This window comes from Leptosomus discolor, chromosome 6 (assembly GCF_034619465.1).
Source record: "Leptosomus discolor isolate bLepDis1 chromosome 6, bLepDis1.hap2, whole genome shotgun sequence".
Classification (NCBI taxonomy): domain Eukaryota; kingdom Metazoa; phylum Chordata; class Aves; order Leptosomiformes; family Leptosomidae; genus Leptosomus; species Leptosomus discolor.
Window position 1 is genome coordinate 49945441 of NC_141396.1, and position 143228 is coordinate 50088668.

General features: G+C 42.5%; 3 protein-coding genes across 9 annotated transcripts; 2 read left to right on the forward strand and 1 right to left on the reverse strand.

The window, feature by feature from the left end:
- Window positions 1–11055: 11055 nt before the first annotated feature.
- On the reverse strand, window positions 11056–13322 carry LOC104343782 (microtubule nucleation factor SSNA1). 2 transcript variants are annotated; one of them, XM_086467494.1, is made up of 2 exons: window positions 13169–13322; window positions 11056–11898 (listed from the first exon to the last, which is right to left on the reverse strand). In XM_086467494.1, the coding sequence occupies exon 2, from the start codon at window positions 11827–11829 to the stop codon at window positions 11485–11487; it is 345 nt and encodes a 114-aa protein (XP_086323620.1). In that variant the 5' UTR covers window positions 11830–11898; window positions 13169–13322; the 3' UTR covers window positions 11056–11484. The 2 variants fall into 2 exon arrangements, with proteins under 2 accessions (XP_086323620.1, XP_086323619.1); XM_086467493.1 differs by lacking the exon at window positions 13169–13322 and adding an exon at window positions 12891–12934.
- A 477-nt stretch (window positions 13323–13799) lies between these two features.
- Window positions 13800–77371, forward strand: WAC (WW domain containing adaptor with coiled-coil). Of its 6 annotated transcripts, none has more exons than XM_086467487.1 (15): window positions 13800–13853; window positions 13991–14027; window positions 15445–15640; window positions 39562–39668; window positions 40439–40554; window positions 41048–41160; window positions 42007–42039; window positions 42622–42930; window positions 53258–53503; window positions 55569–55691; window positions 56694–56842; window positions 61838–61956; window positions 69022–69208; window positions 74707–74834; window positions 77259–77371. In XM_086467487.1, the coding sequence occupies exons 1-15, from the start codon at window positions 13813–13815 to the stop codon at window positions 77326–77328; spliced, it is 1974 nt and encodes a 657-aa protein (XP_086323613.1). In that variant the 5' UTR covers window positions 13800–13812; the 3' UTR covers window positions 77329–77371. The 6 variants fall into 6 exon arrangements, with proteins under 6 accessions (XP_086323613.1, XP_086323615.1, XP_086323614.1 ...); XM_086467489.1 differs by having other exon boundaries at window positions 69025–69208; XM_086467488.1 differs by having other exon boundaries at window positions 15445–15637.
- Window positions 77372–106764: 29393 nt separating this feature from the next.
- On the forward strand, window positions 106765–111197 carry BAMBI (BMP and activin membrane bound inhibitor). Its single transcript, XM_086466905.1, has 3 exons — window positions 106765–106840; window positions 109850–110140; window positions 110577–111197. Exons 1-3 carry the CDS (start codon window positions 106765–106767, stop codon window positions 110993–110995), a joined length of 786 nt encoding a protein of 261 aa, XP_086323031.1. The 3' UTR covers window positions 110996–111197.
- Window positions 111198–143228: the final 32031 nt, after the last annotated feature.

Genomic DNA, 143228 nt, shown 5'->3' on the forward strand with positions numbered 1-143228 from the left:
GAGAAACACACCAAGAATCCTGAATCTAAAAGTCCAGAGCATGGGCAAGCAAAGCACAAGACCCAGTGACTTTCAGTAAGCCTTGTGGTATAAAAACCTCTTGGTCACTTATTAAATTCTTAGTATTATCTCAAAACTCATTCCAGAATTTTAAAATCAGTTTTGCTACCTTCTTCGCTATCACGCAGGACACAGCACTAGAATCAGAAGTTACAGATGTGAAAATTCAACACTTTGAAATCCAGTAACACTGCACAACTGCTTTGGTTGGTTGGTTGGTTTTAGGGGCTTTGCTCATGCAAAAGATAATTTTAACTACAAATCAAGTAATTTAAATTTAACTACAAATGAAATTGTAACTTCCCAATGTAACAGAATCCCAGTGTAGCAGAGGTAGCATGAAGTAGCTTGAGCAGTGCACACACACACACTTACTTTTATTTACAGTTCACACAGAGTAGAAACAGAGAAGTCCTTTAGTCCTGACTGCCTCAGTGTGAGCCTGCCTGGGGTGGTTTTGCACAGCATGTGTTGCCTTCATTTATTTAACCACCTGCTCTCTCTCAGCACCCACAAGATGACCCCTCGTCCCACAGTCCTCACAAAACCGAATGGCTCGTTCATGTGCAGTGGGAATGACAAGCTTGGGAAATGGAAGCTGGCCTGTGCTCTGAGGGTCCAGGCTCTGAACAGGTACCACACTTAAAAGCTGAATGAGATTATCCAGGAGATGTATTGTTAGCCAAAACAAACTATTTTTGATACCTCTTTAAAACACTTGGCTGTGCCTTCTCACCAAACAACTACATGCAGAAGTTATTTAAAACAAGAATGTTCTTGCAAGGCAACGTGTGAAGTTTTAATTTAAGTCCACAGAAGTCAAGTTACACCTGGTTGTGTTTGGTCACTGCTGACTTCACCAACACCCGAAACTATAAAATATGTATCTGCACAATCTAAGTTAAAAGGGTCATCTCAACATCCAAGAATCAAGCTTCACTCCAGCTAAATCAGCATAATAATACATGGCATATTAAGCTAGTGATTAACAAACAGTTATAGACAAATTTCATACCTATATAAGCACTAATGTGCACTGCTTTATTAAGCTCATCTGAAATAAAAAAAAATGTATTTTATACTGAACAGGTCTGAGACCAAAAATCCACGTTTTGGACAGGCAGTACTTGCAACCAAGAAACTGCACACAGGAGTGCAGCTACTGGAAGAATAATTGGTCTGCAATGACAAGCAACCACAACATTTTGTTGTTTCTCCTTCCCCTTCAATGGCTGCTGGCTTTTAGAATTTGCATGATGAAAATTTTTTTCTGAAGGAAAGAAGTAGAGCTCCCATGTGGCAGCTTTAGCTGCCTCCCACGTGGAATTGCCTTTTCTTGGAGCAAATTATCCCATTTATTATTACTCATACCTTTAAAGAGAAAGAAAATTCTTTCCCTACTCAGCCCAGTAATGATGTAGGAGGGAGCGAATAAAAAAAAAAAACCCAAACCAAAAAAAAAAGAAGAAAGCCCTCACACTTGCTACTTCTGCAAAGCAGCCCCGCTCAATTCAGACCAAGGCCAGCAATTTTGTCCTTTTATGCTTTTCCTCTTCTTTGATGGAGGCCAGGACCAGACACTGCTCTGCCCCAGGTTCTTTCACTACATTATCAGAAGTCTGTCCTTTCTTTGTCAGAGACAAAATGATGTGTGCTAACAAAAGAAAATTTGTCTGATCTGGAGGAGCTAGTTTGTCACCAAGACTTTACTATCAGTAAATAAAAATAGAAACCTTTATGCAAACCAGCAGGATTTTAGCCAGTGTGGAAATAACTGAGCTACTGTCCTCTTTCAAAAACTATGTTTGCATTCAGTCACCCCAGACAGCAGGAAGACCAATTGTTCCTTAAAACGGTATAAAAGTCTGAGCAGGCACTGTTGGTACCCAGAGATTTCACAGCATGCAGACTTTTAATTGCCTCTCCTTCCTCTCTGAAGGCGAAGGCATCTGGAATGTTTATCTCTAACACACCTTACTGGGGAATACATTAGTTTGTAAAACAGAGCAGGCTTATGAAGAAAATTGCTGAATACATACGATGTCTTGACATAACTTTTTACAAGTAGCCTTACTGTGAGCATACTCCGCTCTAACTTAGCATGTATTTATTATTTTGCAATATAGGTCATCTTCAGAGCTTTGAAGAACTACATAGCTGACCTATAATGGCTTCCTCAGTGACATCACTGACCTACAAGCTCCCGTGTTATAGTCCTTTTTCCTCTTTTTAATTTTTTTATAGTATTTTCTCAAACACAGTGCAATCATTTCTGGAACAAACTTGAGTCATTCTGCACATAGTCTTAACAGTAATTAAATTACAGCATCCCATATAGACCTTCTTTATTTGCAGTAGACTATAAACAAACCATTTGCTGGGACAAGGATATTCTCATTGACAAACATTATAAACTTCTGTTCTTTAATCTCCATAGCGTATCAGGAATGTCACATTCCATCCATACATCACTTCAACCTAAAAGTCTTTTTAAGGTGGGTTTTTCATAGGATGCAACTCCTCTCAGAGCAGGTGTCTGTTGTTTCGCTACCATATAATATTCTTACACCATCCAACCATAACTATCAAACTGAATGAAACCTGTTCATCTTCATAAACAATTTTTCCAAGTGTGCCAGAAGACATCTGGACAATGTAAAGATACTGAGAGTATCTCCGACCCACAACACGGCAGAAGAGCAGTGTGTTTCTGGTCAGCAGCTTTGGATAACTAAAAACATGGTAAGCAAGGGGCTAGGAAATAGGAGCAATGAAAGCTAGAAGAGGACAGGGCTACAAATGAGGGTTTATATAGTGCAAGACTGTGGGAGCTACTGAAAGCAGAAGGTACACAACCTAATACAAATTGTTAATGACCAGACTATTTAAATTGTCCTTTCTAATGGCAGACAGTACTGAAATACTAGACAGGTTTCAACCAAGAACATTCTATACTTATTAAAATGCTTGGTATACTTTTTATGCATATAAATGTGTATATATATTTATTGTGATACGTGAAAGAAAAGAATACTGCTGTCAGGTGTCACCTGTCCTAGATTAAAGTAGGTTTTAATCTGAATTCATAAGAGCCAGCTTATTTTCCCTGTAGAACAGCCCTATCCATCCATATCTCTACAGTTCCTGACTTGCCATGCTACTTCATTTCCATTAACCCAAAACAAGCTGTGGTGGAATATGGTTGCCACACAGCCTGTTGTTGTCACGTGGTCAGAATGCTGTTATGTGGTCTATATGTCGTTATAAATGGACTAGAATTCAGCTCCTCCACTGTATTTAAACACCAAGGAGCCTTGATGCCTAGATAACCCTCAAAGGGTGTTGGTACAAATACCTGGTGGTCTTACATAGACTAGCATAAGGTAATAATAAGCCTGACGAAAAGGAGACAAACAGCAGGGTCTGTGAAGACAAGCAATCTGAACAAGGTTAGGCTTGTGAAAGGTAATTTATTAGCAACTATCATTAGAAGTTCTTTCTGTTTCTCTGACCCATCTCCTACAGTCAGCTCCCAAACACCTCTGAGTAGGGGCTTGGGGAGGGAGGACTGGGAAGTGAGAGTAGCTGCTCTGGAGCTGGGATACTATGTCATGAGGGGTGTATCCATGGAGAAAAGAATAATACTTTTAAAATCATCATGACACTGCATGTGATGTGAACTAACAGCAAAAAAGTATGCATCTAGTCAGTTCTAGCTACCCCCTCCCGCAACACACAGGTTGAGAATGCATAATCCAGTTGGTTTATGTCAAACGCCAAGCAGGACGTGAATCCCTGGGAAACAGTCCTAGTCAGAGCATGCAGCTGAGGCTGAAAAAGCAGAGCCTTCATTCCCAGATCTGTCCCTGATTTGGGGCAGATTACTACTGAGTGTCACTGTCTATCAAAGGGGATAAAGATATTAACATTCTCTGTAAGGCACTTTGTGATCTGTTGATTGGTCACACTTGTTTATCTACCCTATATAAACATATGTATGTGTATACTTAGCATTTTAAAACTTTTAAAAATAAAACCAGCATGGTGTAAAAACAAATCTTGTTTCAGTTAAACGGCTGCTATAAAGGTAGTTTCTTTCCGACATTCCCAAAGAAAACCCACACATTCACATGCACAACATGAACATGTATGGCAGAATGCCGCGGGAGGCCTCAATAGAATACTTCATTAAAAAACAAACAAACAAACGAACGAAAGTACATTCCAAATTGAACAAGCAACACTTGTTGCACATCATTTAAACTACTAAGGGGAGCCACAAAACTTGCAACTTGACTGAAGGATTAGACCTCATTTGACCAGGAACTTGGTGTACTACCCGGTGAATACAAACCACTTACAGGCTTGCGGGCTTCAGTGGAAGCTGGGCACCTTATTTTTCCTCTTGGACACAGGTTTTTGGACTTGAACAACTTCAATCTAAAGCAAGAACACTTCAGGCTTCAGAGAAAAGCCCCTAAAGGGAACAGGATTTTAAATTAATACTCTTCTCATGGAGTCAGATCTGATATTGCACATCATTAAAAGAGAATTCCCAGAGTTTGAAGAACAGAAACAAGTTACACTTTTCTAGCAAGCCCAGTGACTCCTGAGTGTAGATTTCCTAAGTGCATCCACATGGCTGATTGCTTTTTGGCAGGGCAAATTAACCCTTGCTGAGCTGTTCCGCAACAGCTATGCTGCTTCCAGCTGTAACTGAGCTCCTGCATTTAAAGATAACTTCATTGCAAGCAAGTACCACATTCCTTGTGACTGACAGCATAGACTGGGTTTTCTTTTTTTCAGCTTGCTTCAGTGGACCTCGCAACAGTAAACTATTACCATTACAATCATTCGGTTTGAATCGTCTCACAACCCTTTACCATGACCCGGGCTAACAAAGATGCTTCTCTCTGTCCACAGGTGGGTGGTCTCTACTAAAAAGGCAGCTCCTCCTCTGCCCCAGGCCCCTCTCAGGATGAAGTATCCATTCCCTTCATGTTAGCAATAATTCTTGAGGAAGGACCAGTATTTAACCAAAAGTACCTTGAGTTCATCAATTACAGCAAGAATCCCACTTATTGGACAGTAACCAGCACAAATCTCTAGTAGGATTTCTGTTATTGAACAACTGCATAAGCATATGAAGAACTACTGTTAGTTTTTTTGTTTTCAAACATCTGACAGAACATGATTCAGTCCTGAACACTAACTATATTAAAAAAAATGCATCATGGGACTGATTCTATTAAAAAGATGCATCAATCTACACCAAATTGCTAATTTTCAACTCAAAGTGTTCTTACTGTATACAGAGGCTTTAAAAAATTAAAGCTTGCAAAATACGAAAAGGATTTTGTCTCTAGAACTGAGATATGTCTGATCAGAATGGGTCTCTAAGTTGTATCAACTTGTTAATAGCCATATAAAAACAAAAAGAGAATACTACAAATAATAATTTGATCTAATACTGAATACAGATAGGGAGATTTGCAAGCATTTAGGAAAGAAATTTCCTGGGTTTTTCACTATGTTCAACTAAATTAACTATATGAAGTGGTTTAAAAAACATGTAAGTTACAGATTTGTCACGGACTATGATGGAAATAACTTTTTGAAAGTGGAAATATATCAGTGGAAAACCTAAAGCTCATTACAAGAGCTCTCACTGGAGCATGAGGACCTATATGCATACGAAGCTCAAAAAAATAACACCTAGGAAGATTTAACTTTGAAACGCTCCATGACCAGTCTATTTGGTATCATACTTTGAAAAATGTTTAAAATTAAGTGTTAAAAATTGTTCGGCCTCTTACTTTGTTTTATAGTCTCTACCTAACACTTTCATCTTCTTGATTTAGGTTGGCCACTGCAGGAAGCTGTGTGTCTGCCTCTAAAAAGAGAACACTCAACACTGTTATAAATCCTTCAGGGCCAAGTACATACATGCTATAAAACATGAGTGGTGGTAAGCAGAGAGGAGAAATCATCCCACATAATTTCGCATGTGTTGAAGTGAGGTGCGAGCGGAACTGAAGCTCCCATCACAGGCAGTGGAATCGCGGTCAGTCTCACCTCCAGAGGGAGACTGATAGGGCTTTTCACAAATGCCTTTTCCTGAACGTGATCTCTGTCTACAGGTGCCCGTTTTCCTCCAATACAGATGAATCCTATTCCAAGAGCAACATTTTCCCATTTGTGATGTTCAAATTCAGCATACTTAACAAATATTACCAGCTGTGAACGATGCAGCAAGCAACAGACTTGCTACAATCAAAATGCAAAGATTCGACACCATTATTTTAACTATTGCTTCTACATAAGATATCCAAGTTTGTACTAAATCTCACAAATTTACTGTAGCTGTTACTGCAGCCTATTGATAAGTCTAGTCTTGCACAGACAAAAAAAAGCAGATTGTTCCACCCCACAAAATCTTGTGAAATTACTCTTGAAACCCCTACAAAATGAAAGTGTGTTAGCCCCACTGCTTTTAGCATACTTTTGTAAAATCAAACAACCCTGAACTACTTTTCACACAAATCCCATAAGCTAAAGCTATGAATGAACAAATAACATACAGCTCCCTTTTCTGCAAGCCTGAACTTCTCCATCATGTTCTACTAGCAGCTAACATGCAAGTAAGCTGTGTCACCTGCACACATCTGGTTTTTACAGCAGATATTGAATGAAACTTCACTTGAAAACCAATTGAGCAAGACAACAATCAAGGACTACTCTGGGGCAACTGAAATTAAAGATGGTTTTATAAAGCAGTAAGGGGCAAAGAGCAAAAAACCCCACCCCATTCCCAGTTTAAAAAAGGTGTAGAACAGTCATCCAAGAAGCAGCCACAGTGCCTGACTCCCCCCAGCCCCAGTAACAGAACAAAGTAATCGGTACACAAACTAAACCAAAGGCTACTCTGTCCTCCCCCCCCCCCAAAAAAAGAATATATTTCTATATATATTTAAAAACACACACACACACTAAAAACAAAGCTAAATGAGCACTCTGATTTTAGGAAAACTTGTCTGTCCATCGGCTAAAAAAAAAAAAAACCCAAAACCAAACAAACCACACACAAACAAATCAGTATCAAAGCATCTACTGACACTTCCTCACTCACTACTGAAAATGAGGAAAAAAACCTCGTTAAAAAAAATCTGGTTTATCTGCTTCTTCCATAAAACCCCAAGAGCCCAGGATCCACTCAAATTTAAGGATAATTTCAGCAATTGCCACAACCTACTACTTAACAAGCAAAATTATCGAAAGAGTAATAGATACTGGTCTTCTGTGCAGGACTTGTCTGCACAATGAATCAACTGTAGACATTTGATCCTCTTGCTAGCAATCTTCCGAATGTTCTTGTTCCAGAATTACGAGTACCTTGTCCAATTTCGCTTAATCCACTGAATCCATTTGGAGTGAGACACACTTATACCACAAGAGCTAGATGGAATTCAGATACTTAATTCTGAAAGTGCAACCCAAGTCTCAGTCATCTGGGTTTAGAGTATAGCTTCCTTCCTCGTTTGAATGGACAATTCCTTGGGTGTTTGAAGACGCCTAGTCTTCCTAGTCTGAAGACTTCCTAGTCCAAGGAAACAAATCACTTGCATTCACCAAGAGCCAAAAAATTCCAATCCCTCTGCCTAAACTCTCAAAGGTCAATCTGACATACACACACAGAGTGCATTTAATACGCTGACAGACCTCAGGGTTCTTTATAAAACCCAAGGAGTTCATCAATCGCTGTTCATAGAGCTACCAGGGTAGGAAACAGCAACGCGTCTTGTGTGAGCCTGGCAGTACCAGGCAAACGGCAGGCTCAGATTCCACAGCCTCCTGCTGAACTGGACACTGTGCAGCTGAGCAGGCCGGTTCATGTAGCCAGAAAGAAGTAAAAGGTGGAAAGAGGAAGTAAAACGTAGGTTGCCTCTGTAGGTCACTTATCAGTGGACCTAAAAGGAGCGTGGGAAAGTCTGGACTTCAGGTGAACCCCCGATGATTTCTAAAATCTCATTTATTGGGTAGCAGGAACCATAGGCTGTAGCTCAGTACAAGCACATGTGAAGCAGACAGAAATCAAGAGGAAGTTCATCTCTCTTTATCCCACCCCCTCATGCTCTAGTCTTCCTGAACCTGGACTCCACATCCACACTTGCTCTTTATTCTCCACCCCAAAATTTAGGGTCCACCCTAGTCTACTCACCTCCATTCCTGAAGGTGATCAGCAAAAACTGCGTTGGGAGGTACCTGAACTGAAGGGTAAGCACATCCGCAGAGACAGTTACGGACTTTGAGTGACTGCTTGTATACGGGACTTCACCCAGTGGTTCGTATAATCACCTCCACACAGAACATTACTTCAACATAATACCCACAAGCCGTTTCTTTGGCACTGCCAAACTCTATCATATATAATAAACATAATTTACTTGGCAGGAGTCAACACTCAAATGTTTTGAAAGACCTGTTGATCACTAGAGTTCTATGTGCCAGGTACATATTTAAGAAGTATTGCTATAAAAGCTGGGAATCATCATCTCTCCTCCAGCTATGTAGTGTTATTTGGAAACCAGGTGGAGGTGCCACTACATAAATTCAGGAAGTTAGACCAGTGCTCTAGATGCCTTTTGCTGGAGCTTTGAATCAAGCATGGGTAGGAGTTCAAAAACTGTGTCTCCTCCTCACATACCAAAGAAGCTAGAAGACATCCCACACAGCACTTTAGATTAGGCACTACGACTTGGTAACCTGAACCTTTGTCATTAAGGATCCTAGATTGTAAGCGCTCAAGTAAATTACTGGATCTAATCCAGTCATATGAAATCAATATAAAAAAATGAGTCAGGAGTAAGTACGATGCTTTAAGTTTGTAACTTGTCTTATTTCAGGCAAAACTGCCATTGCAGGCTAGCCCTACAGAGCTGCTGTAATCTGCTAATTATCATTTCTGTTCTAGCAACACTGTGTATTAATTTAGTTTGCATGTCTTCTGTTCTAAACCAACTGAAGCTGTGCAAGAAAAGCTATTTATGTCAAGATTTATGCTACCTGAAAAAGCAGTGAGGAAGGTTTACTACTTCAATAAAAGCACACAGTAAGTTAATTTGGGTCAATACAGAATATAACGGTAAGAGCTATTTTTGAGTAACAACTCTGCAGGTGCACTTACTTCACAATGACTGCCACACTTGGGAGTTATTCTACAAATAGCAAGCCCTAGAGATACAGTATTCTTGCTTTCCATTTGTGAATCTGAATTTAAACAGAAATTTTACAGATTGGGATCAGTGAACAGAATTCTAACACATTTCAACTTTTTATTTAAAAGTTAGGAGGCCCCAGTGTGTGTAAATACTACCCAACAGTTACATTTTTCCCTTAGTTTTGTAACATAAAGTTCAAACATCTCCATTATTTTAGTTTTGACACTGTAGTAGCTACACTTAGATGTAATAAAGATAGTGAATAGACTTTTTAAAGACTTACAAGGCTCCTCTTAGAACTTCTTTGGTTTTAACAGCCTAAGTAGAGCGAGAAGAGGCATTACTTATAACGTGATTATTTTAAGGCAAACCAACCTGTAATTACTGTCTAAGACTGCTAGTACAAGAAATTAACTGTACTGTTCTCTATAAATAAGCTTTCTAGAATACAATTTTTTTTTCACATAGACAATTTCAAGTTCCCTTCCAGATAACAGAAGCAGCAGTTTACACATGCCACTGTAAAATAAAGTCCTTGCTCTTTAGTTAATACCTTTTCCTGAGTCTTCCTATTTTGATGTAAACTAGTTACTGCTACCAGACTAAGGGAAGAGAGAATGACAGGAAACATCCAGTCAAATAAATCGTTTTTTTGCTACTAAAAAATAGCAACGTTTTTGTGTTTCACTTCAATATAAACAAGGCGGTCCTGAATACTGCAGTAATACAACAATAGCATTACCCCTGAGATTATCTGATTTTATCACCTCAGCATTACTCGAGGGAGGCCAGTGGAAATGCTATACAAGTAAATTGTTGACTAGCCAAGTCACACTAATCCCTGCTGGAGCATGGCAACCAGAAGAACATAAAGTTTGCTTCACATTATTGGTGAAGAGCTATTACCGAAACTATTCGCATCTATATGTCCTTTATACTCGCACTCGAGAAATGCACAGTTACCAAGTAAGGAGGTTACAATTGCACTTCTTTCAATTTCGTCCACTGGTATAGAATGAAGATTTGACTGCAAGATACAGTTTGAAAATAAGTTACTGCTGTAACATATGAACAAGCAGGACAAAATGCATGCCTATGTACACACACACATAAACACAGATAGGTTTAGTAACCACCACAAATAGAAAACAGGATTAAATTGAGATTTCTGCCATGCTGTTACCTCCTCCCTGATCTCTAAGCTAGATTCTATTTTAACCTCATCTGTCAGAATGCTCGACTGCTGCAAACTACTTCTAATCTCATTTTCTACTTTCAGCTTTCATTTGTATTTATTTCTCACCATTCCAGGCTGTTCACTCCTCTTTACAATCTCATTACAATTATCTAACAGACCAATATAGAACTAAAGCGCACTAAAAATAAGGTTTCCAGAAGTTCTGTTACTGTTTTTTAGCTAAGATTATCTTCTTTGGCCTTGTATTTAACTCAGCATTTTTGACTGAAGCCCAGTAGTTTTTCAGGACTTCTAGACACCACTGAAATACAATCGTCTTTACACGCGGGAGGCATGCACTTGCACCAAAACCTGTCTTTCACTACAATGTGCCTCCTTCCTAAACAAGGCTTTTGCGTATAGCTTCAGAAGACGCATGAACCACATACAGTCTTACAGTTTAAGCCTCCATGCCATGCATTAGTCATGTTTTCTCACCTTATCCCTCCATTATTCCAGGTAAGTAAGAGAGGATTGTAAACAGCGGCTGTCCTTGTGCATGCATCAGACAGAAGTCCAATCCCTAGAGGAAGCGCAATAGTTGGTTTCTATTTGGTCCCTAACCGTAAAGCCTAAGCATTTGTAAAGCAAAAAGAAGTAGTATCTGATCTACTTGCACTCACTAGTTTTCAATCAAACAGGAATTCACCTGGTAGCCATCCGAAGCCGACCAATAAAACATGATTTTTTTCCTGTCTTCAGAAGAGCCTTGAAGCACCATGTCAAAGCTGACAGTCTCACATCTGCCCCAACTACCTATCTGCAAAATAGTTTTCTAGTGTTTAAGTAAAGAAGTTGTTTCTTTTAACAGAAAAAAAAGCAACTTTATTTCATCTATTTTCTAGTGCATTTAAAAATAATAATAAAACACACAGAGAAAGGTTGGAAGAAAATCCCTCTGTGCTTATACTGTTGTTGCAAGGTTCTGTGGCTAACCACTTTCTCACCTAGTGGCATTTTAGCACCGTTTCATGTTACGTTGCTTTTCAGTTCTGCTGTATGCTTTAAGCTTCCCACTTCCTTCTTCAGGACATTAAGTAAAGTTCTAGAACTATCCAAAATCTTCATGTAAGCAGCTTCTGTTTCAGCAAGAATTTTATCAAGCTCATTTCGTGAAGCTACCTTTAGGGCCAGGTTTTCACATACACACTCCAGTTGTTCACTCAGGACTTGGATTTCATGCTGGAGTTTATTTTTTTCCTCTTCTGCTTGCTGGATTTGTTTGTTCAGCTCTTCTTTTTGCAGACATAAGTCTTCAATGCATTTTACTAGTTCATTATTGTAACCCTGAAGAACAGCTCCCTGCTGAGTCATTCTCCACTCCCCTCCCTGAGCTCTGCCACTGTTCCCTGAGGTCCCCGCTCAGCAACAGCCTTCTGCACTCTAAAAAAAAAAAAAAAAAAAAACAGAAAGAAAAATTCTGTAAGTGAGGTACCACAAATAAAGCTATGACAGTCACTAGGAAAGATGCTCTGTTTAATGTTAACATGCTAGTTCCGAGTGGTGCCACATCTCTTCCCTTTTCAGGAAGGGGGCAGGACAAAATTCGGCACCTACACTATACCTTTGCTGAAAACCGGCCTCTCCTACGACACCTTCACGGCAATGCTCAACTCTGGTATCAAAATACTTCCATTTTATTTTATACTACCTTAATGCCATTCGGAAGAGATGATGCTTTGTACCTCAGGCTTCGAGGGTTTGGTCGGAAATTAACGACAGCGCCTTTCCCAGCAGGAAGGCTCAGCCGCCACCAACACCACCACAGCCTCCACTCGGCCCCTGAGGAGGGGGGGGGGTCTCCCTCGCAGGCCGAGCGCCAGGCACCCTCTTCGCTCAGAGAGCCCGGGGCCACCTGAAGCAAACCTATCGGGCGCCGCTGGCTACCCACGAGCGCCGGGACGACAGCTCCACGCGGTGCCGAGGCGCGGACACGCTGCTCGCTCGCCGGGGGCGGCCGTTGGCGCCCCTCACCCGCCGCCCCCCACTCGGCTCCCCCCGCCCGCGGCGGCGGTTTCACCGCGCCCGGGCCGTTCCGCCGCCAGCGCCTCGCTCCGTCCCCCCGCGGCCGGGCCCGCGGCAGCCTGGCGGCGCTTCTTCACGGGCTGGGAGAAACCGGCGCCGCCGCCGGGCCCGGGCGGCAAGGCCTGACCCGCGCGGCCGCCGCCGCCTCCCCAGGGACATTTTAACAACCTCCTCACCGCCGAGCGCTTCCTCGTAGAAGACAAGCCGCACACAAAATGGCTCCTGCCTATACATCAAGTCCCTGGGCGGAAGAGGAGGAGGGGGTAGGTAAGAGGAGACCTTCCCTTTCCTATCTCGCGGTCGGGTACCGCTCCCCCCGCTCCTCTCGCAATTCCCCCTATTGCCCCCACCTGCCTGGCGTTCCCGCCCTGTCGGCTCCCGCCGAGAAAACCGCTGCCCGGCCCGGCCGCCCGCGCGGGGAAGCGGAGCGGGGTGCGGCGCCGCCGGTAGCGCGGCCCCCCGGGCGGCGGGGGCTCCCCTCGGCCAATCAGCCGGGCGCGGCCGAGCAGCGGCTGCTCCGACCGGCAGCGCCTCGGAGCCGCCGGGTGAGGGGTCACGGAAATACCCGAGCGCTGCCGAACGCGGCGCCACCCCGACGGGAGCGTGAAAACATCGCTACGGAAATAACCGATGTTTTCCGAAGACAGGTAGCGTTCGAGAGAGGAGGACGAGGCGGGCCGGCCGGTAGGAGGAGGAGGGAGTGAGGGAGGGAGGAGAGTTACGGAACGAGCCGATGTTTGCCGAAGGGAGAGACTGAAGGGCGTTGGGCTCGGCGAAGGCAGCCGATGTTTCCCGAAGGCAGAGTCGCCCGAGAGCAAAGGGGACAGAGGGGACGGAGCGTGTCGGAAAGAGCCGAAAAGAGCCGACGTTAACCGAGCGCGGCGTCGCCCGAGTTTCCCGGATGTAGTTGGAGGAGCGGCGGCGGCGGTGGCGGCGGGCGCAGCGGGGGGAGGAGGCGGCCGCGGCGGCAGCAGCAGCAGCAGCGGCGGTGGCGGCGACGGCGGCGGAGTCCGTGCTCCCGGAGTGTCTCAGCGCGCGCGGGGCCGAGTTGCTGGCGTCTCCCCTCTCGCTGTGCGCGGCGGAGATGGGCCCGTGAGCGCTGCTCTCAGCCGAGCTGCCTGAGCCGCCCCCTCCCTCCCTTCCCCCCTCCCTGCCCCCGGTCGGCGGCGAGGCGGAGCGCTGCCTCCCCCTCCTCCCCCCTCGGCGCCTGTGGCCCGGCCGCGGCCGTCCCCTCCTGGTCCCCTCATACTCACACACACAGGCCGGGCATTGATGGTAATGTATGCGAGGAAACAGCAGAGACTCAGTGATGGGTAAATCCCTTCCTCCTCCTCTGGCCCCTGGCCCCGCGGGGTCTCCCCCTCCCCTCCGCCATGTTTGGGCCCCCTTCCCCGGCGGCCGGTACCGGTTGTTCGCTAACCTCTCTCTCTTTCTCTCGCTTTCTCTTTAGCTGTCACGACCGCAGGGGGGACTCGCAGCCCTACCAGGTACCTCAAGCGCCGGCCGCTAGGCCCGGGAGGAGGAGCAGGGGAGGAGGTGGGGGGGGGGAGCTACTCCAGCGGAGGCTTCGGCCGCCGCCGCAGGCCGCGGTGCAAGAGGCGCTTCGGTCCCGTCCCTCGGCGCCGTTTCGGGCCCGGGGGAGCGGAGAGGCGAGCGGTGGCGGCCGCGCGCGGAAGCAGCGGGGACTCCGGCGCTCTTCTGAGGCCTGCGGGGTCGGGGCGAGGAGGAGAGGCCTAGTGCGACCCGTGTAGGGCTCGGGCCTAGGAGTCGGGGAGGGTACGGTACGAGGGGCGGGAGAGCGAGCCAGGGTCACTCGCAGTGGAGTGGAGATCCAGGGGGAGGTGAGTGTTTTCCTTTTAAAAACAAAAGGCATCTTGTTCTTACCCCACCCCCTTCCCCAAGTCCTTTCTTCTCCCCAAAACTGCTGCTGTGGACTGTAACCTGAGCAGGGCATAGTTGTAGACCCTGAATAACTGGGGTTGCCAGTGAGGCTTAATTTCTGCAGTTGCCAGCTGCTAGGCATGTTCAGAAACCATCAAATCTTTAAGTTGCTGACAATAATCTTAATTTTGGTAAGGTAGATACTGTATTTCTCTGCTGTGTTTACTGAAAAAACCGACCTGGTTCTCAGTGTGTGAATCTGGGGAATGCCATATATTGTGATATTACTCTCCTTGGGGCACAGAATTTATTATGTTTCTGTGCATTTGTATCACTGTGAAGTGTAATCTGACAGTTCAAGGCAGCTGTCAGTGACAGTTCACATAGATGTAAACACTTGCCACTCAGAAGCTTGCACAACAAAATCAAGCAGGTCAAAGTGAGGCAGAACATGTAACTTTTGGTAAATACTTCAGAATGAATTGTCACATTACATCTTTTGGGCCCACGGAATGCTATTTTTTTTATTACATTTACTACAGGGCTGCTAGTGCTGAAAAAATGTTGTGGAAGTTCAGGGTAGTGGTGGAACTGAGTGGCCTTGGCTACAGTATGGAGGACATATTCAGAGCTTACTCTGCTGCAGTTTCTGTTTAGATTCTTAATACCAAGTGGAGGCTTGTGCTTCTCACAAAGGTGCAGAAGTAGTGGCCCATTTACTGCTGAAAGTGTGTAGTCCATCGGTGAAAAGATAGAGAAATCAGGTTTTTCTTAACAGAAGATGTTATGTTGGACGTAACAGTGGGAGAAAATGGTTTGAGTTCTAATTACAGAACTTGTTGCTTTAATGGAGGTAATTAAAATTAGAAAGACTAATGCAGATTTTTTAAGATAGGAAATAAAAATTAATTAACTTTAAAAAGTGTTTTGGAAAGAGATCTGAAATGTAGAAATAATATTTTAACATCAGGTCTGTAACTTCATATTTAATGTAAGTGCCTATTCTCTTGTGATCTGTTACAGGCTCTTAAGTACTCATCCAAGAGTCACCCCGGTGGTGGTGATCACCGTCATGACAAGATGCGAGACACCACAGATCCTTCACCACCAAATAAAATGTTGCGGCGCTCTGATAGCCCTGAAAACAAATATGGTGACAACACAGGGCACAGTAAAGCAAAAAGTGTGCATACTCACAGAGTTAGAGAGAGGGATGGTGGTGAGTTATCTTTCATTAACCTTTATTTAAGCAATTACTAATTCCTCATAAATATTAAAATTTAGCTATTATCACTCAGGTGATGAGAGTGTTACACTAAATGTGCCTTGTACAATGCTTGGAAGACTGCGGTAAAGCCAAAGTGCAAGTTTCATTGGAAGCAATCATTTAGGCATTTTAACACCTGTTAATTTTCTTATTTTTACAGGTATGGTAATTTTTTTTATAACCACAAAGATTAAATAAACTTTTCTTTTTTTTTTTTTTTTAAACTAGTATATCTCACTTACATTAGACATACTGCAACATTTGATAACATGAAATAGTATTCTGTATTTTTCACTAACAATAAATACTAGCTGTTTTGGAGACTATTTTTTCAATAACTTTGTGTATTGTGTTGCTATACTGTGTAGTTACATGCTTCATAGACTAAACCCCATAGGAAATGAAAAAAAAGCTTCTTCATATTTAGCTGCTGTGTAGAACTCTTAACAAGCAGAAAATGATAATCAAAGGTAGCACTTAACTAGAGCCTTTCTTGGCAGGAGCTTAGAGAAGAATCTTCACAGTCAAGTCAGGCTCCTGTGTTTTTACAGGATACCATAGACAGTAGTAATATCTCCAGTATTTTTTAACTGATGTTATATTCTATCCCTGTTTCTTAGAAAAAGGAAGGAGTAGGGTTTTCCATTTAATAAAAAATTATAACAGTTGCAGTTTAGAAAATCCCTGTTACTGACTGAATTTGGAAGTGGGTTTTCTGTTCTGTAAGTACTGTCTTTGTATTGAGTTACAAAGTGAAGTATTCAAGTAGAGAACTCAGAGCTTTAAATCAGTGCTTCTTTGTTCTATATAAAGTTAACAATTTGTGATGTACAGATACAGTTATTGCTCACTATTTTTACTTGTTAAAATAGTTAAAGTAAAATAAAGAGAACATCTGTAAGTATCTTTTAGGAAATACTAGTTCCACACTACAAATGTGTTTAGGGTGCCCGTCTGTTGCTACGCTTCCTGTTTGTTTTTACTTCTTTGGATTGATACATAGGCTCTGTAGATCACTGATAATGTGATATAATTGTGTAGATGGATTATAAAAACATGCATCTTTTCATTATATCTGATCATACGTGAAAGTATAGTAATCTCAGAATTAAATGCATGTGCAAGGCCAGCAGGCTGCTACTTGACAGGATGCAGAGGTGTCCTCTCTTATTTCCTGTTCACCTGTCCAAAGATACTCGTCCTACATACTCTTGCAGTTCTGCTTAGTTTTGCTACAATCAGTAATTCTTTCTGCTTCAGTGGAGCTACATTTAGTAGAGTTATGCATATATGAAAACATCTGGAGGATGAGGCTCTGTATGGGAGCGTATTTGCTTATTTGTGTGTTGAAATTGTTTTTAAGATAGGAAAGACATTCTGAAGTTCTCACTGAGTCCAGCTGGATTTAATAGTTGGGGAACCTGAAGCATGAATGTATATACAGTAACGATGAAGGGAAGTTACTTATTTGTAGTTTTGTAAATGGAAGGAACACTATCCCACTGTATGTGCTCCTTCCCCAGGCTGTTAATGCAGTGGAAAATTTCATTTATTCTGATCTGAAAGTGGTCCTTTGTGCACTGGGAGAAGGAAGGTAGTCTTAACAGTCTGAGGGAAACGACTAATTTTAAAAGGTGGATGTTTGTACTCTTTAATGAAGTAGTGAACTTTTTTTGTCTTGTTAGTAAGGTTAGTTTGGCTTCAGTTTCAGCTTTTAAAAATATATTCAAAACAACCAAAGTTGCATTAAATCCTGTATATTGTATGTAGTAAACCAGAGCTGGGCAGATATGAGCAGGAGGATATCAACTTTGTCTTTGGTTTACTGAATTGTTGTCAGTGTGAATTGAAGGTAGGTGTTGGAATATAGGTGAAATGGTGTGGCATTGTGGACATGTACATACATACAGTATTCTCTTAATTTTGCAATTACAGACATAGAGTGGAAAAAAGGAAAAAACCCCACATTTGAAAATTGCTAAAATTTTTCATTGAAGTCCTGATAGGACTGAAGAGTATTAATTTGCTTTGATGCTACTGTTGGTTTTTTTGCTTGTTTTCTTTTCTTATTACATTCTTTTGAGGCGGGGGAAAAAAAGTGTGGGTGGGTTTTTTTTTGGTAATTGCTGTGCATTTCATTATTTTTAAAATCAATAGTGCCTGATTTGAAACTACCATGAAGGTGTTACTGCATTCCTATGGTCTAGCTGAACTTAACAAAACAAACCTAACTGAAAAATCTCTAGTATTTATTTCCCCAAACTGCATTAAAGTCCCAAACAAATAATCTGTTTTTCTCTCATCCCGTAGAAGAGCAACCAGAACAAAAATCTGGAGTATTACTACTGAACATAAAGCTGAACTAAGCTAATTGCTCCCTTTCAAGTCAATGTTTAAAAAGTCCCTCCTGTATATCTCCTAGTGAATTTTGCTCTGAAGTGAAACAGGAAGATTCACTGATATAGCATGCTGATACTTGGGACTCGTTTAGTCATGACTGGTTCACTTTTTTGTGGTAAAGACAACTGGTTAAATGTCATTTAAAGATTTAAGTGTACACTTATAAAATGTAAGAGCTGTAATTAAATTGTTTGAAAATTATAACTCAAAAATGGTATCCCCCTGTGAATACCTTTGGTACCTGCATAAAGGTATTTGTGGTTACAGCTTGTTTTTGTGATACTTGTGGCAGAATCTTTTGTGTTTGTAGAACTGTAGTCCATAGTAAGAAATTCAGTTGCTTTCAATTAAGGTTTTAAAATTTGTGTTATGGGTAAGCCCTCCATACTGATACAGTGCAAACAAAGCATTTTTCAAAGTTGCTTACTGTGTGGTTTCTGTGGAAAGAGACTACACAGAGATGATCGTTTCTCTGGAGAGAGGCTTCCAAGTTTTCCTTGCTCTAAACACGGTAGAGTACTTGCAAGTTTTTGTCATATCCTTGGTTTCCGAAGAGTACTTGTACATCCAGGATATCAAAGAACTGCAGTAACTTTGTTCTTGCTTTCAGGTCCTTGTGCATGGAGACATTGTCTCTGTACGCAAGTGTTTAAAACATAATGAACCACCACCCCCCTCAGCGCATCTCTTATTTATAGGTCAGCTGCTACAGGCAAGTGTGGAGTTTGAAGAGATTAGGGTGTCTTGTGAGACCAACTGAAGTGTGAAGTTCCTTAACAGTAACAAATAGGGCCTTAAAGCTAGCATTGTTCACAGGGAATAGAACTACGAAGGGCCTTGCAGATGAGGAAAATGTTTCCGTTAAAGAAAAAAGGGAAGTATAAAGATTTGAGCGTTCTCGTGCTTGAGGATGGACAGACTGAGAGCATAGACGATCCTTGTAGGTCTTTATAAATGCATCAGTGAGGTGATACTGGTATACAGGAAAGAAAACAAAGAGGTTGGGCAAGTAGGGTAACTTTGGAAATGGTGGAAGGGAGCTATATAAATAGAAGTTGAGATGCAACCCTTGGTAAAAAAGGGAAAAGGATGTTTCTTTCTACTTAAATGTATGGAGCAGAATTGTGCAGAAAAAGTTCAGTTAAGCATAAGTGTACTCAGTTGTTAATTATTGTGAAGAAAATACTGAGTGTTTTGCTACATTTATGTTTAAGAGACTTGGAAAGTGTACGTATCCTTCATGCTATGATCTTACTGAATTGTTTAACAAATGGAAAGCATTAACGTACACAGCATGAAATCTTTTGCTGGGTTGTGTGCTATGCAGGCTGTTTTCATGACATTTGATTACAACTTGTGATATTTAAATTCCAAAATGTAACCAAACTTCTGTGAATGTTTCTTTTGCATGTTTTTTTTTTTTTTAATTGGTAGTTAAGAATACTGTCAAAGACCACTGTTATTTGCTGTAGTACAGTTCTATTCTAATTCAAAGTCCTACTGCTATTAGAGACTGAATGAGGCGTTTTAAATCATGAGTTTGTAGTTTTATCGAAGTATTGGTTGGAGCTTCTGTCATGGAGTGTTGGCTTGCTTTATTTCTAGTGGTTCCTGAAGGATTTCAGAGCCTTCATAGCAAAGGGCCAGTGATCAGCCAGAAATGAGAGACAGCTTTTCATTCCTGTCTTAGCAACCTTTGCAGTAGAGGAGGACAAGAGGTTAACTGCTGATTAAATTAGTGTGATCACTGACCAACGGTCAGAAATAAACAGGGCCTTAGGGCAGGTACAAGAGAGTGGAAGCTGCCTGGGCAACGAGTATTGGAAAGAGGAAATTACAGGGTAGGTGGAAAGAGGGAAGTCCGAGAGTAATGAAGCATAGCGAAGGGTCGAGGAGAAGCTGGAATAGAGTCTGTCTAGTTAGTTAGTAATAACTGCTGTTAAGTTAAAGTAATTACTCAAGACTATGAAAACCACTTCCTCACTGTAACTGTATGGTCAAAGCTGGGATGGGAGAAGTCTGTGACCATGAGTGAGAGTAGGCTCTCCGTGAAACATGCTTTGGACACCCCCCAACATCCAGTTGTAAAAGAGGTGATTCACTCCCCTGTTCCTTGAATGCTGGCTGTTTGGATGGCTCTAAAGGAGGTGGGGTTTGGTGGTTTGTTTGTTTTCTCAAGATAAATAGAATTGCTTCCAGGACCATTCACCTCTTAGAAGCTTTTCTCTGGATTAAAAAAAAAAAAAAAAAAAAAAAAGGAAAAGTAGATTTCTGTGGTTTCCTAATTTTGATAAAAGCTTGCTTTCAAGTCTCACTACTACTACTACAACTACCTTCAGTTTGGGGGCATAATTTTAAGTTTGGTGATGTTTCTGAAGTGGGTTTTTGCTGGATCAGTTCTATAGCCATTATTTTCCCTTTTTTTTGTTATTCTTCTGTGAGGATCTCTAGTAGTAAAGAAATTGGAAAGTGTGATCACAGAATCGTAGTAAAGGGTGTAACTTGTGTACGTACTTTTTAAGTTTTGAGGCTTAGAATGTTAATGTCCAAAATTGCTTTTGAAATAAGCTGCAAAGCTTGCTTTTTAAAAGCACAGGGTGGAAGATAAAAACACCTAATTTTATACTATTGATATTAGGAAAGAATTGTGATATTATTATGATGATATTAAATGCTAAGTCTTTATGCATTTATGTGGGTGGAGTCCTTTGTGTTTCTTTTCATGAAGTTCAAGTACCTGGTGTAGGTTGTGAGAATAAAGGTGTCTTAATGGGAGACTTTATCCAAAATGGAAGCTGCAGCAAACTGCAATAAGCAATGCTGTTCGATTGTAACCTATTGTTGCAGCCACTTCTCAAAATCCACTGCTATTAGGACTTTGACATTGGGAACTTCCAATTTTCACTTACTGTTCGTTCTTCTATTTGCTAGTATATAAAATAAGGCTCTGTAAATAAGTCCTCTGAAGGTTTCCCTTCATGGTTGATCTGCTTGAGGGAATATGTATCTTTAAGTGTTTCAAGAACTCAGAAACTTAGTTTTTGGATTGTAAGTGTAATATTTTCAAGTTAGTCTAATAGCTAGACCCAGTAAGCTTTTGTACGTAAGCTTATTTTATGTCTTGGAAAAGGGAAAATACTGACTATATACAAGATTTGTTAAATTTGCTTATCTTTGGTATATAAGCTAATCATAAGGGAATGATTTTTACTTAGCATCGTGCTTTCTTAATGTGTGCTTCTAGCCTCTGACCTCTGACTTTGCAGAAATGGAGTATCAAACTTTTGTCTTGCTTTTCTGAAGGTGCAAGAAGCAATGAAAACTTAGTTTCTGGTGAGGTGCCTGCTGCTGGGCCATAGTAAAGATAGCAATTTGTAAATTACATAGCATTTTTTACTGGGATTACTCTGTAATCTCTAATAGACCCTGTTTAAAGTTAGTTCCTTGACCACTGTTTGGGACATGACTGGTTTTGAGAGAGAAACAGTTTATCGACAGTTTACATTTGTTTTCTCTGCTGGTTCTACCTATTCTGTATAAAGTATTGAGTAAGCCAAGTATCATTAAAACTATGCAGAACTTGGAAGAGAAAGCACTGCCTCTGTTTTGGCTGAGTGAGGAGGTGATGCTGTAATAACTTTGCTGTGGAAAACAGTAATTTAATGGCACTCAGTGTGCAGTGTTACTACATTTGTTTATGAAGTCAGGCTTTTATACAATTTCACAGGCACTTTCAGGGAAAAACCTCGCAATGTACAGAGAAATTGTTCCTTATAGTTCTTCAGTAAGGAAAAAAAGTCGTACTGTCAATGAAAGGCAGTGCTTAACATTGATGCTTGTAGGCTTGTGCTTTGTCTGTAGTTTGTTATAGTGTAAAACTGAATCTTTTCCGGACTTAAATGTAGTGCTTGAAAAGAGAGAAACATTTCTTTATGCTGAGTAAGATTGTTATTCTCTTAATGTTTTCTCTTGAGTTATGAAGGGGTCACGAAACTTTGTTGACTGCAGGTGTTTTCTGCTGTAACTTCAGTATTAGAAGATTGTTTCCTTTCTTGAAGACCTTTAACAGAGTTCCTAGCTTTTAACAGTAAAACTACCCTAGAAAAAGCATCTAAGTTCACTAGCTGTTCCTTTATCCCAATAATATTTTGCTATTAGTAAAAAAATGCTGTTTAGTTCTGAGCTTCTTTTGCTTGTTTCACGTATTTTGTGCAGGTTTAGTTTTTTACTGAAGTAGTGTGGTTTTCAATTTGAAAGCACCAGCCTAACATACAGGGAATTCGTGTCTAGATTTTGACATGAACCTATATCCCTTCAGTATTTTTGCCTATTAAAAAATATTAAGTGGAGCAATTGTGGCTTACCAAATTTTTCCTGAGTATTTTATCCCTTTTCTGAAATAGGAGCTTTCTGCCTGCAGTTCTATGCACAGGGAATAATCTTAGAATTATACTGTAGGCTAAAATTTTTATTTATTGAAATTTTTGTTGGAAGTGTTGCTTTGTGAAACAGTGTTTTGAAATTCGTTCATCTATAATAAGTGGAAAGTCTGTGGTAATGAATATATAGGGAACAAAATTACATCAATTTCTGAAGTGTAAGCTTCTAAAATAAATTGCTGATTCAGTAACTTTTAAGTACTTCTAAATTATTCAAAGACCTCTCTTGAATCTACTACTTACCTGTTTTCCTGCTACAGAAAGTTGTGGGGGTTTTTGTTGTTTGATTATTTTGGGGGGTGTGTGGGTTTTGTTTGGTTTTGTTTTTTTTCCTCAGACCTTTAACAGGAAAAAAAAACCCTCACCCAACAGTGAAATAGCCTGGAATTCCTTTACATACACTTTTGCATACCTCCTTTTCCTCCTGGGCAGTGTTTAGTTTTTCTCCTTACTTTCAAGCTTGTGAAGCAAGATGCATGTTTTCAGGCACAAATTGTACTTGCCTACTGGCCAGAAGTAGACTCCTGGAGCAGTATTCAAGAACAGTGTCCAGTTGGAAAGCCTGCCCTCCAGGTTCCTGGAAAGGGAGATAAATAAAATTTTGAGCAGTTGACTGGTAAGACGTTAGTATTCACTCTTTTTTTTTATCAGATGGGTTAGAGATGTCTGTTAAGCTCTTGTGGCCTTGACTTATGGTTCCCTGCATGCAGCAATGTTATATTGCGTTTAAAATGAATGGAAAACAAGAGGCCTAAAGACCTTTGTTGATTAGGCCCCGTACTACTTTGGGATAATTGTTCTCTTCCTTACTGTGACTACTGTAATGGAAAGAGTTGCAAAGGAACAGTATGTCAGAGTTTAATGTTGTGTTTTCTTCTGCTCTGATTCTAAAATATAACTTTGTTCTACAGCAGAGGTATGATAAAAATGTTCATATCCTGCTTTTGTCATCACTCAAAAAAAGAGATGTAATGCAGTTGTAAAGTGCTTCATGACAAGGACAAGCTAGTTACAAGTATGAACAATTAGTTTCCAGAGCTAAATTCCTACTGTCTGAGGGGCAGCAGGAATCTTGAGGAGGTCTTTTTTTCTGTTTAAACATTTGTCATTAATTTTCTGATACATGTCAACTCACTTCTCTGACCTACTGTCTTGGGTAGACATGAAATAGATGATTTCTGGCCACTGAGTAAAATATTTTTGTATCTTTAACTAAGAAAACATTGTTTACATTGTATGTTTTATAGATCAAAAACTGGTAACTGATAGATCTCAAAAATATAAAACTTGTGAGCATCAAATGAGCTAATTTTTTTTTCCTGATTTTATTTATTTTTTTTTTTAAATGTGTGTAGGTTTGCTCTTGGGCCTAAGTAATAACGCTGTCGGTAATTTGAGACTGAATGGCAAATAAGAACTGTTTACTAGTACAGAGCTAGCTAAGTTACACAAAAGTGAAAATGAAAATTAAGCTACAGGAACACGTAGAAGTGGTCTACTGTGTAAAAAAAAAAAAAAAAAAAATACAGGAAGGAGATTGCAGGGAATGTAAGACTTTATAAAATAAGGTGGGTACTGTGCAGAGCAGTGGCTCTTCAAACAGACATGGAAGTCATACACAATTAAGAGCATAAATACTGAGTGCAGTGTTAGCCAGAAAGGATATATGATCAGAGGAATGTCAAGTAGGACTAGAGTGATTACCTCTCAGTGCTAATGTGACAGCTACTGGAATATGGTCTCTGTTTTGATTCTGACTGTTCAGAAAGTATGCAAAACTGCACATTTTCAGAGGAAAGGCAAGAAAATGACTGCAATGGAAGCTCATGCATTAGAGGGAGAGACTTGAAGAGCTCTTGGTATAGTGGCAAGGAAAATACTAAGGGTTTGTTTGATTAATAATTACAGGGAAAAGGAGTTGCATACTTTAGAGTTCTTGAATGTAGCAAAGAAAGGTGCAAGATCCTGTTAGCTTAAATATTGAGAAAATAGAAATTTGGCACATCTTTTAATGTTGTTGGTAACAGTTGGAGTGACTTGTTGTGATGATTTTTGCAGGGGTGGAAGTTTTGAAACTGGATGACTTAAAGACAGTTTTCCAATCTTTGTTTCATGCAGAAAGTTGAACTAGTTGATCAAAGGTCCACTGGTAGATAAAATGGTAATGTGAATATTTCTAGTTTAAATGTTGTAGATTAGTGGACTTCAAATTGAAAGGGATTAAAAATTATTAATTAACTTTGTGAGTAGCATTCCTGTGATGGCTGTTTTTTTTTTTTTCCCCCAAGTGGTTGATCTTGGCTCGTGGCATGTGAGGATTATGAACCTGTGAATGTGTTTCATATTGTATTGTAGGATTTTCAGTCATTGAGAAGATGTTGTTTTGAGTGCTGTGTGGTGTCAGGTGGAACCGTGATCTGTGGCAGTAGAATTCAGTATTTGCAGTTGCCTGCTTCACTGGTACAGTTATAAGTTTTCTGTGCTTTATCAGTGCGTACTTCTTTTTTAGGAGCAGCTATCCTAAAAACTTCTTAGGATTGAATACAGGATCATAGAATCATTAAGTTGGAAGAGACCTCTAAGATCTTAAAGTCCAACTGTCAACCCAATACCAACATGCCCACCAAACCATGTCCCAAAGTGCCACATCAACACGTTTTTTGAACACCTCCAAGGATGGCGACTCCACCACTTCCCTGGGCAGCCTGTTCCAATGTTTGACCACTCTTTCAGTAAAGAAATTTTACCTAATGTCCACTCTAGACCTCTGCTGACGCAACTTGAGGCAGTTTCCTCTCGTCCTATCACTAGTTGCTTGGGAGAAGAAACAATACCCACCTCACTACAACCTTCTAGGTGGTCTGATCTCTGAAATTTCTTACCATCTCAGTTGTTCAAAACTTAACGTGCAGTTCATTACAATTTATACCACGCTTAGTACGTAGAGTGTATTTCTTCAACGATGATTGCACGCTTCCACTTTAATGCAGGCTTTTGATGTTTTTCACTGATGTTGGATTGGTTTTTTTTTTTTGTTTTGTTTTGGTTGGCCATAATTTTTTTCTTGCCTCCATATGAAGTCTGCTGACCTATCTGGATATTTTCCTTGTAATTCATTGTGACCATGAAGGAAGCGGAGAGGCTAATTTGACATAGGATGAGAGCTTGACAGTGACATCTGGTTTCTTGCTATCCATTTTTCTGATTCCTGTCCTTAGCTTTAGCTGTGAATATGAGAAACAGATCTGGGCTTAGAGACTAAAGATGGCTACAGAATGAGATGACAAGCAGGATAAACCAGGTTACTTCTACTTATATGAAGATTAAATGCGTTTTATTTAAATATTAAACAAGCCAATATTGAATGGAAATCAGTCACAGATCCTTTTTGCAATAATTTTACCAACATTTTGAATAATAGTAGTAATAAAGCCTGGTCATGGTTGAATTACTACAGCTTCTTACTATGGAGAAAATATTATGGAATTTTAAAGACAATTGTAAAATTACATTTTCCTGTTTTTAAATGTGTGTGATACTTGTTTTTAAAAATGCAGAAGAAGCTGTATGTTACAAAACCGTGTCATTTCGTATGTTTATATATTTGGTTAGAAAATGTTAGCTGTTGTGTTTGATCAATTCATGCCTTCTCTGGTTTTAGGAGGCAGTGGTTGAAGGCATATGATTTTGTGGCTCAGGAAGTTCCTACTATAAAATCATTGTGGATTGTTGTTTTTTGTTTGTTTTTGTGTGTGTGTGTTTTGGGGTTTTTTTTGTGGGTCCAGTTTATTTGATAAAATGAAATTCCTTCTTAATATTTTCTTACTTTGAGAGTTGACATAGCTACTCAAAGTGTAAACGAAAATGTCTCATCTGTGCCTCCTCATGGGCAGGTGATTAAAATGCCAAATGTTGCCATGTTTATGTGCGGAAGAATAGAGCTTGGAGGCACGTATCCTTTCATGTGTGTATGGAGCTCAGCTAATAGAATAGAAATTCCCACCTAGTGTGTCCTGAAAGGGGAATGATATTGAATCATTTTGATAAATTAGGAGGAGGAAAATGTATTTAGCTGGGTCATCTTTGTATGTTTTTTAATCCAAATACCATGCATCTCAAATTTACTACTACTTGCTATTTTCTCTTGAAGAATGTACTTCAAAACTGGCGCTGTTGTTACTCTATACACTTGTTTTGTCTGAGAAGCCGTCTACCAGAGAAAAGCTTGTGAAAAGATAAACTGTGAACCTGCAGAAGCAAAATGCGATCAGTTAATACTTAACAAAGTTTGTTAAAATTACTTTTTTTTTTTAGTAAAAACTTGCATAATTTCTGTCCCATTTTAGTGAAGGGAGAGCTTTGAATTTGTTCTGTAATTGTACCTAAAGATTTGAGAAGATTTCAGTCATTTTATTTTGACAGTAATGCGCTTTAATCTGCTTATTCCAGGAATCTGAAGATCAGCCTTTTTGTTAAAAGAAAAGATAATTTGAAAAATGATCCATAGTAATGGGCATGTTACTATTAGACTTTACTAGATTAAAAGTTATTGGTTTAAATTGCCAGTATGGCACTTTCTTATGGAAAAGATCTCAACGTAGTTAAACTTTTCAAAAAATCCCTCCTGCCCCTTTTTCAAACCTGTTCCATCTGTTGCTGTAAGAATTTCAATATCCCTAGTAAGATTAAATTTATTTTTTAAGCTTTTTTTTTTAAAGAGAAACATTCTGTATTTCACCATATTATCATAGAAATCTGCTATATTTAGGCATGTCAGGCTTTTTGAAAATATATTTAAGAAGCAGTATTTACAGCTCCATCCCAGTTACGCAGATTAGTTCCTCTCCCTTGGTTTCTGAGCTTTCTTAAATGTCATGCTGTTTTATGTCCTCCAAAGCAACAGTCTTCCTCAGTGCTTTCCTAGGTAGATCTGTTACTGAGTTTGTTAGAGTACAGAGTTATAAATTATTCATAGCCATCAGTAGCAAAAATGGAGAAAGGAAGTTATGATCAGCCCTGTTCATCTCGTTATGTTTCAAACGTACCTATTCACTCCCAAATGTGGAAAAAACCCAAAGAATACTTTTTTTTATTAAGGCATATAATTATAAATTATGCACATTTGTGCATAAACTCTTCTGTGCAAATTAGGTAATGTACTTTACCTATTTCTTTTCTGCTGTGTTTATTTCACATAATTATGTTGTTGTGGATGATGGTGCGTTCATGTCAGGTGTCCCTGTTGAATAGCATCAGTGGGAATTCAGATCTTTTCTAGTGAAGCAGTATGAGTAGTTTGTTCATTCTGACACCTGCTGCTGACAGGTTAACACAGACTTAATTTTCAAAACCTCTTATTTCTTTTGAAAGAATGCTGTTTCTACTTGACTTAATATGAGAAATAATATGATCCTTTTCAAATTCAAGTAATGTAAGGTTCACCCCTCTCATTGGCAAAACACTGCCCATACTAATGTTTGCAGTCTCTGTGTAGGCCTTTTGAGAGTGCTTACTTAACTAGGGAAATAAAATGAGACACTCGGGCAACCAGGCAATTGTAAATGGATTTTCAGTTTGTAAACGTAACTTTAGCTTTTGTGGAGAGGCGTATTTTCCTCTAGTAAGGACTTTCCAGGAAATACCAGTTGAATTTTAAGTATGTATTTAAGAATTATTTAATGGGAAGAGGGAAGAATTGTCATGTCAGCTGCTGTGGTTAGATACTTGAAAACCATATTGCAGAATACCTGTATTAAGTTGTGCTAAATGTCCAGCCTGAAACTCAGGCTGTGAATCCGTTGTGTTAAAACCACACCACCATATATATTAATTCTTAGGTCGATCCTTGCTTGCTGCCTCCCCTCCTACCCTGAGCCCTGGGCCAGCATTACTTTCTTTTAATGAAAAACTTCTGTGCCTCAGAAATGGATTTGACTTGTTTTTTTTCAGAATGTTATTAGCATCTTCTTTTCTAAAACAGTTCCCAGTTGAAGATTAAATAAGTATAAAATTAAAATCCTTGTACTTGTCGCATATTTATACTGTAATAAATGGATATGTGGCATAGCATGTCCTGAACTGAAAGGAGTTTGTCTAAGCCTAATCATTTCACAAGTTATCATGTAAAAGTTTATTGAGCAATTGCTGCTTATAATACTAAATATTTTCAAGTTAGCTTGCTCTTTTGTGATGACTTACTAAAAATTTCATGGACATTGCTGTAGTCTTAGAAGAGAAGCAAAGTTCTCTTCGACTAGCAAATATTCATGGCACTTAAGCAGTGATCTTGTATTGGAGTTTGGTTCTTGTTAGATATGGTTATTAAGTAACTGGAGGACAAATAAGTCTTTGTTGTGTTAGCCTACAAAATAAAAATAGAATAGAACTGAACGAGACAAAATTCTGCATGCCTTTGGACAGTAGTCAAATTTGATATAACTTGAGATACGAATTTGAAATCATGTGACTTGCAGTTAATATTAAGACACATTTAAGAAGGGAGATGCACAGTGTCTTTTGTGTTCTTGCCCTTTTCTTTTGTGGTTCGGCATTGATTCTGCCACAGCCCTTTTATTAAGGGTATAAGTATCATAGTTATGACGGTGACTAACTTTGCAGGATTGTGGTAGTGTTTTATAATAGAAACTGCTTTTTTAATCTTTCTGCGACTCCCTGCACTTGTAGAATTGCTGATTCTGAATGGTGCATGCTCAGTTGAAATGAAGGAAACTTTTACGATGGGGTTAAGGTTTCAAGCATTTGTCACTGCATAGCACTACCTATGTTCAGAAAAAGCTGCAACTTTATCTTCCTTATTTTAAACTGAGTAATGAAAACTTTCCTGCAGGGTAATTTGTAGGCAATATTGTGTTCACAGAATCTTCTGCTTGAAGTTCTTGTCCCCAAGAAACTACCCCCAAAACATTAAAAGAAAATTGGGAGTTGCTAAACAACATGGCCTTGTTCTTACTTAATCTTACTTTTGCTCAGAGGATTTTATCAGGGAGATTAAATTGTCATACCTTGCTTAATTGTTGGGAGCTTCTGAGTGGTAGTACTGATTTAGTCCTGTTGATGATACATAGAAAATGGAGGAGTCGTCTCAGAGCTGTATTCTCGCCAATGCTTTTTTTCCCCCTCCCCCTTTGTAAGCAGAAATTACTTTGCATGACCCCTGACTTTATTCAAACGACCGGTTTATGGTGTATCAGTCTTTCATAGTATTACTGTACTGTTTGTAATCTTAAACCATTGGAAAACCGAGTTTTTAGAAAGTGTCCGTCAAACTTAAGCAGTTTTCATCTTGCATCACAGGTGTATATTGTAAACATCAGTGTTTCTTCCATTGTATTTGTTTTATGTTCTTTGGGAAGCTTTCAATGAAAAGTAAAAATTGTGACACCCCCCCACCCCCCCAGTGTTGAGGGTTTGTTTATCCAGTTTACTAACTCTTAAGCCTAACTTTCAGAAAGCATCTGAGCATGTGCCTGTTGGTAATAATTTAAAAATACCCCAGATAACTAGCACATTTTTTTAGAAATGTCTTGAGTTCTTTAGTCTTGTATTTTTCTTGGGTTTTGAGAGAAAAACTTTGTAAAATTGAAATTACCTGCTGACGTTTAATGTGTATCAATGGTTGCAGAAATAGAGATTCAGGGGATCTGAACAGAAGTGAAGCAGGGTTTTGTGACATGCACTGAATATACTTTTACGCACACTTTTCTATTAAAGTGAACAGTTTCTCTGTGATAACATTATTATCAGGTGCTTTGCTATAAAATTAGTTTCTACTTATGACACAGTTTAAAAACTTTAATATACTTTATTTGGCATAACCCAAAATCCTGTTCATACCTTCCTTGCTGTGTTTAGGTAGTGGAGTTGTTATCTTTTGAGGAGATATTAGACCAATCTGAAGCATGAACTGGTGACAGTCTTAGGTTTACTCTGGAGTTGGTGAGGGTTGTGGAAGTATAGTTAGTTGCCTGAGGTAGGATAGTGCATCATGCGGTGCTGTTACACTTCCGTTACCGAACTTGAGTCTCTCAGTGCTGTATTACAGGATGTTGTTCATGGGAGGGCTGTTCGTTTGGGTTTCATGGTGTATTGCTGGGGAGGGCTTGGAAGGGCGAAATTCATTCCATTGCCCATATGCTGTGCTGATCCATGCTGGAGTTAAGGTAGCATCGTTATTAGTTCGTGGTAAGGATTCTGGCTGTCAGTTTAACACTTCTTGTTTTGCGTGTCATAATAATTAAAAAGCCTCTTTCTGTATGAAGCTCTTAATTTGAGGACAGAAGAACCTCTCTTATGCACTGTCTTACACTCTATTAGGGATGTAAATGTTTTCTCAGCTACACTCAAGAATGAAAGCATAGTTTGGCTTTATTCCCAGCTACCTCGAGTTTCTTTTTAGAGGAATGTTCCACGCCACTTAATACAAATGTGATAACGTTAAAAAGTGTTGCAAGATTAAAAAGGCTTTAAAGTTGACTGTCATCAGTGATGCTGTAGCAGGGAGACTGCTTTTTATTTAACACATTGAGACCTTCTGGGGTCATGAACTAGAGAGCTGGGAGTATGACTCTCTTTTGCGGAAGTTCATGGTACTTTTTCATATTTTCCATGGGTAAAATTGGTTAAGCTGCTTTTTCAAGTTGACTGAGCTCAAATAAAATAGGTGCCTTAGAGGTGATAGGCAGTGTGGAGGTTGTTGCTAGCATTTTCTTTTTTTCTTTTTTTTTTTTTTTTTTTTTTGTTAGGTGAACTGAACTCAAAGGGTGAGAATACCAAATGTAAATCTGAAGAATTTGTTGTCCACCTATAGTTCTTAATTTCATGTAAATTCAACTTGTAATTTCAATTAGTTTAGAAGTATCTACTTGAGTAACCTTTGAGTCTTATCAAAAAGGTTTAGAAGGTGGTTGGAACTTGCCTTCATTTATGAGAAACAGGCGAATTCTTTCAAATGATAGTGCTTACTGCTCTTCAGAAATAAAGAATATAAACATTTTTACAGGTGATGGTGAAATCATTTCTCCAGTCTTTTGCTTAATTTTCTTTTAATGGTTGAGATACCAAGAAAACTGCTGGTATGCTGGTTTTCTTTGAAGAAGAAAGTTGGTAGGGGTTTGTCTAGAGTGTTGTGAAAACGCACATTTCATCCCTTACGCTTTTTTTAAAGGATATGGCTTGGGAAATTTGAATATTGGATCTTCCAGAAACTGGGTGGATTCAGTGGACTTTATTCAGTGAACCTGATAATATTCTAAGTTGTGTGTAAGTTGAAAAGTGATTTCTCACTGCTACTGCGAGGTGGGCTGAGGTGGGGAAGAAAACAACCCCAAAATTATTTAACTGTTTTGCTGTAGCTGTAACAAGGAAAGGAGCAAACTAGAAGAGGATGGATGGAGAAAAATGAGTTTACATTTGTTCTGCCAGTGAGTACAACCCAAGCTGTTACATCCGTTTAGACTGAAGTGCAACCCTAGGAAAACAGTCTGCCTGTTAACTGCTAGAATAGTAAATCACTTAGTTGTCAAATGAGAACTCAGAAGTTTGAATTTAATTTGAGCCATTTTATTACTGCCTTTTGCTTTCCTTTTTGGTGGGCAGATAACTGGTTTTCTTTCTAGAGCAGTTTGTACTGTTTGCCCTGAAATTAAACTTCAGTTTCTGAAATAAATTGAGCAGATCTAATTAAAAATAGGAATGTAAGCTGAAGACAGCAAAATAGCAAACTACTGTTAAGTTATGCAGTGTGTAAGATAAAATTTGAAGCTAATCTTTTCCATTTTAATAATCAGTAATATCTTGGTGTTCTTTGAGTATTTCATTGGTAAAATGAGTCCTTGACTTTCATTGGTGTACTGCTCCTGGCGTTCCCTTCTTGAGGTGTCGTTTTCTTACTACCATTTTAGAAGAAAGATTCTATTATGAAGAAAACTGTATCCTTACAGTATCATTTTCATTCCTTATTGGACATTTGTCCCACTCTATGTATGTACAACTCTTGGTGTGTTTATACTAACATTTTGGACTGATTTAATAGAATCATAGAATGGTTTGGGTTGGAAGGGACCTTAAAGATGACCTAGTTCCAACCCCCCTGCCATGGGCAGGGACACCTCCCACTAGACCAGGTTGCTCAAAGCCCCATCCAACCTGACCTCCTTCCAGGGAGGGGGCAACCACAGCTTCTCTGGGCAACCTGTTCTAGTGCCTCAGCACCCTCACAGTAGATAATTTCTTTCTAATATCTGATCTAAATCTCCCCTCTTTCTCTTTGAAACCACTACTTCTTGTCCTGTCCCTCCCCATCTTTCCTGTAGGTGCCCTTTAAGTACTGGAAGGCTGCTAGAAGGGCCTATTCTCTTCTCCAGGCTGAACAACCCCAACTCTCTCAGCCTATCCTCATAGGGGAGGTGCTCCAGCCCCCTGAGCATCTTTGTGCCCCTCCTCTTTCTTACACTGGGGACCCCAGAGCTGAATGCAGCACTGCAGGTGGGGTCTCACCAGAGTGAAGCAGAATCCCCTCCCTCGCCCTGCTGGCCACGCTGCTCCTGATGCAGCCCAGGATGCGATTGGCTTTCTGGGCTGCGAGCGCACGTTGCTGGCTCATATTCAGTTTTTCATCCACCAGCGCCCCCAAGCCCTTCTCCTCAGGGCTGCTCTCGATCCACCCGTCACCCAGCCTGTATCTGTGCTTGGGATTGCCCCGACCCAGGTGCAGGACCTTGCACTTGGCCTTGTGGAACTCCATGATGTTTGCACAGGCCCACCTCCCCAGCCTGCCAAGGTCCCTCTGGATGGCCTCCCTCCCATCCAGCATGTCAACTGCAACACACAGCTTGGTGTCATCGGCAAACTTGCTGAGGGTGCACTCGATCCCACTGTCTGTCATGCCAACAAAGATGTTAAACAGCAACAGTCCCAATATCAACCCCAGAGGAACGCAACTCACCACTGGTCTCCATGCGGGCATCAAGCCATTGACCACAACCCTTTGAGTGTGACCATCCAGCCAATTCCTTATCCACTGAGTGGTCAATCCATCAAATCTTTCTCTCAAATTTAAGGCAAAGATGTCATGCAGGACAGTGTCGTTTCATTTCCATGAAATTTTGTGTGAATGGTAACTTTGAGAAAAAGGTGAAAGCTTCTATACATTGGGACGATTATCCTGTGAATCAAACATTCCAAAACAGCATGGGCTTTGCTGTCCTGGATAGGCAATATGGTAGGAGAGGAGGACAGGGGAGGAAATGAGGCTTTGTAAGCTTTTTTGCTCAATAGAGCTACTTGTTTACTGGTATAAAACATTGATTTTGGGGGACATAATAAGTGTGTAATTGGGCAGTTGGGTGGTAGAGTGATCAGGCTGCATTTTCTTTGTTTTGGCAAAGCACTGTGCATTCCACTTAGTATGTTACAAATTTCTGGAAAGTGTTACTGCGCAGTTGGTGTATTCTCTGAGGCCGTTGCTCTGCTAGAAAAATTGCAAGTTTTTATGCTTTTAGTTGCTTGTGGAAGGCAGCTGTATTTTATTTCAATACAGCAGGCCACATAAAAATGCACTGAAGAAAAATTGTTATTTGTCATATACATGTGGTAAATAAAAACGGCCATGATGGGCTGTATGTTGCTGTTAGGTTTTCTCTGTTGAGAAACGATTAGTGTCTGTCGGTTGGGCTGTATTTGTTCTGTTGAGGAAGTTCAGGTTCTAATATTGTCTGTAGTTTCATGAATTTGTGTTAGCCAGGAGGTGAAACGTGAAGTCATAGAGCAGTATGTGTGGAGTTGAAATGAGTTGAATGAACTTCCTTGCTTTTCTGCTGCCCAGTGTTTCTTTCCGTGTATCTGGTTTCTGGGCACAGAAAAAAAAGACTCTTGTAGAGCCCTTCCTGAATCCCTGTTCCCTCTGGAAGGAGCAAAGGGGCAGACTGCCTTTGAGTTCCAGTTACAGCGCTCGTTAGTGCTAGGGAGCATTTTTCATGCTTCCTGCCCAGCTGGTGAGCATTTGTAAACTTTCCTTTGTATTATCTGCTCTGACACTTCTTTTTATGGACAAAAGGAGAGTTAGGATATTAAGACGGTATTTGACTGACTGAAAAGGAAACATAAATGCTCTGTGTTGGACTGTGTAAAGTTAGTTATTGTATAATGCAATACTATACTATACTACTGCAGCTACTGTAATTTTACTGTTTGTGCCTGGCTAAAATCTCAGTGTGAGTAGAGGTGTGTGAACTTGTTTACTGACTAATTTCTCAGTGTATGTTTGTTTGTAGAGCATGAAAAATAGATTTTTTTTTTTTTTTTTTTTTCCTGTTTGCTGATCTGGATTGTAGATTATCTGTTGAAGATGACTCTATAATGTGTTCTGATTTGTGCATTTCAGTTGGAGACTTTATGTTTATGATACTGTATAATGTTATGAGCCAAAAAGAGTTTGTTTTAATTAGGCTAAAACACTTGGATGCCAGAGGATTGCGTGGAATCCACGGTGATGTATTTAGTAGCAAGAAAATTTATTTTAGCTGGTTACAAATGGATGCTGTAGTTGCTAGTAGAGATGTATAGCTTTTGGGAAGGAAAGAGTTTGAGCTTGTTCTTGAAAGGCAGCAGGGGAGAAGGGTAAGAAATCAGTTGCTTTATTAGAGCAGTCAGATCCTTAGCTAACTCAGAATTTCAGGTTTTCTTAATTTCAGAGTTGAAGTGGTGTTAATGGAGACATTAATTAAATGTGATAATTCCTAGAGAAAGTTTGCTACGTTGCAAAATGGAATATTCTTATTTCACCCTATGTTATATCTGTTTTCCAAGTTCAGTGTCGTGTTGAACTTTTGTTGCAGTTCAAACTGTCTTGGATGCAGCAGTTTGGATCTGGAAACTACTTAGAAAAAACATTAAAGTGAGTCTTGGCATGGTAGAATCTCAAATCTGTAGTAGGCATTAAGTCACGGCCTGTTTTTTGAATTGTCCCAGAACCATGCTTTTTGTGCTGTGGTGATTTTCATGTATCAGTGAGGAAGATGTGGTTTTTATTTGAAAGACTTGAAGATAGTTGATGATTTAACCTTGACTCTGACCTGTCCTATGACCTGTTCATCACTAGAGATAGTGTTAGTGAGGGCTTGCTCAAGTGGTTGTGCCACTGCAGTTGCATAAAACTATAGTGCTGATGCCCTTCTTGGCCCTCTTCCAGTTAGGAATAGCTCTTTCCCAATTTAACTGCTTTCACAATAATGATTAAGCTGAGGAAAGTCACAGTAATGGTGCAGTAAACATTTCCATGAGGAGTTCTGTAACTGAATTGGAGGATTTATAACACAATATGAATTTCGCTATGGTGCATCAAAGATGCATATTTGCAATTGCTAAATCTTAAGGTATGCTAATAAGCATTTTAAAACCAAGTCTTTTTGTCCCTCGTGAAGAAAGTGGGACTAGTAAGGAAGGTCTAATTGTAAGAGGAAGGGGTGAGAAGTGCTGTAAGGGAACAACTCAAGGGACAGTAGTGTATGGTCTACCTTACCAGGCCTGTTTCTGGGATATGGACTAATCTTAGTGATCCTGTTCTTATGATCTACTTTGCCAGGCGTGCAGCTGGGAGACACAGAGCTGATTTCAAGTCACAGCCACCTTAAAATGGCTCAGGGTTAGGCTTTGCTAATGGTGAAAGCTAGCATACAAGTAAGGGGAACCCCACCTTCCTTTTGGAGGTAGACCTTCACTTGTGGATTGCTCTCTACATACCATTTTAACTTGGTGGCCTTTTAAAGACCTCTAGCAACTTCCCCTGGCAACCTGAGCTGGCAATGCTTGCTTGGCTGGGTTGTCAGAGTTCCTAGGTGACTGCTGTGCAAGTATGTACCTTTTTATGTTGAGGCAGCAAAGTTTTAGTACGTAGTTAATTTGGTGATACAGTTTTGGTGTTTACGTATGGCCTTTAAGCCCTTAACTTGTATGTAGTAGCTAAAACTCTTGTTCTCCAGAGCATCATCTGCTTCTGTCTTGCAAGCTTCCCAACATGAATTTGGCAGCACTTTCATATGCTCATTCCCTTGAAGTTCGGGTACTGATCCAAATGTAAAGCGGTATTAAGCATAAAATAAAATGGAGGTACGGGTGTGAACCTGCACATGTAATTATGCTTTGTAATTATCCTAGACACCATTGGGTATGTATTTGTGGTTGGCCCTTGTAAGAAGCCCATGTAGCTTGTCCTGGTGACCTGAGGCAATTGATACTGCTGGAGCAGCCATGCTCAGATGTTTTTATGCAGCTGAGGCCAGCTCAAGTGTGGCAACATCCCTGGTTCAGGGCAAGCCCATGGCTGTGCGGCCTGGGAGCTCTGCTAGGAGGACTGCAGCTCAGCGCAGAGAGGCCCAGGGGCTCCTTGTGAAAAACCTGCGGCATGGGAGGCGTTTCTGCTATCGGGGCCAGCGGTAGGTGGGTGTGACTGCTGCCACTGCTCTGATACTTGCTCCCAGGCGCTTTGTGACGCAGTACTGGGGTGCAGAACCAGGGCGGCAGGGAGCAGTGTGAAATGGTGGGGGGGTGCTGCTGAACTGTTAGACCATGTAGGGGCTGAAAGTCTGCTCAGGGAGTTTGAGGGGTTTATTTATGGGTTGGATAGAATTGGCTTTAAAGGATTTTATTGATTTAATCCATATGTTGTTGGCTCTTATTCGTGTTTGGAAAATGCATGTTAGATTCACTGTGGTGATGTATTTAGACCACTACAGTATTTAAAAATCACCAACTACATCTTGAGTATGCTGAACAAAGTTTAGTTTTATTGCATCCCTGGTAAGGGATTACAGTAAATTAACTACATTGGTGTTTTCTGGAGTTTTGAAGTGACTAATACCAAACTGTTCAAACAAGCCATCTGGTACATTTTCATCTTGTTTTTACTTTTTAAAAGTGAGATGATTTTACTTCATAGTAGAAATGAACTAATATGTCTAATATGTCTAATAACAACCTATAGAAATACATGAAGAAATATTAATGATTTTATCTCAGAGTTTGGGATGGATGTAGTAAATAAATAGACTATTAACAGAATGATTAATATGAAAATATTAAATGGCTATCTCACTCCATAGTCAGTGTCTAAAAAAATTAAGACTGTTGGTGTGGCTGATTGAGGAGTACAGTCTTGCGATAATAATACAGTTCTTGCGTACATTTAGGAGAATTAAATGCGTCTATTTTTATAAGTGTCTATTAAAGTCTTAAGTTCTTGAATTTTCTAATGTGCCTAGCATGTAAAGTCACATCATACACTAGAAGCTCAATGGTTTTGTTGTTGCTCATGTCCATCACAAGCATGTGATGTGAGTATTGTTTTGATGAGCTTAAGTTACCCCCATGGTAAGTCATTCCACCTGGCGCTGAGCATGCAAGATACTTTTGGTGTAGCACTAATTGTCTTGCTTTTGGAAGGCTGTATTTGAGGACTTTCTCTTTTTTTTTTTCTTTTAAATCTCCAGGTCTTCAAAGAGAATGATATATGGTGTTAGCCAAAATAGTGTAGGAAAAGGTTCAGAGCTACTGATGGTTCAGATTGCAATAACTCATGTGTGTGCAAATCAGCCTTTAACCTTTGTAGGGTGCTAAACAGATTAGTCATGGTGTACCTCTGCTTTTGTGAGGGACTGTTTTTCTAACCTGCTGCATTAGTGGTGGGGAGGAAGAAGTTTGAAATAGTAATTTTGTCAACACTTGTGTAGTCAGAAGGCTCAGAAGATTCTGCAGCATAATATGTAATTTAGTCATCTTATGCATGCGTCGCTCAGGAGACTTAAAAAAAAAAAAAGTACTTGTTTTAATAGCTCCATTTGCTCCCACCTGTCAATCCAGGATCAGTGGACTGTTTATTGTAGTTGCCCGTAAGATACAGTCTTTGCCATTTGCAAAGCACTTTGACTTCAGTTTAGGTTGCTGTACAGTATGTGAAGCCAGTGGTACCTGATGTAGTATCCCATGGTATTTAGAGACTTCTTTGTTGACAGAGGTAAAATAAAAACAGGGAGAGTGTTGGATTTGGAATATCTAGGTTTTCCCCTGAAATGTGTAAGAAAATGTTTTTTTCTTTGTTTGGTGTGATTTATGCGAACATTTAAAACTCAGGAAGAGAAGTCATATAAAGAAGAATGGAAGAGTTTTCACCTGCTTAGAAATTTTCCAGGAATGGGACACCTTAGAAGCAAGAACTTTAAAATAAGATTGTGAAGGGTTTAACAGATGGCCTTGTTTCATTTCAGGTGTAATTGGCGAGTTTAGCTTAGGCTCAAAAGCAGATGTAAAAGATGTTGAGAACTATCTCCCTTCTCATTTCCTAGCTGTTCTTTTGTGTTCAAGTGTTTTCATGGGGAGGAAGAAAACCAGGTTACCTTGAGAAGCAGTTGTTAGGGAGGCAAGAAGCAGGTGAGGGTTTGGGAAATGCTGCTTTTGTTATTCTAGATGTTGACACCTATACTGCAGAGACTGAGGTGCAGGAAAATTAATTTAATCTATGTGCATGAACAGAAATAGTTACCTGGAGCCAGTTACAAGTAGTCTTAAAAGGGTTAAAAAACCAGCATTGATCTGGTGAACTTGAAACCTGATTTTGTGTATGTAACTCTGTAGGCTGTTGATAAACCCATTTAAACTTTCTGACTTAATATTGAGGAGAAAACGTCTCTTAATTTCTGAATTGACATGTTAGGGCTCTTCCAACCATCAAAAAATATGAAGGCTGCTAGTTGTTTGTAGTGGAATGAAGTTTGAATCAGGCTAGTGAAGGGACGTCCTGTGTTATTGTAACTAGGTATGCAAAGTGAGCTTTACACTGTGTGAAAAAGAAATATGTGTATGGTCTCTTGATATACTTCTGCATCTGAAGTATGCTGTGGTCTGGGCTGTGGAGAACTTGGCTTCTTCCCTTCCCCTTCCTTTCCTTTTCCACCTCCTTAGAATGCGTATGGTTGATTTCTTTGAAAACATACATGGTGAACAGTGTTTCTTTTTTTCCTTTAGGGACCAGTTACTCTCCACAAGAAAATTCACATAACCACAGTGCTCTTCATAGTTCAAATTCACATTCTTCTAATCCCAGCAATAATCCAAGCAAAACTTCTGATGCAGTGAGTATTTGTGATCGGTGTTCATCCCTGTGTCACCCCATTCGTACACACTCTGCTTTCATCATTTTGTCTAAAACAGGCGGCATGTACATTACCTGCTTCCTTGAGTTTTCCAGCATCAGTCTTTATTTTATGAACACTCTGTAAACCCAAGCTGCAGTTGTTACATGTTGTGAAACTATTCTGTTGATAGTCATTAGAGCTTTGAGGTGCCTGTCTTGAATTTTAAAATACTAGATTATTTAAATGAAGTAGATAAATAGAAAGAAATATTTTCCATGAAATATGGTAAATCTAGAGAAGATGGTCTGATTTTACTTAAGATGCATTATCCATTGTGAATTTTAGTCACTTCGTTATCCAAGTTTTAGTGGTTAGAGTGGTGCTTGTTAAAAATTGCACTGAAAACAGATAAATTTGTGAAGTATAGAAAAATTTTGAAAAGATTATTAAAAATTTCTGAGGAAGTTTTAAGGTGCAGAAAACTAATGTTACCAATATTGATATTACTGTGTCCCACTAAAAATACTGTTAGATTTTTGTTTGGGAGTTGATGGAATAAAGCAGAGGAAACCATTGTAGAATGCAACAGGAGCATAGTGGTCACATCTTTATCAAAATGAAAAGGGCATTTAGAGATGGTGTAAATGGAAGGAGTGATATGGGTGCATGTGAGGATGCCATGTGGCATTGAAAATGGTAGAAGCTTTTAAATTTGTATGCTAAGACTCTAAAGTAGTCTTTTGTCCAACGCTGTTTGTATTTTAAAGGCTTATGATTCTGCGGATGATTGGTCTGAACACATCAGCTCTTCAGGCAAAAAATACTACTACAACTGCCGAACAGAAGTTTCACAATGGGAAAAACCAAAAGAGTGGCTGGAAAGGTATATGTGTGTTTGTTTTCACTGTATAAAGAACAAATATTCTTAAGCTCATTTAAGAGCAATTGAGCTTATCTAATTGATTGCTGCTATAAAAGATTGTGCCAAGACTACTGTGTTCCTACCCTTACCATGACCTCTGGCACCTCTTTTATCCCTTAATGATCCAGAGTGGGAGGGAGGGAAGTATGGTTGGTTTGGTTTTTTGGGCGTTTTGTTAGTGTTTTTCTCTTCTTTTTTTTTTAATGGGCTGGGGTTTTGGTTTGGTTTGGTTTTGGGGTTTTGCTTGCATTTTTTTGGCAGTGTTAGTGAGCTGAACTGGTATATTGGGGGCTTCAATAAGCCCTGCTGCAGGGAAGCAATGGCTGGGGTTTGCCTACCCTGTCTGTAGCAGCATACTCTTAGGATAGTTTAATTCATCTCATGTAACTTTATCCGTAGAAAGTGTTATAAGATGGTGTAAGTTCTGACTCAACTTGTGTTTTCTTTTCTTCAGAGAGCAGAGACAAAAAGAAGCAAGCAAAATGTCGGTTAACAGTTTTCCGAAAGATAGGGATTACAGAAGAGAGGTGATGCAGGCGACAGCTGCCAGTGGGTTTGCCAGTGGAAGTACGTGGGTTTTTTACAGTAATATATTCTTGCCTTGTTTGCATTACTGTTTTCTTTTCCAAACTTAAAAAAAAATAAATTTAAAAATACCTTTCCTTAGCTGTTTTTCTCAACTTTTTATATAAAAAGGCCAAAGCGCATAGCCCAGGCAGCTCTCCCAAATGTTGTTTCTTAAAATAACTTTGAGCCTTTACTAGTAAGCTTGCTTAATGCTTTTCATGGTACTCCTCCTTTTTGCAACTTTTACTGCCTAATTTAATTATAGGTAGTTATTGAAACAACTTGCACAGTTTATGGTATAGTTGGACTGTCACGGTCATTAAGACCTGTCAATATCAAATGCTGAGCTTAAAAATTGAGATGCAGAAGTCTCTTCTAAAACCTTGATTTGACATCTGAAAATAATAAGCTAATTTAATGGATTATGATATCAGGGTTTTCAGAGGCTTGTGTACATTATTGAAAGCATATTTTTACCATGCCAGTACTCGTAGCAAAGCCTTTCCTGGACTATGAATTTCTGTTAGTTGGAAATTTTTTTCCTGATTTCTAGCTCTAATCTTTGTCAGTTTTTTTTCTGGAAAATGGTTGTACTGTGGTATTCCTTCTGTATGCCTATGTAGTTTGGGTGAATTTGTAGCGTAGTTCTCAGGGTGGTTTAAAAGTAGAAGCCAAAGTATTAATCTTCTCCCCTGCCCCTACTTGCTTGGGACTTGCCAAGGCAGAGATGTATAAAGGGCTGTTTTTCTGTGTATGCTGAAACATACTGCATATGGTAAAACATACTGTAATGCTGCAAAAAGGTAGCAGAAATGCATATCACAGTAACTCTTTGTTTTGTGACAGGTGAAGGTCTGGGAATTACTCTAGATTTGCTTGGTATGTTCCCTGTGTAGCATATTTTAAAGTCTATGATTGTGTGACAAATGCAGATTAGTCACTCATTCAATATGTAGTCGTCTTGAATTAATTCAGTTGAAAGTAAATTCTTTGTAGTAGTACTCAAATGACTTGAAATGGAATTCTTTGAAGGCTGGAATTTGAAACTATTAAATTATACTGGATGTTCAGGATTGTCAATGAACAAAAAAAGCCACTAATTATCTCTTCATGCTAAATATAAGATGGAAATAATAGATTTTGATTTAGATTTTTTTAGGAGACTTCATAAGTTAACTTGACTGTAACACTTGTTATAAAGCAGACTTTCATCAAAACACAGTGCTTAACCAGAACTCTAAATCAAGCAAAGGTCAGAGAAAATGCATTTTGTCAGTGAGTAAAATTAAATTTTGCCTTTTTGATGCTGATCTACTCGAGGCGTTTTTTAATTGTAAGAAGTTCAATCGGCTCTAGTTATTGATGTGGAGCTGTATTATTCGAAGTCACTGCAATCTTAGACAAGTTTCTAATTCAATCTTTTCTTTTATTGCAACATTACTTGGTGAATCCTGAAAAAAGTGGAAGACAAGCATTCCAGTGACGCCAGTAGTATGCTCCCGCAGAATATTTTGTCTCAAACAAGCAGGCACAATGACAGAGACTACAGACTGCCAAGAGCAGAGACTCACAGTAGTTCTACTCCAGTACAGCATCCCATCAAACCAGTGGTTCATCCAACTGCTACCCCAAGCACTGTTCCTCCTAGTCCATTTTCTCTACAATCTGATCACCAGCCAAAGAAATCCTTCGATGCTAATGGAGCATCCACTTTATCAAAACTGCCTACATCCACATCTTCCATCCCTGCACAGAAAACAGAGAGAAAAGGTATGTCTAGTGAAATTTCTTCTAGTATTTAAGATGACGCATTGTATTTTCATTGCTTGTTGAAAGTATGTTAGTTCTCTAGAAAGATACTTTTCCTGTTGATTGTATGTACTTAGAACCCGATTACTATTTTGATGTGTTTATTTCCGCTTAAACCGCATATGCTGTATCTTACACAACTTTAAATTGATGCTGCAGTATTGGCTGTTTACTGGCTTACTTGGCAAATTGTAATTTCAAATTATAATTTAGTTTAGTATAGTTTAGTAGCACGTATTTTAATTTTTGTCCTCCGTCATGTAGTTTTGGATCTTTGCCGTTATTTGAGTTCTTAACACAGAAGTAGTTACATCATTTGAAAGTCGTTTTGGACCATTATATTTTCTGAACTGCTGTTACTGTTTGGAATGTCAGTGTCAAACTTTTCAATAAACACAAGTGCTATTCTTATAGAAAGAAAGACCGTTTTCTACATGTCTGTAACAGTTGTTCTTCTTGTTCGTTGTCTTGTGATGTACTGGATCTTCAGTTCTAAAGCTGCTGAAAGTTTGTATTTCTGTATGATACGTACCAGAAACATTTAGAGTCATCAAGTGAAGATCAGGACTTCACTTGTGTTGTTTCTGACCCTTTGAAAGTCTATATTTTAATTGGATTTACTTCATTATTAGTGAAGAGGAGCTCAACAAGATTGTGAGAATGGAGGTGTGTATTATTAGTGATAGTGTGATACTTTCATAGAATCATAGAGTCATTTAGGTTGGATAGGACTTCTAAGATCGAGTCCAACCGTTAACCCAGCACTGCCAAGCCCACCACTAATCCATGTCCCTAAGCACCACATCTACACGTCTTTTAAATACTTCCAGGGATGGTGACTCCACCACTTCCCTGGGCAGCCTGTTCAGTGCTTGACAACCCTTTTGGTGAAGAAATTTTTCCTAAAGTCCAATTTAAACCTCCCTGGTGCAACTTGAGACCATTTCCTCTCATCCTATCACTTGTCACTTGGAAGAAGAGACTGACCCCACCTCATTACAACCTCCTCTCAGGTAGTTGTAGACAGCGATATGGTCTTCCTTCAGGCTCCTCTTCTCTAGGCTAAACACCCCCAGTTCCCTCAGCTGCTCCTCATAAGACTTGTGCTCTAGACCCTTCTTAGAGAGTAACCTTGTGTAACAAAATTCTATTTTGGGGGCTTTGGGAGGGGAAAAATTAATTTTTGGTAAACATGTCTGTTTTTACTTTAAAATATTGCTTAATTAATATGACACTGAATTCTTTTTTTGAAAGATGGCTTGTTGCCCTGTTGATATTTACAAGTCTGTCTAGTTACAGAAGAATAATGTAGTGATAAAAAGAAGACCAAAAAGACTCAAGTCTGATATTGGTCTTACACTCTGTTTGTTTTTGTTCTTTCCAGTTTTCTTTATTAAAGAATTCCAGCTTTTACACAGAGATAAGTGCACTTGGCCATCCAAAATATCCAAACAATACCATACATTGGCAAATACTGCAATGTAAGAAACTTGTGCATGTAAAAAAATTTTGTATGTTTTTCTTGAGGCTTTGTGCAATTTTTACATGATATGATACATGAATGTTGACTATAAACTACAGAGGAAGATAAGATTTTCAGCATGGCTTTTTCTATTCAACACAGTAAAACAAGAAGTAAGGTGTACTAATTTATGCACAGTTTTTGTACTGAATACCATAGTTTCCTGCTTTGGTTCAGCCTCTATGTTTTGATTGCAGTTTGATGCACTTTTAAACAGAACAGTGCAAAACATCCATGTCAAGTGTTCTTTCCTTTGGTGTATCCTCTCTATTTTCATTGCTATCTTTAAAATGTACTTAATATAAGAAAACCCTTACTCTGTTACTCACTTCTGGCATGTACTTGATTCCTGTTTGGTATGTGATCAGACTTCAAACTGGACATATTTTTTCCCTGTTCTACTGCATAACTTTATTAGTTGCTTCCAATTAAACTGAGCAACTGAATCTCACTGTGGTTGAAGAAATTTCCCATCGTGACAACCGCTACAAATGTTGACAGGGAGTTCTAGTATTTCTTGTGTATGACATTCATTTGAGAACATACAGTTGGGTATGAATAGTGAAACTGATCGCTCAGGGAGGTCTTGGCACTATAAATCTTACTTTAGAATCCATGCTAACGATCAATGGTTCCATATTAAATAATCACTTAATTTCTGTATTCCTATGTAGTTTAAGTTTGTATGGATTAAATGGATAGATTATCTGTAATACTCTTGCCTCATTGATGTGAGTGTTTCATGGTGCTTCATTGTGAGCAAATACACTTCCCGAGCTTTGGACAGGGTGGATTACAGAAAGTTAGTAACTAACTGAGGAATTAGAATAGGGGAATGTTTGGCTTGAAATACTTATTCCAGAAAAATGTGAGTTTTCATATGTTGCTTGAATACCCTTCTTACAGAAACATAAAAATTTAGTGCAGCTTATATTAAGATAAGAGATTGTTCAAAGAGTGTATTCAGTAGTCTGGCCTTTTTTTGGTGAATGTTGGACTTCCTTTTGTTTTTTTAATAAGAAGTGTGACCAGTGTAATTTCTGTAGCATTTCACATATTCAAATGTAAAAGAAGGAAGGAAGCAGTGCTGTACGTTGAATAGTTTACTTCTGTTACTCGTTTTGCCAGAGGTGACTGTGAACCTGTAGTACTAAATGGTATGCAGTGTTTGAAAGTTATTTGTAGCTGTTAAACAAAAGTGGTGAAAAAAAAATTGTCCTGAGACACTCAGTTCAATCAGTCTTCTAAAAGTACCTTTGTAAAGCTGGAAAATAGTTTAAGGGGTTTATTTTTACACTAGTAAAGCAAACAGCCTTTGATCTTTTTCTGTTTACTAGCTGTGCCATCCCTCTCTAAGAAGAGTTGTATTTTTTTGTTTATACGAATAGCTTGGTCCAAATGACTGAATAGTATGTGCATAGTAGTCCTTGCCTAAATGAGCTCTTGCTTCTTGTCAATGTATTGCTGGCAGCCTTATGCCAGCATGTATGTACCACTGTTTTAATAGTTCTGTTCTGTTAGTGTGTATTTTTTAATGCAGTAACAGTTGTGAAAAACAAAACAACAAAAACCAACAACAACACTTTTTTCAGCTCAATCTCTTTTGCTGCAGGGGTATGTTGTAGTCCCACAAGGAGTTTGAATAAAATCCCTGGCTGAACTATAGCTCAGCTGTTAGCAGTAGTCCTCTGCCCTCAATGGCTGGCAGTAGTGGAGAGTTCCTGGGGAACTATTTGACCTCTACCCTTTGGTTTGAATGTTCCAGTCAGAATCTGCTGCTTCTGTTTGTGCTCACTGTGAGTGCTTTATGCAGGTAAAGTGTGGGCTTGCTTTTCGTACTTTTTGGCTACTTTATCTGTAGGGCACATCACATTTACCTATTTCTGATTCAGTTACTGAATGAAATGTTGTGTTGTGCATATCTTAACAGTGTGTCTGTCTGTAGGATACTTCTCACACCTTTGCTCCAAGGCCCATCAGACAGCACTTCTGTTTCTAGTGCAGCAATACTTTGAAATTTTTCTGAGAGAACTCGTCAAGCTGGCCACTGCGATGCTGGGTGGGTTATGACCCTGGTGCTGACAGATTAAAGTGGTCAGTCAGTGACAGCGGAGCTTCTTCCTCATCCCTGTCTCACCCTGTGGTTTTCTTGTAACGCTTGCTAGTCTTTAGCAGTCAGTTGTTACCATTGCTGCTGGTATCGTCTCGTCATCTTTGGCTGAATTTTGCAGTTTTAAGTTTATTACTCAATTCATACAGTGGTTAGAAAAAAATTACACTAATGAGGCTGTTAGAGGTTTCTTCCAGTACTTTATACTTGTCTGCTGAGCATTGCTGTTACATTTATTTTGGCAGCAGAGACAAAATACAAAAAGTCTGTTTTAAGACTGGAGTAATCCAAATGAGAAAAATACGTTAATATTTGTATTTTAGATAATTTGAGCGTTTTTGAGAACCCAGTTACTGTTGCTGCCATAGTTTTGTTTGGCAAAATATGTTTACAAAATGCATTGCTTTTGAATGTTTATATATTTTGGTGTGGCTTAAGGTCCTTAGTAGATCAGAACTGAACTTTGTAAAAAAAGGTAAATGTGGCTGTCATTGCCCAGAGAACTTAGTTGGTCAACTGTACGTTTAAGGTAGTGCAACACAGGTGAATGTGTTATGATTCTTAATCATCAGCAGTAAATCAGGCAGTTCAATTAGCTGTTCTAGGTGGTAGTTGTTTCATCAGTATAACAGAGGTGAGGTCTTTGGGGCAATAAGGCACTGAATTTCTGAAAATTTTCCTCCTACAGAGAGCACGCTGTGGGAGCACTTGTGCCTGACTTGCTAGCAGAGCAAAGATACAGCTCAAGCTTACAGAAGAGTGATTGGGTAATATTGTAGCGCTGAATCTGAAGAACTTTGAATGCATGGGGTTTGTTTTAAATGGCACTAAAAAATTACATCAGTAGTAAAAGCTATTGGAACACTCAAAGGATTACATTGATAATTTGGGAATTATCCAGTCAACAGTAGTGGGTAATTTCCATGTCATTAAAAAACCCAACCTTTGTTGAAATAAATCCACTGTCATATATGCAGCAGCAGAAGAGCAAGCTATATATAGCAGTATTTTAAAGCTGCTCATTGTATAGGGCATACTAGTATGTTCGTTGTCAGGAGGAGGGCTCTGAAGGAAGCTATTGCACAAAAAAATGCATTTCCTCTTTTTGTTTCTCCCCCCACACACTTCTCTGTCACACTAACATGCCTGAATAACGGCATACCGTGGACGGGAAGGGAGTGAGCAAGTACTAGGAACAGATACTTGAAGGACTCCAGCAGCTAGAACAGGCTGACTTGAGGCACAACAGAGATGTGGAAGTGTTGGTGTCAGGAGCTTTTAATTGAAACTGAGTAGCTGAACAGTCAAAAGATTTAAGTTTTCACCCCCCTGCATTAAACCTTGTCTGAATAACTTTATTTTAATTGTAGCATACTAGGCTGAGAATTGCCTTTCAGAATGAGATTCACTAGTGGATCAGCTATTTGCTGAGGAGCAAAGGTTCTTGTCGTGAGAGGCAGAGAAAATTCAGCAGCGTTTTAATGTACTGCCTCAAACTCTGAGAAGGGAAGCGTTTGCCTTCTTGTATCGAGGTTGTAATTGAAGAACATAGTGGCACAACTGCTGAAAACAATCGGCCGAGTTCTTTCTGAAGGGATTACTTGGCCTTGTTATTAAAAAATCCACACTGCTTGGAAGTATGCAGTGTAATGTTTCCATTCTGACTTGACATGATGTTTCTGGGCAAGCAATAGCCTCCAGTTTACTTCAGTCCAGATACCTCTTTGGGAGACCTGCAACAAAGATGCACATAGAGAATACTGCCTGATAACTTGGACTTCTGTCCTTTTGTCCAAAAGATGAGATCACTGGTCAGACTCCAGCAGAGTAGGTTATGAATAGAATTTCTTTCTTAATCATTGTGGTCTTCAAAACTTATTTGCATTATGAAAACTTTTTTTCCTGATCCATTTGAGTGTAAAACCAATTATTAATAGTTCTTCACATTAAGTTGATCTCCACGTATAGTTGGTTTTGTTTGCCTTGATTACTTTGTTTTCCTTCTTTTTTCTTTTTTTGATGGCATTTTCTCGCTCATTTTTTTCCCATATGATTAAAGTTGATGGTCCAGAAGCTTGTTTAGTTCTATATTGTAGTTCTATATGTGGTCTTCATCTAGTTAGCTACTGTATTTTATTTTATTTTTTACTGTATTTGTACTGTATTTTCATATTGTCACAACAAAGTGAATGGGTATTCTTTTAGAAGTTTTCTTAAAAACTCCAGAAGTTGAAGCTTTAATGTGTTTAGCTTATTGTGGAAAAATGGATGCAACGTCATATTTTTAAAATCACAAAAAAAATAATTTAAAAGATAGTCTTATTTTTTATTTATTCAGAGGAAGAGCTAAAATGTAAATTGTAATTAACAAAGTTTTCAGTAGTTCTAAAGATTGCAGCGGGCTATGGTCTGCTTTTTTTTTTTTTTTTTAATTTAAAAACTTGTTCTGGGGCTTTCATCATAATAGCTGAAATCTTATGTGAGGTTGAAGACTCATCTGCATAGCGTTTGCATGGAAATTGGTGTTGACAGTGAAGAGGCTGCAGAGTTGCCCTGTCCAATAGCAGGCAGCTTCAGTCATTGTCTGAGACTTCTGCAGGCTTTGCAGCATAGTTCATCTTTTCTTTAAGAATATTGTTTATATTAGACACAGACCAAATTTGAATTTTCTGGTTTCGGTTGTAGGTTCAAAATTAGTCTGATGTATTTGTGGTTCAAATTAGGTTTATAAGTGACTGCTATGTAATCAGAAGCCTTATTTTGCAATAATACTGTGGTTAGCTTGTTAATGAACATGAACTTATGTTGACGATGGTGTGGAGACCAGTGTATCAGAGCTGTAAAGCATAAGGACTTAGATTTGTAAAGATACTTAACTTTTCTCAGTATGCTGTGTTCATTTTGACTGTATTTCAGGACAGTTGAGGCTTCAAATGCATGTAAGAATTGCAGGACTGTATCATTCTAGAGCATCTTCTTAAAATCTTAGTAAATGTCTTAGAAGCTAGGAAATAGAGTTTAAATGTTGAAAAGTAAACTCAACTGCGTGGCAAAATACACAATGAAACAGTCTCTCAAATCAGATCAGAAAAGGGGAATTAGGAAAGGGGAGGGAGTGAGAAGTTTCTGCTTCTATTTGTAGAGAAAGCAGGGTAGAAATGCACACACCCCAATGAGTGATATCTGAGGATTTTTTGTAAAACAAACATTTCATCTGGAGGAGTTTTGAATAGTTGTATTAAATTTAAAGGCAAAACCTGAAAGTTCTTTATAGCATCATAAATTAATCCAGTTTTAAACTTCTGTAATCATACAAAAATGGATGTGTAAATATTTGAGGCTTTGTTTTATCAGCAGTATTTCTTGGATTTATTACTGTGAAATCAAGCTTCCAGTCTGGAAGCCATGGAGTGAAATAGGTTGGGTTAAATTAAGGTAATGAAAATTGTGATTATACAGAACTGCTCTGTGGTCTATATTTTTTAGCGTATTTGTTCTCATCACAAAGGAGTTTCCCTTTGTAGAGAAGAAAATAGCCATTCCAGCTCCTTAATGCAAACAAGAAATACTTATATTTCCACAGATATTTTTTACAGCTTTTTGGGGCAGAAATGTGTTTATATCCTTTACTTCACTATGACTAACTTAAATTACTTAATTTGTGAAGTGCAGTGTTGTTCTGGGCATTCATTGTACTCTGCATCCTCTATGATGTTCCATAACACAGAATTATAAGACGATGTACATGTAGATAGTCATGGTCATAGAGGTATAATCTTTCATAACATTTGAACTGCTGATTTTGTAATGTTAACCATCTCAAAAGATTGGAATGTTAGCATTGGACACCACCCTTTTTTCACATCACTTTCTCTGGGTGTTTAGTCTCGGTGATTGTATGAAAAATTATCTTTCACAGGTATATTTTAACACATACTTAAAATGCCTGCAGTAGTGCAGGTACAGAATAGTGTCTCTGTATTGTCTAAAAGAATTAACTGGTCTGTGTTATTTTAATATAATTCAGTTTGCATTTTTATAGCAGAGAAGCTCATTCAAACTGAAGTACTTTTCCAAGATGTCTGTAAATCAGTGGTTTTGTATGACATATTTGGAGTTCTTTTATTCAGAAAATGAGTAAATACCCAGAACTGGTCTGAAGGTTTGTCTTCATTGTTAGCTCGAGTTTGCCTTTGATACAGTTTATTTTGCGTTCAAAATTGCAGCATGGGTGAAAAGTACTTAAAGCTGTTTGGTATGGTGGTGTGGTTTGAGCTCAGGTATTGCTTATGTGAATTAATAATATAGTAGTGAGTTGCTTCTTTGCTTAAAATAACTCAGTTCAACTGTGAAGACAAACCTAACTACATTAAATATGTTTTGAAATTAGTGGTAGTTGCTTAGTATTTTTTTCTGTGTTTTTTTGTTTGTCTTTAAGTTAGGGTGTTTCGTTGAGTCTTTGTTTTGTTTCTTTTTGTAAGATTCTCAAAACTGTAGGGTAGGAGACTTGTGCATGCAAGTACTAACATGCCCCATTGTGCTTAATTCCGTTGCTTTTGTTTGCCAGTATGTCTCGTCCTTATGTGGACTATGACAGATCCAAATTCAGTTTAAACTTTACATGGTTTTATTTTGTATGGTGAGATTCTTCTTTGCTTCATGCGTCTTGACTTGCAGTTGTCTTAATGAGTTTACTTTGAGCACCATAATGTAAGATTTTGCATGTAATATTTCTATAACAAAGACTTACTAATGACTTCCTGTTTTAAGGCTAATACTTCATTAGCTGTCCTAGTCATATGTTACTGAAAACACTATAAACATTTTTAACTGCTTTTTTTTGTCTTCAGTCTTTGTAACACTTCTTTTTATGAAAGCTCCTTGTCAAATGACCAGGTCCCTTTACAGAAAAGTTGAAAGCCAGCCCCTTGTCCTGAGGAGCTTGTATCACTAGACAAGGCCGCCTCTTTTCTGGAAGTTTGTTTGAAACATGAAAATATGTCAGTGTGTCCTGGCTATTGCATCTGTACAAGCTGGCAAATTTGGATTTTTCAGTGTTTCTTTTTCTTGTTTAGATTTCTCAGCTACTTGACTAAAAAAGGTTTTGTTGGAGTATTTGTGGCCTGTTATGAACTATTTCTGCTGTAACTGTGTGGAAGCAGAAATCCCCTTTCTTTTCACTGAGATTTCTCATGTCATTTGATTTGTGTATTGATACTTCAGTCATTTTTTATTTTTCTTTTTTTAGGATTCTTCTCCAAATTAGTCTCAAAAGTTGCACTTAAGGTTATCAGAAGACAAAAGCTTTCAGAAATTTTGTAGCATTTTATGTTTACATAGTAAAACAGTACAAGACCTTTTCATTTTTCTTCTTTACTAAAAGTCTGCCTCTTCTTACTTGACTGTCTCTCCAAAGAAAAAAAAAACCAAACACACCTTTAGAGTCAAAGAGTTTCCCAGCCAGTTATTTTAGCTTTCAATTGGATTTTTGCCTGAAATGGGGAGTATCCAGGTTGATATTGTCTGCCCAGTTTGAGGTGAGTTTAAAATCCAGGTCTTCAGTATTATGGGCAGGCATCCTGGGTGAGATCTTGGATCCATGTCCATCCTTTCACTCTTCATGCAGACTGTTTGGTGCTACAGAGACATTAGTCTTGACTGAATTTGAGGGCAGAGGTCTCTGATGGGTTTAATGGGGATGAGAGAAAGGGAACCGGTGGTACGCCTATAGAAGTGGAAATACTTTCAGTGCAGGAATTCTCACAGTACTGGAATGGAGGAGAAACTTTATTGTTATCTGGAAGTCAAATTTAAAATTAATTGAATAATTCATGTTAATTAGAACAAATTACCATACAGTATAATTGAATGCAAGTACTAAGCATTTCTGTGGATACTGTGTTGATATTTGCTAAAATGAGATTAATAAAATAAAGGATATAAATCTTGATGCTTCAGGAGATGTTGAGAAGTTTGAAAGTAATTATGGACACTTTTTTTTTCTTTTTTTAAAGATGTTTTTTCACTTTACTGTGAGGGTGTTAACAGATCTGGTTTTACATTTCTAGTACAGCTCATTATCCTGTCTGAATCCCAAACAATGTAGCTGGATTGTGTATGATAGACTTGGTCTTTATTGTAGCTTCTTGTAGTCTGGTCTCTGAACAAATGAAGCATGGCTTATACCCTCACCTCAAACTTGACCTATTTTTAGCCTATCTGTAAATAAATATGTCTGACTATAAGGTTTTTGTTCATAGTATATTTTCCAAAGAAAGATTGGAATCATGAGTGAAAACATGGAATATGAGTATATGCACAGTAAAAGAAAAAAAATCACTAAGGAATTTTTGGCTCATGTTTGTTCCTAAAAATTAGGGGGGGAAAAAATCCCGTTTGTGATACTGACAGCTTTCAGTCCAATATATTGAAGTGGAAAAATGTTGTGTGTGTGTGCTCCTAATAAATATTAGGTTCAATAGTGTAAATTACACTAGATATCAAATATCTTCAATTTTTATTATATTCATGTGTTTGTTTTTCTTACAAGGATAGTTAAGCATTTGATCTGCTGAATTGAATATTAATATTACACTAGTGAGAAGTTGTCAGGTTATATTGGGGAAAATGAAAATTTCTGTCTGTCTTTTGTTCAGAGTCTACATCTGTGGACAAGTCTGTATCTCATTCTTGCACAACTCCTTCTACATCTTCTGCTTCTGGACTGAATCCAACTTCTGCACCTGCTTCATCTGCTCCTACAGTTCCTGTCTCACCTGTCCCACAATCACCAATTCCTCCGTTACTTCAGGACCCAAATCTCCTTCGACAGTTGCTGCCTGCTCTGCAAGCCACCTTGCAGCTTAATAATTCTAGCGTAGATATATCCAAAATCAATGAAGGTAAGGATTCTTTAAAGTTGATGTAATCTCTTATTTACACACATTAGTATGTTATTGGATACTAAGCTGTAGTAGATACAAGATTTACTTTAAATGAAAAGTGAATAAATGAATCCCTAGGTAAAGTGGGAATTGTTTTTGTTAAGGTTTTTTTTCCTGTTAAACCTTTTTAAATTAGCCAAGTAACACTTAAGGTCGTTAAGCTAATAAATGCTGATGTATGTGAGCAATCTAATTGAGACTGGTGACTTAATCGCTGTATCAGCATTCATTTGTTGCACAAAATTTAGTTAGAGCTTTTTGTTCCTTTGTGTCATGCAGTGTTCTTTGTTTTCTGTATTTTGTGCTGCTGTTCTAATAATACGTGTTTGCAAATACTGAAACTTCTAGGGTTTCTCAAATCTTGTTACCTATCAACTTTTTTTCTTTAACAGAACATGTTAGCCTCTCTGAATAAAGACAGCATATCAGTAATTTTGCTAGCAAGTTAAATTCTGTGCATGTAATTGGTGTATCCCTTAGATTTTTGTTTGGCATTGGCCTAGTTTAGAATTAGCTATAGTGCCTTCTGCTGCAAGAACAGGTAGAGATGATGCATTTTGAATGTAATTTATCTAATGTGGTGTCTGCATGTGGCAGATGAAGAAAGTGGTGTGGGATTTTTTTGTTTGCTTCTTTGAACTTCTTATGCACTGATCACCAATTTAAATGGGAAGCAAAACATTGACATGTAGTGCCCAGAGTTAATTAACTTTTAAAAAGTGTGAACCGTGAAAGTCAAAAGAGTAGAGTTTTGCTTAAAATTTTACTATTATATACATGATGATTATTTATAAGGAAAAGCTGCCAATTGATTTCCTTTTAATCAGCAAATATTACAGCTTCATTCAGTACTAGTAGGTGAGTAGGTTATTTTTCCTTCCTCTGCAGGGAGAAGCTTTTGAAACTGTAGTGCACTGAGTTGGACTAAAAAAGTAGGACTATTGTGGTTGGTTGTGTTGAAGAACGAAAGGTCCAATCAAGACTCCAATTTGTATTTTATTAGAAAGCTGCCCATTTGAGTTCCTAGTAATTGTCTCTTGCTGTATCTGAGCAGCAGCTGTGTCTGTCTTGGGACAAGGGTGTTCAGTATTGTTCTGGTGGCATGGGGACCTGGCTGGCGGGTCCGTGTGGGCTGAGTGACTTCACCTTGTGCAGCAGGACTGCCCTTGCTGTGCATGTGATGCAGACTTATTCTGTGGTGGTGAGTCAGTGTTTTCAGACTTGTGCATGGGTAGTGTACGTTCTCAGGAGGTATCCCACAGAGCCTGGAGACCTTTTTGAAAAGATTAGTTCAGAAGCTGGTTCTCATCGGCTCATACTGTAAGATGCTCTTCCTATGGAGTGCAGTTTTACAACAATTTGTTTGAAAATGATTAATTTTTTACTGAAATGGGGAGGGGCAATGGGATAGCTAAACCCAGAACAAATAGGTTTGGGTTTTGGGCTTTTGTAGTTGTTCGTTTTGGGTTTTTGGGTTTGGTCTTGGTTGGCGTTGGTTGTTTTCTTTGGGGTTTTTTTTAAAAGAAGAAACACTGAGTGTCTGGATTTTTAACTTGAAAGATACTTTCTTTTTCCTTGAACAGGAAGTCTTCCCTCCCCATGTCTTTTAGTGAGTTAAAGTGATACTGCTTTTTTGCCTTTTTTTTTTTTTTTAAAATTATTGTAGTTTTAGAAAACCCACACACATTCTGCTTACTACAATAACGAATTGAATAAACGTTCTCTTCATGTCTACAATAACTGTTGTTGATCCATAAGTCAAGCTGAAGAGCTAAAGTTATTTTCTAAAAGAACTTTTTTAGTGTATGTCTCGGAGATAAAACTGCTAAGTAAAGGACTTGGTTAGACAGGCCAAGCATTCATGAATTGAATTCAAGTAATTGGAAAATAGTTCAGGTGGTTCTTCGGTCTGTTGTGGATAATGGAACACAATCAAAGAAAATGTTGCTTAATGTATTTAGCCACTTGAACAGTTTAAAGTGATGTTCTAGAATTGTCAGTAAACCAGAATGTTTGTTTTTAGTTCTAACAGCAGCTGTGACACAAGCCTCTCTGCAGTCTATACTCCATAAAATTCTTACTGCTGGACCATCTGCTTTCAATATCACTTCCCTAATTTCTCAAGCTGCACAACTGTCTACGCAAGGTATTCAGAATCTTCTTTTCACTTATGTAAAATTGTTACGTTGCATTTTATAATGGCTGATAACAATTGAAACTTGTAGAAGCTCTCTCTCATCCTATCTTTGACAGTCTAGTGTGGAGGATGTTGAATGACTTCCCAAAGATAGGGTAAGAAATTGTTACTTGGGGAGCAGGAAGCTGACATGCAGCTAAGTAAATGTACTTCTCTCTCTCGCCTTTGGGTTTTTCTTTGTACGTTAGCTAACTCTATATGAGTGATGGGAAACGTGTAAGACTCTCTCAACTTATTCTGAACCTTAATTAGACATTATTTAATTTTCAATATAAAACACAACTCTCTCTTGTTTGAAGACCCTTCTTGTAATACCATGTGACTGTGACTCTTGGGGAAGGCCTTAAATTTTTAAAAGAAAGTTTATTCAGGTGGGTTTGGTTTTTTTTGTAGTCTTCTGCAAATAGTATTTTTCAGCTTCCAGGCAAGGTACTTCAGGTATCTTCAATACATTCTGGTTGGTAATTTAATAAAGCTAGAAGCTTAAACCAAAACAATAAATGCAGTTATGCTATTGAGTAGATAAGCAGTATTATGCTAATTTTTAACTAGTAATTAAAACATGGGTGGGGACTGTTGTAGATGCCTAGAATGGGTGAATAGATCTCTAGATAAACTGTTGATGCATCCTTTCAGTTAAATCAAGCTGAGCACTCTAAAATAGGAATCGCAAATTAAACTGCTTTAGTCTCTTCCTATGTAAAAAGCATTGCATAGTAGCATCTTGTCTTTCGCCCTCCCCTGAAGTTTTAGACATGGAGGGTTTGGGGAAAATAGTTAGGATTGTGGTTGGACATTTTGATTGTTCCAGTTGTTCGCTTCCTCAACTGTCAAGGTATGTTTGTATATTGTCTACTATAGCATACTCCAAGATACCAAAAGAAAATCTAATTCACTTTTAAGATAAGATATGGTTTTATTAAAAACAATCTTTCTTTTTTTTCTTTACAGCTCAGCCATCTAATCAGTCTCCAATGTCTTTAACATCTGATGCCTCATCACCAAGATCATATGTATCTCCAAGGATAAGTACACCTCAGACTAACACTGTTCCACTTAAACCTTTGATGACTACGCCACCAGTATCATCGCAGCAGAAGGTAAGCTCCTTTTGATTTATACCGTATTGTAGTAAGAAACCATTATAGATAATGTTAAGTATTGCTGCTATATATATATCCATGTGCTAGCAGTTATATATATAGGATGATAAAATATGTATGTTATCTTTCCCAATAGAAACAAACAACTGGAAGGAACTACTTGGCTGTATTTTTGCAGTACACCTCTAGCATGGAATTCTAGTACACTTTTCTGTTCTGGAAGAAAATCTTATGCTCGCTTCAGATGCTGTTTGGAGATACTACCAAGAGATCAGTAATGGAAACAAAAACTTAACTCCAAAGGCGACAGCTGATGGAGTTCTCTAGTCTTTAGCCAATAAAAGATTTTTAGAATGGGAGAGAAATTCTTGGGAAAGTTGACTTGATGTAGTCTCAAAATCTGGTTTAGAAACATTCTAGGTGTTTACGATGTCAATAACATCATGTCGCTTTCCCTTCCTGCCCCCTCACTCCCATTCATTCAGAAGTCCTTAATTGGACGAGTGACTAGGAAACACGAATTGAAGCTAACAAATAAGCTCCTAAGGTTCTTCCTAAGGAGGAAGTAGAAAACATAAAGTCGTCTTTTTTACTTTTTTTTTGGTGTATGTGATCCCTCTAGTGGGTCACTCTTCAGAGGTAAAAAGTCTTTTGCAAAATCTGAGCTCAGTATTCCATATTGTACAAGTGGTGATATTAAGGAATAAATATGGTTGAGGCTGAGATTAGGGGTTTATTTATTTATTTATTTATTTTCTCTGTCCAGCAGACCAGAGACTCTGTTTTGCTGTGTACAGGTGAGGGAAGTAGATGCAATTAGAGGCACTCAAGATGAACTTGCCCTTAAGAGTTTTCCTTTTTCCTTGTTTAAAGACTTGTGATTCATATTGTAGAGCAAGGGTGGGAAGAGATACTGGGTTAAAGGACCTATTATGAAGAAGGATTTTGTTGCTAAAGGGAACTGAAGGCCAGAGCTGTTGATTTGCACCTTCTGGAGGAATGTAAACTTTTACATTCAACATCGTTTTGTAGTGATAGGTGAAGCTGCAGGGCATAACACTTTAGTGCCTTTTAGGCAGGTTTAAAAGACCATTTTCTTCGTAAATTCCCTGTTCTCTACTCCACCCCCACCCTGCTTAGCTAAGGCATCTTTCTTTCAGGTTTCTGCTCAGAAGAGAACCTCTTGGGTCTTGAAGGTCTTTAAGGAATACTTTTTATCTTCAGGAGGACAGATTGCGTTCCTCAGTTCTGGTCTAAATGCCTCATTTTCTTCCATTTGAATTTTTTCATGGGTACAGAGAAAACCAAGTGACTCTCCCAGTTTGTTGTGATTGACAATGATACAATGAATTGTGAAAGTCTAGGATGTGTACTAATCCTGCTTGTTGTCTTTGTTTCTGCCTTTGGAGTGCATCCTGAATCTATGTGGTCGCATCCCATAGCTAGGTGACAGGTAGTGAAGTTATGAAACAGCAGACTTGAAACAAAGAAGGGAGATGTCTGGCACTTTAAAATCCTGGGATATGAAAAAGAATCTTCTTAAGTTGTTTACTGTCAGGAACTGGAACTTGATCTGTTCTGGTCTCTACAACCCAGAGATCTGGATCTGCTTTATAAATAAAGTTCTGATTATCAGCTATGTTATAAACATGGCAAAAACTTTATCCTTTGGGATCCTATTTATCTACAGTGTTTTCTGAAAGAAAACTTGAAGGAAGGACAGCTCATCAGATTTTTTTGCCCCCCCCCCCCGATTTGTCCTTGTCTTACAAACTTAGCTTCTTTAGTATTTATCATCCTGCTACAGGTGTTTCCTTAGAACTGCGCAGACAAACTTGAACCGACTGTCTTTCACCCAGTATAAAGGCTAGCATTATACCTATGAAGTAGGTGGTGTGGTAGTAAACTATGCCTTAAGAGAAAGTGAAGGCAAGCCAGGTGTTGTAAAGTAGGGCCAGTCTGTCTTGGTAGACCAGCTGTATAATTGGATATGCTTTTGGACATAGAAGCTTCCCCTCGAGTTTTCAGCAGAAGCAAAAAACTTCAAGGCTAAATGCAGGTTTGAGAAGAGTTGATCTGAATTTAGTGCAAGTTGTAACTACAGCAAGGCTGCTGCCTCTCCTCAAAAAAAAAACAACAAAAAAAGCTTTGGTTGTTTTATGCTTTGTCTGATATGAGAATCTCCACTTAGATGCAGGGCTCAGTGACTGCCTGTAGTTAGTGACTTGGCATGCAGGATTTCACATCTGGTGTTTTCAAAGTAGGGCGTTATGTGTTTTATTGATAGATATATAGAAGTTCTTCTGAAAGTGATGATATCTATATTTTGAAATGACTGTATTTTAATCCATCTTTCCTTAGGATTGCACCACAATGAGGTGAGATTGCACATCTGGTTTATTTTTGAAGCACATATAAAGTGGTTGCAATCAAAGTGTTACGTGTAGTGAATTTCTGAGTTACTCTTGCTAATCTGTAATGTTTTTGCTTCAGAACACTATTAAACCTGATGGACTGTTGTGCATTATTATATACATTGGCAAGTTTTTATTCTCATCCCTCTTACTACACTGGGCCATCATAACCTTAAAAGCTTTCTATTTTCTAAGTACCTCGAGTAACTTCACAGATCAGCTAAACAGAATTAGTAGTAATGCTTGACAGCAGGATCTTTTCTTGGTTTTTTGTGTTCCTCAAATCTGGTGATAACAACAGAGCTGTTGAAATATTAACATGAGTTGTTTCTGTGTTAGTCCCAGAAGTAACGAATAATATACTAACAAGCAGATACTTTTCCAGTTCATTAGGGAAAGAACTTTCTCAATAGTTCTTGCATACACATAATTCAGTTCTGTAGGATGGGATTTTGATGAGAAAACGTAGGTGATGATAGCTCAAGTGTGAGCAGGTCTGGTTTAGTACTCCTTTGGATGTGTCAGTCAGGTTAGCGTATCCAGCTCCTAGGACTTTGAGGTAAATGATGCACAATCAAGATGTGATCCTGTGTCAGGACACACTTGGTTTCAGACCACAAGCTTATCGATTTTAGGGTGCTTTGGTGCAGCAGGCGTAGACCCGGCTGAACTGGCACCGTGCAAGCAGAGCCCAGTGCCACATGCACAGATACTTGAGCTGGCTCTGGGAGCAGTGTAGTGCCATTTGCACAGTAGGGCCTGTTACTTAGGACTGCATGAACATTGCTGTACTGCTTTTAAACTCAAGCTGGTATGTCTACCTGGAGGTGTGCAGCTCAGGTGTCTGACTCCAGGATCCTAGGCATCACATTTTGCTGTTTAGCTGTGCCCGTGTTACATAGTTAGAAACTGTTCTGAATTTCTGCAAAATAACTGTAAAGCATGTTACACAGACCTGTCAAGCTCATTTATCCTATTCATTTAGACCTGTGGCTCATTTATCTCTCAAATTCCAGTTTTTCTTTACGATCCATTTTGGTTTTATTTTTACCAGCCAAGGAGCTGGTTAGTTTTCCTGTTTGGATCTTCAAGGTGATTGTATTATCTGTGATGGCCTTTCCTTTTGAAATGGTTCCTTCTGTTTGAAGAGCCTTGATAACTATGTCTTCTCACAGGGTGAACAAAATTCAGGTGTTAATAGCAAAGTTCTTCATGTCATACATTTCATAAAGATACTTGGGTAGTCTTTTTTCATAAATGAATTTATGAACTGCTACAATTTCACCCCCCTCAACAGTATAATTCTGTTGATTTCAACACACTGAGTGATCTTACACTGATTTTGCTTTATCTTTCCAGAACTGTGACCTTTTCATGTGCTATTCAGACATTTTTGGCTTTTGATGATGGTATTAGAAGGCGGCTTTTCCTCTTAGACATATAAATAGGTTTGAGAGTACATTAAGATTTTCTGTATTTATAAATAAATGAAGTTATGTCTTGAGTTTACCTTAGCAGATACTGTCTGACTTGCCATCTGTGGTTTGGTTCACAGGAGTCTGTTTCTGAAACTGAGATAATTTCTGGAGGTTCAGATGACCACTAGTTATTAATCTACACCAGCTTGATGTTGGCAAATGCCAGACAGGGTGCCTGATTTATGTTTTCTGTCTTTATGGATCCCTAGAACCTGTTTTTCTTCCCTCACCCTTTCTTAAAATTGTTAGCTTGGCTTTCTAGAGTGGGGATAAATTTTGGAGCTGCTTCCTCTCTTGTATGTACTTTAAAAGGGACAGAGGTATGTGGAACATGGGGCAAAAAAAAAAAAAAAGAAGTATCTTGAACTCCATTTACTGTAACTTGGACACTAGTATATTCCCAGACTTTTCATCCTGTTGTCCTTTAGGAATTCACAGAAAAAAGGCTGTATCTCACTGCTGGTGTCTTAATATCTTGAATGTGAATGTGTTCTACAGAAGAAAGGCGCGGGTGATTCTTTAGTCATTCATTAGTTTAGAACTGACAGAACAGTTAAAAAGGGGGAGTAGCAAACTGATAAATATGCCTTATATTTTTTTTTCTATTTCTGATAGAGATGTCATAATACAGTTCTGACCTAATTCTGCTCTTGACCCTGTGTGATGTATTTTCAAGTAGGGAACTTTTTTAACTTTTTAAGTGAAAATTTTTATTTGAATAATGAACAGCTCTTCTGAGGTTAAAAATGGTCTTGGTGCTCACATGGATGATAATGGCCAAAAATGAAATGGGATTGAACTATTTTAACTTGCAATATTTTGACAGGTCAGATGGATCTAAATTTGATTCAGTTATGTCTACTGAGTACTCTGTTTTAGTAAAAAAAGCTATCAGCTGTGGAACTAGAGATGATTAAAAAAAAAAAAAAACAAACCAAACCACAAAACACCTTGTGAAGAGCATAAAAATTCTGTCAACAGAAGACCTTGTATCAAAAAAACCCCGCTGGTCTTGTAACTTGTAATTTCTATGTTTTCCTCTGATTCTTACATTTGTGTTTTCCTGTGGAGGAAATCTAATGATGTTTTGAACTTTCCAGGTTGCTACTCCAGGTGTTAAGCAAGGACCAGCTCCACAGGCAGCACCTCAGCAGCCGGTAATAGCTGACAAGCAGGCAGGTCATGAACCTGCCTCTCCCCGAAGTCTTCAGCGCTCAAGGTATATTGAAATACTTCTCTGTGCTGTCGTCTGTTTTCTGCTCTGGATCCAATGTGTGTTGTATGTGTTGCAATTTGTGGATTCTTCTTTGGCCTCCTATTTATTGAACATACGATTTAACTTTGCTGCTACTGAGAGGATGCAGGTAAATATCTTTGTTACAGAACTAATGTGGTAGATTCTGCATTTTAGGACCACCACTAGAGTTCCATTCACAGAAGAAAAATAGAATTCATATTTCTGCCCTGTCACTCTGGGATCAATAAGTGATTCCTTATATTGTGATTTCTGAGTTTGGAGGTTTTGTTTCTTTCTGTGTAGTTACGGGATTAAATGCTTTAACTCTTATGTGATTTGCTTAGTGTTAGGTGTTTGTGGTGTCTTGCTGTAGTGTAATCTGATTTTTTTGAGTGGTTCAATAAGGTGTGCGTGGTATGATAGTAAAAAATAAACCAAAACAAAAATAAACCCAACGACAAATACCAACAGTCTCTCCTTATCAGCAGTCCTGAAGCTACATGGTGGTGCTTTCCAGGTCATAAAATAATGGGGTCCTTTTATCTGCCCTCTGGGACTAATAACCAAGGGGACCTTTGATACATGTCATCGATGCACCGACTTGCTGTTAGATTTTTTTCAAATCTGTATTTGTTTTTGCTATTTTTTGTAGGGAGAAGGAAGTTGATTTGTGTTTGGTTTTTGGGGGGGGATGGGTTTTTTATTTGTTTACTTGGCAGTCCTGTCCCCATGACTGGCTTTACTGGAGACACTGATTTTGATCAGTTTGAGGATACAAACAGAAGCAAGTCAGAAGTTTGAGTCTTTAATGTTGGCTGTCTTACAAACACTTGATTCTAATGTTTGGCAGATGTCTAACTTACAACTCTTTTTCCTGTATGGGTAGAATAAAGACATAGTGTACCAGCTCCAGTCTCTAATAATTATGGATGGTGCTGTTTAAATCTTTCTAAATTACAGTACCAAAAATAGAATTATACTTGGCAACCGGTTAAACCTTTTTAATAAGGGAACTAGACCTTTTTATAAGGAGCGGTGAGGTTTTGGGGAACAGTTCTCAGTTACAGGCCCTTTTGTCCTTTGCCAATCACCTTTTCCCCATACGAAATCTTCCTAAGGAAGACAGTTGTCTTGGCCTGGAGTCTGTGTGAAGTGATACTGGTGGGCATTTGGCCTGCTAATCCATAGCCCACCCTCCCCTTGGGTTATAGGACTTCTTACTCTGGCATTACCCTTACGCACATCAAGTTCCCTTTAGGGATCCGCTGGCCCTCTGCAAACCATTGCGCCACTTGGCATCAGCGTTTTGCTGGAGAAGGGAAACTGAGCTTGTCCCAGCAGCTGTACTGCTGAAGCAGAGTGGTCAGGCAGGTAGCACTCTCCCATATTTGAGGAGGCGGCGGCGCAGGAGGCAGTGCACAAACAGAATAGAGTGTGCAGGGTGGTATCAAAGATGATATGACAATATTAGTATTGTTTAATATCCTGTATCTCATTGTTACACGTTTGTGACTGTGGCGTATTGTGCATCGTGGGCTTACGCGTTTCTCTCTGCAAAAAATGGAAGATAAGGAAGAGTTGTTTTGGAAAAACCTGTGTGGCTGGTATTTTCTTCTGTTCAGTGGAGTGGAGTGAAAATGGACCAGCTTAGATGTAGATTTACTCACATGCAAAAGATTTCCTGTGTCCAGGCAATATTTCTGAATTGATATAGAACAGATTATTCCTGTGCAGGTGAAAGCAGTCAGTTGGACTGGGGACTGCTCTTAGGGTTAACTCCCTTTACTTTTTTTAATAGGCATGGTCAACAGCTTAGCAACCTGAACTGTGGTCAGGTGGTCCAAAAAGAGGGCCTATGAATTAAGGTTGCATTTTTCTACAGCTTAAATACAGATTCATTGTGCAGAAGTTAGTCACAACTAAATTTCCTTTACTTTTACTGTTGTTAAAAGTTTTAAGTCAGTGGAGCTGAAATTATTTTTAAAGTTATCAATAGCTATTCACGTATTTCTTAGACAGTGCTTCCTCCCAAACAAATTAAAGTTGTAACATTTCAGTCATCTAAGTTAGGAAATTAATGCAATGTAAGCATACAGTGAGTCTTTTTGTAAGAGGTGATTCCAAAGACACACCATGAATTATGGCTGCTTTAAAAATGGGACTAAATGAGTGCTTCCATAATTAATAGTTTCATCAGGTTGCTAGTTTCCCTTTATTTCCAGAAAGGACTGGGAATATTGTTATTTTACCTTAGAAAATGCAAAACTGCTGGAGGGGGGAGATGTTTCCTCCCGTTTTTCATAGGTTGTAAGATTGTTGTAGTTTCTAGTACTGTATTTCAGAGCCATCCTGTTCTCATACTCTTGTACAGATGTTTTTACCTCTCTGGAAGCATTCCATTACCTGTGGCATAAGCGGTCTTTTAACTCATCTAGCAGCTAAGGCAGATATTTGGCTTTATTGAAGCATTTAAAAATGTAGAAGTTTGGAACTATCATTGCTGCATCCATAGCTCCCCCTGCTGCTAATGTAGCCACGCTAGGATATTTTTGACAGTATGTTTTAGTCATGATTAAGATAGAACTTAATTTTTTTTAGAAACCCACAGATTTTTGTTTATTTTTCCTGAAACATTTCTGATGTGTTAAAGAGATTTTTACTGATCAAGTAGGAGTCAGCCAGGTTGATAAATGGAGAGGAGACAAGTCATAGGGGAGCTTTGGCCTTGGTAGAACTGAGGAGCAAATAAACATTGAAGGTAATGCCTCAGTTCTACTTAACGTAGCCTTTCTCTGCACCATCAGTATGCTGATGCTGTATGTATACATACAAACATAGAATAATTTAGGTTGGAAGGGACTTCTAGTTGTGATCCAGTCCAAGTCCCATCTCAAAGTATGACTGGCAAGTTTGAATTGGTAAGGGTGATTTTTTTGATATCTCTGAGCATCTTCTTCTAATGTTTGACAACGCTTATGGTGAAATGCTGTTGTTGTTTGGGGTTTTTTTCCCTTACGTCTAATTAGAATTTCCCTTGTTGCAACTTGTGTCTCTACCTCTTGCCCTATCACTCTGTGTCTCTGAAAAGAGCCTGGCTATCTGCTGTCCCCATAGGTAGATAAAGACAGTAAGAAGATCCTTCAATTCCCTTCCCCCAGACTTCTCTTTTCCAGGCTGAATAAACCTTTAGCTTCTGCTGATACTGCATGTGCTTCAGCCCCCTAGTCATCTGTGTGGTCCTCTGCGCAATTCCTCTGGTGTGGCAGTTTACTACTTGTCTGGTTTTGGGCTCCCCACTACACAGTGCTCCAAGTGCTGTGGATCTGGTAAGCTTTGAAGAGAGGAGAGGAATTGCTTTCTTCAACCATGCTCTTGCTAATAGAGCCCAGCATATGCTTGGCTTGCTTTGCTACAGGGATACATTGCTGACTCGGGTTTAACTTATCCACCAGGATCCTCAGGTCCTTGTCTGCAAAGCTGCTTTCTACCCACTCAGCCTGTGCTGTTCTGTGGGGTTGGGGTTATTTCACCCCAGGTGCAGGACTTTGCATTTGCCTTTTTTGAACTTGGTTCCTGTCTGCCCGTTCAGGTCCTTCTGAACAACAACCTGCCCTCCAGCGTATTGACTGCTCCCCCCAAGTAAGTAGGTATCATCTGCAAACTCACTGACAGTGCAGTGCACTGTGTGCCACTGTCTAGGTTTTTAATAAAAATGTTGAACAGTATTAATCAGTGAAGCACGGCACTAGTCACTGGTTTTTGATTGATCTTTGAACTGCTGACTGCAGCCTTTGAGCCCAGCAGTTCATTCAGTTTTTCCACTCACCTCACATATGAGATACAGACTGGATAAGTGAACAGTTTGTCTATAAGAATACTATGGTAGATGATGGCACAGGCCTTGCTGAAGTCAAAGTAAAGAACATCACTGCTTTTCCCTTACCCTCTGAGACAGTCATCTCATCATAGAAGTCAGCAAGGTTGGTCAGGCATAATTTTTCCTTGGTAAATCTACGGTGGCTCTTTTTTTGCCTTTTAGTCTTTCATGTAGCTGGAACCCCTTCCAGGAAGACTTGCTCCATAACATTCCCAGAGATCAAGGTCAACTGGCCTGTAGTTCCCCAGTGTGCTTCTTGAAGGTGGCTTTAGCATTTGGGTTTTTTCCCCCGTCATCAGGAAACTTGCCTGCTCACTGTGCTGCTTCAAGATGATGCAGCATCTGAGCTACGGTGGCCAGCTCCCTCATTACCCTTGGGTGCATACCATCTGGTTGCATAGACATATGCCCAGTTGGCTTAACTGCTCCTTAACTTCTTCCTCTGCTGTAGGTAATACTTTACTTGCACTGACTCTGCTGATATGCTTGGGCATGTGGGAGACCTGAGGGCAGACCATACCTGTAAAAACCCAGGCAAAAAAAAAGTTGCCGATTATCCTGATCTTTTTCATGTCCTTTATCTCTAGGTCCCCTTGCCTTATAGAGGGACAACCCACCTGTTCCTTAACTTTTTGCTTGCCCCTGATTATATATATTCTAAGATTTTCAACAAGTTCGGGGGTACTGAAGGGAATGAGGTTAAAGTCTCTGCTGCAGAGCAATGTGCTGTGCTTAATTTGTTGGCTGTTTGTTTGGAAACTTGCTGTAATTCTTTGCAAGTGTGAGTGATCAGGATTGGGTATTGGACTGTAAAGAGAGTTGCATTATGCTAGTATGTTTTCAGTCCTCGAGAGGGCAGGTTAGGTGATGAATTAAGATTCCTCTCAAACTTGTTTTCTCTCTGTATTACTTTATATCACTTGCAGGCAAGGGTAAGAAAGTTTTAAGAAATGGACTGAAACTATGGCCTGTGTTGAAAAGCTGCTGCCAGTGGGAGAGTAATTGTAAACATAATCTTATAAGTAATGGCTGGGTACTTACTACCACTATTTCTCAGTATATGTAGTGCCAAAGAACATCGTAATTGTGAGGTGCCATCACTGTTGTGGTGCTAGTGATGTTCCTTTGTCCCGATCAAGGTTGCTGCTTCCTTTGTCTTCCCTTACAAGGATGGAGAGGACAGAGGAGTCTATTTTCATCCTGACCTGTCTGTGTTCTTATGGATAACTAGCGCTGCTCCCACCTCTTAGCAAAATAGAACAAAATCCTTCTTTGGCAGTGGGGGTGGGGGTGGTGGGAGTGATTGAATGAATGCTGGAAAGGGAAGTAAGTGTGTAGGGGCCTTGTTTTTGCAAGGGATGGGGGAGTAGAAAAGGCTGTGAGTTGCAACATCAGCTTCTAAGCTTCCCCACCATGCGTTATATACCCCTTCCAACACAAGATCTGGTTTCCTAAGAAGATCAGATCACCTGGACAGCAGTACTTGCAAGGAGGAAACATACCCCTGCCTTCTGATCCTGCAATAATGGTCATATACCAAATAGCAATTTTGATGCTGGCAAAAATTGCGGTGGAGTCTGTTGCTGATAATACTGAAGCTGAAGAGCAGCAATGAACTCTTACACTTAGCAGAACTGTGTAGCTGCAGCTCTGGCACTTGTGTCATATGTCATTGGATCCATGTGATATGAGACTGTGGTGTTTGTGCTGGCCCTGATACCTGGGCTTCTGGACACATGGAGAGTAAATTCAAGTATCGGTGATCTTTAAATATTTTAGGGGAAATTCTGTAGCTCGTTGGGCTTAACGTTAGGTGTTCAGGTGGTATGTTGTGGCTTATTGAGAGAAGCGATACAAGTGAAACAAAAAAGTCATGCTTTACCTAGAGAGCTTGCCATCCAAGTGTAAAGTGGAGGATGAGTATTTGCAAATTGGGAGTACAGGAGTCCTTGTGGATTAGTCAGTCATATGGGTTTACCAAAGATTTACCTAAGCAGTACCCGCCTTTTTTAGTCATTGAAACAGGATTAGGCTTTTATAAGGAGATGGCATTCTTAAGAAGGAACTCTTAAGAAGACCCCTCGCATTCATGAGGAGCATTGTGAAGTAGAGAGGAAATACATCTTGTAAAGTGGAGAGGGTAATTATTAAAGGAATTCAGGAAAAAAAAAAGACCAAACCAAAAAAACAACATTGCTTAAAGCGATGGCTAGAATACTTTGTAGATAGCATAATCTTTGGCATTGTGGATGGCAAAAGACTGTTATGCCAAGACCAGCATGAGAGTGTTTTAGTAAAAATTAGAAAACTTTTTGACCAGGAATTATAGTTGCAAAGTAGAATTCAAAAAGCTGTGTATTGGTATAATGTTCAGATAATGTAAATGTCGTGTTTACTTGCACGTGGAGATCTGAAGGAGGACAGTCGAAGGCTTTGTCCAAGGCACAGAGGTTTTGATTTGCCTTACAGTACACATACCAGCTGAACGTGGCTCCATGCATCTGTTCTCCAGCAACAGGTTAACACACGAGCCAGAAAAAAAGCATGAACGTGGTCCAGTAAAGCAGTCAGGTTGGAAGCTACAAACATACTACTCCTGTGATACTTCAGTTCTCTTGAGTGCTTTAAGTGAGGATGTACAGTGTCACAAAGCCTCCTAGGTGTTTGTGTTTTGGCATTAGTAAGTGGTTATGCTCCTCAAAGTCCATATGGCTGTATTTTTAGATCAGGACATCAGGCTTTGTTCTTAGCTATTACTGTGACGCTTGACAATGTTTTGTTGAATAAACCTACTTGACTCCATCTGATATGACATCGTTGAAAGTCTTAGGTTTGCAGCTATTTGAAGGAAGAACATACATGTGTATATTCTCTATCCAACACTGAAATGTAGGCACAGCTTACATCTCTTGAGCAGCTATCAAAATTAAAAAGCAAAAAACCCCAACCAAACAAAAAAAATCCTGTTATATTGTAGCACTCAAACAGTTCCCATACAAGTAGGAGGTTTGTGGAAAAGTGGCACAGTTTTGGTCTGCCAGAAGGGTTTACTTGTGGTTTAAATGCTCTATGTATTTCTATGGCTGGAAGCAATGAATTTCAAATGTTTATTTCTCTGTAGGTTTACATGTCTTTAAATGCTCACTTTTTTAAATAATTCTTTCTTCTAGTAGTCAAAGAAGCCCATCACCAGGTCCAAATCATACCTCCAGCACTAGTGCATCAAATTCAGCACCTGCACCACAAAATACATCTGTACGACCCACTTGTTCATTAACACCTACACTAGCAGCACACTTCAATGAAAACCTTATAAAGCATGTTCAAGGCTGGCCTGCAGACCATGCAGAAAAGCAGGTGAGTACAGTTGTGCTTTGTTCCCTGTGAGAGTGCAAGTTGTGTAGTTTAAAATCTGGTTTTCTTACACAGGTTGCTTTTTCTAGGAATTAAAAGTGTTTAAATAAAACCCCAATGCCTGGCCTTAGCCAGAAAAGAGGAGAGGGAAGAGAGATCAGGCCAGACCTGTGGTTTTTACATGTGATTGCCATTTAGCAGTTGAGTACTTTCAGTCTTACTTAAAGTAGTAGTGCTTTTGAAATTCTCTGAGATAAATAGCTATCCTTGTAACTATTTTCTTACTGCCAGAGTTCTGTTGAAATTTACAAAGAACATAAATTTCAGTGGATTTTTGTAATAATGATATTTTTGTTATGTGGAAAATATTACGAGTTAGGTGACAGAGTACTTGAGACTACTCCACTGAATTGTTAGCTCCACGCAGTGAAAAAGGAACTCTGTCTTCTTGTTGTACCCACTCTTTAAGATGATATAGAGGGCTCAGACTGATTTTGAGCTATTTTTTACATAATGGGAGATCCCAGTAGAATCGCCATCCATATTTTATAACTAACTGCATGAAACGTATCCTGTTGTGGTAACACAGGGAAACTGGATGCACGTCAGCTGCTTGGAATGTTTTACTCAAAGGAACCATATTTGTTACTGAGTCTAGTTCAAGTCCTTTCACAGGCAGTGCTGCCTGACACAGTTTGTATGGGATATTAATCTTACCTAGCCCAGTTTACTTTGGTCATTTGAAGAGTGGTTGCATGCTGGCTCAAGCCAACACTGGAGGCTTTTGGGTAGTAACTTGCAAGATGACTCTTAGAAGCGCAGTCTAGACTGATACCCTATTTGGACACTGGTGTTCTTGTTTTGTTTCTTTTAATTTTTTTTTTTAATCCAATTTTAAGACATTACCAACCTGTACCGAATCAAATGACTGAGCCATTGCTGTGGAATGTGTGTTTAAGCAAGTGGTACAGCACAGCCACTTCCCTCTATGGCCTTGGCCCATAGTTCTGATAGTGATACTTTCACTGTGTACTGAATTGACATATATCATAATGCAGAAAATATAGACTTACACAGTTCATCATTTTTTTCCGCTATCAGTAATAAAGTGATCAAAAAAACGAGCTAATGCTAGGCAGTCATGTATTTAGTTGTATGCTTATACCTTTGTGCCAAGTGTTACATGCTGTATTGTCCTGTCTGCTATTTCAGGTGATTTCACATGACAGTGTTGTTTGTAGACCAGTTTTGCATAGTAACCTTGAGGGACTTAAGTCAGATATTTGGTATAAAAGAAAAACTGAGTGAAAGGGTGCAATACATAGTGAAGAAGATAAGCTAGATGAAAGTGGAGAGGCTAAAATATGCTGTGCCTTGGTTTCTTCAGATTTCTAATGAGATGCATAGCTTAAATTGAAATTGGGCCGTAAGAGCAGATGCCAGAGTAAACTGGAAAATAAGTACATAAATTAGGTGAGCTAGGACCGGTATGTGTCAAAGCAGTCAGACTTGAAGAAATATGCCGTGCAGTAATTAATTAGTAGCTAAAACAATTCTTGAACCACTATCTGTTATCTTGCAGAACTCATAAAAAGCAGTTAATATGGAAAACTGGAAAACAGTCTGTGACCTGCTCTAGGTGAACCTGCTTTAGCAGGGGGGTTGGACTAGATGATCTCCAGAGGTACCTTCCAACCCCTACTGTCCTGTGATTCTGTAATGTGGTTAATTAGAAAATAATCAACTATTTTATCTTTAAGGAATGTGAGAAACAGAATTGTACCTGGTCTCAACTCAGTAATTGTAGAGGTACTTTGAGTATTGAACAATACCTAAGTAGAAAAAATGATGAATGCGCATTTTTACAAGCACCTGAAAAGAAAAGCCTGGTAATAGTCAGTATGGACTTTTAGAAAGGAATTATGTCAGGTTTTTGGGTTTGTTGGGTTTCTTTGGGGTTTTGAGGTTTTTTGTTTGGTTGGTTTTTTCCTTTTGATAAAGTATCAGACTTTGCTAATACAATTTGGGAAAGCGTTATATCCTGATTTGCAGCAAGACTGATAACACCTTTTAACAAGAATCTCGTATGTAAAAATGATTTTAAGGCCTTTTAAAGGAGATTACTTTAAGACTTTTGACTGGTCAGCTTGAAAAGAAGTACTTCGAACATTGTTATTGATAGTTTGCTATCAGTCTCAAGGCTTTGGAGTTGTGTAGGGACAGCATGTGAAATTATGTGCTACTGGAGACCATCCATCTCCTGGATGTCCACACACTCCAGAAAAAAAAAAACTTTTAATGTAGGGAATTAGAACACAAAGTGCTTCTCTGAACTGGAGAAATGTCAGAAGTTGATGAAGACCTATGCTAAATACCATTATTTTGGGGAAGAAAAAATCAAGTGTACAACTACTTAAGCACGTGTTGTGGTTGCACCTTGGTAGGCAGCTAAGAACCACACAGCTGCTCGCTCACGTTCCCCCAGTAGGATGGGGAAGAGAGTTGAAAGGGCAAAAGTGAGAAAACACATGGATTGCGATAAAGGCACCTTAATAAGTAAGAGGGGGGTGGGGAGTGATGCAAAAGCAGTCACGTGCCACCAGCCAACCAATGCCCAGCCTGTCCCTGAGCAATGCCAACAGCTGAAAAACCGTTCCCCAGTTTTATTGCTGAACGTGACATGGTACGGTGTGAAATACGCTTGTGGTCAGTTTGGGTCAGCTGCGTTCCCTCCCTGCCTTTTGTCCACCCATAACCTATTTGCTGGGGGGTTCAGAGAGAGAAGGGGAGAAACTCTTGATGCTATGTAAGCCCTTCTCAGAAGTAGCTAAAACATTGCTGTTTGGTCACAAATTCAAAACATAGTACCATATGGGCTGCTGTTAAGAAAATTAACTCCATCCCAGCCAGACCTAGTATAGCAGAGAGTAACGTCACTGAACAGTAATACTGCAGGGAAGGATCTCAACCTGGAGAAGAGAAGGCTCTGAGAAGACCTCACAGCAGCCTTCCAGTGCTTAAAGCGGGCCTATAAGAAAGATGGGGGCAACCTTTTTAGCAGCATCTGTTGCGACAGGGCAAGGAGTAATGGTTTTAAACTAAAAGAGGGCAGATAGAGGTGGTAGAAGCCACATCCCTGGAAACATTCAAGATCAGGTTGGATGGGGCTCTGAGCACCCTGATCTAGCTAAAGATGTCCCTGCTCACTGCAGGGGGGTTGGACTAGATGGCCTTTAAAGGTCCCTTCCAGCCCAAACTATTCTATGGTTCTGTGATCTGTTTGAAACAATTTTATTTTTTTTTGTGTGCCACTTACAAGATGTCCCCTTGCCTTATTGCAGTGTGAAACACAGGACCTCAGAGTAATTATACTAGTCTCCTTGGTGCTGTTGAGGAGTCATATATCCAGTTCAGTGACAAGACTTAAGAAATGCGCAAATTTGGGATAGGCCATACCTTCTAAATTTACACTTCTGCTTGTCTCCACCTGACATTTATTACTAAGATGTTGTTGCTAAGCCACTCTCCATCATCTTTGAAAGGTCATGGAGAACAGGAGAGGCGCCTGAGGACTGGAGGAAAGCCAGTGTCACTCCAGTCTTCAAAAAGGGCAAGAAGGAGGACCCAGGAAACTACAGGCCAGTCAGCCTCACCTCCATCCCTGGAAAGGTGATGGAACAGCTCATTCTGGATGTCATCTCTAAGCACGTGGAGGAAAAGAAGGTTATCAGGAGTGGTCAGCATGGATTCACCAAGGGGAAATCATGCCTGACCAATCTGATAGCCTTCTATGATGGCATGACTGGCTGGGTGGATGAGGGGAGAGCAGTGGATGTGGTCTACCTTGACTTCAGCAAGGCTTATGACACTGTCGCCTCTAACATCCTCATAGGTAAGCTTAGGAAGTATGGGTCAGATGTGTGGACAGTGAGGTGGATTGAGAACAGGCTGAATGGCAGAGTTCAGAGGGTTGTGATCAGTGACGCAGAGTCTGGTTGAAGGCCTGTAACTAGTGGTGTTCTCCAGGGGTCAGTACTGGTTCCAGTCTTGTTCAACATACTCGTCAATGACCTGGATGAAGGGACAGAGTGCACCTGCAGCAAGTTTGCTGATGATACAAAACTGGGAGGAGTGGCTGACACACCAGAAGGCTGTGCTGCCATTCAGTGAGACCTGCACAGGCTAGAGAGCTGGGCAGAGAGGAACCTAATGAAGTTCAGCAAGGGTAAGCGTAGGGTTCTGCACCTGGGGAGGAATAACCCCGTGCACCAATACAGGTTAGGGGTTGACCTGCTGGAAGGCAGCTCTGCGAAGAAGGACCTGGGAGTCCCAGTGGACAGCAAGTTAACCGTGAGCCAGCCATGTGCCCTTGTGGCCAAGAAGGCCAATGGCATCCTGGGGTGCATTAAGAAGATCCTGAGCCAGCAGATCAAGGGAGGTTCTCCTCCCCCTCTACTCTGCCCTGCTGAGGCCATATCTGGAGTAGTGTGTCCAGTTCTGGGCCCCACAGTTCAAGAGGGACAGGGAACTACTGGAGAGAGTCCAGCGGAGGGCTGTGAAGGTGATGAGGGGACTGGAGCGTCTCTCTTTTGAGGAAAGGCTGAGAGACCTGGGGGTCTTTAGCCTGGAGAAGAGAAGACTGAGATAGGACCTTGTCAACCTTTATAAATATCTAAAGGGTGGGAGTCAAGAGGATGAGGACAGACTCTTTTCAGTGGTGCTCAGCAACAGAACAAGGGCCAACAGGCACCAACTGGAGCACAGGAAGTTCCACCTGAACATGAGGAAAACCATCTTTACTCTGAGGGTGACAGAGCACTGGAACAGGTTGCCCAGAGAGGTTGTGGAGTCTCCTTCTCTGAGATGTTCGAAACCCACCTGGATGCAGTCCTGTGTGATGTACTGTAGATGAACCTGCTTTGGTAGGGGGGTTGGGCTAGATGATCTCTGGAGATCCCTTCCAACCCCTACTGTTCTATGATTCTGCGACTAAGTAGGGATATTAAAATAATGGAGTTTGTCTGGAGGAGAACACCTGAAGAGGTTTGCAAAGGTTTTTTTTGCTGTATAAGGTAGCTGGAAAGAAGATGGCATTCAATTTTGTCACTAAGGCTAAATTTAGATGGGAGAACTAAGTCTTAACATTGAAATAGTGGACAGAGGCTTTTAACTACTTGAACAAATTACTTTGGAAACTTGGAGCCCTGTCATGTACTGTCTTTCAAGATGATTAGGTAAACATCTGTTAGGATCAAGGAAATCTAAAGCATCCCTGCCTTAGCATGGGCCTGGGTTAGACAATCTCTTGGCAGCCAGTGTTGTTCATTTCTGATTCTAAATGGGCTTCTGTGGAGAATTTAATGTACTTCTGATTTAACGTGCCCTTTTGAAGTCGAGTGCTTTGCTGTTTCAAGACACACTCATCCAGCAATCCTCTAGCTACAGCCAGTTGTTTCCAATGCACGATTCAAAATCCTAACCTTTGTGTGTAACTGTTGCAGGCATCAAGATTACGTGAGGAAGCCCATAACATGGGAAGCGTTCATATGTCAGAAATTTGTACTGAATTAAAGAATTTAAGGTCTTTAGTTCGAGTATGTGAAATTCAAGCAACTTTGCGTGAGCAAAGGTAAGTGCGTGCTCTGTGTTTATTTTCAAAATGGTAATTTTCAAGGTGGTATTAGAATTCCCATTCGGGCATTGTTTTGCATGAGCTACATGCTTACTTTGTAAGTATGCTAATACTTGCCGGTTTACAGGCTGTCTCCCCTGTGTTCATTCCACCCGTTTCCCACACCGATACCTCTTAATATCCAATGCATAGAACCAGGTATGCAACTGCTGTATGTATTTTCACTTGGATACGAAAGAACAATCTTTCCAGGTACATTAGTGCATTGTGATTGACACACACTAGTTCAGCATACTTCTCAAATATCTGTCCATACATAATGCATAGATCACATAGGTACATGCCTGCACGGTTTTTATTGGTCTTCAGCCCTGCGGTTTGCATGAGACATTTGTTAGGTCTAAAGCCAGAACAGGCATTGTTGATATCACAGGCTAAGGAACTGTTCGTTACTTAGGTAGGAGTCACTTGAGCAGATCTTGGGGTTCTTTAGTGAAATGATTACAGCAAAATAGACTTCTGCTTCTTAAGTCAGTAATAGCGGATATCTTGTGTATCACTGAAGCAACACGCAACCATGTCGTTGAAGATAGTTGTGCAAGATTGAGAAGTTCATCATTACAATACGTGCTGAAACTCTTCACCAGTAGTCTTAATCCTGAATCTACTTTCATACTCATTTTCCTTTTTAATAAGGTGGGATAACATCATTCAAGTGACACTACAGTTTGAATGCAGTGCTTCTGATTTACTATTTTAAGCCGCTTTAATAGCATCACATGCTGTTTAAATAGCTGGTTTTATCTAGAAGCTCTTGGGTTTTGGTGGTTAGTAAAATAATCCTTTAGTCAGAAGTAGGCCATAATATATTTGTAAATCTGTAGTCAGAAGTAGGCCATAATATATTTGTAAATCTGTAGTCAGAAGTAGGCCATAATATATTTGTAAATGTTTCCTAGTAAACAATGGAAAATACCCGTTTGTTCTGAAATTTTATTTCATAACTTCATTACATAAATTACAATTTCTGTAGTATATTTAATGTACTGCTTGGTTTCTTACAGGTTTCATTTCTGTCTCTGGGTGCACATTAGATTGAAATAATGTGTCAAATGTCATTGTTCAGTTTACTAAATAGCACCTTGTTTCTTATACACCGTGTATCTTCAAGCTGTCAATGGATAATGATTATTGTGACTTTGAATCTATGATAACGTCTATCTTTTATTTTTGCTGCAATCCTAAAGACGTGGAATACATGGCATAAGTAACAAGTTGGTGGGGGAGGCTTTCGCAAAGCATGGGATTATCAAAGCCAATACGTTTGAATGACAATATTATTACTACACTTTTGCACAGAGGAACTATCTAAATTTGTTCTATGAGCGAACTTTATCTCTAGGCAAAGCAAGTGTGTTCTTTGAACCGTAACTGACAGCGTATGAAAAGGCACTTCTCATTGACTGATGTATTTTATGTCCATGCCTTTTACTGGTTTTTTTTGTGTGTCTATCTTAATAATTTTTTCACCTACTTTTCATTAAAAAAAAATCATTTTTATTGAACTGGACATGTATTTGAAAAGTGTTCTACAGAAGTCTGCTGAAGTGGATGCTTTTTTCTGCATTGGTTAAAGTTGCTTTGGACTTTATAGAATATTTATATGAAACTTCAGCTTTCCCTGAAGATTTTCTTAATTCATTCGCATGTTTGTGTTACACATCATGAAAAGCTGTTTCAAAATAATCATTAAAAATTCTGGGAAATAGTTACATAAACAAAATGTTCATTTGTCACAATAATTCTTTATGTCAGTTCAGTAGAAGAAGGAAAAATGTATAAGGGAGTTGCTAGCAATGTAATTTATTTCTAAGCTGGGTATAATTACAACTTTTTTTCCTTAGAAGTCTTTTAATGATCAGCTATTTTGAGATTGGAGCTTACCATAACCAGAGACTACAACTAGCCAACAACAGAGCCAAATACAAGAAGTGTTGCACCTAGAAGAAAACTTGTTTAAAAAAATTTTTGAGCACTTGGGTGGTTGTACAGTCTGGAAAACTGCATGACACAGGCATAATGCCATTCTTCAGAATATTCAGTTACTCAACATACTCTTCCAGTGTCCCACTTTTTCTGGGAGTTAAATTCAAGCAAAGAGCAGGCTTAAACGTAACTGTATCAGTCATAATGAAATACAGCAACTTAATTTTCTGAACTAAGGTATCAAACACAGCAGGTCTCTGTGCATCTGCGTGTGGTATTTGTAGGTGATTGAACAGATTGGGGAGTAATTTTAAAAGCTGAAGCTTATTAATAGAGCTAAGGAGCTTGGCATCTTTCACTGAAATTGTAGAAATACTTGTGTAGATATGTAATATCTCTGTATAATTATACTAATTTATTTCTTTTCTCTTGCAGGATACTATTTTTGAGGCAACAAATTAAAGAACTTGAAAAGCTAAAGAATCAGAATTCCTTCATGGTGTGAAAAGTTGTAAACAATTGCACATGGTTTTGAGTACAGGAACTATTAAACTCTGATGCCCAGTCTTAACACTTTTGAGCTGCATTTGAGTAGACTTTGGACCGTTGAGCTGGGCAGAAAAAAAGTTGACATGGGGAAGGGGACAGGAGGGAGTCAAATTCAGGGGAAAGATACAAGAATGATTTGTAAAACCCTTGAAATGTAGATTTCTTGTAGATGTATTCTTCACGTTGTAAATATGTTTTGTAGAGTGAAGCCATGGGAAGCCATGTGTATCAGAGCTTAGACATCCAAAACTAATCAATGCTGAGGTGGCTAAATACCTAGCCTTTTACATGTAAACCTGTCTGCAAAATTAGCTTTTTTTTTTTTTTTTTTTTTTTTAGTTAATTTATCGTTCAGAAATCTTTCATTTCCTAAAATTCAGTGCAAGCGCCAGGCGATCTGTGTCTAAGGCTGCAACAATTTGGGTAATGTACAAAATACCATGAAACAACTGTTTCCACACTTGCACCAAATCGAGAGCAGTGCTTCTCCATTTCTGTTTTACAGAGAAATGTTTTTCATTTTCTGTGTTCCATTTCCCCGTGAAATCCTAAATCTGATTTTATCAGTTTTTTTAATGCTTCTAATTTTCTCTTTTCTTAAGGCACTGTTGCTATGGCACTTTTTCTATAATCTTTTCATTCCTGTGTACAGTAGCTTAAAATTGCAGTGATTGAGCATAACCCACTTGTTTGTATAAATTATTGAAACGTATTTCCATTTGCACCCTATAAGAATGGACTTATAGTACTGCTGGGCATGTGTGCTGAAAGTACATTACTTGCTCAAATATAAGGAAATAGCCCAATGAACATGTTAACATGGTTGTGGGAGGGGAAAGAGGAAAAAAAAAAAGCTAGTCAGATGTGAATTGTATCTGTTGTAATAAACATGTTAAAACAAAGAAACACTGGTTTTCATTTCCTTTGGTCAACACATTAAAATTTGGTCTGTTTGGGGACTCTTTATTAGAACTGTTCTTGTTGAACATTTTTGTACTTAAATAATTCCTCAAGGGAGGTTTTGTTTAAAACTTGTAAACAGGAAAATGTGTATAAAATATTTAATGAAATATAAAATTCAACAAGAATGATTTAAGACACCTCCCCAACAGTTGTCATATGTTAACTCCTGGTTTACCTGTCGATATTATGACATTTCATTTTGAAGGATGTTTGTGTTGTAGCTAACTGTTTAAGTCTGGTGCTGACTGCTGTTCTTAACCATCACAAAACGCTGAATTTGTGTAATTGGAGCAACCCACCGATTGAAAATGGTGGCAAAGCTCAGCTTTGTATATTGTTTCCTAAAGTATATTAAAAATAAAAAAGAAACTATTGCTACTACAAAAAATAAATGTGACTTTTTCTTTGCTTGAAAACATCAACAAAAATAGTGGTGGCAGTACTAGTTTAATGTTTGCAGAGGTGTATATGTTACAGTAGTCTGTTAAATAAGAAAGATTGTAGGTGATGGATTAAAAAAAAAAAAAATGATAAAGGTGATGACGTGATTGCTACATGTTTTGTTTCTACAAAATACTGTCTTTCAGCACCAGAAACATTCCTTGATTTTTATTTTGCCTTGTCTTGTGTTGAGTGGGCTTGGACTGATTTTTAAAATCAGGTTTTCATCAGTGGAAGCTGAATACTCTGTCCTAACAAGACATTGCAATTGGAGCAAGTTGAAATATCTTAACTAAGAACAACAAATGAGAAATCAGGATAGATTAATTAGTATAATTGTTCCTCACTTTTTAACCCAGTATATGCTGTTGTGTTTCATATCATGCGAATGTTTGGTTTTGCTCTAAAAATGGGAATGGAGTAAACTTGAATGAATTAATTTTAACGTACGTTGTTTCTGCATTTTTAGAGGCCCAAGGTCAAGTGACAGAAGGCTTCCTGAGACTCTTGTATTTGCCTAACGTCCTATTTCTTGTAATGCTCGTTGTCTTGAGGTTGCCCAAGCATAGGCAAGTAATGTGAAATGGATGGACATACAGGTTGTCTTTCACTGGTGGTTGTCCTTAGGTCTGGTATTTTACTGTTTAGTTACTTACGGAGACGAAGGTTGCTTCTGTCTTAATGGATATGCTGGGCTTATTTTCTATGAGCTTATTTTGTTTCCTTTTAATTCCTCTATTGCCCTCTGTAGCATCCTGTATCAATGAGCTTCACAAGTTTAATTTTGTTTTGTAGAAAATTACTTTGGATTATTTTTTTAAACCTCTGATTTGAATGAATTGTCTTATATGCTTAGCTGCTGCCTGTTGATCTTATTCATTGTTTTACAGAAGAGTCTCTCTTCCAGCCTAAAGAGTACTCGTCTGTTTTATCACATGAAAACTTTCATAATGTACGAATGGTCACACATAACTTGGGAGTAACAGGGATTAACATGCTATTTTAACCCCTTAAAAATATATGCATATATGTACATACGTCACACAGACACCTTCTCTCTTCAGGTGATGTCCTCCCTAACTAATGCAATAAAGGCGGCTGCTTTGTCAGCATCAAATGGCGTACTGAAAGCTTGTTGGCTTCTGTATTTCCTCACCGTGCAATAGGTTTCATCTGTATCCTCACCCTTCCAAAGCCTGGAGCTGTTAGTTGAGGAGTGGTATCTTGCCAGGCTTCCACTAGCATCAGGCAAGTTGGGGAAGAGGATTGCAGGCATTGCTTTAAAGTGGACACTAGCCACATGGCAGGGGCTGGGTTAATGTCCTTCAAAATGGCTTCGCTAATATACAAATGCAATTTTGGCCTTGCCGTGTGATCTGGAGACCCTCTTCAGCGACATGCAGAAACCAGCCCTCTGTATATGGCTTGGGGGCGGCGGGGAGAACCCAGATTTTTCTTCTTCCTATCAAATCTCTATGTGAACCTGGACAACAAAGAAAAGGGCAGGTGCACTGAGACCTGTTACTAGATTACTGTTTTATCATTTCTTATCCATCCTTGCTCTACACCTGCAAGTCAAATCAAGTGAATTTCCCCGGGGCCAAATCTTGTTTTCTTCCTAGGCAGGCATTCAGAAAGTGTTTACTGGAGTTGGGGGAGTTGTTTTCTATATTAATTACTTGATGTGGCTGGTCAAGGAACAGTGATGAGAAACCGATGCAGGAACTGCTGTTGCATGTGTTGCTTTTGGTTTTCCTGCTGTGTGTTTACTTATCAAATGTTTAGTGTAATAGAGAAATGGTCTTTAGAATTACTTAAGAAATTGAGTGAGCCTGTACAATCATACTGCAAACAGTGCACTTGGGATAGTATTTTATCGTCTGTGGTAGCATGCTTGAGAACTCCAGCAGGAGTGGCTTAATAAAATTATAAACCCACTTGGCTGATCCAAGAGACTCCCATGTTTGATCCTTTTACAATTGCACCATCTTTTTTTTATTATTTATTTGTTATTAAGGCCCTCCAATATCTTTGAAGGTCTGCATATTTTTTTCACTGGCCGTAATCCTAAGATGCTGTGGTCAACTGCTCAACTTCAGTCAACTTTCCCTGTTTAGACAGATCTCTTGCAGCAACGTAGTGTCTCCTTTTCAGACTTGTTTTATTAATCGTATCGCCTTTGGTAGAAGTGTCTTATCTTTTGGTGGACGCTGGTGGTGTCATTACTGTTGTAGTTAAAAACACGTTCAGAAAGGGCGTATAGTTGAGGCCAGAGAGAACTGAACACATTTCCACTCCTTTTTGGTGCAGCCATATTGCAGGAGTATCCCCAAAGATGTGTGAGAAAGTACTGGGTGGTTATGCCATGTCTCCTAAGTTTGTAGGTCAAAGAAGGCCATATCTTACTGTCACCCTTTCATTCCAGTGTCACCTTACCTATGATGACATCCTGAGAACTTACCAAAGCAGTCCTTTGTTGTGAGTTTGGCCGTTGTGGCCAATATTGCATATTCTGCTGCTAGGAAATTTCAAGTCTGTTCTTGGAATTGGGAGCTGGACATTTTTGTGAATACGTCATCCCTATTGCTGTTCCTAGAATAATAGTCTGTACTCGCCAAAACACAGTCTCGTTTACAGACATTAGGATGATAACGAGGCAATTCTGGATGTTTTAAAAATACTGCCTTGATTTTTGAAAGTTTCCTGCAGAGGAAAATTCTGAGCTGAAGTGCGATCTCATTGATGTCAGTACTGCTTTTCTGTCCGTAATTACTGATTAATAATATGTGAGGGTTTCTTTTGTGTTTCAGTTTGGTTGTCTTATTTTATATTATTTCATAAGAATTGGAGCTTTTGATGTAGGAGGAATTTGCCTAACTTACTTGGCAGTTGTTTCCTTTTGCAGTTAGTCAAGGAAAAGCTTTCATTTGCAGCTGAGATCCATATATGTTGACTTTTGCAAAGAAAATTGTTTTCAGCTGTGATACTGTTTTGGATTCCAGTTACACAGCACTCTCTTCAGATACCTGCTAAGTTCCTCTGTCTTCTGTTGCTCTGGTCTCCTACAACAGGCGTTTGGAAAGATTCAGTCTTTCACAGTTGTAGATGCCATCTCTATTCTTCTAACCTTCCTGGATGCCTGTGTTGCTGCTGCTCTGCTAATTCAGCTGGAATTGTTCCTAGAAGATGCTCCTTGCTACAGATTTCTGTATTTCCCAACCATGGCTTTTTGTTTGAAGATCCTGTCTGAGGCAAAGGACTAATGTAGACTTTGTACCAATTAGGGCTCTAGCTAACTGAGGATCTGGAGGTCATGAAGCACTTTTCTCGTCCCTAACAAAGACATGAGCCCGTCTGATCTAGGACTTTCCAGAGAATGAACTGTCAGGTTTTTTTCTCCCACAGGAACTCGTAACTGCCTGGCAAGTCTTGTTGCATCCTGCACAGGTCCTGCCTAGAGCTGCTGGGTCATATGGCAGCTGTACTACATGGCTCCATATACCAGACTTTGCACACCAGGTTTGCAAACACAGCTTGAACAACCTGACCTCTCCAGCAGTTGATAAGTGTGACAGGATTTTGTCACCTTCTGTTAGTCACACGTGCCAGAGAGCATTTGCAAAGGGATGCAATCTACTTCTGCAGGCAGCGCCATGCTCAAAGCTGAGTCCCTCTGCTCCAGTTTGAAATCTCAGAATTTGGGCTGAGTGAAAAGTGTGTGTTAATGTAGTGAAGCTCAGAATGGTTGGTTATGCTCATCTTCCCTTTTGCTGTATGTTACAAGAAAATTCATCAAATTAACTATGGATAATACTGTCACAGTCATCTGCACCAGTAGCTAGAATGATGAAAGTCACAAATTGACTCTCTTCCTCCCAAATTTCTGAAGTTGGCACCTGGAGGTCTGTTAGCGTGTAGCCCTTCAGAGTGCTGAACAGCTTCCTTCTCCTGCCTGGCCAGGCAGATTTGCTGCAAGATCTTACACGCTTCTCTGTCCAAAAGTCTGTGATTGGATCTTTTTTCAGTGTAATTTGGATGCTGTTGGAGTTTGACTGAGGTTCCTGTTCTTGTGCTAGATGTGTCCTCATTAGCAGCAGAAAGCTTGTGTACTGGGAAGAGTTATTTGGCAAAGTGAGCAGAGCCAGTAGCAGATGGTGCTACAGAAGGTGAATATGTTGTCAGCAAGTCTGGACTACTTGATGGTGCCAAGGGGCTCTGATGGCCGTCAGCTCCATCCAGATTCCTTTAGCTGCTGCTCTGCATCCTCGGAGTAAAGGCTTTTTCTTTCTTCCACATTTTGAAAGGTTTAATTGAACTTTTTCTTCTAGTTGGAGATTTTCAGTCCACAGTAAGTCTTCCATCTTTTTTTTTTTTTTTTTTTTTTTTTTTTTTTAAAATGGGAGAGTTATAGCACCACTGACAGCATGTCCCCGTCTTCACTTGCTAAATAAAGCTGCCTTTCTGCTTGCAATAACATTGCCAGTAGAAAGATGGATAGCTGAACCTCTTGATACCATTCTTTTTTTAGGATAAAAATTTTCAGAGTTTGCTTTGACCTAGGGTGGTACCTGAATTTCACTTAATTAAAAAAAAAAAAAAAAAAGATGGAAGACACCAGCAGGGCTGGTGTTGAAGGGCAGGTTGGAGTAACTCTTGGGGCAGCAGTAAGCTCAAATGGTAGAGACTACCTGCTTTTGAAACTGAGGTACGTGTGCAGAGAGAAGGTCTCGGGGCATGGAGACTGCGCCGAGCTAGGCATGTTTTTCTGAGGTTTGGATGCACGTGTGCTTTCACCTGAAAATTTCATCTCTACGGAAGTTTATCTGCTGTGCAGCTGAACAAAGTCCTGACCTAACAACCAAACTGCCATATTAACTGCTACATGAATTTTCAACTAAGCATGAGTAAAGATCTAATTATCAACCATGCTCTCAATAGCGTATTTAAAACAAAGCGCCCATCCCAAAGCAAACAGTGCATCTTTAATAGGTTTGGAATACAAATGGAGGAGTGTGTCCCAGGAGATGCTATTCCTCATCAATTATTACTCCCTGTTAAACTAACACAGCTGCTATTCTTGCCCTGGATGGTTTCTTTAGATACGAAACCTCTCCCAGGCATGAAGAAAAATCAGCTGGGCTGTCCTCATCTGCCATCTGAGGAGTTTGGAGCATTTCCTGAACTCCTTAGTTGTTCCGTGAGGATTTTGCTGGCTTCCCTGCAGGAGCCTTGTGAGCAACCACGTGTCCTCGCTGCGGGTCCTGCAGCCTGTCAGGCTGGGGATCTCCCACAGTTCATGGGCCAGCTCGGGTGCTTGGCAGAGCTCTGCCTTGTTGCTGGTACACGGAGAGATGCGGGCCCTCTCTCTGTATGTGCACGCTGTCTCTCTCACCCACAAGGGATCCAACTGTGGAGGGTCAGAGTAAGAGAACCACTGAAGTGAGGGTTCAGAAAAGCACAGCAGGGTGTCCGTACTCACCTGAACTGCACCGAGCACTGTTACTATGGCTAACTTGGATCTGATTTTGGTAGTGCTAGGCCAGATCCCTGTTCCCCTGGAAACTGGGTTCCTTTTGCTTAAAAATCAATGTTACTGATTTTGGGGCTCTGATATCACATCTAGAATAAGAGTTGATATACACCCTTAAATCTCTGTGTTTTTCTCCTGGCTACCATGCATGGCTTTCTCTTAATTGTTAATATATTTGAACTTGTTTCCTTCTCTGGTGCTCAGTTTCAGTACTGATCATCCTTGACCAATATAAGATTAAGTGGAGTTTGTGTTAGGTGTAGATTTCTGACTGATTTTTTTAATCTGAAGTGGCAGCAGTTGTTCCAGGCTACTTGGGATTAGAGGTATAATTTGGAATAGTTTATTGAACAGATGGCAACATTCGGGTAGCTGGTTCAGGGGAGTTTGCTATGTGCTTTTGCAGTTTCACGTGACTGATCTTCATGGCTTTGGTAAAGTGTAATAGTGATCTGAGTTTCACAAACACCTACCTTGTGCAGCGGAGAATGGGATGATAAACGTCATCCCTGGATAGTAGTTAGTAAGAGACTTTGCTTCAGGCATGCTATAGATCGATTATTCAGCATTTTGCAGTCTGCAAACAGGTTTCCATTATCATGCATTGACACAAATAGCTGCTACTATTTTTAGGTAAACTGTACGTATCACAAGAGTAACTTCTGCTCACACCTGAGGTGCCTAGCCATGGGCATTAGATTTTGGAGGATCTAGTATGAAAACATCGAGATGTAAAGAGGCTTAGACCTACTTCAGGCTTGTGTGGCTATACACAGCTTTAGATGAGGACCACCCAAAAGAAACCTGCCGTTGACTTCTTAGTCGTTTAAAAAAATCTCATATTTTTAATGGCGTTCTAGTCTTTTGTACTGCCTTGTTCGACTCTGGTGGGATATGGATTGTTACAAGAGTTTTCACAAGGGAAATTGTTAAACACGTTTTTTTAGCAATGGCTTCCTCTGGCTGGCAAGTAGAAATATGTCAATATAACCTTGTATTTTGTACCTCTTCATAGTAGAGGTTATGAGATTTTTCTCTTTAGAGGGGGGGGATTAATTCACTACACAGAGTTATTCAAGAGAGAGAATTTCTACCTGGGCATCTAATGTAGTTGTGATGTACTTTTGTAATTGCCTTGATCTTTTTTGTATGCATCAAGCAAAGCATACCAAAATGAGAAATGTCTTAATAAACAGTATATCCTAAACCCCCTAAATTCAGAAAAAGCTGTCAGAATCTATAACTTTCCTAAAGGGAGGAAAAAGTTAAAAATAAAAATCAGATTTGCCCGATCATTTTGTTACACACTTGAATTCTGCACAGGCTTGAAGTTTTCAGTGAAGCTGGATTCAATTTCATGAAGTACCATCTTTTCTGTGTGATTTTCCATTTTGTGGAATTTCCTGGGATGAATAACAGGACGTTTGTGAATTATGCTGAATCTGCTTTTCAATATTAATTTAAAACACAGAGATTATTAATGCATTTTAATCAATGCAGAAGTAGGCTGCAGTGGCTTCAAAGACACCTTCCTGCACTGAGAAACTAATTTCATCCATTTTGAGCCATCCAGGCCATTTTATTTGAAATGTTACTCTTAATTTTTAATATTTGAGGCTTGGTTTTGTTCCCATTCCCATTTTTACATCTCTTAAGATCCTTACTATACCCTGTGTAGTGAATCCTCACCGTTGGTCAGGGCACGCACTAGCGCGGACCAACGGTGACATTTCGGTCGTGCGATTTCTCTTCTTCCGGGGAGGATTTTGTCACCCACTGCAGCGCTAGGACTTTCGTGCCAAGGTTTTGACTGTCATGCCCTTACCCTCCTCTGCCTCATTTTGTTTCCCTGCTGCCCTTCGCCCCCTTTGGTCAGCGTCTCCCACAACCCAAGGTCCTCCTGCCGCCGAAGGCCCGTCCCCTTGTTCCCCCGCGGTGGAGCCTCTCGTTGGGCGCTCGGTGGGCAGCGCCCACCACACGAAGGCTCAGCGGGGGAAGCCCCTGCTCCCCTCAGCGCCGGGAACGGGCCACGGCCCCGGGCACCACCGGGAGCCTTCCTCGTTAGGCGGGTGCCCCCGGCGAGGCGGGTGCCCCCGGCGGGGCGGGTGGGTGCGGCGGCGAGCGGTGCCGCTAGGTGTCAGTGCTGGCCCGGGGACCGGCCCGGCCGGGCCCGCTCGGCGCGGGGGGCAGCGGCTCTGCCCCGGGGCCCCGTCCCGCCGGCCCCCGCTCGACCAGCGGCTCGGGTCGGGGCGAGGCGCGGCCCGTGAGGCCGGGGCTGGCGGCTCCCGCCGGGCTTGCACAGGGCCAGGGCCGGGGCCGGCCAGGGACAGGTTTCGTCTCTTGTAGCGTTTTTCTTCCAAGTAGCAGCAGCAGCAGAAGGGGTTGTGCTGTCTCAAACCCGAAATCCTCCTCCGCCTTCTCTCTGGGGTGGGTATCCCCTGCACAGCTGGTACATGAAGGTAAAAGGATGCTAGCGCTTGTTTGGGACATCGCAGGGGGGTGTTTCCTGGGCTAATGTGCAGTTTCCCCTTCTCTTCACCACCCACACCTTATTTCCACGGTATTTCCCAGAAAAGAGAATGCAGAGGCTCGTTTTGAGGTCAATTGTTTGAACTTCTGCAGTTCTTCACCAGGCACAAACCCCACCAACCCCCTCTGGAAAAGCTCCATCTTCTTCCCGTGCTACAGCCAGTTTCTTGTAACCAAACCCCCAGGGAACCCAGACTTTCTCCTGATTAAAGCTGAACTGAAAACATAAGTCTAGGTGAAAAACTGAGTACGTTTCATGATATTTTTTGTGCTACTTGTGCGTCTTGCTGTTATCTGAGCTGCCGCTGTACCCTTTCTGCCAAAGGTATTTTGGCAAACAGGACTTCTAAAGGATGCTTCTTAAAAATAAAAATAAAAAAATTTGTTAAGCATCAGTACTTTGTGTGAGTGGTGCAGGGATGTCTATACCTCAGAATTTCCTCTGTGCACAAGGCCTGCAGCGCCTGGGGGGACGGGCGATGCTCTGCTGCCGTGGGTGCGCAGCCTCACCTTCCCTCCACAGGGTGCCCATCTGCACCTTCCCTGCAGACCTGGCCTCAGCTACTGTCAGATAATGGTAAGCAAAAGCCTGTTAGGAAGGAGCAGGGCTTTGGGTACTCCTGTATCATCCTGGAAATGGTGCTTGATCTTAAAGCTTGTGTTTGAATTGGTTTTGCAGGTTAGTGCACTTCCCCCCCCCCCCCCCCCTTTGATTCCCTCCTTTCTTAGCTGAAATAAACAGAGTTTTAATGTAAAATATAGTAGAAATATAATAACATAGCATTTGCTAAAACAATAAAAGGATCCAGCCACTTAGGCTTTATTCTTGCTACTGTTAATTGACTGGAGTGGATTACACCATTTTGCAATGACTGCTGATTTCACCAGTGCTGCTCTGGCGGTGTTGCTCAGCCCTCTGTCTGGTCTGTCTGGATGCTTTTTCTTTCAAGAATTTGATATATTTGGGGACACAATTGGGAAATTACTGGGGAAAACATTGTTTTCATATCAGTTGTTTTTACTCTAAGTGTTGACACATTCTGTCCCTCCAAATCTTGGTGATTAAATGAGGAGGCTTTTGACCCTGGAGATGACAAATAAATTCACTTCATTTGCCAGACTGGAAATGGAGTGTCTTGTGATGAGAGAATGGTGATGATTTTTTCCTGCCTCCCCTACCCTTGTTCTCCCTCTCTGCATCTGTCCTGCTTCCTCACTTTTGTACGTGGCAGAGCCGCTTAGTTCTCTTGGTTGGCGGACTTGCACTTCGACATACAGGTCTGCAGGAGGGCTGCGCCTAAACCCCAGTGAGCCTGGAGGTTACCCTGTGATTTTAAGATTTGCTCTTGCAAGGGAGCAAGGAGGGACAGGTTTTGAACTTGCTTCTCACAGTCTCCAGCTCACCAAGCCCAGAGAAGGGAAACCATCAGCTAGTTTCTCCCAAGCCAACAAACTGAGAAGTTGTTCACTCAGCGTCACTGCTGATGAAAGGCAGGTCTGAGCAGCTCTGAAACAGCAAGGTCCTTTGGTCCCCTCTGCTCACACACCCTTTTGGTCCGTTTGCTATCCTGCAGTGGGAGTAACGCAGAAAACCCCTCCAGCGCAGTGCTTGCCTTTCAGAAACCCCAGAGGGTGAGGTAAAAGGACAGGAACCGGTCACCCGGGACTGGCCTGCCCTCTTCCCAAAGAAATGCAGCTTGACTTCTAGCTGACCTTCAGGCTTTTACAAGCTTAAAGAGAGAGAGTTACAGAATTGTTAACAGCTATTTTATTACACTTACAGATTGTGTGAGTTGCGTTTTATTGGAACGCAGCACTTGGCAGGTTCTGCCTTTGGCTGCAAGGGGAAGTTGAAGGGCTGTGGTTACTCCGACATGTTAACCCTCTGCTTCCACCTCTCCTGCTGTGCTAACCTAAGCCAAACACTCGGGCACAGCTGTAACCTGTTTCATTACAGAGGTGTGGTGCTGAAAAATGGTGATGTGAAGCCAGTAGTTTCTGACCACAAGAGAATATACCATGGGGGTGAAGGTATTTAGGGACAGAGGAATTATTTTTTATCAGAGTGCCATATATTAACGCTATGGCTTCTTACTCATCTTTGAGGAGAGGTGATACTGTTTGGGACCTTGCAGGATCAGGCTCCAAAGCTACTTTCTTCCAAATGTTTTTTGAAGAAGGGCTCTATTCAGAGCAACACCACCTTAGAATGAAAATCTCCCCTTCCTTTTTCTCCTGTAGGCTTCATTCTGCTGCCTGATTTATTTCGGTTTTTTATCTGATGCTTACAGTGATAATTCACACAATAATGCCCGAAACAGTGGTAAACGACTCATGCCAAAGGCATTCTGTGGAGTAAGAATTTGAAGTCTTGGTGGCAGAATGTGGCAGAGCTCAGCCACATTCTGAGGCCCTGGGTCCTGCTGTCACTTGCTGGAGGTGATTTCACAGTGCGAAGCTGGTGTGAGAAGGGGGCTGCAGGTTGAGTGATGCCCAGAAAGACATTTTCACGAGGTGCTTTAATTCATGGAGGAGAGCAGTTACGTGGGGATTCCTCATTTCTTGAAGAAAGGTTAATATGGGCTTTTGAAAGTGGTTTTGATTATTATCCATACTGGGTATAAAATGAGACTGTCCTCTTGGACCTTGCCAGTCGGCTTTGTTTTCCTGGATGTTTCTTCTCATTTAGCACAGGTTGTTGGTCCATGACACCAGCTCTCCTCTGCATTTCTGTCTGTGTCCCTTGCCTCCTACAGGGCTGCATAAGTTCTTTTTATTTCAGGCCTTAGCAATCTGAGAGGCAGAAAATTTGGACAAGAGGATGGGAATGCTATGACTGCTCGTTCTCTTTGCTCTGCTCTCTGCCCCGATTTTGCATCTATCTGCCTTCACAAAGGAAGAGGCCCTGGCAGCTCCCACAAGAGGTGGGATGTTGTAGCCTGTTTTGCTAGTCCCAGTGTATATTGGAGGGAAAACAAAATCCGTTGGCCAGCCCAGCTTGGCAGCACAACCAGAATGTTGCAATGAGGTGATTAAGAAGTCTAATTGATTGATTTTAATGTGAGAACCGAGACTTGGCTCCTGTATGTTTGACTTCACAAATCTGCTTGGACTAGGGCTGGTCTCTCTGCCAAAATACCTCCTCTATACCAAAACCCCATGTCTAGCACTAAGAAAACATTTTCCTGGGTGTGACCCGGGTGGAAATCCTCTCCGTTACCTGTTCATTCATGGGGCAAATGTAGTCGTGCAATAGCAGCTCAAAGGGTCAAGAGGGCTTTCTGTGGCTTTGGGTTGTGCCAACAGCTGATCAGGTGGAGTGAAAACTTAGGAGGAATTATGGAAATGGTCCTCATAATTTTAGTTGACAATAGGAAATAGTTGCTTCTGAATCACAAAAAGCGTTTGGGGCATTTCAGAAACTAGGAAACAGCCCTCGCTCTGCACAGCCCAGTCTATTATAAAGCAAGATGTTCTGACAGCCACTAAAAGCACTGGCAAAGGAAGGAGGAAGCTACTGTCATAAACAGGTATCTTAGCTTCATTATTCTTCAGTTTGAGCCTCTACTTGCAACAATTTAGCATATTAGATGAATCAGCTTTTCTAAACCTCTATCTTTCGCTCTGCCAAAGGAACAACAGGACCATGCACCTAAGTCACGAATTTTGGGGTAGATTTCCTAATCTAAGCATGCTGACCCCACATACTCGTGTAGTTTTAGCTAAGTTATGCATTGATGACATCTTTACAAACTCTCTTTACTTTCCTATCCCACCCCTGTCCCCAGCAATCCCTGCCTGTCAGAGCTCAGCACTTCTGAGGTCCCAGGTCCTGCAGCAGAGGTACCAAAACAGTAGTGCTGGGTACCATGGAGAAATGCAGGTGCCCATTACAAAATATTTTCAGTGGTACGTTCAAGTCAAAAAAAAAAAAAAAGAAAAAAGTAAAGTGTTTCTGGAGACGTCAAAAAAGAGACTTGACAGAAGTCTCTTGACTTGAATGTGTAGGAATGCTTCTTTCAATATTGAGATGATATTGAGACACAAACTTGAGTCATTCCAGTTTCTTTGGCAATGATTTTAATGCATCAACTGATAAACATGGTTTGGAAATGTCCCTGTTTTGGTAAGCTTAACACTGGGCCACCTGTCCACATTTGGGCTAGGGAGGTATAACCTTGATATAAACCCAGTCCTTCTGAGATTGGAGAAATTTGGTGGCCTCAAGTAGATCAAAACATGAACTGTCTGAATAACTGACTGTAAAAAAACAGGGGGACATAGTTACCATCTCTTTCATAATGTTCAACACAGGAAGAACCAACCTCACTGTGCTTTCAGATATATTTAAAATAGACAATGTGCATTCAACTGGATAAGAAAAATAGCTTAAATAACATAGATGAAAACTTTTACCTGCCTCTTTTTGAATGTTAGTGTTTTTAATGCCTAACTCACATACTAACGGCTAACAAAACCAACGGTGTGCATGCACGCGGAGGAAAAGAACGTATCTGAAATGTTGGGCTTCTCTTACCCACGTGCAAGTTCCTACTTAAAGGTGAGACTAGCTCACCTAGCTGAATCTCAGCTCTCTTTTTGACAACACAGTCTTGTAGTGAAAAAAGATGATCTCTAGAATTGGTGCAATTAACCCGATTTCTGTTGTTGTGAGACAAGTTGTACTGGCAGTCAGAAGCAATACCCTTGTTCAGAAACAGATGAAGGGGTTTTGTTGTGTCTCTGGTGTTCATCCTCTTCACCTGCTTTAAGACTCTTTCTCATTTAGTCTTTCCAGATCATGAGAAAACTGGTCTGACTGAGTTGAGTTTATAGGGAATCCCAGCACAGCCACATAATCCCTCCAGCCAGAGCCATCTGCTGCTGCTTCTGCAGCTGCGTCAGTTTAATGAGAGGTAGCATCTCTGCCCTCTTTTTGCAACCTAATAAGAGAGCAGGAGGCAGCCAGGCTGGGGGAGGGTCTGTGAGCCCTCAGCCCTAGCAGCTGTGAGTGAATAGGGGGCAACAAGGGAAAGTTTCACACAGATAATGGCTGGGGTTGGGTCACAGTATGCAATGCAGGAATGATGAAATATGGTGCTGCTGGAGCTGAGACCTTCCTTGACCTGCAGCCGTGAGGGCCAGGCCCACATGGTCACCACAAACATGCTAGGCTTCAGCCTGGGTCCTGGGCTGGTTACCAAGGGCTGAACGCCACATTTTTCTGCTGGTGATGGTGAGGAGAACAACATCCTCCTGTGAGGAGAGTAGTGCTGTGGAGATTTCTGCAGAAGCAGACTGCAAGAGCTGTTCAAGGGAAGATTGGATAGAGACGGGTCCATCATCCCAAAGACCCAAACTGTGTGGATGTAGAGGCCTCCAAAGGAAAAAGCTAGGAAGCTGGACGTTTTCAGCAACATCACTAATGGGAGAGGAAATGCTGCTCTGCAAAGAGAGAGCAGTCACTGCATTGGTGGTCGTACCTGCTCCTTAGTGGGGACGATTGACTAGATAGTTGCCCAAACACAAAGTGAGGACTGAACATCATTGGTGCGGAAGGAAACACCACACACCGTAACCTCTGTGCAATTTATGGCTGTTGCACCGAAGAAGATCTAAAGGATGGAGTTGGGAGCTCCTCCACTGCTTTCACAGGGGGTTACTGGCTCTGCTGGTGATGACAAAAGAGGGAAGAAGGAGTGCTATGGCTGTATGTGTTTCTGCAGGCTGCCACACCAGGAAAAGCAGGTGGACCAGGTTGCCTTTCAGTAACCAGCAACATCATCCAAAGCACAGGGTGTGATAGTCATGGAGGACTATAATCATCTGCATGTCTGCTGGGAAAGCATGAGTGGGATGCAGGGTGGTAAGAAATTCCAGTGCTTGTTGCCCTGATGAGCTTCATACATATAGGTGTATATTCCTACCTATATGAATGAGATGGAAAAAATTTTTTTCCACCTTCTTTATGTATATAAAAACTAATTAAGAAAGAAATTCTAGGTTTGAGTCTAACCAGTAGAGCAAAACAGGTTGAGTATGAAGGTAAAATATAATGTTTGTACTGCTCAGGAATAAAAAGTGAGAAAAGAGCAAACTAAAGACAAAAGTCTTCAGTAAAATCAGAATTAGCAGGTAATTTTAGGGAGGAAGCCTGAAGTAAAAAGGAGTGAAGCAAAACCAGTAATTGCTTTAAATAATAATTTTTAAGAAGTGCTAAGAGCACCAAAAGAAGTGGTTCCAGCATGGATGGACCACAGAAAAAGCAGTAAGAGGCAATACTGGCTAAAAGGTGATCTCTTCTTTCACAAGGTAGGAGTGTATATAAAGTGAAAAACACGGGATGAAACTCATCGGTGAGAAGGACAAATGTGCGCATTCAGTCATGAGAGCCCACCAGTGCACTGCTGGGGAGCAGCTGCTGGGGGACCAGCCGTGCAGAAAATACATTGCAGGTTGCCCAAGAGGCCGTCCTGTGGATCACAAGCTGAATGTGGTCACTGGAGGTGTATCTGTCAAACATGGCTTTCCTAGTGATGCCAGTCTTCCCAAACTCCCTCTTAGCCAGCCGAGTCTCCTCCTACAAAGAAATTCGGACTGCCTTAGCTTGAGAAATATTCTGAAACATCTCTAAGTAGTGTCCATGTTTACAAGTAGGATGTTAGCTTTTTTGTTATGGAGAGCTTTTCAGGATATGTCCCAGTGTGTTGCTGTTGCAGAAGAGCAGCAAATTCAGAGGTATAAACCTCATTCCAGCATGCAAGATACACAAATCATGCAGCACAATGTTAGTATTTGTAGACTGCAGTTTGGAAAGAGTCTGGAGGAGAACAAGGACAATGATGTCTAAGACAAGACCCTCCAGAAAGGCTTGAAAAAACAGGGATAACTTAGCCTGGGGAGCCTAAGAGGGAAAGAGGGGAACATACAGTATGCAAATCTTCAAATGCACAGAGTGCTGTTGCAAGAAGAAAAATATTCTGTGTCATTGGCAGGTAGTACAAGGAGTAAGCGGCTTAGGCTGCACCAAGGAAGGCTTGGGTTGCTGTTTATAGTAGGATACAGCAACTAAAGAGCTGGGAAGAGCTGCCCTGGAAAGCTGTGGGGCCCCTGCACTAGATGCCAGTGAAGAGCACGTGGGACAAATATCTGCCATAGGGAGACATGATCCTGCTCTGGACAAGGAGAACGTCCTTGATGACCTTCTAAGGTCCTTCTTAGACCCATTTCTCTAGGTTTGATTTTTTTATTATTTTTTTTAATCAACCATTACTTTTATTTTTCCTTGGTTCTGAAGTGATAATACATGCCGGGATACTTTATTGCTGCGTGCAGCTCTTTCCTTATGAGTTCTGGATGGTTATAAATGAAATTCTAACATCTGTAGAACTTGTTGGCTTCAATTTTGGATGCTGAACCAGTCTCTATGTTATTTTATGTGCTGGAGCAGGAATCCAGTGTGGGGTAGGGCAGCACTTTGTATAATTGAACGCTTTCTGAAGCTGAATTGAGAAATGTGCTTAATTTCTGTTCCTTTCCTTTATTCTTAAGGGGTCAAATGAGATGGTATCTGATGATTTCCACAGGGATATGCCTAGTATTTCCTAATGCTTTTCTGTTAAGGGCACTGTTCAAGAGAAAACCAGGAGAAGAGAAGGTCTTGTGTATTGAGGTCTACTGGACTCCTGAAGTATAACACTCTGCCCACAGCATACTGCCTTCTGTGAGGGAAAACAATCTGTTGAAGTAAGTGTGATTTTTTCCAGCGGGGATACTTTCATGAGTGTTGCTGCTGGGCATGCAAATTCACCTAATCATTCTGGCTGTAGGGGCTGCACGGCTTTTACTGACGACTTGCTCTGCTTCCCACGTCTGCCACGTTCAGACCTGGTTTGTAACCATCGCTCTTTGGTGATACACAAGTGTTTCTGTGGCAAACACAAGCTTAGCACCATTAAATTCCCCTGAAGAATCCCAGTCCTAATTGCTAAGGTTGGAAGAAACGAGAAGCTCGTGAACGAGTTACTGTGCTTTCTGAATCAGCTGTAGGATTGTTCTTGGTAATGGTCCAGTGAAGTTTATATATTATGATAAGAGCCATGGGGGGTGGTGACAGAATTAGGTGTTTCGCAATTTATAGAGAAGCAATTGTCATTTATTTCACTTTCTTCAGAGTTGGCTTGTGTGTTTCTGTTTGGGATTGTCACCCGCACCGCAGCTGAGAAGGCACAGGTCTTTTAATCAAATATCACGAGAATTAATCATGTTGGCTGGTTTGGTACTGGGCTTTGGGGATCTTCTGGAAGAAACATGCTTTAGAAGCCAAGGGTATCTTCTGACATATTATCTGCCAATCCCCGCTGGTTGTTGGTGGGAAGTCCTTGCATACCACCACATTTTTAAGCAGTCTGTGCTGAGGGAGTCTGAGGCAGCTGTGTAGTTTTAAGGATTAAGGTAGGACCCTGGCACAGTTTCCATTTCCAGAATTCTGACAACCCCTTCTTTCAACACAAATGAAGTAAATCTCTGACACAAATGTAGTGTGGAGGACTGCTCCAGATGTGCCAGCAAAGAGGGAAGGAGCATGCTTTCTGAAAAAGCCACATCGTCTGTGCTTTCCTAATGACATCACTGAAATCAGAAAGGAAAAAACTCAGTCAGCCATGGTGGGATATTCCTCATCCAAGTGTTCCTGTAGGATGGTCAGGGATGGAGTAGGCCATGGGGAGACTCGTTTTCTGGGCACAGTGAAAAATCCTGAACTTGGCATGCTGGAAATAATGATCTGTTTCTGGAGCAAGGTACCAGGATTTAGGAATGAAGGTATGAGTGCTGTTGCAGAATTGCTGCAAAGGACACAGAGGGCCACTTTCAGCAGAGAGAGGGATCCTGACAGCACTATCCTGCACAGGGGGTGTGCCTGAAGGCTCCTGCCCTCCTGCCAAACATCTGCTCCTCAGACTTCAGGTGCACCTCAGCCTCTTTGTGCTCTCTCTGCATCTACCCCTCACCCCCTGTTCTTCCCAGCACCTCTGCAGTGCCGGCTGGGCTCGTTGGCTTGTCAAGTTGCAAACCAGTAGAGAGGACAGCGAGGACAGTTTTTCACATATGGGTGTTTGGTGGTGCCAGTGCCTGTCAGTCAGCATGTCCTTAGCCTTTATTACCACATCCCTTTTTCCTGGCATGTCACACCTTGTTCCTTCAGCAGGGTGCTGGGCCAGCTTTTCTCACTGCGAGGTTCGTACTCAGATCCACTTGCTGCTTTTCACTCTGGTGGCTCATTTCTCATCCTTCCTGCCTGCTAGCTTTTTGGGCTCCTCTCCATTTTGGCCTGTTCTCCCTCCGCTTCGTTTTGTTCAACAGCTTAGTACATCCTCCTGTTGCTACTTTCTCGCTTCACGTGTAAATACAGAGGGGAAGTAGTGTGAGTGAGAGAGGCAAAGGTGAGTTCAGGTTTTTGGGGAGAGGCCTGAAGAGCATGTCAGTAGCGACAAGCTTGAGCTCGTTTGGTGCTGACCATACGTGAAGAGCAGAGATTTACACGGGAGCCCACCAGCACAGGGAAGGGCGTGGGCAGTTTGCTCCTGGCTCCTCGCCATTTACCATGCCATAATATTTTCATCACTTTGTCCAGCTCCTCTTCTGAGGGTGGGGAGAATAACCCAGCCTCATCCAGAGCACAAGGCTGGCACCGGAGCCACACGAAGCCCTGGAGCCCTGCTGCCACCCAGCGTGCCTGTGCCAGCTGGCGTGTCTCGCAGCCCCTGTGTGACAGGGAAGCAGCCTGAAATGGTACCGCATGCAGCTTTACATGGCAGAGCTTCACAGCTGGTTCAAGAGTCCCAGTATACAGTTTCAATATATTTCTCTGGATGCAGAAAACGAAGGGGTAGGGTGAAGGTGTGAGGGTAGCAACTTCTCCTCTAGAAGACCAGCTGGAGAAGGAATAGCTGGATAGTAAATCACTTGATGTAAGGGATGAAACATAAAGCAGTCTGTTAACTCCCTGGGAGCAGCGGGAGGAGGAGGAGGAGGTGTGCGGTGCTCTGGAGGAAGGCTCACCTGGCAGGATGCCCAGCCTCCTGCCTGCAGCTCCTGAGCATCTTCAGTCAGCGCTGATGTTGTTCTCATCTACGTGAGTGACCTTCCCTTCTCCTTCTCCCCTATTTCTGTCTCTCCTTCATTCTCCCACTGAGCTCCCCTTTCCCTTTAATGGTACAAAAATGTCACCTAGTGCATGCAAGGTGGCTCTGGGTATCTGAGTGCCATCTCTGCCTCAGCAAGGGGGACAGGCAGAGCTGCCAGGCGGACAGGCAGAGAAACCCTGTGGCTTCTCAGGGCTGAATTGAATGGCACCTCCTACTTCTGGTAAGAGAGTGTTTCAGTTGGCATTTTCCAACCGTCATGAATTAGCCGATGTTGTTTTAACCTGAGAGCTTCAGGAAGGGCAAAGAGATGGAGTCAAATGAGATGGTGCTGGCTGGATGTGCCAGCGCTCCCCTCTGCTGCCCTTGCTTTGAAAACAGCAGCTCACAGGGTCCTCCTTCCCTTGGCACTGAGCTTGAGTCCGGCTTTATTTATGGCAATCCAATTCAGATGAATACAATCTGTATTTATTTAGAAATGCAAATATCTAGGGCTAACAACAGGAATACTAATTAATGCAGATCGTTGTGTCTGATTTTTATCACGCTCATATAGCCAGTTGCTAAGTGTTCAGCAGCAGTTTCTCTTAACTGGGTTTCTAATACCAGCCCTTCTGTTACTGCCATGGTCAGGACAAGATGAGTTTAAAAATCTGCATTTGGGAGGGAAAAGGACACTCTTCTATGCATTCAGTCGTTCTGCCAGGCTCTCCAAGCAGAGGTAAAGAGACATACTTAATGTCAGGCTGAATGTGTCTTCAAAGACACTGATACAATTTTGTTTCATTAAGACTCTGATAGTGAAGATAAAAGTGAGAACTAGATTATGATTGAATTGATTGAAAAATGAGGCAGTCATAGCGTGCCACTTGGAGCACATGGTCCTGCCTGCGGGGCAGGGGTGTGAGGCAGGGCTGCAGCAGGCACCGGCGGCACGGTGTTACCATCGGTATCAAAGGCAACGAAGACAAGACAAAGCAGTTGGCCAGCATGTTCTCAGTCTATGGAGGTTGGTATATTTGCTGAAGGCTGTAATTCAGCCTCTTCATTGCTTTTGGTAGGCAGGAGCTGTGTCCTCACAGCCCAACCCACTCTGGTGCTCAGACTGCAATAAAACTGTTCTCACTGCCTCCTTTTCATAACTTCGTTATGTCTATAGACAGAAAAGAAGGAATAATAAGTGGAGGAAAACTGTTGCCTCCCTAAATGTATGATAGTAGTGAACACAGAAGAGTGGAACAGCAGCACAGTGGAGGTACGGCAGAGGAAGGTGATGGCAGGCTGGAGAAGTCTAGCACCAGTTGTGTTCCACAGCACAGAGCTGTGAAGCGGAAGGCTGCTGGCGAGGCTCGATGGTGGTGCCCGGCAGCACCGGCTATGGGGCACTGGGCAGCATGTTCCTGTTCCCACCTCCAGTGTGTTTGACTCTCATGTTTCACTACTGCCTTGCAAGCCTTTACCTGTGGGCCAGCCCTGAGTTTAGTGTCCCACTCTGCTATATAATGCTCTGCATTACAAATGATGCTCTGGGAATAATCAGGGCTGCTTTCTTAAATCTGGGGCTTCTTAATTTTGTTTTTAGTCCTGTGTAACTCACGTGTCTTGCATTCTTCCCTGTAGTGGTTATGAAAACATAGGGGCCACACTCCTTCCCCCTTCCAGGATTATCAGCTCTCTCAACTCATCTCCCCTGGCCCCTCGCTGCCTCTCAGCCCTGGACTGCTAGGAATTTGAGTTTCTGTTCCAGTTGGTATCACTTTCTGCCAACACTCTGCTTCCCTCCACCCATCCTTTCCTCTGCCTGATCTCCCTTTGATCTTGCAGTGCTCCTACAGACGAACCCTTGTGGCCTCTTGAGATGTTACTGGTGAAAGCTGTGTATCCTTCTCCTCTGCCTGAGATTATCCTCTCTGTCGGAGGTGGCAGGACAGTGCTCAAACCTGTTCCTTGAGTGCTTCAGTGCCAGGCTACAGATGGCAGGAATGGGTGATCCCTTCTGCAGTCCCTGCCATGAGGGTGGGAGTCCCTCAGGGAGGGCTGACAGAAAGCTGAGGATATGACCACCTTCACCCTCCCTGGTTAAACCCACCAGAGATGGTGTGTTTGGGTCTTTGGATGCTGCCCTGCCTGGCATCTGGGACATTCAATGCCTCCAGCCTGTTGCACATTTATCAGAGCTCACTGCAGTAACTTTTGCCCTGTTATTTGCCCTTTTAAAAATTTTCTGACTCCCAGTTATCAGAATTACAAGCTGTCTCTGATGTAGTTTCTGATCCTGCCGTAGAGCCAGAGGAGGGAAGCCTCCATGCTCTCCCTTCATGGCCTCCCTGACTGGCCCAGAGCACACCACCACACGCTGCTAGAATTGAAGCTAGTCCACAGCCTTTACTACCTCACAGCTCCTCATGTCCCTGTCTCACAAATACTCTTCTTCCTTCTGTTTTTAATGGTAAAGTGAGAATTAAGGTTTTATTCTTATTGCACATCTGTGCTTAGATGTTCTGCTGACTTCAATTTCAAACAGCAGCTTTCTGGGGCTGAATTATTAAGGTCTTGCTAAGACACATATCCATCTTCTTGAAGCTGCTGGTCCTTGCTCTGAGATCTAGCTCTGCCTTTGGCTTTTCTATTGCATTTACAAATGCCTGTCAGAACTGGAGCTTGCTGTAAACTGGCAGAGTGCTGCCTACTTAAGTAGCTGAAACTCCAGTCTATTATAATGTGTATAGGCTTTCCCGACTTGCATTGACGGCCTTGTCTCTGGCGTTTGGCTCTGAAATATGCAGCTCAGAAAACAGAGGCTGAGAAATAAATATTGACAAATACTGAGTAACATATCTCTGGAGAGTCTCTTTATCTGCATCAAAAGCTTTTAGAGCTGCCATTGTGGAGGGTCTGCTGACAACAGTTACTCGCAAGAGAAGAGAAGAGCCTCCTGTAGCCCCCAGCCCCTGCAGAGTGTCCTGGGGTTTGACTGCTGGGTATGAGTCCTCCAAGGAACTGACACCTGTGATGAGACCTCATGGACAGTCTGTCTTGCCTGAGCAAATATGAGCCTGAGATGCTTCCTTAGAAAGGCAACAGGCTCTTTTTTTTTTTTTTTTCACAAGAAGCTGTGGTTTCGCTGGCTTACATGACTGTTTGACTAGATGTCCTATACCCAAACTATAGCTTTCTGTAATAAATATTGCCTGAACTGTATGTTCTGTCCCATTACAGCAATATTCAATTTCCAGGTTTTCTGGCTGTGTCGTGACTTCAGCGCTAGGTCCCCTCTCCCGCGTGCATGCTGGGCTGTGTCAGGACACTACTAACGGTTCCTCATGCTTGGGATCTAAAGTGAATTCCTAATATTTGAAATACCTTATCTCTAGACGCCTGATAGCTCAGATCTGATAGGTGGTGCTTGACTTTTTAGGTACAGTTTATGAGTTCTGATACCTAACACCTTCACGTGGGTGTTTCACAAGGTGATGGCTGAGTCCGGGACGGTAACTCCTGCGGGCAGGATGCGGCCGGGGGCGGGAGCTGATGCGAGCCCCGCCACACCCGCGGGTCCGGCGCCGCTCCAGCTGTGCCGCAGCTGCAGCCTCCTCTTCAAAAAGCAGCCGTAGCTCCGCCGAGAGCCTTTCAGCCCCGCATTCGCAGGGGACAAGCCACCGGGCCGGCTTCACGGAGTGCTCCGGCGCCTCCCTGCTAGGGCGGGCGTTGCCAGCAGAGGGCAAGACGTGCCCGCGGTGAGCCCGCAGCCGCCGGCCCGGGGAGCGCGGCCGGGAGCCGCCGCCCCGGCTGCCTTACCCCGAGGAAGGGTTCAGCAAGCCCGTCACGGTGCTGGCGGCTCACCGACCCTCCCTCCCCGGCTGCTGAAGCTGCGAGGGGGTCTCGGTACTCGAGGAGCGAAAGGTGAACACGCGGTTAGTCGTGTCTCCTTTCAAGACCTTGCCAAAAGCTGGTGCGAGCTCTGCTCTGCTATCAGGGGATGTGCAGGCCAGGTACAGTGTTAGAGATACAGGAACACCTATACCGTGCCCAGGCAGAGTCCCAGAGCAGCGGCAGCTCCTCTCCAGCGTCCCTCTCTCCCCACAGGACAGGCTGCTCCCCTGCGCACCGGGGAAGCTGCGAAGGAGCGTGGCTGGGATGGCAGAAAGGGGGTTGTGCAGAGGAGGGCTGGTGGGGCTAAACCTGTTGTCCCGCCACGGGACAGGACAGCATTTGTCCTTGGCCTAGTGACCTGGCGCTCACTGCGTGACTTCCAGGGCGCAGTGAGGATAAATACCCCGAAGATACTACAGACACGGGAGTCTCCTATGGAAGCGATTTGGAGGACGCTGCGACGCCGAGACCAGTCAGATTTGGGACTGACCCTCCCAAATGCATCCGCTCCAGTGCTGCTGGGCTATCAACACCGGAGACAGCCCTGTCCCGGCAGCAGCCGTGCTGCGGGGGGCTGTAGCCGGGGAGGCTGCAGCCGGGAGATAAGCGGGGCTGTGGCGAAGGGCAGGGCTGGATGCGGGCTGCAGGCGGGGAGCCGGGCTGGGCGAGCCGGGCTCAGGCTGTCTCCTTCATGTGTGTCTCACTTTGTATTGAATGATGTTAAGCAGAGCTGGAGCTGGCGCCTCGGCCTCATTACCTTCAATTACAATAATTGTTGCCTCTCTCCAGTGTTTTGCATTTCTCCCTGGGGGAATCTCTCTGCTGCTTCTTTTCCAGCCTTGCTCCAGCTTCCCCCTATCGATTGGATCGCTCTGGCCCCGGTCCTAGCAGCGATGCCTCCAGGAGGATAAATGCAAATCGTCCTATTGATTGGGAGGAGCAGGAGTGCAGCTCGTTTGGGGGAGGGAGGATTAGTTTTAAATGAAAAAAAAAAGTAAACTGATGAGGATGGCAGGAAACGCTTTGCTTTCTGGGCCCCTTAAAAAGTGTCTCTTTATCATGTCCTGTATCTTGGGGGTGGTGGTGGTGCAGATTGGTGCCACCTGGATGGAATATCACATGCGCATGGAGAGGTGAATCCTGCAAAGCAGACACTAGCCTTGTTACCTTTTAATTTTATGTAAACAGGTATTACGGAACATCTCTGGAACACGGCTCCCCTCCTCCAGTTTGCAGGTAACTGAGTTTCGCTGGGGACGTGCTAATTGCTGCTGAAAGTGAGCAGGCGTGTAGTGTGCAGGCCTCCATCCACCTCTTTGAAGTGCCCCAGTTACGGGGGATAAAGCTCCTTGGGAGTTATTCGCCTGTGGGAACTTGCTTGGCAGCCTGTCTGTCGCAGGGGAGCGGCTGGGGAACGAGCCAGGCTTCGGCTCTGCATAGTCGTAGGTCCTGAAATGGCTACTTGATTCAGTAAATCCATGGCCAGCCCCAGAAGTGGGAAGCCAAAGGAATTGCATAGAGTCATATTATGTTCCCTGCCCCCTGGGCTTTATGCTGAGCATAGCTATGCTAGCTTAAGCCTTAATTATTTTTTAAAGGCAATAATCAGCATAAATAAAGGCAATTCAGTACAATTAGCTTGTGTGTATCATATCCAAAATGCTAGCAAAATAACTAGAAAAGGAAAGTTGTTTGTTGGTTAGTGGTGAGCAGTTAACGAAAAAAAAATACTACTCTAATATTTCTCCAAAGGTGCTTTAAACAGTCCCAGTGCTTTTAACTTCATATCATTTCCAAATGAGGAATTCCTAGCTGAATCATAATTGCAAGGTGCAGTAAGAATGGATATGGTGTGCAAACGTTGCTTTTGACACCAATTTGGAATGACTGCAGTGTAGCAGTACTTACCTTTCCTTGGTAGTGAAATCAGCATCTTATGTGGCAGTACTGGCAAATGCCAGCGCGCACATGCAAATCCAGCAGTATGCAAATCCTCAGCTCCCTGAGGAATGTCGGTTTCCCCAGAACAGGGCTGCTGTGATGCCTTGATTACAGAGGTGAATGTAGAATGGATTTCCAAATTGCAGCTGTTATCCAGTTCTATTTTTGCCTCGGTTGTTTGTTGTGTGGGTTTTTTTGTTTTTTTTTTTTTTTTTGGGGGGGGGGGGGGGGGGCTGTTGGGTGTTGGTGGAAAGGTCCAAACAAGTGGAGAATACTGTGTTTAAACAGTTGTTGTTTGATTGAGGTAGACAGAAGGGTTACATCCAAACATGTGGGGAAAATGGTAGTGAGTTGCCAGCATGCCAGGCAAGTTTGTAGAAGGGTGAGGAATTTGTGATAATGTTCAAAGTTGCCAGATGAAGGAATTACTTTTCACTGCAAACTGTTTTTCTAGGGCTTGTTGCTTAAATCAGGGGCACCCAGAGGCTGAGGTTTTAACTTAATTTAGTTAGTTTTGCAGGCATGCTGCTGCTGGTGGCACATAAACGGTAGGCAGGAGCAGAAGGTACAGGCATTAATGCCAATTCATGTGAAAAAGAGAAAGGGAATATATGAAAGATGCAATACAAAGGGAGGAAGTTGAAGTTTCTAAAGCTGGGTTCCCCAAGCCAGAAAGGAGCTTTTCTCTTGTTCAAATTTATGTACTCAGAAAGTGCTGCCACGTTGACATCTGTCTTGGCTTGTCTTATTTTCCTTCTTGATCTAGGCAAGATGTAAACCCCTCATGGCGGTTATCCTCTCATGCCTGTGCTGGGGCTCTCAAGCACATCGAGCTTCTGGAGGTGGTGGTGGATGTGGTTTGGGATTTCATCAGAGGGATTTCACCAGCTTGACCAGTTAGAAAGGAGACTCTTGCACAGCTGCACTGCTCACATGCTCCTTGTGGAAAATAGTGAGCCTTTTCTTGAACACGACCATAAGGGAAAGCAGGCCCTGTGCTGAGCAGCTGCTTGCCTGACAGGAGAAGTCCTAGTCTGAAATAGCTCAGGACCTTGGATGCCTGTTTGAATTCGTCTTTAAGAAGGGCCCATGGGTTCTTAAGTCCTCCTGGCAGAAACTTTTGGCTTATGAAATGAAGTAAAATACTCGAAACAGCATTTGAGTGGCCTGCAAAGCCTCTTTGGAAGGATCTCTTCTTTTGGTTGGCAGTGTCATCTTCTTAAAGACCACATTTTGCATCTGTGATGCGGTTTTGAACCCATGCAGAGGGGAACGTGCTCCCATGAGATGCTTTCCAAAGCAGTCCCTTTCTCTGAGGTGCCCAGAGGCTGATTTTGCAACCAGGTCCTTCGTTGGTGTTGGTTTCAAAGGACTTCACTGTACCTGGTGGGAGGGAGCTGCCCTGTGCTCTGTGAGGCTGTGCAGTCCATACCAGTGGAGGCTCCAGGCTGCTCTCCCATGGCTGCTTGAGACACGTCATACGGCCTCGGGCTCCTGACGCTTTCCTTGATGGTTCCTTGTAGTCATTATCCCACATTCCTTCGGGTTGCAGAACACGTTGTTGTTATTGCTTTGTGCTGGGTCTGTCTCCTGTCCCTTTTTTGCAGGCCAATCTGGTCCTGTTTGCTCTTGCCTCTAAAACAAAAGCAAATTAGTGCTGCAGAAGCTGAATTATTTTGTTTATGCTATGGTCTGTTGGAGGACCTCACGGAATCCTTGCACAGCTGCCTGAGCAGAGTAGCAGTGAGTGAGGAGACACGGTAAGTCAGTCAAACCCTCCTGACACCCTGGCTTGATCCACAGGTTGCCAAAAGGGTCTTTAAATTAGTTGCTTTGGGGTGAACTAAGGCTGAGGTGTGATCCCTACTGCCTTGCTGACCCTCATGGTGCTTCAAGTACACCTGTAGCATACAGAATTAGTGATTTTTTTACAGTAAATTGTACCTCACAATTCAAACCTGGCAGCTGTCAATGAAATTTGCTGCTCAAAACTGATCTCGAGCACATTGCCTTCTGGTTAGTCTGTCCGTGCTGCCTCGGCCAGGATGTTTATAATACTCAGGGAGTCTCTCATGTTACTTATTGCAGTAATGTGGCTCCACGAATAAAAGCCATTTCCAGTCTGTCGGTATCGCACATAACAAATGAGATCTGCTAAATGCGCTTGTCACCAATGGCAGGAACAGCAGAAACAGAATTGCGCATGTTGCTGTAATGATTCTAAGTTATAATGAATGATCTTCCGTATGTTTGCAAATGAGTGTCTGATAGCTGGTGCCAGAGTGGGAGATATGGCTTGGCTGATCTCGCTGTTCTTGTAATTTCTAAACAGAAACAAGAATTAGAAAATTACTTTGTGGTGGAGTGCAAATATGTATAACATAAGTGTAAAGACTGCGGTGCAGCACACGTGTATCTATCTTATACATATGCAAATTGCAAGACTCACAGTAAAACCATTATAACGTGTGATGGCATCAACACTAATTAGCTTGAGATCCAGCCTGCTCCTCTCTGCCAAAGTAAACTGGGGTTATCTCAATCTCAGATTTCATATTTCCTCCTTTCTCTTTCAGAGGAGGAATGTCTCTGTCACAAGGTATCATGTCCTGAATTGAAAATGTCTTTAAAGACTCACAAAACATTTCAAATTAAATTTTTAAAGTAATTTTTGATATTAACTTCTTATCTACACATCATCCAACAGCTTTAATACTAGCTGCAGGACGAAATATTTAAAGCATTTTGCCCATAAATGGGAAACAGTTGGTGTGCAAATGCTGCAGCAATCAAGGCTTATAAAACATAATGAGAACAGAAAGGAGAAAACTAAGTTAGCAAAGAAATTTTAACTATAGAGCACATTGTTTTCAGGACCAAGGCGTAAAGGAAAACCGTCCAAGCTAAACGTGACCTACAGGAGCAGAGTCCGAAGTTTTTCATAAACTTGGGGGAAAAAAAATCAACAAACCCACCAGGCTGCAGTGAAACTTCTGCCATCCTGGGTGTTGCAGCGCTCCTGCATCCCCGCGCAGCCGTGAGGGCTGGGGGCAGCGAGGCAGGGAAGCGGGGGCAGCGCCGTGACCGCGGGCAGCGGCGGGCGGGATGCGGGCTCCGCCTCGCCCCGTTCCGGCTCTGCCTCGCCCCGCGAAGCGGGAGATCGCAGCGCTGCTCACTCATCACGCACGGCCCCGCCAAGCCTCCCCCGCAGCCGTTGCATTCGCTTGTGAAACTCGGCGCCGCCAAGCCTCCGTGAGGGGGTTATCCCGAGGGATCCCGGAGGAGCCCGCTCTCCCGCCCCCGGAGAGCCCCGACGCTAATGCAGCCAGTGAGGCCGCTCCGTGCCGCCAGCCAGCGCTATCTCAGCGCAGCCCCGGGGCCGGGGCCCAGCACTTAGCGCCCGTCATTGAATTAAGCGCGGTTAACAGCCCGCGCAGCCGGCCCACCCGGAGCCGCCGCCGCCCGGGGGCGCCGCGGGCGGGAGCGCACGTCGCGCCGCGGGGCCGAGCGCGCCGCCGCCGGGGGGGCGGGGCGGGGGCGGGGCGGCCCTGCCCTACCCACGGCGCGCCCCGCCCGCCTCCGAGCCGCCGCAGCCAATGGGGCAGGGTGGGGCGGTGCAGGGGCGGGGCGTCGCGGCCCGGCCCGCGCCCGGCGCCGGCGGTATTTACGGGGCGGGAGGCGCCGCCGCTGTGCCAGTGAGGCATCGCCGGTCGAGACGGGGGGCTACGGCAGCCGCGACTGCTGCTCTTGTGGACGGGGCGGCCGCGGAGGAGGAGGGAGGGGAAGGCAGGGAAGCCGCAGCCGTCCCCCTCCCAAGCCCGCCGCAGCGGTGGCCGCGCAACGGTTCTGCCCGCGGGCGAGTGGCTCCTCGGCGCTTCGGCGGGGCAGGGGCGGGCGGCGGCGGCTCGGCAGTGCCTGCGCTGCGGGCTGTGGCGAGCGGCGCCGCGCCGCGGGTCGGGCGGGCGGGTAAATGGATCGCCATTCCAGCTACATCTTCATCTGGCTGCAACTGGAGCTGTGCGCCATGGCCGTCCTGCTCACCAGAGGTGAGGCCGCGGCCGGGGACCTGGGCCGGGGGAAGTCCGAGGGGAACTGGTGCCTGAGGGGACTGGGGGTCTGCGGCGAGACGCGACGCCTGAGGAGGGCTGGCGCCTGAGGGGAGCGAGGCGCGGGGGCCCTGAGAGGAGCCGGGCCCGGGGGTAGCTGTTTAGGCGATGGCGGTGTCAGCGCGGCGGGGCCGGTGCCACGGCCGCTCCCCCGGGCGGGAGCGGGTGGCGGCAGGGCCCGCGCTGCCTCGGGAGCCCCTCGCCGAGCCTTCGTTGGCGGGCGGCGGTGGGGGGCCGCCGAGGCTACGCCCTCCCGTCCCGACCCTCCCTTCCCACCTGGCTGCCGGTGCTGGACAGCCCCAGCGCGGGGGCCCGCGGTTGTCGGAGTGGGCGGGGCGGCTCGGCCCGGCCCGGTGCGGACCCGCGGCGCCGGGGGTCGGCCGCGCCCTGCCCTGTCAGCCGCCCGCCGCGGGGCTGGGGGCTGGCCGGCCGGGGAGCGCCCTCCCAGGGCAGGGGCGACCGCGGGCTGCCCGTAACCGCTGTGCTGCGGGGAGGAGGTTAAAGGAGAAGTTAGCGCGGTGATGGTGTGCGACGGTATTTATTTATTTTGGAAGGAAGGCTGTAATTAACCCTAAATAACAGCCCTTGCAGCGTGCAGGGGGGAGCCTGCTGGCCCCATCAAAGCGGGCAGAACAGGGAGTGACTGAGTGATGTGAAGTCGCAGATACTGAAACTATGTGCCTGATAATGATATAATTAGGGGATCACAGACTTCTGGCTGCTGTTGACTTCAAAAGCTTTAAGAGAAGCCTGCAGTCCCTCCTGTAGCCATCTTGACTAAAAGCAGACATTTTTCTTTAATAGCTACATACAGTAACAAGAAAGAGGAGGGAACAGAAGGGCATTGTTCACTGTTTCAAAATACTAAATACCCTTTCTGGCCTTTTGCATAGCACAGGAAGAAACTTTATGAATTGACAGAAATACAGTTTTAATACAGTAATACAAAGTCCATTCTGTTTCACCAAAAACGTGTCTTTAATTAAAAAGCAGTTGAATTAACCTGATGACTAGCCTGTCAGATTTTGTTTATAAGACTGTCTTAGGTCAGTAAAATATGGAATTGTAAGTGTGATTGTATAAACAGTTAAAATGGAAGTATGTGTTTTGTTTCACTTTCTTCCTGTGCTGAGACTCATGAAAAGGACTGTCAGCTCTGGTGCAGTTCCTTGTTTGTATCTTCCTTTTAATTGTCATACAGTGAGAAAATGATGAAATTTTTTTTTTTTTTTGTCAGAGAGGGTGGGGGGAAGACCTCACATAGAATGCGTAGAAAATGATTGAGTCTTTTTTTCTGTAGCATGCTGGATGACAGTGTGTGTGAATTCATGAAAAATTAGGTTACTTGGTCTAAAAGCCCAAGGGAATTGGACTGGAGACAGTGAGACACTCGATCATTTGGCTTCTATTAAGCAGAGTTATTAAAGAGCAGCAGGAACTTAAAGGCCTGGAGTCTGCAGGAGGATCTTGGGGGAAGTATTAAGGTAGGCTGAAGAGGGGAAGCTAACTTGGTTGGGAAGTTTTCTAACATCTTTCAGAGTACTCTTTAGGTATGAGATGATAGGAAGCATCATAAGAAGGGGTGGCAGCAGGGAAGCCTGCAGATTGATTTTTGAAGTGCAGGCTGTAGCAGGAAGACATCTGACAGTTCAGTTGACTTTGAAAGCCCTGGTGCCACTATGATGGCAGGTACACCAGGCACATTAGAAGTAGTTTTGAGTCCACTCTTCTAACGATGGCTCCAGAATGTGGCTTTGTCCTAAACCTAGGGTCGATGGCAATTAAGTTGGAGTTGCAGCTTGCCTAGAAAGAGTAAGTTTTCTCTACAGCACAGGACACATATAATTCATACCAGAGCAGTTTGGAGAGCACAAAATGAAGAGTTGTATGAAGGGAACTTTTTTATCGCTTCCTTCAGAAATTTTTGAGGTTTCCTGAGAGATTTTTCATAGAGCCGGTAGAGGATTTTCAGTCTAAGTGTTTCCCCTTTTGACCGCATGCTGGATTGCATGCAGAATTGGGGAGGGGCCAGGGGGTTTTTAGCCTTGCAATTTCACCCCATTTAATAACTTTACATTTGAGTTGAGAGACATTGACTCTGGTGAACAGATTAATTATGAACTGCACTGTTTCTGTTTTATAATACTGATAAAAAAAGCTTTTTTGTGTGAATGGCTACTTAAAGAATGTCTCTCTTTCTGGAGAAATTGCAAATAGTTGCCCAGTTTCACACAGTAAAAACCTTCCTGACTGGGAGACTTAGACGGTAATGGTACTAGCTAATAGCTTTATAAGGTGTTAGTTAAACCTTTTAAATTTTGGCACAACATTGAGAGGTAATAAACAATTCAGCAGTTCCGATTTTTTTTTTCATTTGTCACACAAATATTTAAACGTAGTATTTTTGTTGTGTGCTTACGCTCAGTTAAAAGAAGCATTACTGCTATAAAAAAAGAATGCTGTTCCTGTAGTAATGGTTTAAAACATAGATGTGACTTCCTTACAGGACCGAAGGTGTGTATTGCTTTTAAAACTGGGATTTAATTTTAAATGTGGTTTAATGCAACTGCTGACAGCGAGTGGAAGTAGCTATAAAATGGTCTTGTTAGTTATTTACCTTGAGGAAAAAAAGCCACTGTGACCTCCCTCCCCCGTCTTCTCCCAATCCCTGTTTTAGTGAAATGTTCTTGCTTTAATGCAAAGGGCTGTAGTATCAGTAATTAAAACAAGTGCCCCAAGGCATTTGCAGGGGTTAAGGTTACAACGAGGTAGGCACTGTACAGTGATGGGAAGGAAACAACGCTTACTTTTATGGATTTACAGTCTAGAGGAGTACCCCAAAACTGGCACAGAGTTTGGCTGTGTGATGCTTGCGGCTCATAAGAGTACCTAGTAAGGTGTCCCTAAAGGAGCAAGTTCTTACCTTTCTTGCACAATTTTTTTTTTTAGGTGAAATCAGATGCTACTGTGATGCTGCACACTGTGTTGCAACTGGCTATATGTGCAAATCTGAGCTTAGCGCCTGCTTCTCCAGACTGCTTGATCCTCAGAACACGCATTCCCCACTTACTCATGGCTGCTTGGACTCTATTGCAAGCACAGCTGATATCTGCCAAGCCAAACAAGCACAAAACCACTCTGGCACCACCACCATGTCCACATTGGAATGCTGTCATGAAGATATGTGCAATTACAGAGGACTGCATGATGTTTTGTCTCCTTCCAGGGGCGATACTTCAGGTAGGGCAAGGAAGCTTCACTGAAATCCCTCTTCTGGCCGTCAGGCTGGTGACAGTCGAAACCTTGTATGCCTGCTATTGATTTAGGCGTTAATGTAAGTAGAGACACCAGAGGGAGGAGTGGCTGGATGCAGGGGAGCAGCTCGGCTGTGTAGGTTTTTTGTCTGTGTTAGTAGTAGAGGTCGGTTTTGCCAACTTGAGATCGCTTCTAAGAGGCAATGGCAGTGGTGTTCCTAGTTAAATCAGCTATCAGGGTAAGAAATTCCATGTTACAAGCAGCCTTAGAAACTCATTTCTTTATAGGAGTAATTTCTGTAGATACTGCACAGTGTGTAGCTGTGGCTCCTTAAACATGCCACTGTGGCATTTAAGGGAGTTGCTTATGTATGAACCAGTTGTTGATACCAAAATAAGCTTTGCATCTTTCCCCTTTGCAGGACAAGGGAGCAGGTATCAACATGACAGCAGCAGGAATCTCATCACCAAGGTGCAGGAGTTGACCTCTTCGAAAGAGTTATGGTTCAGGGCAGCTGTAATTGCTGTTCCTATAGCTGGTGGGCTGATCTTGGTGCTCCTTATCATGCTGGCCTTGCGGATGCTCAGGAGTGAAAATAAGAGACTGCAAGATCAACGTCAGCAAATGCTTTCCCGTTTGCACTATAGTTTTCATGGACATCATTCGAAAAAAGGGCAGGTGGCAAAATTGGACTTGGAATGCATGGTGCCTGTGACTGGTCACGAGAACTGCTGCATGACCTGTGATAAAATGAGACATTCAGACCTCAGCAATGATAAAATTCTTTCGCTAGTCCACTGGGGAATGTACAGCGGACATGGGAAGTTGGAATTTGTATGACCAATTATTTTTTAATCTGAGCTAAACTTACTCTCTGAACTCTTGGAGGCCTTTGGGTTCTGCTGGACAGGAGCACTTTATCTTAAAACAAAAACTCTCATACATCATCTTTGAGAAACAAAGGACCTCTGCAAACAGAATCTTGGATATTTCTTCTGAAGGATTCCAAAAGTTGTCTTATTTGCACAGAGTAAAATACACTCAAATGTATTGTTTGCTTTAAAGTTATGAAAGCAAAAATTAGAAGTTGTAAACACTGTCACCAGGGTTATCTGAACTGTAAGGAGCTGAGAACTGAGTTATAATAAACTGTATACAAGCTCCTGTGTTTCCTGACTTATTGTAAAGATTTTTTAAAATATATATATTTTGTCTGAAACTTGCTTGTGACTTTTGTTTTGGAAAACAATTTTTTTTGGGGTGGTGGCAAGAAACAAATCAAGGTGGTATGCATGGTAGTGCCATGCATAACAGTTGGTTTCTGAAAACAGAGTATTCCCCTACTCTGAGGGAAGTTAGGTTGTTATTCTCGTGTGAAGGTGGCAGCTTTATTGTTTAATACTTCAAGTAGCGGTGAGCCCACATCCTCAATTCTTGGCTGTTGCGTTTTGCTCATGACCTGGGTGAACTCTTCTGCAGCTTTGTGTGACAACTATTTCTTCCTCTCTGTTAATGAAGAAGTATTTCCTCTCTCTGTGGAAACCATGTCAGAAAGTGGCTCCTAATTCTTTATAGCTGATTTTCTGCCGTCTTCTCATAGTTCTTGTTTTCTGTGATTTTTTTTTTTTTTTGGTACCTCTTGTTCTCAAAACTTTTTTTGGGGGGTGAGGTGGGAAGGGGAAACCCCCAAACCACTATTTTGCTGAGTATATGTTTTGTGTTTTGTTTTGGTTTTTTTCTCTGCTGGTAACCTCTCTGGGCACAGTGAAAAACATCTGCCTTGCTTTTTTTATACTGTAACTGGGTATCACGTGCTGCTAGTTTGGTGTGGGACTGAAGAATCAACAGCGTACTCGCTTTCATCTCTGGCTCCTCCTTTATGCTATTCTTGCATAGGTGGCTCTTCTTCCCTGCTGGTATTTGTGCATTAGTTGTTTCTTACTCCTTCAGCTAGTTGGCTTCACTTGATTATTTCATTTGTTCAAAGCCTAGTTACTAAAATCAAACAAAACCTCTGGATTATCTGAAGAGTTTATTGTATTTATTTATCTTGCTTTATTAGACTCTGTTGCAGTAATTAAAGTAGATTTGCTTAAAAGGGAGATGCCACGTCATAGTGAAAGAAGGGTCCAAAATGCTGCTGCTGGAGATAAAACTTGGCAAGAGTCTAGTATACATCTTATGTTCTAAATAGCTTTAGAAATGCTTCTGCATCCTTCTGTTCTGGTTGTAAAGTTGAGTTCCTACTGTTGCTACCAGTGGATGGGGGATGGCACAAGCGGGGTTACGACAGCCTTGCAGCAGTGCTCTGATCCTGTCTACTGCTCACTGTGGTGGATTCCTTTGGGATGTGCAGCCTGAAGTGGAAAGGGATGCAAGCAAGGGAAACCTGCCCCTCGAAGTGGCAAGTTGGTGTCCCTGAAGGTATGCTTAAACTATGTGGTTGGCTTGTTGGTCACTTGGCCGTGCAAACAGGTATTGGTATTGCAAACTTGCCCATACAGTTAAACATTGACACTGGCCGAGTGCAGCGAGAGCTTTGGGAATGGCAAGGTCCCGCCGTGCCCATGTTTGCAATATTGAAGTGTGGTTTAGAAGAATTAGTTTCGTCTATGTACCTCAAGCTGCTGACTCTTCTTACTTCCTCGAAGTGCCTGGAGAGTTGCTTTTAATGCAGAGAGTGATGTTCTCTGATTTCCACCTCTTCTTGCTGCTAAAGTTTAAGAAATTATGTGGCTGCAATTGCTGTTGGAATCTGGTCTGTGGTTGTCTGGCTGACCTTTCAAAGTGCTGCTTTCCTATACAAGCTTTACCCTTCCTTGCACTGATCTGAAACTCTAGGGCAGTTGTGTCCTTTGCCAAATTTAGTATTTTTGGGGATGACTGGCTTGGAACTTGATGCTGAGAGAGACAAACCTGAAATATGTCTGTCAGGTGTAGCTGCAGCAGTAGTTATGACTAGACAAGTTAGAAGATCTGATGGCTAAACCTTCCAAGTGCTTTCTCCAGAAATCTGAGGGAGCATGTTGTATAGTCATTTAAGCATCCTGTGACCTTCACCACTCAGTTGCTGCTGATTTGAATACATAAGGACCTATTTATGTTTGCCATTAAAAGGCTAGTAAGACCAGAATGCTCTAATTGGCCCCTTGCTGTGGAGATCTTTTAAAGAAGAAAAGAGATTGTTTGTCTTTCCCTGCAGTCCTGGGAGCAGGGCCGTGGAGCCGCTGGGGACAGCACTTTGGGTTAGCAACTGCAGTCTCCTCGTTCTGTTACCTGGTGCAGTATGTGGAGTTTTGGTGTGGTAGCTGATGTAGCCTCGAAGTTTCTGGACTGTGAGTCTTCTAAGGATGAAATCTGGATTTACAATCTATTTTAAAGCCCATATATTCAGGAAACTGTTATGAGCTCTGGTGTCTGGCTGGCAGCAGCTATGTGAGTTATGGAATGAGCCCCAAATCTTTTCACTGAAACTACTGACTGCCAAGTCTGAAGGGCATTGGAGCAAGCAGTAGCCATCTGCATTGCTGGTAAGGATTTCTGTAGTGGCTACCTGCAGACCTCAGCAATGCCAGCTGTCCATTACACTGCTTAGAATACCTGTATTCCCATGACAAAGAGGGACCTTAGTGATGTGTCATGGCTGCCCTGGCTGCTGGGTGCCATACTGGTGTGGAACAAGGCAGTCCCAGGCACCCACTGTATGTGACCTGGTGAGGCAGGGAACAAACATTAATAGCTGAAGAGCCTGGCCAGAGGCTGGAGGCTGAAGAGGTGAGGCAGTAAGCGATGGCTATCCTTCTAAAAGGCATTTGACTTAGGAGCCTGGATTTGTTATTGTGCTTTGCACTCTCAGATTTCCCTTGCAGACGATAACAAACACTCTTCTTTGAAACCCCTGCAAGCCCTGCAGCATAAGGCCAAACCTCTCTATTTCTAACTGAAAAAGTCTCTCAGATCAGAATAAATGAAATCAAATGTCCAAGGAGTAATTTAGCATCCCCCGTGCCTCTCTTTCCCTGAGTCTTTCCTCAAAACAATAATGGTTGTGGCTTTCCTTATGTCTCTGCTTCTCCTGGCTTTGAGAGCTGCTGGGTTGGTATGTCTCCTCTTAACTCCTGCTGAACTGATTCTATTAAAACCCCCTTACTCCACAGGGGGCTTGACCTTTTTCTGAAATACCAAATGCGTCTGCTTTGGAAATCACAAACTTCTCCTCCTCTAAAGAGCTTGTAAATCTGGTTTCAATATTGGGTGATTACAGGCTGTGTAGAGAGCTTGAAAGTAAGCAGCCACTTCTGGTAGCGGAGTGCTGGAGCTGGGCTGCCTGAGCTGAGCTGCCACTCTCATTTTTCACCCCAGTGTGTGTTTAGCGTAAAGCCACCGACGCCAGCAGATTCACCCCGGATTAGTGGTGGGGTGACTGGCCAGGCTCTGGCCACAGGATGGCTTACCTTCTCTTATCAGGACCCCGGAATCCAGTTTTTGTTGTTGTACAGCCACTTGATCTGTTGTAAATCCAGCGATTTCATTGCAAGTGCATGCTACCCTGAAGGGCAAACACCCGGAAAAGCCTGGGGAAAAAGCAAGGCTTTTCCTTAGATGTAATGGGTGCATCTGCACCTTCCCTTGCTGCTGTTGTGATTGTTAAAACAAGGTATGAACAGGGAGAATGTATCGCCAGGCTGCCTGTGTGGGATGGGATGGGATGTGCCTGTTAGCTACCAGTCAGTGGGGTTCCACAGCAAATGAGTGAAAGCAAAATTTGGCCTTCTTATTGAAAAGCAAGGGGATAAGAAGATTATCTCCTAAGGAATAAAGATCTATGGTCAAAAAAAGACCTCCACAACAAGGCTCAAGTTGAGTGAATAAAAGAAGGTCTCTGAAGGAAGCAAAGTTGTCTGTCTTGTCTTTTTTTCAAATGCTTTCCCATGTGGAGATCAATGGAAGCCTGTTTGTTTTGTTCCAGTGGCTGGTCACTTTGCAGGAAAACTCTCTTGTTTTGATTCTGGGAGTTACTTGGGGAAATGGTATTTTAGATCTGTCACTGTACTTTATTTCTGGAAAAAAAAAAAAGTTGTGGAGAGGTGCTGTAAAATTACGGTTATCTCTTGGGAGGGGCCCAGTGTCTCCAACATTATGAATTCTGGCTCCCTCTAAATAAACAACCAACCTCGTTTTCTTTGTTTCACCTCTAACCCTCGTCTGCAGCCTTTGACAGTCCCAGGGGGTGAATCCTGAAGTAAAACAAACTGCAAGGGAAGGAAGCCAGGAGGGAGCCACAGCGCCTGCAGATTAACAGGGCCTTCTGCTCTCCAGCCAACCTTGACAAAAGGATTCAATCCTGAACTGACCTTCAGGGGGAAAAGCAAAACAAAAACCACCTTGACTTGAACTTTCAAGGCCGTAGGAGTTTATTGCTCGGTTTGATGTCTCCTAAAGGGAGCAGGGAGTTAGAAATGCCAAACACCTGTCTTGCAAACCCAAATCCGAACAAGTTATCAGGAAATCTGAGCCCCAAATCAAATGGCTTTGAAATATTTAGGATTTACTCATTGCCATTTCCAAGTCATCTGTTGTTCCTAAAAGGACCTAAAAATGTGCTTTGTCTTCCCCAGTGACTCTCTAGGCAAATATATAACCTCCAGTTAAGCAAACAGGGAGCTCTGTTGAAACATCAATATGTAGGTGCAGCCTTTTACAGTATTTCCTCGTGGAAGCAGGTTCTGCCCCACAGCCTAGCCCTGCTCTCTTCCTTGTAGGCAGGAGGGAAGAGAACAAGTCAGCCCTGACTACGTAAAAAAAGACACTGGCATGAATTTAGGGTGAGACTTGCTTTTTTTAAGAAGCTTTTATTAAAACTGGAATGTTAACGTATTTTTCTATTATAATGTATCAATGGCCATGCAGTTGGGAAAAACTAGTGAAAAGTATTGTTTCCCTCCCCTTGGCTATTCGCTGCATTTAAAAAATACTGACTTGAGACAGCTTGTTAAGAACAGAGCCTCTTCTTTAACGGCTTTTTTACCTATTAAACTTTCAGGACACTGTCTGGAGCAGCAGGGGGATGAGTGCTTACCTTTCCTTTAATTACATTTCCTTTTTTAAAAGGAGGGCAGCCAAAAACAAGGTAAAAGTGGCATCAGGATGAACTTTTAGCGCCTGTCTGTGACAGTGGCTCGGGATGGCATGGGACCATCAGCCCAGTGGTGCTGGTGCTGGCAGCCAGTGTGGCTGCCGAGTGCCAGGCAGGTCTCTGCTTTTGGGATCATTTCACCCTAACAGCCTGTGGGTAGCAGGGGTAAATCCCCATCTGTCACTCAGGAAGAAAATATTGGTGCAGTAAATCTCCTCCTGGCACTTGGTGACAACTGTGAGGGACAGTGTGGGCTCAGGGTCCTGCCCAGGCTGGGCAGTGGGGATGCTTGTATTTGTGTGCAAATCAGGGCTTGTGTCAAGCAGGTTGCTTTGAAATGCTCAATTTGTTTAGTTCTGGCTGTGAAGTAGCTATTTCATCAGTGGAAGAAGATTTATTAACCAATTTTTTATGGCTATCAACAATGGCTTAGCTCCAGCAGGGTCCCCAGCATTTTTATGAAGTGCAGTGGGTTCCAGAGGCAGAGGTGTTTTATATTGTTCTGGTATTTTAACCCAGTGAACTAAGGCCTCTATCCTGCAAATACTTTAGGATGTGCATAATTCACCCGGGTCCCAGGGTGGGTGTTTTGTCATGGTGGCTGGCAGGGGTTTGCTGAGCTCCGCGCTGGGTACCTGCAGTTGCAGTGCGCCTATTGCTGGGGAGCTGCAGCAGGCGCAGGGGGGTCCCTTCTGCCATGGCATTTACTTTGTTAAAGCCTGGTGGGGGGCGTTGGGAGTTAATGCCGTGAAGGCAGCGTTCAGCCACGCTACCAGTGGCCATCACATTGGGGTTTTCCCCACGGGGGTGGCCCAGCGGCCCTGGCTGGGGGTGGTGATGGGGGCGTGAAGGCTCATGCTGGACACGATTCAGGGTGCAAATTAGCATGGGTGTGTGTTCATCGGAGGCAGCCTCTCACCCAGCTCAGGAGCTTGTCCTGGACTGCAGCCAGTTCTTCCCGCAGGCGGTGTGGGGAGAAGAACCCCGACAGTGTGAAGGACAGGAGGGCTGTGCTCACAGGGTGCTGGGCTGGCTCTGCTGCTTGGGGAGACTGTGCTCAGGAGGGGACACGTTTTAAAGGTTTTTGAAGTCACACCTGGTTTAGCTTCCCAAACCTGAAGCAATGCCCACCAGCAAATCCACACCACCCCTGCCCTGTGCTTATGGGTACCTCGCTGGCACCGAGCCCCAGGCCAAGCTGCTGCTTGACGTGACTGATTTCCAGTGGTGGGGTGATGCATTTCCATCCTCCCACCCCTCCAGGCAGGAGCCCTGTGCTCTCTCTGGAGTGTGCTCATGGCGCAAGCCAGAGCAGCGTAAAGCAGCAAGTGCGGAAGCGCGGATGCTTCTGCAGCAATCTCGCTGCTGGCAGGATCGCTCTTTTTCATTTCTCTCTGCAAAAAGTTCCCATCACCTACGGCCTTTTATTATTTTGCACACAACGTGATTTCTAAGCCTGCAGAAGATCCCAAATGCTACCAAGTGCCCAAAGCTGTGCGTAATTCACCTCCTTCACACGTATTCATGGTGATGGTTTTAATTACATGAATGCATGCAATGGTTTTCGCACAAAACTCCCTCCTCAAATCTCACTCCCTGACCACCTGGGCCCCCGGTTTGGCTGGCTGCAATCTCTCCTCAGCTCCTCATCTAGCAGCGGTGCTCCTCTCCAGCTCCCACCCTCCCCTGGATGCCTTTCCCCGACCTCTCCCCGCAGGGCCAGAGGCGTGGGGGGCCCAGCCTGTGCTGGAGCAAACTCTCCCTGGCAACAGGTACCATTCCCAGCCTCCCTAGCTGTTATCAGTCTGCAATAACCTTTCCCTTATTTGATTTTTTTTTTCCCTAGGGGGGCCACAAGGGACAGCCACAACTATGTTTCTTCCAACCCAATTCCACCTGCCTGCTCGCCGGTGGGAGGGCAGACGGACTGTGGTCCCTCCATGATGGGCTGCTGGGTGGGTGAGTGGAGATGGCCCCTTCTAGCCTCCACTGACGAGCAATCTCACCTTGGCACAGGACAGGTCCAAATGCCAGGGTCTTCCTCTTCATAAATAAAAAGTGTAAAACCAACTCTCTTGGAAGGGTTTTTTCGTGTAGCTTTTATATCAGAAGCTGACAACACTTGTTCTGCATTGAGGGATGACAAAAATAAATTATTCTTTTTGTTTTTAAGAAATGCACTAAATTTGGGACCTGCTCAGACTTTTACTTATTTATCATAATGCCAATGAAACTTGCCATAAATTTTTGTTCTTAAAAACATCCTATAATACCAAAGCATTACATTGCTTCTTGTGTTTATAGGCTAACATTAAAACGGCTTCACAGCAGCTTTTTGCTGCAGGATGGATTGGTTGTGGGGTCCTGTAACCTCTGCCTTCATTATACGCTCTGTTATCTGTGGCCCGATTACTGCTGTGCTTTACTGACTGCGGGACAGTTCTGTCTGTAGAAAGGTTGTCACCCTTTACCTCTGAAGCGAACTTTGTCCCCTTATATCTGATGATGGCAATCAATGCTCCTGCGAGAGAGAGGGAACCCCTTGGCCCCGGGGACTTCTGCAGTCCCGAGTGGCTCCAGCCTATTCCTCAGTGTCATGCCCCCCTTGCTGTCCTTACTGGGTGACGTGAAATGCTGGTGGTTCTGCTGGCATCTTGCAGTTTCCAGGAGAGCTGCCTCCAGGAGGCATTTCATGGCAAGCACCTTATCGTAGATTATGGCTGAACATACACAAGCACTCCCGGTGACCAGTGTAATCCACTCTTTACTGGCATAATTTGACTTTATTTTCTATTTACACAGGGAGGCTTGGGTGGAGTGTTATGTACACGGTATCAGAAAAACAGCCTGCTCCACCTTGGGGCTGCATGTGTGCTGGAGCCAGGCACCCGCCGCCCCGAGGGCTTCAGGAGCTCTTTGTACTCGCAGAGTGTCTCCTCGCATGCGGGAGGCGTTTGACTTTCTCCTATCAGCACCTTAGCAAGCAGATTATAATGGCCCAGTAATCTTCAATACATGGCCAAATATTCAGTGACATTTCCTGTTTTTAAATGGTAATCAATGAGCCTGACGTAACAGTCCTGAGTGCAGCACTGAGCGGGTGCCCATTGAACATGGCTAATCACTTATCAAAACGGTGGATCTCTTCTGATACTGCACCCTATCTACATATTAATATTTGATCATTCATGAACAAATTGGAAATTTGTAATGAGTAATGAAATACTCTGGGAACTGTTTGCTCACAAATAGTTTCCAGATTATTTCATTACATGTGACAAATTTGTAAGTAAGTAGTTGCCAGTATTGGGATTCTGGAGTCGTCTGCTCTTGAGGAAAGCACTGCTGCAGGACAGAGTGCCTGGTGTCTGCTTAATCACAGCTAGGGATGTTTTCAGTGGATTTTTGTCCCAGCACCATTTGATAGAAACATCCAACAGCAAGATCACAGGGATCTGCTACCTATATGATTCAGTGAAAATGAATTAGAAATACAATATACAGGTATAGTTTCCAGTCTTTACTTAAGTATCTTATCCCACTGATTTCCTCTACAACCAGCCATTTTCCTCCTTTGAGTAAAAGTTGTCCACCTGGACTTAGAGATACTAACCCCATTTTTTCTTGATTTTGGGGATTTTTTTTTTCCAACAGCTTGCTAAAAGGCTGGTATGGTTGAATAGCAGTAATTGGAGAGTAATTGCCATGAAATGCTAGGTTTCAGAACAGAACAGTGGAGTCCTGCCAGGGAAAGTCACTGGGAGTTTTTGCCTGGGCTGAAGTGGAAGGATTCAGCACAAAGCATGCAAAATCTATTTTCTTCCCTGGAAACAGTCACAACTGTAGCTGTAGTAATAAGCAAGCCCCTTGTGATGTGATGTGTGAAGAGGGCGATGGCCCTATCAGGGCTATCAGGATGCTATACAATATTAACAGAAAAAGCCAAAAATGAATCCACCCTGGCTCTGAAATACAGCATGGATGAGTTGGTTTCCAGCCTTCAGTGCCCGTGCAGAGGACGAGGATAGTCACAGCCTGCGGATGGGTCCAATGAGATGGTTGCAGCCAGCATTAGGAAGCGTATGGGGTTCAGCTCACGCATCTCTTCAGTGATGCTGTATTACATGTACATCATGTCTGAGGATCAGGTGACTTTGGGCCTCGCGGTGCTTAGTGCTTCATGGGCGCTGCAGCAGGCATCACCCTCCAAAGCTCACAGCTCCTGGAGAGGAGCTGTTGCCGTTGCCAGAGCCAGATGCGCAGCAGTGGGAGCAGCCAGGTTTCTGGCAGCAAGATTTCAGCTCCTTAAACAGGCCAGCTTGAAGGCAGAGCACAGGGATGAGCTTAAACTTGGAATTAAATGCCTAACTCCAGGCTACAGCGTCTGGCAGCCCTTGCTCAGGGCCAGCCTGGGTCGGGTTGCCTTGCCAGGGCACTGTCACCAAACGGTACTCTGGGTTTTACGTAAGTGAAAGATTGATCAGAGGTCTTCCGGAAAGTGTCCTACTTGCTGAGCTTTGGGTTATGCATATTCTAAAATACGTAAAAATACGTGTTTGTAAAACTTATAAACAAAATCTTCCGAGTCTTCTGGGTGAGGCTGGAATTATGCTATTAATTTATATATTGGTACTGTATGATTTATTTTATAATTGTGTAATGTTTTTATATAATTAGTAACATATTCATTAGAACTTGAATTATCTGAGTGCCCTGCCCAGTGGACTGCACACTCATTCTTTATTCTTCTCCCTGCTTCCTCTGGACAATCAATATATTCTCCAGCTAGGGAGAAGACTTCACCTCTCAAGGACTTTCCAGGTCCATTCCAGACATGAGCTGCAGATTCTCACTAAATATATCTGTGTGCAATGATGCCTGCATACGTATAAGTGTGTGCAAGGGACCATAGGTATGTGGGCACTTACAAACATAAATCCTTCCCAGGCAAAGATGTATGACAGCAGCTGGTTCTCCAGACCAGCCTTGGAGTTGCTTGATGTTCCTGCCAGGAGACCTGTTTCCAGGAGTGTTGTGTTTCTGGTCTGTGTTGTTAGAGATGTCACCTTTATGGCTGATCTTTCCAGAGCCGATGGGGACTTCTCCAGGGCACTGGGACGCAATCTGCTTTGCATTGTGGCAATGCTTGCCACCAAGAGCAGACCAGCCCTCTTCTGCAGACAGATTACAGAAACTTTTCCCAGAGCCTGCACCAAATCAGAAATGACTTCTTGGAGTTTCCTTCCTTCTTTTCCCATCAGCCAAGAAACATTCACACTATTTCTTAAAAATGAGAAAAAAGGCTTAAAATACTGCTCTAAAACTATGTGTGTGGGGGAAAGCCCCTACTTGGCCAAAGGAGGAAACAGTAGAGACAGAGCAACAATTATTGCTGAGCCTGTTTATGTTTGTTCTCCCCAAAACACGAAGAATGGGAGTAAATACTATTAGTCACCAGCCACTGGTGGGGGAGTGGAGGCTGATGAGTCATGGCTGCACTCAGCTCTGTCTCTGGAAAGGTCAGTGCCAGCGCCCGGTGCAGGGGCCAGACCGCAGCGGCTCCTTCACCCCCTCTTCTTGGGGACAATGGCCCCAGCATTGGGGTGCTGCAGGGGACCAAGTGGTGGTCCTACCACCCTTCCTGCCCTGTCTGTGCTATGGGATGCTCACCCGTATGAAGGGATGGGCTTGCTCCTCCAAGGGGTCTCTCTGCTCCCCTGGGCGATGCTGCGCTGGTGTTTCAGTTTGTGCTTCAGCTGCATGGAGGATCAGGCCACTTCCTCACTCCTGTCAGAAAAATTGTAGCTGCAGATTGCACAGGTCTAGAGAGGCAACCAGGCATTCCAGAGGAAGGGACCTGAAGGAATCTTTCCAGCTTGCTGTGTGTAAAGTGAATGTTTAAGAACCTGTTCCAGTGGTGACTGGGATGACTCCCAAGCAGATAGGTCTTACCTGAGACTTTCCTGCCTAGTGAGTGCACGAAGTTGTCACAGGAGCATCTTTTGAAATTTCTCAGCTTTGCCCCCTCAAGGCAAACAGATGGAAGTTTAATCCTCTCCCCTTAGTGTCTCTGGATTGCAAGGCCTTTGTCAAAACGGAGCCTGAGATCTTAAAACCTAATGCTTTTTCCTAGATATCGAGATAATTGCTGTGGTCCGGATGCAAGGAGAATAAAGAAGACAGGCTAGGCAAATGGGAAATGGCAGGAAGTGAGAACTAGATAATGGAAAAAGTAATTCAAAATTATTTTCTTCATATCTCCATACACCGATTTGTTGCTAAGACAAATGGAAATGAGCTTAATGGATTCTTCTCTGCTCTGAAGATTTGAGACTAGGTGAATTGAGTGTCTGCCAAATTAGGGAAGAGTCTGGGTATTTCCCATCCAACAAGATGAGAGAAAAGCAAAAGAAAAGAAATAAGGAATCTTTCCCTATTCCAGGTTTCCAATGGATTAGGAAGTAATGCAGGTGGATGTGGCAAAAACTGGGGTAACTCTCTTCCAAATTACTTCTTACTGAAAAGCAGACCAGGTGTAAGGCACACGCAGCCAGGTACAGAGGGGAAGCAAAGCTTAATTGCTTTGGGTCAGATCGTCCTTGGCTAGGTGATGCTGTGGCTGGCCTTGTCTGGTGTTAGTGATGGCCCTTTCTGCAGGGGGATGCTAAAGGAGCTGTCGTCCCTTCCAGCCACACTCCAAGGGTGCTGAGGTCCTTCTGCAATGGCTCTCCTGATGAGGATGGCTTTTCCCCTCAGAGACTGTTTGGAAAGCAGAGGATCTGCACAGCATGCCTCTGTCAGTGTGTGCTCATGCATATGTGGGTGTGTGGAAGCCAGAAAAAAAGCAAAAGCTGTGCAAAGGATTTTACTTTCCAGGACAATTTGCTGTATAGATTTCATTATTGTAAATCTATTACTTGTGTAGCTCTTGCCATCTGAAAAAAAATAGATGACTGTAGATGGATGTAAACCAATGCTTTCTCCTGAACAGGAGGAACAGCAGTCCTAGAGGTGCTTGGTCAGCTATCTGTTGCTGCAAACCAGCTTTGTGGCATTGACTTCAGCGAGACAACACTGATCTCCACATCTCGGGCTCTATGAGTGGGTTTTTCCTTATGTGCTATGGCTGTGGTTTTATTTAATCCTCACTGTACATAGTCAATAACAGGAAGACTCTTGCATCATTTTTAATTGGCAGCAAGAGATCACATGCTTGCAGGAAGTGTCTTGTGTGAAACTACCTCTTGAGAGCAGCGCCTGTGCAGAGGGAGAGCAAGGGGAAGGCCCTTTCATCTCTGGGTCCTCAGACAGCAGCTGCATGCCACCCTTTGGTTTGGTGATAGAAACTTGCCCCAGCAAGAACCTCAGGATTTGGCTGTCTATCCCCATGAAGAAACCATGAAAGAAGTGGGAGCAGCTAATTCAAGTGTTCAGTGATAATATTAGCAGGGAGGGTATTTTTACTGGATGGAAAATGTATAATTCTCCCTTTTCAGTTGGATGTATGGTGTGAAGTATTGTGGTGTGTCAGAGGAGCAGCTTATGCTCCCAAGTAGATCAGTCCAAACAGTGTACAGGCAGAGATCAAACATAATTTTTCCTGACATAATGCACATTGCAGTTTCAGTCAACCATAGCACAAAAAAAATTAGAAGGCAAACTACACAAACGATCAATGATGCTAATTGCAGTTCTCTATGAGGAAGATAATAGCAATGCAAGAGAAAGTAAATACTTATTAGCTCTAAGGAGCATTCTGTTATCTGTATGAAATATAAACACATTTATCTAGGCATCACCTTAATGGCTCAGGTTATGAAGAGGTGGTGTGCTTACTTCACCCAGATGTTGGCATGATCTATCATGTCTGGTAGAAAGCAGAAGTAGCTCCACTAATGCTAATGAATGTAAAACGAGTCTGAATGTCCAACTGGACGTTAATGTTCACCTCAGCTGGTGCCAGGACACCAGCCTGTTACCTTACAGCTGTGGCAGGTGTTAAGTATTACTAAGTATTACATATTATTAATATGGTACATTATACAACCCCCCGCCCCTCCTGGCCATCTGTAACCCTTTTGAAGATCTCATTTGCCCTAACGTAAAGTCAATAGGCACTTAGTTTAAATGTAGATAGGACGTGCTGAGGGCCTCTGGAGTCAAGATGGCACAGGATTTAAATCTCTTATTTGAGATCCACACAACAGCATTGCTGAAAGCTGTTGTGGTTTCATGTTTGGAGGTGCTAAAAATCCCAGTGGTTACAGGGTGGGTGGCAAGTTCTCAACACCTCTGGTTGTCAGGCCAGGCATGTCCTCAGTGGCCACCTCTCTTCAACCATCTTCAAACTATTCCCCAATTTATTGCCACTAAAGTCTTCAGCCCTGTCTCAAAGGCTCTCCATTAATGACATAATGAACTGATACAACGCTAAGTCAAAGGATTCAGAGCTAGTGCGCAGTAAACATAAACATATGTTTAGTGTTGGGTTATAAACTACTGTAGCCAAAGTGGGCAAGTGTTACAAACTTCAAACACGAAACAGATGCAAGTTAATTAGAGGCATGAAAGTGATGACAATAGAAGTGAGCTGTAGCAAGGAAATGAAATGTTAGTTTAGGCAGAAGTTGCTGCAGCTCTGCCTTACACTCAAAATGCCTTTGGTCTCTGCTGAAGATGGGAAGGCATGGACATATTTTATCGGGACAGCCAGGCATGTTGTCCATATGCCAGGAATGTAAGACGCTGCTACGAGTGAATGCTCTAAGGAAACATAATCAGGCAGGCTTTTGAAAATTGGGAATTAGCTTGCCATGAGATTGGCTCTGGCTGAAGTTGGACTACAACACTTGTGAAAGTCCTGTGCCCTGTGTCAGTGCATACAGCGTCCAGCGTGGCCACAGGGAAGCAGATACCCCAGCAGCGTATGCATCCCCTGGGAGAGGGGGACTGGGCTCTTCGGGCAGCCTTACTGCCCTTCAAGGGCTCAGGTCTGCCCTTTCCCCCACCTTCCTGGCCTTAGTTTCCAGCCAGGAGAGACCTCCAGCCCTGGCCAGGGGCTGTTAGGTGCCCTGCTGGTGGCATGAGCCCCAGTAAGGATGCAGAGATGCTCCACCAAGACTAGACAACCCTTGAGACTACAAGGCTGTCCACAATCCCAGGGGATGCAGTCTGTCCCTACCTTGCTCTTGGCTTTCCTCCTGCCTGTCACTGTAGACAACAGGTTTAGCGACTCTCTTCTTGCAAATAACTCATCTCCCTAGATGCTTATACTCTGCCTAACATCTGAGTAGACCTAGGTGCTATACATCTGTTTAACATCTGAGTAGCCCTAAAAGCAGTGGTTTGGAGCAGTCAGTGCGGTTTTATTACGGTCTTGCGATCTAGTGTCTTCCAGGGCCATGCAGCTTTCCATGGCTTGCATGGAGATTGTGCAAGAAGAGAGGTGTCTGGTGTTGAAGGAAAAAAAAATCTCAAATAAATGGCTAAATAACAGGAGCTCTGAGGTGGCTACAGAAGCCTCAGGTATGTTTGTACCCTTAGTCTCAGATGAGAAAGCATGAGTGTGCCTCTTAGTCCCGTGAAAGGCTGTGCTCCAGCACAAACAGACCATCTTTGTGCTCCTGGAGTGCTGCTCTGATGTTCTGCCCTCCAACATTTTCTATGGCTCTGCCTCAGACAGACTTGGGAGCCAAAAGGGCTACCCACAAAGAAGATGGTTTAAAATAGCTTCCCTGACAAAACCAGCATTGCTCTTCAGCTGCTCCTCCTTTCCTGCAGCCCTTACCCATGGGCACTGGTGCCACTGGACACTGAGCCTCTGCCTGCATGGTTCCTGGGGCCAGCAGGCTGCTTGGACCAGTGCTGCTGGGCACTGCACCCCCACCCCGCCCACTCAGCCCCCAGCGTTGCCATATCCCCCGGTGCTTTGTCCTGCCATTACACAGCCGATGGATCAGAGAAGCTCACCCTGGCATTTGCCAACCCTGCGCAGTCCAGCCCCATGGCTCAGCATCCCCGATGCAAGCCAGGGCCTCAGAGAGATACCTGAGGGATTAGCAGCGTAAAAGCCCTCCTCTAAATGAGAATTTCAGGTTGGGGCCTGAAACTGTAGCAGTTTGGAAAGCACCCAGTGGCTGTGCTGTCAGGGAGCGCTCATAAGCAGTAAAATAAAACCGTTGCCTAATTATAGTTTCACCAAGGGGCACTGTAATGCTGTGATTGTAACTCCTTGCACATAATCAGCGATGGGCAAGGACTTGCCAGCGGTACTTGGACCTCCAGGAGATAAACAGGTAACGGTATCACGGTGCTGCCATCCAGACAGTAGACATCTGCACGGCAACAGAGGCAAAATTGCAGGCACATTTACTTGTTCTGTACCCAATTATGCGTCACTGGGGTAGGAATTACACCCGAGTGTTGTCCCCTCCCTTCACTGGGTGAGAAAAATCTGTGATTGGGAATGAACAGACCATGGCAGAGTGAGGCAGGAATAGAAAAGGGGCTTCCCACCATTAGTGGAAATTGAAATTAAAACAAACAGAAAAAAACCCAGCAGCCCAGGGAAGTTTATAATTACTCTACAATCAGCTATTCATTTAACGAAATCACATACCGGCACAGTGCTAGTAGGAAGGTCTTGACTGGTGGAGAGGTGCAGATTAAAGTGGGGAAGCTCAGATGTTGCTGATAATTTCATTTGGGGAATGCTTTTCCACTTTAATTATCTTGGACAAGATGATTAAAAAAAAAAAAAAAAAGAAAACCAGATTGATTGCTGGAAATGACTGCATCAAGGGGAAAGGATGGGGAAGTGTGCTGGTGTGGGTTTCTGTCCACACTGATCTGTTTATCAGGGTCAGGTACTGTGGTTCCTGTGCTGCCCTGGCAGGAGACGGGCAGGGGCATGCTGCAGTGCTGGAGTTAGCTCCACAGCACGGGCACCGGCTGGCCAGGGTGACAACCTTCTCCCTCTGCGTGCTTGCCCTGGGAGGACATACCATGCAGGAATGACTGGGGGTGGGTGAGCAGGGAGAGGGAGCAGAGCCTTGTCTCAAAACTCAGACTTGCAAGAATTTCTGATGCCCTGAGTAAATGCTATAGGTTGGTTACATCCTTCAAATCTTGGGGAAAAATAAGTAGTTTTGTTCCAGGTCTGTGTGTGTTAGGTAAAAAAGTACAGCAGTGTCACCTGTGATGACGCACTGCCACGTGGATAACCCTTAAATGGGGCTCCTTACACAAGGAAGAGTTACACACAGGCAAGGGAAAGGACTGGAATATTCTGCCACAATGGTGCAAGGTCATATTTCATTTCTATAGTGTTTTCTCTCCCCAGGAGGCAGCCAGCAACCAAAGCAAAGCTCCAGTCTCTGAAGAATTCCCTTATTAAAGATTACCCAGCTCCCTTGCTGCTCCAAGATGTCTCTTAGGAACTGCTTAATTCACACAGAAGGTATTTTGCTATGTGTATATGGGGTGTTTTTTTGACTTTTTTTTAAATTGAAAAATATCTTTCTCCTTACTATCATCCCTCCAGGTCAGGCTACGTGCTCTTTGGCATAAAAAGGAGTTTTTGGCATGTTGAATTAAACCTTCCTGACTTTGGCGAAAAGAGACTGCATGGACAAGATAATTAACTTGGCTGATTTGGTGACTTCTCTCCCTAGTTCACTCTCAGCAGCACTGCCTGCTACAGAGCTTTGATAACTGCTGCTGTACACCCAACGAAGTAAGAGAGCTTAATCACCTTTCAGGGTTTTTTTCTATCAATCTCTTCTCTGCAGTTTGATAGATCCTCTTGCTTTGGAAAATCCACAGACTTCCTGACAGGTCTGAATTTGGTCTGTTAAGAAGCATGGGTGGCTCTGAGGCTCCTCACCCCTTGGCTGCCCCACAAGTGATGCCAGTGCTCGTGTTGCTCACTCTTCCCATCCTCAGTGCTCTGGAGAGTGCACCAATGGGAAAAATGCACAGGTCCATACAGTGTCTGCCCAAACTCAGTGGGGGAGGGGGGGGGGGGCAGCTGTGCTCGTGGAGGATGTGGTGTGAGTGAGCTTAAGAAAGTATATTGGGAAAGATTACAACATTGCCTTCCCATTAGACAGTAACATTACCTGGCTTTGATATCAGTGAATTTGCTATAATGGTGACCAACTGGAATGTTTTGAAAAATACGGATTTTTTTTCACTTGGACAGATATGAAAAGCTCAGTTTTAAATTACTTCCGTTTCTTTGCATGACAATCTGAAAACATAAATGGCCAAACTCACCATGACTGGGTTTAAAAGCAGCCTGGCTAGGAAGAAGACATCTTATCTCCAGCTTATTCTTAAGAGTGTCTGTGGTAGTGAGACACTCTGCTGTGCAGCGTCTCCCTCCATGGGCACCCATGGAGCACCCACTGCCTCCTGCCAGGTGCTCGAAGGGAGCCCAGAGCACTTAGGGTTCTTTCCCAGTCTAGTCAAGTTTATATACGCTGGAACCAGAATCAGCAACGGGATTAGGTGACACTGTTTAACTTTTAGTTACTTGTTCAAAGCAAAAAGGACTTAAAAAAAGTCTTTATTAGTATGAATCACCACTGAACAAAGTTCTGCACTATCTGCCTTTCACATCCTGCATCTCCCCAGCAGGCTGGTCTTTGGTTCACCTTTCTAAGTAGTGTTTGCCTCCAAGATCTCTGTTTCTGCAGAGAAAGAACAACACAGCTTTGAGTGGCATCATCTCTTGCTTGCCAGTGGGGTTTCTGTGCTTACCTGGGAGGACTTGCCTCCAGGACTGTAGGACTCAGATTATCGAACAGGTTTGTGTTCCCCACCCATCTCTGCTTCTCTTTGAGTGACAAGGGTATGGGCTGTATCATGGCTTTTGTTGCTTGGCTGCTTGCCTTTCAGGCGTCACACCTTTCCACAGCTACTTCTGAGTTGTCATCAAACAGGTCACAGTCACTTCTGAGCCAGACTGGACTTCAGCAGCTAAATCAGAGAGGCTCTGCAGCTCAGTGCCACTTCTACCCCGGGGTAGACCTTCACCAACTTTGGCCTAACGTGAATGCCAAGAGCTGAATTTGGATCAGCTGGCCAAGGCTTGATGTAATGTTTACAGTGCAATAAAGCTTCCCTGATATAAACCGAGTGAAGGTATCCTGCCTGGCTGAGTGTAACAGGACATATTTTCTGCACAAGCTGTGTTAAGCTTTGACTTAAAGTCTAACGGCTCTTAATGTCTCTCTTAAGCTTTCCTGTTGAATGTTTGCATCATTTCAGAGCATTAGAGACTATTGAACTGAAATGGCTTTGAGAGATTTGAAGACTCCAAAGATCAGCTGACTTTTACAGGGAAAAGAAAGTATTTAGAACCAAAACAAGGGTTACTCTGAAGGTTCATTCTTTATTTGAAGACAGCTTAGGAATGATTTAACAGGGTTAACTTCAGAAAGAAATATCCTGAAGTCCTCTAGGAGACATATTCTTGCAAGATTGCCAGCTAGTTTATAACTGAGATTCCTCATGCTCCGTGGGGGTAATTACTGCAGATGGGTTGGAAAGGCTTTGGTATTAAAACAGCAGTCAATGAGCTACTGAACACAGGCTCAAATCCACAAGGAGATTCTTAAAGCCGGGGCTGATTAGAGCAGAATAAATCTTGGACTGGATTGCCTGTCCCAGCCTTAATGTCTTGCACTAAGGGGGAAATGGTACGAAATGGGGCAGGCTGGCTTAAGTGGGTCATGCATTTTATCTGAGAAACGAGCTTTCCTTTTTCTGGGAGGTTGCTTGGAAGAGTCACTTAAAGTGAAAGCCAAAGGTAAGGAATTCGGCACCAAGTTGTGTAATATCCAGTAGCAACATAAAAAAGAGAAAGAAAAAAAAGAAAAGCCTGTCTTTTTCCACCAGCCATGAATTCATTTAAGCAGATATAACATTGTCAGAGCCACAGGAGCCAAGTGACATCTTTCCGGCAATGCTTATTGGGCAGTTTCTTACCTTCAGTAATTCCAAAATGAAATCCACATACCTTAAGGCCTGTCAGTGCTCCTGTTGTCTGCATGGGTGCATGTAAAAGTGCTTTAGCTCACACTCCTTTGTGGGGTTTCGCCTAGCTCAATCCTTCCTGCCCTATGGGATGAGGGTCCGGGAGTGCTCGCAGGCTCCCAGGCATCTGGGGTGGCCATGTGCCTCCAGAGGGGCTTCACAAGGGGCTGCTGCAATGCTCTGCTCCTGCTCTCAGTCAAATCCTCTTGCTGGGATTTTCCCAGCCCCTCACCTCCTTGCTCACAGCAAGGCCTGGCACTCCTGTCATGGACACAGAGGTATTTTCTACCTCTTTTTAATTCAGAGGAGCTGCAGGGGGGTGAAAAGGAAAGGGAGAAGCTATGGCAGGAGCAGGCACTGACATCCCTGCTGTGCTGAAGGGCCGCCTCTGATACACAGCCTGGCTCCAGCACAAATATCATCGGGCTCACCTTCGTGCTACCTCTGCCACTGACCTTGGCAGACCCCCACCGTGACCGGCAAGGACCCCATTCCTCCTGTGCACCAGCTACCTGGCTCTGCACTGTGGGCCACCCTGCTGTAAGTGGATAAATAAAGCACCGTTTCATCAGCTGTGACCTCCTGGGTAGTTCTGTGGTTCTCAACATATTTTGTCTTGCACATGAAAGAAACAATGATCTCTTCGGGGTGTATACAGCCTCATCGCTGTGGCAAGCGGACACTTCACTGGGGTCTTGAACTTCTTTATCTTCATAGACCTGTTGTAAGGAGATAAGTGCTGTTATCTCTCCTTTGAGGAGGGGAATTTGGAGACAACACAGTGAAGTCAGGAGTTGAGCTGCAGTGTTTGGGGATCCTGGGTGTAGCTGGGTGAGTGATGTGACACTCTTTTAGTAAATGTGTTTCCACACTAGAGCTGGCACCCATGAGCTATTGCACTGCATTTTGGGATTTGAACACAGAACAGTCCAAACACAGAGATGTGAGTCACAGCACTTTTTTTTTCAAACCCTGCTACAGTGCTGGGTGCTGGTACATGTGCAATTCAATAGTACCTGCCTAGAGAAATCAGAAAGGACATAACACTCACGTCCTTTTTCGCCCACTTCAGTCTTGCTCGAGTGCATCGATTAGCCTGAATGTGTTTGGTTTATCTGGTGTAGAAACCACAAAAGGGTATTTTTACAGGTAACTGATGGATATATTTTACCAATCATGTTCTGAAGGAAACAGTGAAAAGAATCAATTTCCCTTCTTTGTTTAAGTTTAAAGAGACAACTGGGAAATTATCATTAGAGAAGAAAGATTAAATACCGTCAATCTGGAGATATATAGGAACACACAGTTTGTGTGGATGTGGACATGGTCTTTTTGGAGCCCATTTGAAGTTTTTTTCCTGGGAGTACTGGTGAGTTCTGCCATTTCCAACTCTCCCTGGCCCAAAAATGGCATTAAGCTGTAACTGCAGGGCATGTGCTCTGCCAAGGAGTCCTTTTGTTAGGGACCTTTTAGGTTTTAAAAACATTGTCCCTCAAACAACAAGAAACAGAAATGAAAGGGGAAGCAATAAACGTTTCTGATGATAGAGGCAGCATGGTGACCAGTTGGGAGTTGGGAGGGTGGGTGCCTGTCCATGCTCATCCCACTGTGGCCATGGGGGAGCAGGAAGGATTTAGAGCCTCATGTGTCCTTAGAGCCAGTTTCAGGGTCCTCGCTCCAACTTTCCATCCCTGGCCCAAAGAAAAGGCACTTTCTGGGTTTGAAGGTGTTGGCTATGTTCTTGGCAAAGCTCTGCAGACCCTGGCCACCTGGAGCCAGACCAGCAGGTAGTACCAACAGGGGGGCTCTAGTGGTGTTAAGAGGCTTCCTTGAATTTTTGGCTATTGAATAACTTATTCCCTTGCTCTTACTGTGGGATCAGGAAGCAAGTTGTAATAAATATGTGTGTCTGAACAACAACTTGTTTTCAAAAGCTGGAGCGATTATGATGACTTGAACTTGTTGGCTAGTGGATTGCAGGACGACCCTTGTAGAAAGGAAAGGGGTTTTTCTCTCCTAGACTTTTCAAAAAGCTGGGAGTGCACTGCCTGCCAGGATAGCTGCCATTTTTATTTTCTGTTGCAAGGTTTGGTGAGACCTTGCAGCATTACATCAGGTTTGGGACCTTACAGCTGGAGTGAGAGCCTGGTTCTTTCCCTTGAACTGCAGTCAGAGCTGGTGGGGAGCATTTGGACAGAGGGGCTTTTTTATTCCTTGCATCAGAAGCTTTTGGGTGGTGATGTGCCAATTTTGTCCAAATTCCACTCAGGGAAATATCTCAGATCCAGCTTGGCCAGAAATGCTGCTGATGGGGTGGGTCTGATTGCTCCCTAGTGGGATGGGGCTGCAGCCCTGGTCCTTTGTGCTGGGGCTGCTGGAGGTGCCTCTCTACGGCTCTCCTGTTGAAGCTATTTTTCCCTTGGCAATCAATAAATGTCTCATAGAGAAGGAAACCTGCCCATATCATGTCTCAGGACTTACCATGACTCTGGTGAAACATCTCAGTCCTCATCGTGCTGTGCTAACTTCTATGAGCACTTCTTTATAGGCGTGTGTAGAGGTTTGTTTTTTTTTTTTTCTTTTTCTTTCAAAAAAAATTCCCAAGGTCTCAGCTATGCTCTGATGCTGCCTGAGAACATTTTTGAACTCTTAAAATTGTTTACTGAACAGGAAAACCATTTCTTACCCAGTTCCAACTTCGCCTGGAGCTTTGTGAAGGCATGGCCCATGCCTCCCAGAATGGCTTCACCTTCTGGAAACAGTGCCTGCGAAACCCTCTGTCTTTTTTTCTCTTTTTTTTTTAATCTTCAGCCTTGTCATCCTGCTTTGCTAGCTGCAAGCATGATGTTTCCTACGATTTTAAAAGAGACTGTTCATTGAAATATATAAAAGCGTAAACAAAAAGTTCATGTTTGTTGGCACAGTTTTTAAATACAGACATCTGGGTTAGAGATGTGAGAAAGTTGTAAAGAATTTGGGAAGGTTCAAAGGCTCATGTTATTAAAGTTTTAATAATCTCTTTTTCTGCCTAGCCTCAGCCCCCTGCTAGTCTTTGAATCTTGAAGGAAAATGCCGTCTGAACAAGATTATAGTTAATTAGGGTAGGATCTTCTCTTTGAAAGCCTGTAGGAAGCTGTCCTGCCTTTTTATTTTTCAGACTAGAATGAGCGGTGTGTAGGAGGAGATACATGGCAAAAAACACTTGAGTACAATGTTTTAATTTAAAGACTCCAGGGGCTCTGTTAAGTTTCTATAACACAGACGATGGTATTTTCACAATCACTTTGTTATGTAATCCCTGGAGAAGTAATTCACCTGAGGTGAAATTCACACCTCGTAGAGGGGCCGGGGAGGGCTGGCAATAAACACACGTGCCTGTACACACACGAGCCTATAGACACAAGCACTTACAGACACACAAGCCTATAGACGCATGTGCGCAAAGCCCATTGTGCAGCTCCTCCGGGAAGGCTAGGGTGAGAGGGTGAGACCGGACAAGTCCTGATCCCCACTGCCCTCCTGGTGCCGGGTGACGAGGAGGGGGTGGAGTGGATGAAGCCTTTGGTTTGGTGGCCATGCGTGGCTTGGCGCAGGGCTGGCTCTCTTGGGGCGAAGGACCCCATCTCGGTGGGTGCAGCGGGCAAGGGGGTTCAGTGGCTGCAGCTGCTAGCCCCGCAGCGCCGTGGTGCTGTGTGCTTCTTGTGGCACGAACCAGTCTGTCACCTCATCTTAATCCTAAAGTTTTACACATGTCCTGTCTGGCTTCTCCTCAGCAGTGCCAGCGGAGAGCCCATGGCACCTGCTTGTTGGTGATGAGTTTTCACAGCGACTGTGCAGGCAGCTTGCAAATATGGCAGATCTGCACCCGTCTCACCCATCCCCTGCACTGCTGACTCGTGCTGCTCTGCTGGCTCTTGCGATCCCTTTGCCAAAGAGTTTAAATCTCCTTTTCTGCAACTACATGCACAGATGCTGCTGCAGCCCCAGCTGGCATGCAGGAGCACGGCTCCTTCATCTGCAAGAAGCTGCTGAGTCTTCAGAGCACAAAAATAACAGGCTGGATCCCTACATCGTGCCACTCAGCCTGTGAGAACTATAGGTGAGAGTGTACAGTCAACCTGATGTTGGCCGTGTGTCTGTAAGGGCTCCGCTCGTCAGTGCTCTGGTTAACCCAGACCGAACCTGGATGCTGCAAGTGGTTCTTCACAGCCTCAGCCTCAGCCATCGCCAAGTGGCAGGAGGGTTGGGGCTGACAATTTGTTTTATAAAAGGAAATGTATCTTTTTTTTTTTTTCTGAGTTTGCTATAAAAAATAAAGCCAGTTATATTTCTGGTCTATTTTGTTTTTAGTGCTTGTAAGATGTCCCAAGGGAGCTATTTTTTTAGAAAAATAGGGCGTTAAGAACCGTAATTTCCCTAACATAACAATTCTATATTTATTTCACTTTCTTTTTCTTTACACTCCCTGGCTTATAATAGCAGTGCTTTTCCCCATCTCCTCCTGTCTCTCTAGTCTGCTAACAACCCAATTAGCAAGTGCCCAGAGCATGAAGCATTCCTGGCCTTGCTGCTGTTCCAGCCAGTCATTAACTAGGTGGAGAAGGTCTAACAAACACTGGAAAAAAAGTGAATTTGTTTTTTAGAAGTTAGTTGAGTTTTACAGCATTAAAATAGAAAAGGTAGTAAAAGAGGGGAAGGGGGGAGTAAACACATTGCCAAAATACTAAGTCAATTAGCTTAGTTGAAGGGCCAGGATTTTCTGATGTAGCCTGGAGTCTGGAATTCCTCTCACCAGTAAAAAGTTCCAGAAGGTCCAAAGAGTAGCTATGCCGCTTTTTTCTTTTTTTTTCTTTTTTTTAGTTTCGTCTTTTTTTTTTTTTTTTTAATTTCCCCGAAGGATTTTGGTATTCTTTTGGTATTCAGGCCTAAACCCCTGATCTTAACAAAGATATTATTTTGTCTTTCTTTATATCACTATATTTTGGATGCTTTATACTCCATTATTGGGAATTTGCTCCATGCCATATATGCTCCAAAATGCTTTACTCACTCTGAAAACAAAGCTCCTCAGCCTTAAGAACTTGAAATCCAAGGCTCAAGAGTCTCTCAAGCAGTGTCACTGGTCAGTCTTCCGAGCCTTTATTTGGGTACCCAAATAGAGTTCTTTGATGTGAGGCTGCCAACAGCACTCAGACTCTGCAGCACAGACACACCATTTAGTGGCAATGAAGTGACAGGAGAGAGCAGTCCATGGCTCTGAACACCAGCAGGCAATGCTGTCCCTGGAGGCAGACGAGCATGCAGTACCACTGAGAGCACAGTGCAATTGATTTGTGCAGCACCCAGCTCACTGGACATGGACAAGGGAGGCTGTTTTTAGGACCACATAGGAAACACCTGTCAAGCAGGTCAGGACCCCACTGCACTGGGCCTTTACAAGCTCAGCAGCAGAAGTGGACCATCATCCAGTTTTCACCTCGTTATCACACAAGCTGTCATTGAGAGAGGTCTGAGGGGAGACTTCCTAAGAAATTCAGGGTTGGAGCCAGCCATTACTTAACATGCAGTACCACAAAGAGTCCAGGTTTGTTAAATTCACGTTTTTCAAATGAGATATTGGATCACTCTTCCAAGCATAAACCCTCCCATCCCCGAGGTGTATTCCCACCTGAACCTCCCAAAGCAGCAAAGCCCTGCCTTCAGCTATCCGACCTCTGAATGAGCGGATGGCATGGAGCCCAGGAGTAGAAAGACCTGTTTGCACTGATTATCTTAGGTGTTATTAGCAGGATTCTTTACAAACAACACCCTCCTTTGAAGGGCAGACATCCCCTTGCCTGTGGAGAATGACTGCAAGCACTGGCTGCCAGATTTATCCTTCCTTTACGATGACCCTCTCCAGTGGCACCTCTTCGAGCTGACTGCTCCCAGAAAAGAAATCTGAATTTTCTACTGGCGTGTTGAGCTGTCCCATTTTCCTTCGTGCAATACACCTTCACGCCCCCCCCCCCCCCGTTTTGATGAGCTGGTCTGTGAAATAAAACTGGAAAAAATCCATTGTCAGAAGGACTCCCAAAGGTGCTAAGCACCTTCTAAGTGAATGCCTGGAGCCACGTGAAGTAGCTATTGGGAGAATCTTTAACTGAATTTGTATTTGGAAATTCTGATATGAAGAAGCTGAAGAAATGCAATGGTGAGAAGCACATTTGTCAGGCAGTCCTCTTTTGAAAAGTGCTGGTACACAGTTGCTGTTCAGACAAATAGAGGCGGATGTGATGTTCTGCAGCCTTCAGCTTTGCCCTTGGCTTGGGATCATCCCCTGAAAGGATATAGCATACCATTGAGATCCTCTTTGTAAAGGTAATGAGGAATATTGTCTCTTGAAGTCTTGCTGAAGGGGCTATAGACTATATGGACATCTCTTTTTCCTTTCTTGTTATCTCATGTGATAAATGAAACTCCTGCAGTAGAAAGCCTAATGTTAACACACAGTAGGGGAAGAGGTAACAAGATGAAGAGTGGCAAGTAAACGTATGTGCACCATCCTTGCTAACTTAGAGCAGAATCTAGAGTTATTTCCAGATGCTGGAATATTCATCCCAGTTTTTCCTTTTCAGTGTAACTTCTGCGCTATAATGGGCTGACAAGCGTATCTTCTTTTCCCATTGTGGACTATACATTGATCAGTGGGTAACAGATTGGCCTGTTATTCCTATGACATAGAGCAGTGCCGGTGTCAAAACTTGTGCAGTACCGGTCATTTGGGTCACATCTACACAAGTTTCTGCACTAGTTCAAGTGAGCTGTGTGTGTCTCTGGGGCTAATATGACTGCAGTTATAAAAACGTGCTCTGTGCTACTAAAGTTTTCTCCCTACAGCTTGGAAATGTAAACAGGCTCTGTTGGTTTAAACATGTTAGTGTAACACACTTTATCTAGCTAAAATGGAACAAAGCCTTAGGCATAACTTTGCAAAATAGGTACACTGTTTCAGTACTTATCAATGTTATTCTATTAAATTAAGGAATGTGCTGTTGCCCTCTATCACACAGAGATAACTCAAGACAGGATTTGGTTCTTTCCTTGTAATATTTAGAGCTGAAGTAGAGAAAAACTGTATATGGTAAAGAATTTTTGAAAGAATCATGTTTTTTGGAGGGGTGGTGGTAAATAATTTTTAACGGTACTTGATATAAAAAACCAATGAAACAATGAAATACCAGCCAAAGAACACATTCAAATTTTGCACATTTCATAGCAGTTGTTTCTTTAATACGATTATCCTACCAGTTTCAATCATATGAAAGGAAACTCAGTCAAGTAACCTGCTAACTTGTATGTGAGAAATGTAAAACCAAGGAAATTTGCCTTTATCAAATCATGAAAAGCAGGTCAAAAAGACAGAAAATGTTCTTATAGCGGTCATTAAAATTGCTAGATGATGAAACTTTGCAGAAGAAATACATGTGACAGAGTCTATAATTCAATAAGAAGGACTTTTCAACATCATTTCTCATAGGAAATCAAAATGGGAATGCTTGGGTGTGTTCAAGACCTAGCTTACAGTTTGAAGGCAGACTATGTTAAAGAAAGGAAATAATTAACCATGAAAGGCACCAAGTGGCTTAATAATTGTTATTCCAAGAAGGAAAGTATCAGTACAAATGGGACTGGAAGGGAAAGTTGGATAACCATAACTGGGGTATATGCTGTGTAGTGAGCTGATGGGGCTACACACAGAAAAGATCCATTCGTTAACTGATTTGCTAGGTTTAAGAAAGGTATTGCCAGCAAAATACTGAAGTAAACCATCAGTAAACAGGAATCTGGGATGAAAAGTTCCCCTTATAGCATTTTTTGAATGTCCATCTCAGCCAGCTGTCCCTAGCTGACAAGCTGGTGCAGATGGGCCCATCCTGCCCTGGCCCAGTGCTCCCTTCAGCTCGGTGCCCTGAGGGGCTGCACCAGCTGCCCGGAGTGACGATCTTGGTCCATGACACCTCTGAAGCAGACTGAAGCTTAGGGGCTGGAGAGTGCCCCTTTACAACTTAGGCTTATAGCTGCTGTAAGAGGCAGTCAGGAAAAAGGTAACAGAATTCCCTGAATGTATAATGTACCCCTGAGAAAGCAATTGTTGGGAAAAAAAACGGGAATATGGGAATGGTCACTTCACAAAACATTACAACGGGGGGTGCAGTTTCTAAGCATGAGTAGATGATGAAAGTGGGGTTTCACCTTTTCTGCTTGTAAATGAAAAGAAAGAATAAGGACAAGAGAAAAGGGTGACTAGACTGAATTTGTACAGAAGACCATCTGAGAGCCCTCCTAGTTCACTCCCATTTTGCTTCTTTGCATTAGACGAATGGCACTCAATCAAACTCAAGGGCAACAGCCACAAAACGAACAAGGGAAATACTTTGGGAAAAAAAATAATATGAGGCCTCATGGAGCTCACTGCTCTGAGGAACTGCTGAGGTGCTGAGCTAGCAGGGTACATGGAAGGATTAGGTTTTCCAGGGGTTACTCAGATTATCTAGGATGGAAACGTTGGGATCTGGACAGTCAGAGTGGAAATGAATAAGGAATATGGGCAGCTGTGTATGAAAGGTGAAGGGAGTGACTTGCTATCAGTGACCCCTGCAGTAGGGTCTGCTGCTTCCCCCTGGTTACCTGTACCCAGGAATCCTGCATTCACCTGAGGGGCACCAGCTCCAGATCCTGCTAGGATGGGATTTGTCACTGCCTGGGCTTTTGGTTTCTCCAGCAGGAAAATTAATCTTTTCCTCTGAGCAATGAGCATGCAAAACATGAATGGAAAGAACTAACACCTGTAAGTGGAGAGCTGCTTCATTTAAACCATCTCCTCCCAAGCCTGTCTGTTTCTTCAAAGCAGATTGCATAACCAGTAGGGATGGGGGAACATGAGTCTTTGGATGCAACGTGGAGCTGCTTCCTTGCAAAAAGTATTAGCTCTTTAATTCTTTTAGACTCTGTTTATCTGCATCTTTGGTATTTCACATCAGCTTTCCAAGACTTGGCTAAATTGTCCTGGGTACAGGCAAGTGCTACTCTAAGGAAGGAAATGATTTTGTTCAAAGGGGAAGCAAAATTAGGCATAGCTTGCAATAAATTTAGATACATTTCTAACTAAATTTAGAAATTTAATTTTACTACCTGGAATCTGGCTGGGAAAGAACAGATTTCCTTGTGAGATTCCTAGTAATTAACCAGCCTTTTTAGGGAGGTTTTTCTGCTTCTGTATCTGGCTAACAGGGCAGTGCAGAGCTGCATGAAAATTTAGAAAAGACCATGAAGCAGATGGAACTTTTCCAAACCTCTGCAGCATTTCCTATTCTATTGAATTTTCAGTTCCATTTTTCTGAACGTCTTATTTTATCTGAAGAATCCCTCATCATGGTTCTGGGCTTTCGAATAGGTCCTAAAACTGTGTGACAGATGGGATAAATGCCAGGTCTTTAGAAAAAACTCCAGGATCCTGGCTTTGTGTGACTGAACAGTGCATAAAATGGTGCTCTTTGTCTTGAGCCAGCGTAGCTGAGCAGTTGCTGTTCATCCTGTGTCTCACCTCATGCCAACCCAGGCAGCCCCAATGAGCCTATGCTCACCAGCTGAGATGGGTCATGGGGTAAGGATTTACCGAATAACCTAAGTGTCTTAGTGATACAGCTGCACGTCAGGGGAGTTTCTTTAGCGTCATTTGTGGGTTGTTTTCAGAAAGTGGTTCCAGGCTCTCCTGTTTCAGCAGGCTGCTCCTTTCCCCTTCTTTGGCTCCCTCCACTTTCCCTGTTTTACTTTTTGTTGTTGTTAGTAAGGAACTGGTCTCTTGGGTTTGAGTTTAGGATTGGTTTAATGGTTTAATCTGCCAGCCATTAGTAAAACTCTAGTCCAGGGTTCAGCTGCAAAAATGAGCATGCACTCTGTTGACTTCAGTGGCGTTACTTTGATTTCAACAGCTGAGGTCCTCCCTCTAATTCCATTGAACAAAATCTAACACATGCAAAGGTTTTTTTTTTTGTTTGTTTGTTTTTTTTTTTTTTTTTTTTAAAAAAAAAAACAAACCAACAAAATCCCTTGCTGGCAAAGTGCATCTGTTTTAACCAGCATTGGAAAAATGCAGTTATTGTGGACTTGGTCTCATAGTAACAGCAACAATAAGCTGTGGCAAGAGCTTTGGATTCACTAGTGATGTTGGAAACACACAACGAGCACATCCTGTGTTTGAAGGAGTGCTCTACCTCCATCGCACCCAGGTCCAGCAGCATTGCTGGTGACGATTCACCACCCTTGATAGGGGTGGCCGGTGGAGCTACAGGATAAAGATGTGTATGACTGGCCTGGGTGAAGGCGAGGAGCTCTGGCCTGCGAGCAGATGGAGGTAGCACTGAACAATGGGACTAGCAGCGGTGGCCGCTCCTCGCAGAGGCTCTCACAATGCAGCCCCACCGCCCCAGCGCTGCGCATTGTTCTCCTTTGGTTGAGGCCCCTATTCAATTAGCGAGCAAGAATCCTTTCCCCTGCTCCATTGCCGGCTTGATGCTATCACACTGGTCTTTGGGTAACCACAGTGGTTTGACACAACGCAGCTCCAGTTGTGAGCTGTGCTGCACATTTATGTGGGCTTGCTTGGAAAGGACCCGCGGACATCTGGTCTGAATCTCCCTCCCATTCACATCCATGTCCCCTGTCACTTCCCGAGGGAGTGTAAATAACTCCTGGGGTTGATAATGCATGCAAGGCTGGACCTTGGGGACTGGCTTGTCCCTTCCCTTGTATGACTGGTGGGGAGGGCAGCGAGCGTGCTCCTCCAGCGAGGCATGGGCAATGGAGGGCAGCCAGGCGAGTGCATTGTTCCTCTCTGCGGGGCTTTGCTAGATGTCTCTTCCTTTCCACCCTGGTGGCAGGAGGAACCAGCCCGTGATTTCTTGAGCAGACACGTAGTGTCAGACTTGGGGACTGCTGTTGCTGCTTCAGGTTCAGTTTGCCCACCAGGATCCTGACTGATGTCTGGGGAAGTTAATGTTTCTCCATACAGGTTTAGCACGAGAGAGGATCTGTGGGACTTTGACAGACAGGACAGATACAAGGCTTGGCTTTCTCAAGCCAATCCGTCACACTTTTAATTGCCTCTCAGTCAATGATGTGTTGTCACATTTGTTAAAGGAAACCTAGAAGAGGATGTGTTAACTCTTCTCCCTCTACTCTTTGTGGTTTTGTGGGAAGACTGAAGGAAAATTAGGTCATAGAAACATGTTGTCTAACATTTGTATTAGGATGCATGGCTTCTGTTGCGATGTTGTCAGCCCTGTGGCTGGAGGATCTCACATTTCCTGGATGTGAAACTGTGTCTGAGCATTACAAAACTTGGTTTGTCGCAGCTTCTCTTTTCCTCCTGACCCGCCTCCCATGGGTCACAGAAAAGCTGATGAGAAAGAGACAGCATGAACTGGGAGCCCTTCTGACAAAGGAGAAAAAGGCCACTGGAGTCAGGCACACGCAGTGTCCTGGTGCCAGCAAAACCTGTGCCAGTGAGGAGAAACATGCTGGGTGTTGGGAAGGGGGAGAATAGGAGCCAGCAGGAAGGCAGGGGAGAGAGCGGAGCACTGCCTCTGATTTTGTGCTTCCCCTCCAAGAGCAGGGAGTTGGTGTACCTGACAACAGGACTGAACAAGAACAAGAAGGGCTGCTGAAAGTCATCAGATTTGTTGTCCTTTCTCCCTTCCAAAGATGATTTCTGTCCCCCTGAGACTTCATCCTGAATGCCAACTGCTTGAAACTGTCGCTCTGCTCCATCAGACAGACATACAGACTATTCATGAGGTCTCCTATGGATGATGTTTTTCTGATGTTATGGCACTTCTGTCTGCTTTGCTTGTTTCCATTAGTTAAACAATGCTTTCTTCTTCCATGGTCAACATTGTGAGGTGCACGTCCAAAATCTACTGGTCTTGAGGGAGACATCCCAGCCTGGCAAGGTTTTCGGTCAGGCTCACGGAGCGTGAGAAGTCATCCTTACAGATATCTGGAGGCTGCAGCTGCAGGGATTCCCTCACCCCCCCTTGTTCCCCACCAGGTTTGCTGTAGCTTGAGAATGAAGGAACAGTTGGTAAATTTAAAGGAAATATTCAAATAGTTCTGTGCAGAGGGATGGAGGCTCAGGGCTTTATAGTGAATAAAGTGCCATTCACCCAAGCTCCAGTTCTGGCTAAGGAGAAACTGTGCTGTTGTGAAGCGTGGTCAAGCCAGGTCAGATTAATGTCATTCAAAAGCAGTGTGGGGATGCTATACCCTCAGTGTCTGGAATGTGGATAAATGGTGTCACCAGTTTAATCTTCGTAATAAGTACACATTTGTTCTCAAAAAAGATCAGTGGCTGGCTAGTGGCATGGCAACAGCCCATGACACTGCCATAGAGGAGACTTGGGTTTGAGGGAGGTAAAGGGGAATGTTGCCTCTAGGAAATTAAAAATTATAACTACAGCCTACTTCGCAAATGTCTGACTACGCCCTTGTAACTGCACCACAGTGCATCACAGGGGAAGAGTTCTTATTTAAATGTCAAATAGCAACTTTTTTCCCTGATGGGTTTTATAGGTGAATGGAAAAAAGTCTGGCAGCTAGAGGATCTTTTTTTTAAATCTTTTTTGTTGATGTTGTTGAAACCATCTTGTTTTAATGGGAATATACTGTGTTCAGTGATACTTCTGAAAACGCAGAAGTTGTTTCAGCCCATTCAGGCTGGATTTGTGTACACAGTTTATCGCCACAGAAGTCTGAAGAGAGAGGAGACATCCAGGATATGGTGGAAGAAGGGAGAGGAGCTGCACCTGGGTTTTCCTCAGTCTCTGTGGCTGCTTTGACATGTAGGTGTTTCTCTGT

What these genes read in the sequence shown, in the direction of transcription:
- LOC104343782 (XM_086467494.1), bottom strand. Translation starts at nt 11,829, where the DNA reads ATGACTCAGCAGGGAGCTGTTCTTCAGGGTTACAATAATGAACTAGTA.
- WAC (XM_086467487.1), top strand. Translation starts at nt 13,813, where the DNA reads ATGGTAATGTATGCGAGGAAACAGCAGAGACTCAGTGATGG. An exon ending in GGGACTCGCAGCCCTACCAG is followed by an intron (nt 14,028 to 15,444) that starts GTACCTCAAGCG and finishes GATCTGTTACAG; the next exon opens with GCTCTTAAGTACTCATCCAA. An exon ending in TATATCCAAAATCAATGAAG is followed by an intron (nt 53,504 to 55,568) that starts GTAAGGATTCTT and finishes GTTTGTTTTTAG; the next exon opens with TTCTAACAGCAGCTGTGACA.
- BAMBI (XM_086466905.1), top strand. Translation starts at nt 106,765, where the DNA reads ATGGATCGCCATTCCAGCTACATCTTCATCTGGCTGCAACTGGAGCTG. An exon ending in GGCCGTCCTGCTCACCAGAG is followed by an intron (nt 106,841 to 109,849) that starts GTGAGGCCGCGG and finishes TTTTTTTTTTAG; the next exon opens with GTGAAATCAGATGCTACTGT. An exon ending in TTCCAGGGGCGATACTTCAG is followed by an intron (nt 110,141 to 110,576) that starts GTAGGGCAAGGA and finishes TCCCCTTTGCAG; the next exon opens with GACAAGGGAGCAGGTATCAA.